We start from the raw sequence: 144,179 nt of genomic DNA on the forward strand, positions 1-144,179 counted from the left end.
GTTCGGAATATTCTCAGTGCTGTAGCAGGGCGGCAGAGAGAGAGAGACAGCAAGCCTATGAGTCTTCCAAAGGTAGAACACCTCTCATTGTCCCCATGACACGCAGTATTCAGAACCTTTTCAGCTGCTGTAAACAGAGGGTTCACAGTCCTATTTAGTTAAGATAGAATCGAGCTGAAGGGCTGGATGTGGCTGGAGTAAAGAGAAGCGTTACTGGCACTTTGTGTAAAATAAAGCAGACAATCCCCTCGGGTCTCCACTTACCTGACACTGCTGTCTTCACAGCAAGTCTCATACTATCCTCTCCTGATGTGCTGTCGCCACCTCCCTCAGACTCGTCACCAGTCCCTCATGCTTTGTTCTGAAACAACAGTGTCCAAATCTGTAGTTCTTAGTGTAATGACTGGTCTCAAATGTCCCGGGATGACTGACTCAAAAACTCCTGAGTCAATGTCGCCAGTTCGGTTGGAGTGGCTTCTAGCAAGGCCAGATTCAGTCTAATGCAGTTTCCAATCGCTTTCCTATATTACCAAATACGGCTTTCAAGATAGTGACATAAACTGGCCTATTACATGGTGCATGTTCCTTTCTGGTGGTGACAGGAACTATGAACTCTAACATAAGTCCGCAGGTCAAATTGTTAGGATTTGGTGATTCTCTTCTGCAGCCAAAGCTGTTTGTCGTTTTCAGAATTCATGCCCACTAATGGCACTAAGCACTTAGGGCCTCTCATCACACAAGGGCATCACGTATACAATTAGCTTTCCAGCGGCTAGATCAGCCCATGTCAATGTTACATTTACTATTGAAATACACTCTACTGTTACTTGTATCTGCTTACTCAGTGGCCATCTGCAGAACCAATATAAATACAAATGGAACTTGTGGAGCAAGAAAAATATATTGATAATCGTTGAATTGGACAGACCTAGTGGGAAGGGTGCGTCCATTCAAACACCTGTCTCCCACTCTCCCGCCATCTGCTCGATCACTTCACCCTTCAGCTGCACCTCTCGCCCCTACAATTAGCCTGTCAAGAGGAGGGGGATTGCAGCTCAGGTGGATTTAATGCGAGTTTAATACGGGCCATTGAGTTTAATGTTGATTTAAACTTTAATGTTTAAAGTAACTATTTCTGTTCTTGCTATAAATCTATGTGTCTGTGCTTAATTGGGAAAATGAGTCCATCTACGGCAAGAGCCAGGTTCTATGTTTTGTAAAGAGACTACATCAAATAAGCAGATGATAGGCTGTCCAAAGCTCTAAGTGAAAATAGCAGAACGATGCATAATTCATGGGTTGCAGTGAAGTTAAAAGAGAAGGTTAATATTTTAATGTGTTCTTAAGAATTCTTCCCCTCAACTTCTCAATATGAATATAATAATCATCTATATATAGCTTTAAAGGAAAGGGAAGGGGCTAACATGTAATCCAGACCTACTATACGCTGTTCAGTGTGCTGCTAGCGTTTACATTCACTTTCTCACCTAATAAAACAAGGGGAGTGTTCCACAAAAAGGGACCTGGGTTCAGAGAGTTTATGTATCTTGGGACACAAGCCTCGATGTATCTGTTTCGGTGTATGTGTTCTTTCCTCTAAGTGGTTTTATCATTTACCTGATAGTACATCAGTCTGGATGATTCGAACCTCCAAGGGTCTCACCTCACCGTGTGTGAGACATTATACTATATCCCCTGTAGAAGACAAAAAAATTGATTAGAAAACATGGAAATCGCAAGGGGTGTTCACCCAATTACCTAGATATGACAACATTAGCGCTCAAAGTAATTGGATAACCACAATTTCTCTGTCTCCATCCATTCATTCTTTCACCCAAAACATATTCTTTTCATTGCCCATTACGTGCTGGGCACTGGGATAGACATGTTGGATGGAATGACAAGCTAGACAGATATGTTCTCTGTCCAAATGGAGCACTCAGTGACAGGGAGGAAGGCAGAGGGGGTACCAAGACAGTGACCAGAGCCTGCATTTCCGGAGAGCTGCTCTGGAGGCCACTGGGCAAATGCCATACCTGAGTCCTGCCCCTCACACCGAAGGACACATCAGAGAGAGGCTGAGGGGGTGTGCCTCCATCGACTGGGCAGTGCCCTGAGAGGGGCAGCCTGCCAAGAGCCATCTCTCTGACTGCCACAGTCCCATGGGACCCAGACAGTCAAGGGGCTTCCCCTGGGTGGCAGCTGCAAAATCAGGGCACCAGATGTAAAAACCAGGGCACTGGCCAAGTGTAAATCCCCCTTTCAGGAGACACTAGAGCTCTGAAGTGTGGCAAAGGGAGAGTGTAAAGATAGTGCCCACCCTCCCAGGTCTCTGGAAAGAATTACAGTCAGCCCCTGGATGCCTGTTTAATTAGAAGCCTGCCCCTTGGGCCAAAGTCATAAAGATTGACTAACAGGCCCCTTACGTTAAACATCTAAACTTCTGGATCTGCTTACTCTTGCTGTGCCCTTGGGGTGGGAGCTGTTTAAGAACTCTTTCTCTGCTGCTTACAGTCCTGTGAGACCTACTAGGTCACCAAGCCAAGCAATGTAGCAGTATCCTCTGACAGCAGCTGCAAACACAGGGGTGTCAGACAGAGGTAGGAGCTCCTTTCTAGGTGACACCAATTACTAGAGTCCCATGAGACACAAGCTCCCCTGGACTCCAGAGCAGGCCGTCATAAGGCATCCCAGGGGTAAGTAGTTGCAAAGGTCAGGGGCACAAGAAAAAGCATGTGACAAAATTCAACATCCATTTTTGATAAAAACTCTCAACAAAGTGCATATAGAGGGAACATAAATTATCATAATAAAGGCCATATATGACAAGCCCACATACTCATTGGTGAAAAGCTGAAAGCTTTTCCTCTAAGATCAGGAGCAAGATTAAGATGCCCACTCTCACCACTTCCATGCAACACAGCATTAGAAATCCTAGCCTGAGCAATTAGGCAGGAAAAAGAACTAAAAGGCAGCCAAACTGGAGAGCAAAACTGTCACTATTTACAGAGAGCATGATATTATATATATATAAAGCCCCAAAGACTCCATCAAAGTGGAATTTTATTCAGCCATATAAAAAAATGAAATCTTGCCATTTGTGGCAAAATGGATGGGCTCTGAGGAATTTTGCTGAGGGACATAAGTCAGACAAAGACAAATACCTTATGATCTCTCTTTTACATGGAATAAAAAAGAAAAAAACAAAGAAACTCAGAGATACAGAGAGCAGATTGGTGGTTGCCAGAGGTAGAGGGTAGGGATGGGAGAAACGGGTGATGAGGGGCAGGAGGTAAAAAGAAAAAAGTGCCGTGGATGTAAAACAGACAAAAATATTTATTTTTTCAGATATACTTCAACCAGGATATTTCATAAATCTGAGATGAGTTGTCAAAGGAGAAGCTTGTGGTTGATTTTCTGAATTTGTCAACATATTTATACCCGTTCTCGGTATTTTATTTTTTGCAGGTATATTGAGGAAAGGCACAGTTCACCTCCAATTAAAATGCACAGCTCCTCAGCACTGACCCACGAAATTCCTATTTAAATTGTAAGATACTCAGAATCATTCAGCAGAATGCATAAGTCATAAGTCCTTCCCAATGGCAAATTTACCCCTTTCCTGGTCCTGAGCCAAGAGTAAAGGATGGCATTCACTCACTCCTTATCTGTAGACTCAGTAAAGTCAACCCCCCCAAATCATAAGAGATACATGAAGTGTGTCACGTCAATTTCTTTGCTGTTTAGATGAAATGAGATCTGTGCTGCTCTCAAATTAGTTGCTCATCATGCATAATTTGCCCTGTACATAGAACAGCTGCTGGCTTTTACAACACTTTCAATCCAGTGCTGAGTGTACCCATTGTTGGTGAGCATCACTCAATCAAATCTATGCCATAGGCATCATCGGATTTGATGGTAAACATAGAAAATAATTTCCTAGAGAAAAGCATGGCATGCTCCTCTTCAGCTAGAAAAGTTAACTCTGAAGCAATTCTGTTAAAAAGTTATTAGTCTATTATATTGGAAAATTATTTTAATTTTTTAAATATTAAAATTATTTAAATTTAACATTAAATATTATTTTGTGACTTTATGAAAAAGAGGAAACAGTACACTTGCCATCAGTATGTTCAAAGGACTGAAGATGCAGTTAAATCTCAGGATGGGTCTCATGGACAAACCAGGAGCCAGGAAACGTTTTCAAAAACGCACTTACACACATCTGCAAAATTGTAAAATAATTTTTACAGTTTTTTTCACAACAAGAATTGATGTGAAGCACTGTAAGGCAGAAATTGTTACCACAGGTACACAAAACGTAATTCTCAGAGTATCACGCTAAATTTGACCACCATAAAGATGTGCATTTGCCCCAGATCGGAAATCTTGTAGTTGCTTCTGTTACTGACGGTGTATGTATTTCAGAAGAGGAAAATCTAGTATAACCATTACAAGCAGTAGTCTGCCACCGTTTATTTTTTTTAAGTGTGTGGATTTCTCATCTCTTTTTGGAACCATCGTTTTACAAATAAGATAACTGAGAAGAGGGAAACCTACAAGGTCCTAGTGAGTTAGAGGAGGAGATGTTGCTACAGTTCCTCAATTCAGAGGTTTTACACCCAATCCTGCCCAGCTAAAAAGAGAAGTAGAAACGTAATATATCGTATTTTAGACGATAAAGGGCAATAAAGCTGTGTCTGAGCACGATCATCCCTTTTCAAATTATAGAGGTAAAATTTGACAGGGTATCTATTTAAATTTTGACTGCCAATGTGCAATATTTCTGTGAAATCAACTTTTGTGGACTATTCCAAGTGCCAGCAATGATATTGGGGCAATGTGTTTAGGTGTGATGTACTCTGAAGAACTAGTTTGGAAGTCAGCGGTTATCCACCTGTTCAAACGTACATATTTGTGTGTATGTGTGGGTGTATATACTCACACACAAGCACAGTAGCAGAGCTCATTAAACAGAGTTCAATAAATATTTTCTGTTGATACACATTATGCTTCCCTTAACATATGTACTTTGGAAGTTTGTGCATACAAGACTGATATTCAGTTGGTAATCAGCCAGGCTGGCTGAAGCAATTGTTCATGGCTGGCATTCCTTCTGCTTTGTCTATCAGGCATTCACTGTGATTGGTTAATGCTTGTATCATACCAGTTATTAAATATTTTTATTATTGCTCTGGGTGTATATGTCTTAATGTGTTCTACAGGATACTTTAAAAACCATTGACCAAAATTATTAACAATTAGGTAACAACAGCAAAAAAAATAAAGATACTATTTATTGACTGCTCATTGTTGAGAAAGTTGGTAAACAGGAGGAAATAACCAGATATTATGTTCAATCAACAAGACATGTAGCAAAGAAGATCGACACAGTTGCATCTGTATGATTATTACAACAGTCACGAAACACACACCGAACATCCCAGCCCTATAGCAAGAGAATTCTTGCTTTAAGAAATCCCCATATGATGGGAATATTTTTTAACATCTTTGAACTGAATAGATAAAATTTCTCTCCCTTGCTCTATCTTTGTTTCCCTTGTCCCCATCTTCTTTTATAAAGATAAAAAAGTGGCTTCTTAATGCAATTAATCAAACATACCCCAAAGCAACAGTATCCACAAATCCTTGAAAAATTTAATTTTTTAAAGGTGGGTATTTTAAATTTCCATCGTTCATAACTTGGGTGAACAAGTTTTTCTATATCACTTTTACATACATTCTCTTTCATTCTATTTCAGTGGTGTTTACATAAGTTGAGCTGGGAAATTAGGAGTAATTTGGCCACCATTTATTTTGGAAGAAAATAATTAGAAAATAATTCTTTTATGAATAGCTTTGATTGAATTTAAGTACTTGTTCTCAGCATAAGTATTTGACTTCATTCAACTCGTTTTTGCAACTGAATTTGGTTGAGTAGATTCACTTTATATTCAAGGTCTTTATTCATTCTATTTCATAAGACCAAAACCTATAAAATTAACTAAGAAAACAATGGTAAAGGATTTCCTATATCTGTTCGCAACATCTAGAAAAAACCATACCATTCATCATGAAAAAGAAAAAAAACTAAATCATTTTATAAAGGATGGTTAGCAAAAGTTATTCTACAACCACCAGATCTTAATCTTCTTATAAGCATTCAACTTTACTAGGTAACTCCCTGTGACTTATTCCATTTGTAAAAATGTAGGAATACAATGGCTAAAATATATAAAGAAAATTTCCCATCAGAACTACTTATTTCAATCTAAGTGACACAGGAAATTGTAGCTTACAAAGGTTCCCCAAATGCACTTTCACGACAGGGTGCAACACGGGAGACTGAAGTGCACTAGGTTCATAGCAGTGAGGACGTGAGACAGAGTTTATTCTTGAATCATTATTTAGTCATTATTATGTTATTTTCCATATGAACAACTGTAGACCCACTTTTGCCCCACCCTGTATAGGGACTTCAAAAAAACACTTCAAGTAAATCTTAAAAAAAAAAAAAAAAGTCATATTAACAAAATGTATTTAAAAGATCTCAAACATCAGTTTTTATACTTTAAATTACATATTAATACTCAAACAAAGGAAGGTAGGTGGGAAGAAGAGGAATGAGGGAGGGAAAAGAGAAAGAAAGAAATGATCTATGCTTCTACCATGAAAATAATAAAGTCACATTGTCTACTTACAGCGAAGGCAGATCCGGCCTGACACTTCACACCAACAAGATGGATGATACTGAATGTTTTTGTCATTCCTTAGAGCTATCTTGGCATTTAACATTGATATCTTTTGATGATTTTCTTAAATTGCAATTATCATAGGATAGGTGCCTAGCTTTTACTATTTAGGCCAATTTGTCTTTTTTTCTTTTAAACTAAAATCCATATGATCCTTTAGAAAATGTTTTTGTTCTCTAGTCTAAAAGGAAAAGTAACAGAAAGCGAGTGTTGACATGAGTAAATTGCAGTGTGCACAGACGGGGAAAATGCAGTATTTCTATGGTTTTATGCAAATAGCAACAACGTAGATGCTGCCACAGAGAAGTCTGTTAAAGAAAAAACCCAAGAGTTGGATGACTGGAAAAAAAAAAAAAAAAGGAAGCATCTACTCAGAGCGACTGAAGAGTTTGAAGAATTATTGAAGAGCTGCCATTGAAGATTTCAGGGAAAAGTAGGAAATCTGTCTGATACTATGTAAATGAAGCATATATAATGTCTCTACATGACAGCATGTTGTCACCTCTCTCTTCCATTTTGTTACGACATACTTCAAGGCTTTATCACAGAGGCCACGAAGAAAAAAACCACCTTATACAAACAAGTGCATATGTTTAGAGGGAAGGAATTCTCAGCAATTGCATTAATTAACTAGGCAAAGCTTCTATCAGTAAATTTATGGCTGGGCCAATCAGAAGGTATAACCACCAGTGAAACTTGAGAGTGGAAGCAGTTATCCTATAAAGGGTCATCTCCATGAGCTCTAATTAACAGTCACACGGAGAGTTATTTCTAAAAATCAGGAGAACTACTGTCTGATATTCAACTGAAAATTGGTTTATTTACTTATTCAAAAAGTGTTGTTGAACACCACCGTATGCCAGATACCACTGCAGATGCTAGGAGGGAAAACCCAGCAACTAACTCCGTTTTGTTTTCTCACATGGGTCTGTCTGATGAAGGCATAAAGGAGAGAACAGCAAGTGATGGCAAGAGATATGGGCCGAATGCTTGTGTCTTCCCCCAATTCGGGCTAAAGCCTTTGTTCTCAATATGGTAGCTGGAGGAGGGCCCTTGGGAGGGACTTGGGTTGAGATGAGGTCATGAGAGTGGAGCCCTCAGGATGGAACAAATGCCCTGGAAAGCAGAGATCGAGAACTCGCTGTCTGTCTGTCCGCCCCTGCAGGACATGGCCAGAAGGCAACCGGAGGAGGGTCCTCACTAAGAATCTGACCACGATGGCCCTCTGATCTTGAGGCTGCCAGCCTCCAGAACTGTGAGAAGGAAATGTCTATTGTTTGCGCTCCCCAGTCTACGGCAGACCAAGATAGCAAGAGACAGTAATTTCAGGAAAGAAAGGGAGGAGGGGGACTTCAACAGTAAGGTACGACACCTAGGAGGACCATCAAGGTCTTTATAGCGGAACAGTTTCTTTTTTCCTAGATGCAAACCAGGAATTGATTTATACCAAAGCAGATCAATAAGCAAGGCAGGTCTAAACCTCTATGGTTCATGTGCCTCTTAATAGTGAACGGTCTGGTGGCGAGAGTCAGGCCTGGGCTCAACTTCAGGCTTGACCACTGTGCAGTTTCATCATCAGCTTAAGTTTCCCAACCTTTCTGGGCCTTGGGAGCTCCCTGTGCACAAGAAGGGACGGAAACACTTCCAGAACAAAAGCCTCCGGAGTCTCTGAATCGTGGGCAGGAACCACAAATACATGCTAGTGTTCTTGGATGCAGGTATTTGACTCAGCCCTACAAATGGCTCACCAAAAATCTATTACCATTCCTAGAAAAAATAACTCACAACATGTCCTCCTGTGGGTGATTTAGTAGCATCATCACTAAACAGGAAACAGAAAACCTTAGTTTTCCCTCTTAATGTGAATCAAGGAGAAACAAAAACCAAATATTTGTTAGATGGTGCTTTACAATAACTGCTAAATTACTTGCTTTTTAAAATTATATAACTCAGCCCTAAACATGTGCAGCTGTATTGAAAAAGCAGTGTTCTGATATACATTTGTTTGTCTAAAGTGGATGTTGGATCTCAAACCCAAATTAAAAGAAAAAATTACTCCTTTACCCCAAGTTTAATATGGGGCAGATTTTCCATGATCCAAGTCTTTGAATAGTTGCTTTCTTAATTAACTTCTTTCCTGCCCATGAGATTGGTCTCATTCTGAGCCAAGCCAAGCTTTTTATTCTGTAACTTATCAAATGTTCTCTATGGGAGAACATTTTTAAGATTGTGGTACAGGGAGAATTTAATGACACTCTTAAGATAAAGAGCAAGTATAATATTTACCATAATAACACAAATATATGTGTATGATATAAATTTTGAGGTATGTGATTAGAGACACTGGAATCTGAGCAAGAAAGTTGAGATGCGTTTTTCCCTGAACGTAAGCATATTTATAAGCCCTTTCATTTTAGGAAATCCCCCAGGTTTACCCTTCTAAAGCTCTCACCTGTACCTGCTGCTTGTTTTCCTGAGGTTATCCCCCTGGAGTCTGCCATCAGTGCTCACGTCTGTAAGAGCCACATCAGGAAGGATTTAGATTGCAGTATCTCGGAGAGGAATAAATATAGAAGCAGAAGCAGCTGCCTGAAACTAAGGCTTTATCTGGATATAAACCACCTAATGTATGTTACCAGCACTTGGGTTTCAAAGCTTTTCTTCAAAGCAGAATGCTTTTTGAGGGCTTGCTTTCCACTTCCACCCTCACTGTGGTTGTAGCACTTTGCTAGGGCTTGGCCTGTTTCCTAAATATAATTGTTTGCATGGCCAGAAATAGATCATGAATCTTGTAAACACACAGAGAAATTTCAGGATCACTCAGTGAATGGAAGCCGAACTCTGCACCTTTGCAATTTTAGACTAAGGCTCGTTAGTGCTGAAACCTTGCGTAAGCCTTGGAACCTCCTCTCTTTACCTAGTGCACTAAACTGGGTTTTTAATAAGATCACTTTTTGTGTGTTTTCTCTCTCTTCTAGTAGTTTTAACATGTAGCTCTCTGCTACATACCCCTCCTTACCAATTCTGTCTTCTGCTACTCTTTCCCTTGATTCCCACTTTCCTTCTGTCCCTGCAGCCTTCACATCTCTTTCCAGGGCCATTCATTTCATTTCCAACCATCTTTTTGCTGGTCATTGGGTTCATTCGGTCCTACCCTGCACAGGCTTGTTTCCAACTAGCTCTTTCCCTCCCCTTTTCTTCTCCGTTCTACCAGGCTCTGTCTCCACCCCAGGCCACCCCCATTCTTCCCGCTGCTCCAGAAGAGACATCCTGCTCTCAACCACTAGCCTGGAACTTTTTAAGGAAGTTTTAAAAGATCCTGGGTGTCATCTCTCCCTCCCCTCTCTCTACTCCACGAGTGGTGGTCGGAACCAGTTCACATGTGTGTTGGGGTGGAGGTGGGTGGAAAAAGCCTTTGGTTTTGCCTGCTGAGAGATTACTCCTTCCTTGTGGTGGAGATCTTGTGTTCTTTGCGGGCTTACAGTGGGGCTGTCACTCTCCGCCAGGTTCAGAGCATTTTTTTTATTGTCCCTGTCAGTTAGCAGCCCAAGGTTACCACCAGCCCTCTGTCAGGGCTTTGATTTCTGTCAGCTCTGGCCAGGTCCTTTTAGTTATCTGCTATCTTTTCGGCTTTGTTCAGGCTGAGCTCTACTTGTCTACTAATTAGCTCTTTGGAGATTTCCCTTTTAAAACTCACTATCACAGAGGACAGGAACCGTTCAAAAGTTTTGTGCTTCACAGAAATTCCATATTCATCCATATCTTGTACAGCCGTTTCTTAAAAATTAAAAGTGGCAGGTCAGGCCAATTTAAGGTATAGAAGCAACGCCGCCTGCAAAGGGGGACCTTCGGGTTCTTGATCAGGTATGTAGATGAGTGACAGGCAAAGGAAAGGGTTTACATCAAAAAACACAGAAGGGTACAAATTAAAAAGAAACTATCGCTCTGTCTAACATATTCACATGTTCTTTATCTTCCGGTGTGCAAATATTGTGCTAGCTGAATATAAAAGCAGCACAACTTTAGGGTACCAAAAAAAAAAAAAAAACCCACACTGTGATAACATCAAGAGTGGTCTTACATCAAGGAGGGCCCTGAGGATGTCTTTGTTGTCAACTTCAGAAGGAAAGAGAGGAACAGAGGAGGAAACTGGCAGAAGGAATAGATGCCAAAGAGAACTCAAAGGATTAGGTCCGGGTGAGGTGATCGGTATTCGAAAACAGTCTGCCTTCTGGCTCTGATCTAAGGGAACAGGCTGGCAGCCAAGCCAGAGGGCATAGCAGCACAAACACACCTTCAGCGCACTGCTCGGGGGCTGCCTCAGTGCCTTAGAAATTGTGCTAGCAATTAGAAATAAAGCCAGAGCAATAGGCAAAAATACTCTTGTTTCTAGGTAAAACTGCTTTTTACATAATTCCCACCCTGACTGGCCCCTCCACACAAACACCCCTTTCTTTCTTTTTCTGCCAGCCCTCCGTCTTTTTCTGAGGCTCCTAAGTACATTTTTCTTCTGCTAACTTCGTGCTGTTGTACGTTGCGCTTACATCGCATTTACACACCGTTAATGCCTGCAAGATGAAAGTAGAAACCTTTGAATATATTAATGCTATAACACAGATGTCTTACTTTTTACTCTCCCTCTTTTTTTTTCCCCAGCAAGTTGATGTGGCTAATAATGATGCAGATTGTGCTGGATGGGTATGCAGATGAAACAGGGGAATACAGATTAAATAAAAATTTCTTCAAAGCCTACGTTTGCTTCATAATTTAACTTCTGGGCTTGTCTCAGTGGTAGTAGGTGCGACCAGGCTTCAGAACATTGTTCTGAAGCATCTTGTCATCACAAAGGAACAACCACCCAAACGGCATTGCTGTACTTCTTCGAGGCCAGAAAAAAATAATAATTGAAAAAAATAAGGCCTGCCGGTGGCTCCTCAGAGAGAAGCCTGACCCCACTGCTGGTAACGGGGGAGCTGTGAGGAGTGAGGGACAAAGTTTCAGTGCTTAACAAGTAGTCGGCTCGGATATGGCACTTTGCTTTCTGTGGCCACATTTGAGTCATCAGCAGCTTCGTCTTCCTGACAATGAATGTGGTGGGTGCAGAGGTGGCCACACACTCACTCTGGAGACCTCCAGGAAATGACTCGATCACTGAGCTCTTTTAAACAATAAATGACAAGAGGTACTGATGACATAACACCTTGGAGCGGGCACAGTTGATTTCTTTCTCATATCCAGTCATTCTGGAAGCATTTATATTAGCGTGCCACTCAGAGTGGCCAGAACCTAGCCTGTGTGTGCGGAGGTAGGGGAAGGTATGGGATGGAATGGCAGGTGATAAGATGAGGGACGTAGGTTTAAGCAGACTCTCCAAATCCTCATAAGCTAAGCAAAGGCATTTACCCTACAGACAGGAAGCCAACTGGAAGCTTCCAGCAAAGGGAAGAGGTAACATGGCCTGATGTACTTTCTGCGAGAACTCTCACAGCTGTGAGGAGAGCCACGGGCCCCACTGGAAGAGACTGGTGGGAGGGGACCGTCAGGAGAAGTGTAATTCTCGGACTGCAATGACTGTAGGCAGATGATGGAATGAGGCTGGATTCGGGAGACACTTTGAGGGACGTAGATTGAGCAGGATTGAGCTTCATATAAAAATTCCATCCAACGGCCCCAGCATGCCCTTCCTCTCTGGTATCTTAACTGATGTGTGAATCTCCAAGGCTTCTTGCTGGGCATCCCAAGCTTCTTTCTGGGTAAAAGGAACTCAGCCCATGGGATCTAGAAGGATACGTGAAGGCAGACCATGCTTCCCTTTTACCCAGCAAGCCTTGTGAAGGCAGACAGCACCCACGGCCTGTCCCACGGTGTCACCTCTCACCCCACCTGAACAGAGCACTGAAGATGACATGCACTTTGTACTGTTTTTCTGAATGAATCACTCGAAATGAATGGGAAAACGGGAGTCTAAAAAACCTCACAGATTGTTTAAAAATAAAAAGCATTGTATTTGTTTAAACTAGTTGCTAGATTGCAAAGATCACTTTTATTTTTTTGAGAGAGGGGAAGTGACCAGTTTCCAGCAAATAATTTTAAAAAGCTACCTTCTTGTGCTATTTGGAAATGAGTGCCCATCCCTCTGTAGAAACAAGACTAAGTGTCTGTTATTTAGGTGATGGCCTATGATGCTGCTATCTTGGCTTCCCAAGCAACACACCTGGCTTGTCTATGTGGTTACCTGGCAGATAGGCTTCAGGGAATGACTGTCCAGGCCTTGTGCTTAGTGGAGGTGGTGAGTTCCTGATGCTGCAGGAGAAGAGGTCTGCCAATGTCACTAAAGAAGCAATAGGTAGGTGTGGCTGATGGGACAGCTGAACAGGCTGTGCCCTGCACAAGAGTGCCCTGCTGAGGGACAAGTGGTGACTGAAATCTGGAAGCTCTGTTCAATTTGAGGGGGACTTTTTCTCAATCACACCAAGGTGCTGGCTCGGAGAAGAGGATCCTGGGTTAAGGTAAAGGAACCAGGTGGACGGAAATGGGTATTGCTGAGACCAGTTTCAAGGACAATGTCCCATACTTACCCCCACCCCAGTCTGCATCATGTCCTCTTAAAATATCTTCCCCTCATTTCCTCTAATTCTTGAGCTTCATATCAGTCATGCTGTTTGGACCCTCTCTCTAACACTCAACTTGGCCGGTACAGCTTTAAAGGGAACTAAAAGGAATCAGGCACACACAGTGTCTTTAAAGTCTATAGACACAGCCATCTGTCAGGCGCCAAGGGCATCTGGGAGAGACTGTTCTCCAAGCTCATCTGGCCAACTGGTCGACTGCCGCGGCCTAATAATCACATTACTGGAGCGGGAGCATTGTCCACTCAGTGAAACTTCAGACATCACTTATGGATGAAATGAGGCCAGAAGAGGTCAGACAAGACAGGAGATGCGCTGGCCATGCCAGCTGTCCAGGCTGCCCTGGAGATGCGACATCACAGCCGAGGACCCAGGCTGCTGCTGCTCGTGCAGAAGGGGTCTGTCCACCAGAATCACTGCCGCTGCCATGTTACGACCCCAAGGCAAGTCTCTGGGGCCCAGCAACCCTCCTGGAGGAGGGTGCAGGAAAAGCAAGGAACACTGATTGTGAAGCAATGAAAGCCTTTCCCTCCTGTCTCTGCTCTTCTTGGGAGCTCTGCTGCCAGGCTGGGAGGGGAGCTCCATGAGAGTAGCTATCAGCGTTGTGGTCAGTCTTTAAGCATCTCTCCGAATAGAGGCAGGCGTGCAGGCGTGGGTGAGCGGACGGCTGATGACCACAACATACACACAGCCTGGGGCAGGCAGAGCACTGGGGAGAGAGCTTTTTAAGAGCAGGTCTTATGAAAGAAAAAACACTTTAAGTATGTTTATCTGGTTGCATAGTGCAAAAATAAATAAATAAAACAGTCTGCTCCTGTGGGTGACAGTTCACCATTGTCTGCCTAATTTTCTCACGTGAGAATATGAAGCTAGAAGTTCACTTGGAGAAAACAGGATTTACTCTTTCCTAACAAATATAAAACCACAAGTAAAACCTTAAAACAAAATCATTTCAGCCTTTTCTAAATTGTCCCTCACCTAGGGCCAGACATGTTAAAAAGGGAATAGATTTAAATACCTAAATTTATTATTCATAAAATTTCTTTTTTTTGCACAAGAAAATAGCATATTGAATTGAGAATTGGTCACTTAATTAAGTGTTGCAAAGCAGCCTTTAATTTTACCTTGAATGATGTCCCAATTATAGCTACCACTTAAGATAAAAATGCAAATATAATAAAAAACACACATTCTTTGTGAAAAATAAAAATCTATACTAACCTCAAGGGGCTAAAGGTTAAAAAGAGCAGAGCCCCCATTTCCAAATATAATAAATCAGTTCAGCTTGGAGCCAAGGTTATAAAAACAGCTCTAGAGCTTTTTACTGTAAACACAAGGAGATTGAGGACTGTTCCTTCCGGAGAAGCAAAAATGCATTTCTAAACTGCAAGCACTTCTGGCATACTGCTCAACGCCAAACACAGCTTCCTTCTGTGGCACTTTATTTTAATGCTATGCTTTTCACAGAAGAAAGTTTTATTTTCTTTAAAAAAAAAAAGAGACAGAACTATGCAGGTAGTAGGGGAGTGATGGCTAGGAGGGATAGCAATAGTTCATGCAGCCTGGGAATTATTTTCTACGTCGTCACCTTCCCCTTTATGTGAGTATAGTAAAATAATTGGCCAACGTAAGTAAATACGAATCCACATAGCTTCAGACTCTGTGTGATCAGCCCTTTGATGGACTAAAAGGGGTGCTTCACCCAGCCCTGCATTCTGAAAGCAAAGTGGAAAAACCTAGACTCGCTTTGATTTGTGAAAAGATGCCTCTGCTGTAAATAAGAAGCACATACTTGACATTTCCGGAGGAAGACATCTGAAATCTTAGAACGCATTTATCACAAGTGTGGTGGGGACATTATAACACATTAGATTCCTTCAGTCCTGGTTTCACCCGCCAGGAAATCACACGCGCTTAAAAAGAAGACGTTTTCAGCTCATTTGGGAGTAGCAGTACCACAGAACTCAAACAAAACAAGCAAGCAAAAAACCATAATGCCATAGTGATCGGCTGCTGGAAAATGAATCACTGAGATTTACAGAAGACCTGTGGTGGGCAGAGCTCTTCTCCTGGTACTGCGGGAAGGCACACACAAAAAAGCAGATTTCCTTCCCTCAAAGAGCCAACAGACAAATGGAAGAAACATAAGCACATGTGTGTAAATGTATAAGCAGCATGTAAAGCTCAAAAACTCTGAGCATAAAATACCAATGCCAACTAAACCCACACAAGTGTGTGCAGAGACGCCTCACTGACAGGCTGATTTCAAGTGAGATGGCCTCCAACCTTGGACTGCCGGGCACGAAACTCCGCAGGATGACGCGCCGTCCACGATATTTACTTGTTCATTTTCTGACCACGCAGCCATTTATTGTGGGAAGCAGTTACATCGTTTCATCACATGGTAAATAAGGTTTAACAAGTTTAACCCAAGAATCGATTTCCTCACCCATCTGGTAATTGCTCCCAACAGACTATAAATTTGGTTTTGGCTAAAAAGAAATGGAGATAGTTTTAGTCTTTTCACTTGCAATATTTAAATAATGCACCTGGAAGATGACACTAGGCGAACTGGCAGGAAAGGGGACACAGGCTCACTCAGGGACTTTGGACCTAGAAGGCAAGGAGTGAGAAGGCCTTTGAACGGATTCCCCCTCATGTTAGGAATCACTGACAGAGACTATTGGCTTGCATCTGTTATCCTCTTAGTACTTAGTATTTTAGTATGAAGAGAAGAAACTGTCCGGTTATGAGAAATAACTTCCCATAGAAAATTCTAATGTTTACAACCAAATCTTCCGAACATCTGAGAGGCATAGGCAGACAGCCTGCCTGGGTGCAGACACGCTGCCTGCTGTTTTGGATGAAGATTTACCCCCTGAGACAGTGACGCGGCCGTCACAAACACAGCAGGTTACAGGCAGGGACGCGAGTACAACCAGACAGGTCTCATCACTACACCTGGCTCAAGAAATCAGGGAGGCAAGTTAATTTTTAAGGGGATTCACTTCATCCAAATGACTATACTTACAGCTGTACACATGAATGGTCAAACAAGTTAACCACAACTTTGATATCTATGAGTTACTGCTTATCTTGAGAAGCAGAGTAGTTTGATTTAAGTGATAAAACGATTATTTCAAATCCAGCTCTGCCATAAATAACCTGGCTCTTTAGAGTCTTCTTTAACATTTTATATGCAATGAACGGGCATATTTTAAAAAATAATATGCACCCAGAAGAGTAAAAACCACAAAGAATAAAAGGACCTATTGAGCCCAGGTAAAATTGTCATATGTAAACTATCTTTTTTTAAAATTAACCAGAAAATCTAATAAAGTGTTATATTTCTGAAATAGCTTAATAATAACAACAGCAACAGGTATTTAGAAGTATAAACCATAAAGCCCTAAAATATCTTCTGAATCATGACTTTTGGAGATAACCTACACAGATTTTATTTACATACATTAATTCCTATGGAACTCCTACGTTGAAAAAAGGGTTGGCAGTTTGAGATGGTATATCTTAAAACACACACACACACACACACAAATCTTCAAACTAAAGATAAGTCATTTGGTGCAGTAGTCATAATGATTTTTTTAAAAATCTTTTTTCGGAACCATGATAATTATAGAGAAACCTAGCAAATGCCATCAGAATGGGGTGGAGCAAAAAGATCCCTGGCCATGGAGTCAGAGACCCCAGTCCCAGGCTCAGGGATGGGGGTCTGTGTGCCTCAGTTTCCCTGTCTGTACAGGGTGGACGGTCTCTGTAACTCCCGATGCTGACCTGCCGGTGTTCTAATCACAAGGGTCAGAAAGAAATCTTTCTCTGGCCCATCCCACACATCCTGCTCTTAGGGCAAAGGCTGAAAATCATAAAACCAAGCTGAACATACATGACACATGCACAGGGCTCTGCTCAGTGAGGGATCCTAAATAAGCCTGAAAGAAGAAATTCTGAGGTTGAAGTGTTAAGAGACAATTCCCAAACTCATGTTACCATTATCATTTCATCTGCAAAAAAGCAACGTTCACTATAAAATAATGCATGAAAGTCATTTTGTTTTCATTAACTTTGAACACATTAATATACTAATATCTACAAGTCAAAATGTATTAGTACACACATTTACAAATTCTGCTACATGACACATTTTTGATGTTCAGCTAGGCACTTCTGCTATATAATTTATTTGAATAATAACTTTTTTGAGTTTTCAGAAACAAATCATCTTCCAGAGATGTCACAAGGTGATGGGGCCAGGGGAAGAAGGGAACCTTAGTTATTTTTATAAAACTGTTGGAACAGAGCCATTTGTAGGTTCCTTCCTGTTTGATGGGCATCTGTGTTCCACCCAATAAGTATGACCTCGCCCCAAGGAAAGATCAAGGAGCTGTGGTACAGAAGCTGGAGATGCTGGGGACAGTTGGGTTCCAGCTGAGAACAGTGCACATTTAATTTCTCATGGTTGACTAGGAATGGGGTGAAAACTATAATTAGAAATTGTACAGGATACAAAAAAAATACAACTTCTGTGTCATAAAAGCAACGTGAGTTCTACCTGGTCCCTTTTGGGCTAAATAAGCTGTTTGATCAGCTTCTCTCAGTCTCTGTGGATGTCCTTATACGTGTCTAATTGAAGGACTCCTGTTCTCTTTTTATTTTTACTCTATGAAAAATGTATCGGAGATGTCTTATAATGAACTTTGATATGGTGAAATGATAATAATGTCCTAATTATATATAAAAATGTAATTACACTTGCTTCTATTATAGAAAAACTCCCTTTATAATGAAGTGTTATGTTGGAAAAAGATTTTCATTATAGGCGGACTCCTTCACTTGTTAATTTGAGCTCTGATTCATCACTTTAATATTAAAAAAGTTCTTTGTAAGTTACTTTTGATGTGCCTCATTTATGCTTCATTTCATTTCCTGGGCACCACGAGGAGCCCAAACCCAAACTTCTCTGAAAGACACTTAAAAATACATCTTTCGCAAGGAAGTCTTCTTTCTACGTGGTGTGATAGCAATAGCCAAAAACTGTTATGGACCTTCTCATTCACGTGGACTCGGAAAACTTTGGTTTGGAAATCTGAAAACAAAAACATATATATGGCTTCTCGGATATTTAAATATCTGTCAGTGAATAAAGTGGTAATAGGTAGACTATTTAAAGTAGCTTTTAGCTAATAATCGATGAGATAAGTGACTTCCTGGCATTCAAACAACACGGCTTCTTTTCTACTCCTTTCGGGGTTTCTCACATCATCTTCTCACCAAAGCAAGTGCAAAGCTGAGCATTACACCAAATCCACCTTCTTTGCTTTTTGTAACAATTCTAGTCAAAGTCTTGGTAGGAAAGATAATTAGATGCTTAAAATTAGGTTTTGAGGTATTCAGTTATTCAGCTGAACTTGTCCACCATCATCACAAGGGATGAAAAGTTTAACTAAAATAAAGAAAATATTTTAAAATGTTATAAGAAAAATCCAAAAATTAATCTGTAACTACCACAGAGTGCTGTATTTGTTTTAGAGCATCCACTGTCAGATTTTAGGTAAGGTAATGAAGAGGAATTCATTTTTAGAGGGGTGGGTCCTTAGAAACAAGACTATGATTTAAATAGGTCTGACTTTTATATTATTAGAATCACTTCCTATGTGTTTTATTCTGTCATTTGTAAGTACAATAGAAATCTTGATCACTCTAGAGAATTCCAACTCCCTTCACAGCCTCTCCCTGAATTTGGTGCCTCTAGGAACTTCACTATGACTTCCGTTACAGGACTTCAAGAGAGTCATCCTCCCTCTGCACCGCCCCAACCCAACATCCAGGCTTAATTAAGCCTTTTGATCCTACCTCCTAAATATTTCCCAAATCCACTGCTCCCACCCCCACATCTCACTCAGATTCCTGCAATGGCCCATGGTCCTTTCGCTTCCTCTCTAATCTGTTCTCCCTAACTCAGTCAATGATCTTGTAAATACTAAAAAAAAAAAAAAAAAAAAACCAAAAAACCATTCCGCTTCCCTGCATAAATCTTTCCTGTGGCTTCCCATGCACTCAGAATAAAATCCAAGTTTCTTAAATGGCAAAGAGGGCTGGAGATGGTCTGATTCCTACATGCCCTCCGACTCTACCTCCAGCCTCTCCTCCTTCACATTCTCAACTCCCCTGAGACACACTTTCAGTCCCCAAACACACCATGCCCAGTTCCCTCTTCTGAATGCTCTTCCCCAAAGCTTATGTGGCCCAAAATGTCCCGCAGCCCACAGGAGCAGTGCCCGCTGCGGCTGTCTTCCCTCCCCGCACCTTGCTTCCCCTTTCATTCCACACTCCCCAAAGGTCACTCAGATGTTTGTGTGCATATGTCTGTATCTTCACCAGACCTGGCTCTGAAGAACAAGAGTGATGCTAAGCCCCACACAACATCCACTCCCTCATCTCCTGCCTCCAGGAATCTAAGCTTCTCTGTTCTACCCCCGGTTACGAGGTGTTTTGACCCCATCAGACTTCTGCCTGTGCTCTCCCCTCTGACCCGAATGACTTCCTCACCATCTGCAGTCTTTCAAAACCTTTCCTGTCTTTTAAGACCCTGCTCAAATGCCACCGCAACTCAGAAGCCTGCTTTGATTCCCATATTCAGAATTCATTTATCCTCAAGTTCTAGTTCACTTTCTTTAGTATTAATCCCATCTTGCTTTGCACCAAGGTTAGTTGTACACAGATCTGTCACCTTCACAATCATACTTCTGATTGTTTGGGGTATTTTTCTTAGTATGAGCTTCTTTCTATTTTTAAACAACATTTAATTGATGCCTTCCTGTCTCTTCCTTTTAGCAAAAAAATTGGGTAACTTTTAGACAAAGGATAGACAAAGGATATTTCCACTTATTAAACAAAATGAGTAAATAAGTGAATGGTTTCCTGTATCAGGATTTTCATAAAAATCTCTAAAATCATTGCTACTTATTAGACTTTAATAATAAGCAAGTTTTTAAATATATTTGAAAGTTGCTAAGAGAGTAAATGCTAAGTTTTCATTATACACGATATAATTGTAAATACGTAAGGTCATGGATGATAACTAGACTTATTATGGTGATCACTTCACAATATATAAATATTGAATCATTATGTTATATACCTGAAATTAATATAATGTTATATGTCAATTATACCTCAATTTAAAAAACAATAAGTGATTTCATTATAAAGCAATTCAGATGCCTACTTGGAAAATAATGACAACTTAAGGAGAAAAATTCTATTTCCTCCTTCACATTTTCACTTTTATCCAAGTGAAAATGCAGAAGCAGCATTTACCAACAAGCACCGCTAATGCAAATGACATAGGAATATGAACAGGAAGACTCTCAGATACGACAGCGTGGATTCAGGAGCCCCACAAGGGAGCATGGTGCCTAATGTGAACAGGAGGAAGACCCGTAGCCAAGAACACCCACTGATTTTCAAAAAAAAATTATAGAACTAATTTTATAATTATTTCGATAAAAGAAATATATGATTAGATGACCTACTTTTATTTCTGCTCAAAGGGATAGGTGTAACAACTAATGATACAAAAAATTCAAAAGAGAGGGAATTTAGAATTTAAAAAGTCCCTCTTGGCTTTTTGGACATTCTGAAGTTTTCATTTCTCTACTTGTAAGATATCTCGAGTTGTCTCATTTTAAATGTTAAAAAGCATGAAAGAATGTATATAGGAATCATCTCTAAAATTACTTTTCAAAGAACATTTTTAGTAGTAGAAAAATTCTCCTCAAAAATATCTCTATTTTTTAAATCTTAAAAATGTTTCTTTTCCTAGTAAACTATATCATATTTATTCTTTCAATAACTTATATTTGAATCCAAAGACTAAATCCAAAATAACAACAGATGTCTTGTTTCTGAAAGAATTATGTGCAGCTGAATATAACAGAAAAGCAAACTGAACTCGTTGGAATAGGATAGAAGTGTATTTTTCTCCCATATGTAAGAAGTTGGGGCACTCGTAGGTTACTATGGAGGCACCGAGCAGGGGCTCTGCTTTTTCTAGCATGTGCTCTACATTCTTAGTCACAGCTTTATTTCCAAGATGGACACATGGCTCAACACGGCTGCTAGAGCTCCAGCCCAACAACCACGCTCCAGGCAACAAAGAGGCGGAAGGTGAGGAAAAAATGTCACGTCTCCTAGCTGAGTCATTTCCCTTAGAGATTTCCCAGAAATCCTATCGAGTGTCTTAATGCCTTCTACTTTTATCTCCTTAACCACTCTTACCTGTGAAAGAAGCCAGGAAATACAGTCTTTTATCACAGCAGCTTACTGTTTGGAATACAATCGTGACTTTATTAGTAAGGAATAGGGAAGAATGGATATTGGGAAAGCCACAAGCTGTAATGACTCATGTACCTGAACATAAACACTTCCCACCAGACCGACACTCTCTCCTGCTCACTCCCATCGCAGAGTATCCTTCTTCATCTGTGGTTGGCTCCTGCTCACTTTTAAGGTCTCAGCTAAAATGCTACCTCCTCAGCAAGACCATCCTCACACCTCAAGTCTGCCGGAGACTCCTTCTAACTAACCCTGCCCGCCATTCTGGCCATGAAACCCTGTTGTATACAGGGTTTAGGTGTCGAAACCCTAAAGCACACAACACAACCTGTAATTGATGCCCTGATATGTTTGTTTACTAGTTTTTCATCTGCATATCCCCAAAGAGACTGGGAGTCCCGTGAGAGTAGGGCTCAGCCTTGATCGCTGCTGTATTCCCCAGAACCCAGTCTCGTGCCTGACACGTAGTGGGGGATTCAAGAAATCCTTGGTAAACAAAGAGGAAAAAACACCAAGAAAATTGTTATTCCACCAGTAAGTAAAAACATCACTTTGCCAACATTTTCATTTTGTGTGACCGATTAAACCTCAAGTCCCCTCTTGCAGTTATGATCTGCATGAGTCATGAGGAGCATAAGGCTTCCTAGGTGACAACCTAAGGGCAGGTCAGTGGCTGGAATTGTTCTACTGAACCTAGGAGCTTCTCTCCTTCTGCATAGCACAATGGGCGAGTTGGGCTCATCTGCAAGCTGGGGGATAGAAGTCCCCGGGGAAAAGCCCTACTGCGCACACAGTCTTGTTCCAATATTCCTCGTAGGAACCCACTCAGATCACTCATGTATTTTGTTTTGTGCTTTGGTATATCAGAAGCAACCTGTTGTTCTTATGATGTAAATGGAAGGATGGAAACGAAGGAAGAAGGGCAAAAAGAGGGGCAAGAGGAAGGGAAAAGCAGTAAAAAGAGCAAGGAAGACAGTTCAAACCAGAAAACGGACCCTTCAGTTGCCGAGAAGCACTCTTCATTGAGGCAGTTGGAGTCCTCGTCTTTGGAGGATTGGTGGGAGACACGTTAGCATCTCATTCTGCAAGTAGCTCATGAGGGTACAGAAAAGCCTGTGAATGAAGGGCAGGGCCACGTTTGAGGAGCCAGGGGTTCCTGTTGTTCTGGATTATTAAGGAGACAATATGCAGTGGGCCACCGCCTGCCCGTCTGTCTTCGGCAGGTGGTGCCCCTCTGCCTTTCTCTGGTGAGCAGCTGCTTCCTCCCAGCCTCCCCAGAGTCTGCCACAGCCATTTGTTTCGATTTAAGATAGACACTGTCATTATTTCGTGCAGAACTTCACAGAAATATTTCCTACTAAATGCTTGGACCATCTGAGTAGCACCAGGCAGGCTGCTGGCTTCATTAATAATGCATCCGTGCTTACCAACAGGTTTAGACAACTGGTATTTAGAAGGAGTGGGGTGGATCTCTTTTCACACCAGTTAGCTTTACTCTGTCAATTCCTGGATGTTGACATTACATCCAACTGTGTTCTGAAAACCAGAGGTGCTAAGACTGTGTCTGGGCTCCTCCCTCTCACTTTGGAGTGCTTCCTGCTGGAGCTAAGTCATGGTGCTTGGCCTTCCCCCTTCTCTGCCTTTCCTTTCAAGTGTACTCTAAGGAAAACATATTTACAATCACTTCACTTGAAACCTTTTCCACAGGGGGGCTCCTCACACTCACTTTGGGCTGGTCCTTGCCGGCCCCTTGCTCTGCTCTGTTTCCGTAGATCACAGCGGCACTGAACTCTGAGACATACATCTTGGGCAAGAAGAGTCACACAATTATTTTTGGATCACTCACACTCACAAAAGAAGCAATGTACCTTCTAGATCCTTGATTTGAATAAATATCCATTAGAGGAGCTAGTGCAAAATTCAGTCCTCTGATTTGTCTGCAACCTGCCTGTACCTTGCCAAAAAGGAAATGCCAAAAGCAATGAGGGCACCGGAAATCCTGGTGGGCATCAATGACACAAAGCAAAGCCACAGAAGTACAACCAAAATGTTATCTTTTTAACGCTGGAGTGTGGGATAGATCAATGTGGCAATTTCTTTTCCAAATGATGATTTCTCGAGATTTCATTTCTAAAGCTCATGTGTCATTGTTGCTTATCGAAATACATAGCTTTCCAAGTGGAACTGTCAGAGCTGGTCTCAGAGCCCCATTTACAGTGGAGAAATTGTACAGGAGGAAGTATAAGGATATGTTTTCTAGAGCCATACATATAAAGCACAATACATACATTTCTGCACATAGGTAATGTGAATACAGAATTCAGCTTGTGTGTATGAAGTCATTAAAAATTCCTATGTTGTATTTTCCCTTGTAAGAAATAAAAAATGTGGAAGGCAGAATAACATCCACCAAAGGTGCCCATGTCCTATCCCCAGAGCCTATGAATATATTATGTTATATGGAGAGGAGAAGTTAAGATGGCAGGTGGAACTGAGGTTATGAAGAAGCTGACCCTGCAATGGAGAGATTGTTCCACGTTACCCAGGGGGGCCAATGTAATCACAGGGGTCTGTAAGTGAGGCAGAGGGAGGCAGAAGCAACAGAACCAGAGAGGTGGTGCTATGAGAGAGACCTGATCAAGTGCCGCTGGCTTTGAAGATGCAAGGGGATGCTAGCTAGCCAAGGAAGTAGGCACCCTCTGGGAGCTGGAAGAGGAAGAAAAGTGATTCTCCCTTAGACCCTTGGCTGAGAACATGGTTGTAGCCCACTGAGACCCATTTCAGACTTCTGGCCTCAAGAACTATGAGATGATAAATTTGTGGGGGGTTTTTAAAGTCAATAAGTTCATGGTAATTTGTTATAGCAGCAACAGAATACTAGTATAAAGCAGGTTTTAGAAAAAGCATGAAAATTATATACTGAAATAAATAAGTTTCAAGGTAAATATTGACAATCAAAATAACCACCAAAGAAACAGTCATTCTCCCATACCACAGGCAGCATGGAGCTCTTGGAAGTAATTTAGCACTATTTATCAAAAACAATAAAACTGTTTCCATATTTCTTAATGTGAAGAAATTGTGCTTCTTGGAATTTTCTTTTTATTATAATTTTATATGCACACACAAGTATGTGCACTTTTTGAAGCATGATTTAAAATACTAAACAATTAGAAACAATAAAAATATGCAATAGTATGGGATTGATTAAAATAAATTATGATATTTGTGCATATTATGCAACCAATAAAAATAATACTCTAGGAGAATATGCAATGACATAGAGAGATCTCAAGATGAATTATACTATATAAATAAAGGTTTACAAAACACCATGATTCCATTTACACAGAATATACACATTTATACAGACTTACTAGAGGAAAATATTGGAAAATGTTAACAACGGTTACTTCTGGGTATAATGATTACTGTTTTCTTTTACATAATTTACTAAAATGAAAATGTATTATTTTTATATTCAGAAAATACCTACAACAAACTCTTTTAAAAATTACCTTGGAGAAATGCCTTTTCCTAGGTCAAGATAGGGGAGATTGAGACTATTTCCCTTCCTAGTCACTCCTGTCCTCTGCCTGAAAATAAATTGACTATTAAATTATCAAAAGCAGTAACAATTCTGAGCTGAAAGTATTATATATGTGCAGGGAAGTGCATTGAGATGGGTCACACTCCATCAACAACAGACTGAATTTAACCCCAAATAGGGAAGATGCCTGAGGGTTGTTTGTGCATGAGGACAAGCAGGGTGTTTGGAAGCGAATGAGTAGGTCAGAGAAGAATTTCTCTTTTGGCAAGGGGTGCTGTTCTCTCTCCAAGTTCTGCAGAGTATCAGTGGGAACCAGCCACACAAGACTCACCAGACAGAGCAAAGACTTCTCTGGCTGAACTGAATGCTTTCCCTCATTTTAGAAGCTTCTGATGCCTTTGTTACCTGAATCGTGACTTCACAGCAGCCAATACATCTCTGACTCACAGACAGGCAAAGAAATAAGGCTTTTATTTATTTTAACCATCCAATATATCGAATAACTGTGTTTTGTAAAGATTTTAAAATACAGACTCCATATATATACTCTATATATGCCCTAATATATATCCATTGAACCCTAATATATATGCATATATATATACCCCCTAAATAAATACACACACACACACATATAGTCTAAATATATATAGTTTTTCAAAAGTTTTGGTTGATTCCTAGAAAAATATTTGAAATTTAAACTTCCCAAGGCATTGAAATAAATTTACATATTATTGAGCACAACTCTTTAAAAAGTGGCATTCCAATGTTGCCATGGTGGAATTGACTAGTAAATTTGGTTTGCTTCTTACAGTTTTAGATAGGTTTAAAATTTTTTAACAATATATTACTCATTTTTTTCTATGGGAAACTGAATTTAAGAATTTAATACAATTTAAAAACTGACAACTTAATTCTGTCTATATAATTTTTCATAAGCTGGCACCAATTTATTCTGCCAATTTTACTTCCTGTTTCCTGACGAGAATACAAGTCCGCCCCTCGCAGAGGAATCTCCCTGAAACATTCTTTGTTTGCTGCATATGTGGCAGAATGAATGTGTATTATCAGATTAGCACAGGAGCTCCCCCTTTGTTTAGGACAATCCCATGAGGGCTGATGGCTTTGGGTGAAGAAGTTTGGTCGGAATTTAATCCAGGAAGATGGCCTGGAGGAGAGAGGAGGCAATCCATGAATGACTGTATTGTTCCACTGACAAAATTAATGGCCATGGGGGAGGGGGGGGAAATGGAGATGAAGGAAGAACAAAACCAAAAAAGCAGCACATTGGAAAGACTGACCTGACAGAGGGGTGACTGCAGAGACAGTGACAGGGGCTGGGCACTTGTAAAGCCCCCAGGAGCAGCACTGCCCGAGGACCCGCAGAAAGGAGTCGGCCTGCTTTACTGCGTGCCCTCTCTGCGACTCTAACTCATCAGTCAACGTCCGTTTTCTGCCAAGGCTGGCATCAGTATTTTGCTCAGTGAAAGAATCAGGGTGCTGCCCACCCTGGGACAGAAGGGCACAACTGGGATAATTATTAGGTGAGCCAGGGACTTGGGGCCAGAAGAGACCTGCAGAACCCTTACCTCCCTCGCCCACCCCAAAGCCATCCCACCAGGGCACTTAGAAGTTCTCAGGGAGGCCAAGTTCTCCACTGCACGTGGAATGGAGGCTTGAGCCAATTCTGCTTGAATCACAAAAGCCTGGGTGACCTGTGCTACCATGTGGCTTGCACGTGGTTCTATAGAGTCAAGGAGTTAGTTGTCTGATAATCTTTGTAACTCTTACATAGGTTTGGGGGTTTCTATTACATGCCTAAAATACCAGTTGTTTACTCACTGCGAAACTGCAACCGCACGGGAGGTGATATACCATGAATATGTGAAATTATAAGTGAACCACAACTCATTATGTGTGTTTAACTGTATACATCAGAAATTTTAAACTAATATACAGAGGTCAAAAATTGTGCCATGCAATTAAAATGGGCGAGTGAAGAAGTCGACCGTAGAAAGTGACTCCATCCCCGTTGTCACTGCTCATTATCTCTCATTAGACTAAGGTAAAAGCCTCTTGGCTCCCTGTCGTCAATGCTCTCATCACTAAAAGTTATTCTTTACTTCGCTACTAAATTAATCATAATGAGGTAGAGTCCTGTCTGGCACAATGCCTGGCACAGGCTAGAGTCCCAAGAAATACTTGTTAAATGAACAAATCAATCACTGATTCTTTTCCATCCTACACAGAAATTTCAGTGTCTCATTATTTCCTATTTATCTTTCTAACACTATATCTTATGATGTCTCATTATTGTTCAGCAGGCTTCTGTGTCCCAGCACTGCCCCCATTCCTGTCTCTAATTCTTTCTGAGCTCAGCGTGACCTTTTCCCCCATTTCAGAAGTTTGCTTTGTCTACCTTTCAAAGACTTCCCCAAGTATCAATAGCTCTTTCTGAACATCCAAGCAAGAAAGAATAACTCTTCCTCCCATCTTTCACACCAGTTTATCTTCACCTTTCTGTAGCAATAATTATTGTTAACTTGATATTAAAGGAAGTTGTGCCCCGGATAGCTGCCAACTGTGTAGTATAAAGGCCAGAGGACTCTGACGCACACAACACAATCCACTCCAGCTGGCTTACACAGAACGGGGTTATTACAAGTTATTACACAGCTTCGAGAAATACTGGGAGGATGTTTCACATCCAGAAGCAGTGCAGCCAAAGGAACAATACACCAGGGAAATTGTGGTGTACCCCAATTCTACTGCCTCCTCTCAGTTCACAGCACCTACAAGCCCCGACACAAAACACAGGGTGTAAAACTTCAGATGCCTTTGGGGAAACCGAATGCTCCCACCAAAACATTGGGTCTCTCCACACATGACCCTACGCTCATGTTGCTCACTTCCGTTTTCAAAGTCTTACGTGGATGCATCTGCTTGGTGAAACCAAGTGCCTGTGTGGAATTCTAGCTTCAAGGGAATCTGAGAAATCTTTTTTCCAGGTGTCCACCCTCTATAACACAGAGAGGCATGATAAAAGTGGGTCAGAGAGGGTTGGGCCAACCTGCAGTAGTGACCATTCCAAATTCACTTAGGACTACCTTATCAAGTACCAATTTAACTTCATTCACAGGTTAGGAACACAGGTTTTGATAACATTCTTAACAGGTTACCTTCCAGGAAAGTAAAATAAAGGGTGCTTTGTATGAATGAGCATTCAGACATAAAATATTGATCATTAAAAAGTAAATTAAAAATCAACAATGCTGAGTGTTTAGATAATTCATGTCACTGACAAAACCATGAAGGCCATCACCGACCACGGCGAAGCGACTCATGTATTTATAATATCGGCTATTGAATATGACCACCCCCGCCTCCATGGCTACCAACCAGCTCCAGTCTCTCTGCCTTCCCTAATGAGTTTGTGACAGACCCCCGCTCAACTGCCAGGATTATTAAGGGATTCAGAAGCAGTTTCTGGAGTCACACCTCATGGAAATGATGATGGATAAAAACACTTCCCAATTTAATGAACACAAATATTTCAAAAAACCATAAAAATATATGTTTGCTTAGTGAAACATTTCTTTGTTAGAGAAGGAAGAGGAAGGGTAGCTATTTTTCCAAGCTCTAGTAATTCACCGCAGTAAAAAAGGTCCTGGAAGGGAGGAAGCTAGCTTCAAAACTACTTGTACAACCACGTCATCACCCAAACATGCCACTTAAAACTCTGTAATATAGCATCTTCATCTTCATACCTTTTTAATTTTCCCACAGCTCTGACTGAACAGACTCTCAGTAGAAACCAAGGGAAGCCATAAGCTACAGCTGTGATTCTAATGCAGAGAGAGCAGTAATATAACATTCTGTAACTCACTTCATCTCAGGAGCCCTACGTCGTTTCAAACTAAGAATTTGCCCATTATGACGAACCAGCTTTCTCCTTACGTGCCACAGGTTTTTGTTTGATCAGTTTTTGTTGTTGTTTTGGTTTTGTGGAAAAGCTGGTGTTTGGGGATACTGTACACAGGCACGTACATGCTGTGAACACTTAAGATTATTTTTAAACGTCCATTTGGAGTTACGATATTGGACAACTATTGACTTCAGTTGACTGGCACAAGGTCAGAGTCAGTAGGGCAAGTCGCTTCAATCTCCGGGTGTGTATAGAAGAGCCCATGGGGGCTGCCTTGTGGAAGAAGGGACTCTAGGCAGAGACGGAGAGTTTTCCTGGAGTGGACCAAAGTGGAAAGTAATAAAATGCGGGAGCTCAGAGCTAATCTGCCTCCTTGGTGCCCAGCCGGGGAAAGATCTCCCTGCCACCCCTAAACTTCTCAATTAAATGCTCATCCTCCTGCAGAGCAGAATGTAATTCTCCCCTGAATGTAACACCCAGCGACTGCACACTTTCCTTCCGCGCGTCATTTCCAGTGGTGCCGTGTACAGTTCAGAAAGAGAATCCAATAACACGAAGCTATTTTAATAATTTTAAAGGAAGTTTAGATGATACACACTCAATCAGGGTCGAAGAAAATAGCTGTTGTGTCGAAGGGCAACAGGTTGCTAATAAATACAATAGTTTAGGAAAGTGCTGTTTCTGCCACGGAAAAACTATATTCTGGGAAAAATAATACTCCTGTAATTCATTTCTGAAAGCTACTGAGACTTCTTGGATGAAGAATGTAGTTATTAAAGGCAAAAGTACACAATATGTTGTAATGAAATGTTTGTGCTTCACACTTCATTAAATGTTTTGTTGGCCTCTGGGGAAATTCGATCCCTCACGCACAGAAATAATGTTTATACATGGCGGTGTCACTAGAGGGAGTGCACGGAGCCATGTTCAAAGGAAGAACTGGCTACGGCTTCAGGACGTTTGGTTTAAAACACCAAAACAAGACATGTGGGAAAAAATGTGTTTCATACTGACACAAGAGCACACACAGTTTGGCTGGTTCTTTGGTTACCCTTATAGTTCACTGAAATACCACTTTTTCTTAATTTTAAAATAGAAAACTTGTGGGTTTTGCTTGAAGTACAGGGTGATAGAGAAAAGCTGATGGTCTGAATTAGTGAGATTAACCAAAAAGGCATCAGATTATTCCAAATGCTGCAGCTAAATGTAGCCAATAACATATTTAGAACTCTGAGATTCAGAAGGTTGGCAATTTGGGGTCTGCTGACTAGGTTAAATTATGGTATTTTGAAGGCAAAAATTTTAAATAGTGGTGAAATTGCAAAGAGATTCACAAAAATAAAATAGGTGGGAAAGCTCATTCATAGGAAACATAAAAATTACAATGAGTAACTTTACAAAACTCATTAGCAAAAAGAAGTAAGAGCACATGAAGAAAACTATGGAAGTTCCTGCCTGTGAACACCTTGTTCTGCTCACTGGACGGGCTCTGCCCTCTCGGCAGGCTCCCTTAAGAGGGATGGATTTGTCTGATCTAAATGAGCACATGGGTGCAACCTTTCCGAAGAAAATAGAACAAGGAAGGTAAAAGAAGTTCACATTCAAAAACAAAATCAGGCCCTGGCTGGTATAGCTCAGTGGATTGAGCACAGGCTGCGAACCAAAGGACTGCCCGTTTGGTTCCCAGTTGGGGCACGTGCCTGGGTTGTGGACCAGGTCCCCAGTAGGGGACATGCAAGAGGCAACCACACACTGATCTTTCTCTCCCCTCTCTTTCTCCTTCCCTTCTCCTCTCTCCAAAAATAAATAAATAAACTCTTTTTAAAAATCAGGAGAGAAATAGTCATGACAATGAGCTTATTTTCTACAGACTACCAGGTAAAAAAGTACTAACACCAAGATTCTTTTAAAAATACCATGTGAGATTTTCAAGGAAACATGCCTTTGCCTTAAGAACATGCCCCACCCCTCATGACATGTGTTAGCCTTGACGTCACTCCCTCGAATTCCTATTGGCTGCTTTACTGCCAGGACCCCAGTCACATAAGCAAGCGGTGACCCTCCTAGATTCTCGTTCTAAGCCATATTCTTTGTGTGCACATCTAAGTTAATTTAAGTTGAAAAAAGTTTTAATTTCCAAGCTCCTGGATGATAGTAAGATGCTAGTTATAAAGAAAGTACAACTTGAACTTGGAAGAATACACACTTGGTTTTCCTTCTTGGTAATAAAAAATACCATGCTGTATAAATTGATTCGTATGTTGAACAATCACACATGTGGCTAAAAATGAAAGCTATACAACAGGGTGGAGAGAGGCTGATGCCAAACGGTGACAAAAGTCTCGGTCTCTATAGTCATTTTTATCTGCTATATTGAACAATTTAATGTGTTATACTATATTGAACATTATGATAATATAATAATTATATATGTTACACTACTTAGGTATTATGAAAGTAAGTATTGAAAAACCAGAAAGTACGAACTCTTTGAAGAGTTTATAGTCAGAGGATCACCCATTGTACAGTGTCAAATAGTGTGCTCCTGAAGTCCCCCATACAGTTGTCTACTACAGCAATCCTGCCAGGGGCCTTTTCGCCGTTCTCTTGAAACACATGTAAGCATCATCTCTGGGGATATTCAGACTAAAACACAAATGGCAGGTAGACATCTAAGTAAAACGTCAGCTATCTATAAAAGAGCTAAGCAAAGGATACGTTTAAACAGGGTCCGTGGTCTTGGCTGCAACTTATATTTCAGTTCTTTAGGTAATTTCACCATGTTTATGCTTATTTCAAAGATTTATAAGGTCTGATTTCAGATTACCTAGACTACCCAAATAAAGAGCAAAACTTATCTTAGGAGGACTGTTTTAAAAAATAATCCTTATCATAAGAAAAAAAATTGTAAATATGGAGATGGTTACTACACTAATTGTGATAATCATTCATAAGATGTACAAATATCAAATCATTATGTCATGTACCTAAAAAAGTGCAATGTTATGTCAGTTATAGCTCACTAAACCTGGAAATAAATAATTCTCTTATAAACATGTTCCCCAATTTATGAGCTGTTCATGAGTTGTCAGCCCTCTTTAGGACATTGCTCTTGGCATCCTGTGTCTTCCAAACAAATACTTTCACTTCATGGGTATATCGAGCCTAGAGAGGCCTTGTCGATGTGATGCCTTTGGCCTTTTGGATGCTGCGTCAAGCAGGGACAGCCAAGAAGGCAGAAATCACTCTAGGTATTTCCAGTGGAGAATTTAATCCAAGATATGGGTTAGGGGTGATGGAAAGGAGTCAGACAGGGCTGGTGAAGTGACTCAGAGATTAGCAGCAGGAGCAGCAAACTGTTAACCCCCTTGGGGATCACGGGACAAAGAGAGAGAAGACGTTGCTGCAAGAGCTGAGAAGCTGAGGCCACAGAGCAGAACAAGAATTTAGTGAGGCTGCCAACCAGAAGCTAGGTTACTAATGCAGGGAGCGGCTGTCTTGTTAGGAGGAAATACCCTGGAACTTCCCCTTTTCCAACTATTGTCTCTCATTGTCCTCTGCAACCTGCAGCCAGAAGGAAGCAAGGCAGTCTGAGAAACGTAACTCTCAGAGATGGGAGCGGAGAATGACAGGCAGGCAGGGAATGGGTGTGAGATGAGAGCCCAGATGGTGGGAATGCATCCGAGCCAGCCTGGGAGCCAACCTGCCCCCAGCGAGTTCCCTGGCTGCCCTCCTTGCTTTCTACCTGGCTTCTGTCAGAAACCCTATGGCATTCCCTTTGTCCTTAGTTTTGCTTCCTCTCAGTTCCTCCAGACTTAGGCCAGAAGGTTTTTTTTTCTTTTATAAAATGTATTTATTTTGTTTTTTAGGAGAAAAACCTGATATAGTGCTCTCTCTGGCTCTACTTTCTTCATGGTCAACGGACTAATATCTAAACTCTCTTGGGTAACATCCTTGGCCCTAATTACCTCTTCATCTTCAATAATGTACATTTATAACTAATAATACTGAATTACCAGTGGCTTCCAGAACCTTCCATACCCTCTCATGCCTCCCCATGTTTATCTCCTAGGGAACAACTATGTACCCCATGTGAGGTTGCAATTAAAAGTGCAGAGTCTGAAGCCAGATGGCCTTGAACCCAGGCCCCACGCTTATTGGCTGCATGGACTTAGTCAAGCTACTCACACTTTGTTATTTTGTTTCCTTGTCTGTAAATTCAGGATAACAACAGAATACAGCTCACAGGGTTGCCCCAAAGATTAAATGGGAGTTTATGTCTGTAAAGTACTTATAACAGTGGCTGGCACATAGTAAGTACCACATAAATATATGTTGTTATGATTATTATGGTTTTATTTTCTTTAAGACTCCATTATTCCCACTCCTGTAAATGCCTCTCTTAGAGAGAGCCAAGCACTCCCTTCCTTGTGCTCCCCTGAGTCTTCGATCGTGTTGTGGTTTGTACGTGTGTTGGCCTCCAACAGCGGCACCCGGGCTCACCCAGGGCCTGACCCAATAGGTATTCACGCAGTTGAGCATCTTTCACAGACAGAAATTTCTCAACAATACAATCAGAAAAGAACAGGTAAGGATAAACTTAAATTTAACAGAAATAGTGTCACGGGATCTTGAGATCATAGAAACACTGGAACCTTCGTCTTTATGAGCCTTCAAAAGAAATTAAATACTCCTTTAGGGCAGGCTTTTACTCCTGAAACCACTTCTGTGCCCAAATCTTCCATTTTCTCCTGTTCTTTCAAATTCCACCTTCTCTATGAAGCTGTCTCTGATACATGCAGCCAGAAGACGGTCATCCTGTCCCCTCCTGTCATCGTAGTAGCCCTTGGGCAGCCCCTCTTGTGACACCTCACTCTGCACAGCCAGCACTGAGCCACCTCCCCCACCATCGTAAACCTGTGGTGCTCACTCTGTGCACAGGCTCCGGGCCCCAGAGCCGTCAGTGCTGCCCTCTGCAACACTCGCACTACAGCGAAACCCCATCTGGGACCCCCTCCCTTCTCCCACCACTCTCTGTCCTCCGGGGGACCCTCACTGCAGAGGTCCAACATGGAGCTCAGAAAAAACTGCCACCTTCTCCTACCTTTCAACAGCTACCCTTGTAAGGGTCCCTGAAATGATGTACTGTGTAGTAAATAAATTGGAACTTTCTTATCCAACATTGTATGTACACTGAGCCTCATCTCAGAAGATGCTTTCATGTTCCTTTAAAACCCTGGTAGCTGAATGATGATCTGTCACTCGCTGTATGAAGGCAGATGGTGTTCAAGGAATGTGTCAACCCCTTTTGGGGGTATCTGGGGTGTACTGGGGATGGGAGTGTTCAAGGCGTGTAATGTGGAAGAGAGACCACTCTGCCCCTTCAGCAAGTACCTCCCTGCTCTCTTCACTGCAATGGCCCACATTCTGGCTTTCTTCCTCTGTTACCCCGTCCCTTCCCCATTCCACGGTAGCCATAATGAGATTTCCAGTGTGACCCAATTCTAACATCATTCTACTTCACTCAGAACTGGAGAAAAATCACAAACCACCTTAAGTGGAAATGACACCAAATTCTGGTTTCCAATCTTATTACAACTTGTAATATGACTTGTAAATTATTCACATGTCTTCCATTAAGCTCCCCCACTTCCCAAAGCAGCTATTTTAACTTCTACTCCACCCACGCACTGTCCACTGCACAAACTCGGTATTTGCTTGTTTAATACATTAATTCAGGGTAGTCAAGTCTAGCACCAATAGGAAACAAGTGGTTCCCAAGAGGCCTTGCAGCTTTCAAAACATCACTTCAGTCAAGCACTAAGGAATGCAGGTCCATGATGGAGAAAAGTTGGCAGCTGCTGAGCATGCGGAGTAGCCCTCGGTTGCTCTAGCATGATCAGGACCCAGTCTTCCTTTCTTTGAGAGCGGCCCACCACATTCTCCTAGGGTAGACCCCCACGGGTTTGCACGTCTCCTCCCATCTCACGTTCTGGGCATAGCAACTGGCCCACAAATGGACAGATGACTTTGTCTGCAATAGAGTGGTTATTCACATGGGAGAGATTTGACTAAAATGGTTGTGAAAAATTAGTATGTCTTTTTTTCCCTTGGGGCAGCTAAGTGTATAGAATATAAACCTGGAGCTTGGGGGTGGGCATTTCTTTCCTATTAAGGGAAAGTTAGCAGGAAAAAGCCTATATAGGTAAATAATATCAAGAGATATAAAAAAATTAGGTTTAATAACCGATGACATTGGTTGAGTACCTGCATCCAGTCATATCTGAACATTAGTCTTGGGTACCAATAAATTTCCATCTTCCATAAAACAATTAGGGTCAGATTTTGATTATTTATAACCAAAAGAATCCCAACTAAAAGAGCATCTTTCCCAGTTCAAGAAGGTAGAGAGGAGAAACAGTTGTCTGTGTCCAGGAAGGAGCAGTGGGAGAAACCAAGAGGGACACGTGATGGGAAATGGTTCAGAAACCTGAGCTGTTTCTTTCAGAGGTTTTTAACTTGTGTGTTTTTTTTTTACAAAACAGAATAATGTTAAGTTCTTGTTAGTCTATTTATCCAATCTCATGCCTCATTAGCTGAAATACCAATGGTCTCCAGCTTAGCATGGTTTGACTATAACAATTTTCAATTTTACAATAGCATGAAAGTCATAGGCATTGAACTAACCACAGTTCAGATCTTGAGTTTTGTTCTTTTCCTGAGCTAGTGATACTCAGTAGGATCCTCTCTCGTGATGCTGGGCAGCGGCAGCGAGCGCAGCAGCCAGTCAGCCACGCGATCCCAAGAGTAAACAACCGGTACTCTGTTGTGTATGGTGTTGCCAGCGCTTTTGGATACTGTGTGTTGTGTTTTGATACCATCATTTCTACAAAATGCCCCTCTGTGTTTCCTACCTCTGGTGAGAAGGCGGCGTGATTACTCCTGAGATGAAGCTTACATAATAGCCCACTGTAGGCTAATGGAAATGTTCTGAGCACACTTAAGGCAGGCTAAGCTATGCTGTTCGGTAGGTTAGGTTACTAAAAGCATTTCCCACTGACACTGGGTTTATCGAGACATTGCCCACCGTAAACTGAGGAGCACCTGTATGTGTAGGAGAATGATGCACCTTCTCCTACTGCCTGCAAAAATGCATTCCTCCCTGGACGTCTGCATCCAGCTGGACTTCCTCCCCTGCCAGTAGTTCATACTTTCAGTTAGTGTTGCTGGGATTCCTGTGTGTGCTTTCAGGCCTGTGTGTGTCCTGGTGAAGACTTCATTCTCTCCAGCTGTTTCCTTTTAAAGCTGTTTTCAGGTTCATTGCTTCTTGACCTATTCGGCCTTGCTGTTCCTGTAACCCAGTCTAATTCCCCAGTTGAGCCTTCAGGACTCTATTACTGCTGTTCTGTCAACAGCTTTTTTTTTCTTTCGTCAACTTTTTTACTGCTCCCTGATCACATTCAGGGTGCAAAAATGCTAGGAGTGAACAATCATCCAACCTGCAACCCCCACTGGCAGCACACATGACAAAACCTATTTGGAATCCTTTTCCATGATGTACTAGCTAATGTGGCTAAACTCGGTAGCATCAATTCCCCTTTTGGAAGAAATCTGAAAGCAACACAGGAAGAGGGTCAAGGATTAACTGATACTGATGGAAATGTTTGCAGTGGAGGTCCAGACAAAACAGAGCATCCTAGCCGATGAAGGTCTGCATGTGATTACAGGGAAGAGACATTTCCCCGGGAAGGAGAACCCCCTTTCATTTGTGCTGTAGCTTAATCGTCCGCATCTTGTCTGCTGGCTGTATTGACTGCGGGAAGCACTACGCACCACAGGCAGAGTTTATATGGCAGTTTGAACCGCAGAGATGACATTAGTTCTACATCTAAGCCAATACGCTCAGTGCAGTTTTTCACGGCCCTTCATCTTCTTCCGTACTACATCAGGCTGACTGCTTCGGCAGGAGTTCTAATGCACTGCAAACCTATGTGGGGCAAGCTTTAAAAGCGGTTAATAAAAGAAATGCGATGGAAGACATCATCAATGAGGAAGGCTTTCCCTAATGATTCCCTTAACCTGTTTATTATTATCTCTTGCTTCCTAGAGGAGGATGATGGTTTAGCAGGTTCTACAAATCAGCTGGGGAAAAAGAACAAAAACTGGAGGCTCTTTGGAGCCAAAGGTCCTTCATCCCTACAGGGTAATGCAGCCTGCTTGCCTTCTATAATGGGCAGGGTGTGGTTTCTTCTGCTTCCTCCAAGAGACCTTCCAGAAGGAATTTTATGGCCACGGGCTTTGAGTAAGCATTAAGCAATTTGTGGCCTGTGTGGGAAGAGAAAGCACTTGTCCCCAGAGCTACGAATTCAATTTTCCTTCCTGCGGGCTGCCCAGAATTTGGCAGCCTCCATTAGACCCAACGTCTCTTTGGAGAAAGCATTTTTAAGTTATCTCTAGACCGCACTCATTCATAGAACAGCCAACTCGAGCATTCTTGAGGGAAGGCCTGGACTTTCCTGTTCACTAAAGTGCTGGGGTGGAGAGATCTAACCTGAACGGGAGAGCTTGGCAAAGTACTTCCCACTCCCTGACTAGGGGCTGACCTTCCTCTGGGGCTCTCTGGGGAGCTGATGCTGACCACTACTACCTCCTTCTCACCAGCCCAGTCCTCCCCTCTGTAAATGCACAGTTCTATAGGCAGAGACATTGTGTTGACTTGTACCGGAAAGATCTACAAGCAAAGGTGAAGCAGAACAGTATGGAGCAAATGAAAATAGAACCCATGGGAGAGGCTGCCACTTTATAGAAGTAAATATGACAAACTTGGACCCATAGGAAACCGTTTCATAGCAAAGATGTTGTCCTTTCAAAGAAAGGACTTGGCATTTTATTTTTCAAAATGAAATCTTAGATTAGTGAAACTATTGCCAGTTGCCTGGTGGAAATGACTTTATCTACAGGGACTTCATGGTACTCTCTCATGAAAAGAAAAATTAACCTCCAATAAATAAAAAAACTTTAAATTCCATGTTGGTAAAATTATTCTTACATTGTAGTTCTCATCAAGGACTAATATATATATAACACTTGAAGTTTTTCCATTAAACAGTTTTTGAGTTATGGGTGACGAAAAAATAAGTTTGAACAAATTGAAGGAAACAAATGGAAAGACAGAGCTTTCACATCCCTTAGCTTGGAAGTATGTTATTTACATCTCTGCCAATTCTCCCCCGCTCTCCCCACCCCCATGTAGCCGTGGGCAATGCCATTATTTACAAGTGTTAGGTAGAAAACCTTTTTTACTGGAGCATTCTCTTTAATTCCACAAGTATGTGCACCTACTACGGGCAAAATTGTGTCCTAAGTGCTCAAAACATATTACTGTGAGACAGCATTTGGATTTCTTTTTTAAGATTTTATTTATTTATTTTTAGAGAGAGGGGAAGGGAAGGAGGGACAGAAACATCAATGTGTGATTGTCTCTCACATGCCCCCCACTGGGGACCTGGCCCACAACCCAGGCATGTGCCCTGACTGGGAATCCAACCCGTGACCCTTTGGTTCACAGGCCAGCACTCAGTCCACTGAGCTACACCAGCCAGGGCTGGAGTTTTCTTTTAAAAGAGCAAGCTTGATGTAATGAGGACTGGTGACCATTTGAATTCTGGAAATGTCAACTCTGAAATGTCTGCGAGACAAATGAATGGGGATGTGTATCGGGCATCTGGAAATTTGGTCACAGCCAGGTGAGACTGAACGCAGTGGAGTGGTGGTGTTTGTGTCATATGATGTCATACAAAATAGGTTTCTGATGAAACATGAAGTTAAATGACCACCGAGAAACTGTTCTTTTAATCTCTTATTTAAAATCTTTTCTAAAGTGGTCAGTATACTTTCACTTGAAGCATTTCACAGTGAATAAGGTCGGCCCTCCCCACTGCCGGCCAAGTATGTGGAGGCATCAGGAAACACTGACTCCCTGAGGCCATCCGAGACCCAGAGGGGCGACGCAGGGTCACAGGGCTGAGAACCCAGCAGAGCCTGGGAAAGACCAGCGGGGAGAGTGGGCGTCTGAGCTACAGAACTGGTGTGCAAGAATTTTCTAAAGAGTTGATAAGTATCAGAGATTTTTCATGTGGAGAGAAATAAACTTTTAAAAGTAGAAAGGCAGCAAAGTGGGAATTGGTGGTTAACCCATTTAAATTTATCATATTTTTAAATTTTTACCCTTAAAGATATTTTCCCTGTGAAACTGTCATAAGTCTTTTCTTAAAGTTGGGAATTATGCTGTGGACCAAATAATTTAAATAGGACTTTGCAACATTAATCGTAAGCCTATATCAAGTTTTGGTGTCTCAATCATTCATTCATCCACTTATTACTTATTTAGGTATTTCTTATGCACAATTACTGACATCACTTTTCCTAAGGCAGTGTCCCTATATAAAATGCCCATTGAACCATTAAGCATTTTTCTTAAGGAAAAAGACAGAAGCTCAATCAAGCAAATCCTCTAGTGACCTTTGAATGAATCTGGTTCCAGCAGGTGAAATGTTTGCATTTGCTTTAGATAATCCAATAGGCAGTGCATTGCTACAAGATGGGGTTCCTGATGACCTTAGATAGCACTGGATATCGAGTCCCCCGCAAATCACCTCATGTCAAGCCAGATGTTAGAAGAGGTAAGATGGGGGCATGTTGTTTCAATAAGGAATGATCAATCATACAGCATCTGGTAAAATGAATTTAACAATAAGAGGTTAGTCTGTATCACAGTAAATATCAACGTGACTGATAAAAGCATTTTTCACTTTTTATAACTTTGACATCCTCATATCTGATTTCCACATAGTGCTGCATTAAGACCAAGAGCTACAGAGTCGAACCAAACTGGGATTGAGTTGCGGTCCCACCATTAATAGCTACGTAACTTCGGGAGAGTTCACCTCTCAGCAGCAGCATCCGTAAAACAGAGATTCACCATTTCAAGAGCTGTGAGAAGGCATAACAAGCTTTGGCTGGAGTCCGAAGAATAATGAGTGTGTGTTATGTGCTCCTGAATCAGCTCTGACTCCTGGCGACTGTATGAATGAGGATGTGCACATGGTCCTGTCCTCAGCAGCCCGGCTCGGCTCCTGCAGGCCCAGGCCTGTGGCTTCTTGGGTGGAGTCATTCCATCTCATAGCTGGCCCTCCTCTCTTCCTGCTGCCTTCTGTTTTTTTCTTCCAGAATTATTGTCTTTTCCAAAGAGCCTTGCTTTCTCCTGATGTGCTTGAAGTAGGACATCTTTGGTTTTGTCATTTTTGCCTCCAGCGATGTTTCAGGCTTAACTTGTTGCAGGACCGAACCTCGTGTTCACCTTTCTGGCGGTTAAGGACATCCATAGAGCAATCCTCCAACACCATATCTCAAATGAGTTAATTTTTTCCTATTAATTTTTTCTTCACTGTCCAACTTTTGCATCTGTACATAGGAATCAAGAATATGAGGGTGTGAATGATCTTAGCCTTGGTCTCTAAGGACACATCTTTGTTCTTAATGGTCTTTCCTAGTTCTTCCACGGCTGCCCGACTGAGTCTCAGCTTTCTCTTGATTTCTTGGCTGCAGTATCCATTTGAATTGAAGACTCACCCAAGGCAAGCAAAATCTTTAACAATTCTGATGTATTCATTAGTCTGTAATAATCTGTAGTCATGATTTTTATGTTCTTGATGTTTAAACAGCATCCTACTTGGCACTTTCTTCTTTCACAACATACAGGGAGTGACAGAGATTCTCACATATGTCCATTCTTAGTATTAGTGGTCTGATTCTGATGTACAGATTTCATATAAGTTGAAAAAATTAAAGACAAAAATAATTGTGATGATTAGGATTACATTCTCCCTGAGTGTTTTGGAGGAAGGGAGCCCTCGCGTTTCCTCTCCACCACCTTTGTGTGGACAGGTTCCTTCATTCCCCTTTTATATTATGTCAAAGCACTAACCTGCTGAGGGTCCTTTCCCCTCCTCCGAGCATATACCACGCCAGGTCCTCAATGGCCTCTGGACCCTTACAGGGGTCACCTGGCCAAGTGAGGCAGCATAGACTAGACAGTTGCTATGTTCCTTAGGATATTTTGGTGACATGATATCTAGGCATCCCTTTTTTATTACATTTCTGGTGATGCGCTGACACAAGGGAGTTCTTTGTCGCCTGGAGTGACAACAGATTTAGTCAATTCTTGGGATGAAAATAGTTGCTTTGCAAGGCGCCTCTAACAGAAGACAAATAGCTCTGCCAGATTTCCGTCTGGATAGCAATGAATGTGGTCAACATGGTCCGCTAAGATTCCAGTTTACTGAGGACCAATGCCACATTCTTTCCTGGAACTTACGTTGAAATGGACGTTTGGTTTCGGTTGGAATCTATAATAGATAAAGACTGAGGTTCACACAAGTAAAGAAAAGGCAAGTAGTTTAGAGTGGGTCTGATTGTGGACTCTTAAATTTTTAAAGTAGTATTTGTGAAGTTATAGGATTTTCAGAAACAAAAATAGCATTGGAAGGTATAAAGATTTAACTTGAACTATTTTAAAATAACAAGCTGGCAGGCATATATACTAGTGCTCATTCATTTTTTAGTGAGAAAATGATTATTGTCTCTTGAATTTGCTCTCTGGTCTGGCCCTAAATAATGCAGCCTTGGAGAGAAAATCCAGGCTGTGAGACACAGCACAAACAGTAACAACCACCGCAGATATATTATTCTAGTCCTCACCAGAAGTTTTCATTACGGATATCGATATTAAAAGGTTCATCCTTTGTATAAGTACACGCTCTAATAGGATTCTTGACAGAACACAGAAATCAACTCATTTATGTGAGTGAAGAGATTTTTCTTTCAATTTTTCTAAAGACAAAAAAGAGCACATTTCTGAAAGCCTCTTTCTGGAGGCCCAAGACCCTTTCAGAATATTCCCTGATCTTTCAGGGTAAAGATTGAGGCAGGAGTCAAATCCCACCACTGTACAGAATCTGTGCCTGGTTTTTAATTCCACAAGCACTATGTAAATACATTACCACTGTATAAAATTCAAACAATACAGATTAGTTGCTAGCAGACCTTTTCATTGGGGCTCCAGCCAAAAAAAAAAAAAAAAAAATCTGATTTCTTGATTGAAAAATTCCTGGTTGCAGAGCATTCTGCATGGGTTTTAAGGGCAGATTGGACAATAAGTTGTTCTGTACACAGACTTTTGGTTAGCAACCTGTTGTCTGGCCCAAGCCTCTTTCTTGCCCTCGCTATAGCTGATATTGGAGGCCCTGAGCCTATCCAGGATTATTTAGAGTGGCGGCTCTCTAATGTGGTCCCAAGCCAGCAAATCAGCATCACCTGAGAACTTATCAGGACTGCAAACTCTCAGGAATGCAAATATATATATTTGCACTTAGCACCTATTTTCCTTTCCTGAAATTGAAATCACTAAAGGTTCATCCAACAGGGTGTGTATGTGTGTGTGTGTGTGTGCACATGCATGCTAAGAGAAGTCAGACAGACAGAGAAAGATAAATTCCATATGATCTCACTTATATGTGGAATCTAAAACAAGAAAGAAACAAAAACCAAGCTCATAGATACAGAGAACAGACTAGTGGTTGCCAGAGGCAGGAGGTAGGGTATGGGTAAAATGGGCTAAAAAGGTTAAAAGGTACAAACTGCGGGTTATAAAACAAATAAGTCAAGGCATATAATGTTCAGCATGGTCACTATAGTTAATAATACTGCATTGTATATTCAAAAATTACTAAGAAAACAGATCATAAAAGTTGTCACAGCAAAAATAATTTTTGTAACTACAGACAGTGACAGATGTTAACTAGGCTAACTGTGGCACTCACATCACAATGTATACAAACGCTGAATCATTATGCTGAATATCTGTAACTAATTAAAGTGGGAGGGGAGAGGTAGTGGGCCCTGGGGGATTTTTTGAAAAAATTTTGGAGACTGGTATTTGTTCAACTTTTTAAAAAAGATTTTATTTATTTATTTTTAGAGAGAGAGGAAAGGAGGGAGAAGGAGAGGGAGAGAAACATCAATGTGTAGTTGCCTCTCATGCATGTCCTACTGGGGACCTGGCCCACAACCCAGGCATGTTCCCTGACTGGGAATCGAATGGGCGACCCTCTGGTTCACAGGCCAGCACTCAATCCACTGAGCCACACCAGCCAGGGCTTGTTTAACTTTTATGACTCTTTTCTATGCATGTGAAAATATCATGTATTATACTCTGGAGTATAAAATTCTACATGTATCTATTGGGCCAAACTTAATTCATTGTGTTAATCAAACCCAATGTTAGCTTTAATATCTTAGGCCTATTTGTAGAATTCTGGGAGAGTTATATTAGTCTTCTCTTAAAATTATGGATTTGTTATATTTCCATAATTGCTTTCTATGTTGTAAACAATGTGGTTAAAAATAAATCTACAACCGCCTTACTGTCTTAGAGGGTTGTATATACTTCTATTATGAATTTATTGTTGTTTATTATCTATCTAAGTGCTTCTTTTTACCTTGATTCGACTTGCTTGATACCAACTACACTATATTTATTCCCATTTTATTACTATTTGTCTGGTATAACTTTCTAATTCTTTTATTCACCATCTCTGGTCATATCTCACACAGATAGCACATAGCTGGATATTCTTTTAACAAGTATTTTTTTAAAGATTTATTTACTTTTAGAGAGAAGGGAAGGGAGTAAGAAAGACAAGGAGAGAAACATGCAAGAGATACATCGGTCGGTTGCCTCTCACACACCCCCAACTTGGGACCTGGCTCACAACCCAGACATGTGCCCTGACAGGGAATCGAACCAGCAACTTTTCAATTCACAGGCTGGCGCTCAACCCACTGAGCCACACCAGCTACAGCTGGATATTTTTTTAAAGTACAGTCTGAGAGACTTTGGCTTTTCATGCAGTCATGATATTTACTGAATTACTAGTATCTTTGAACTTCCTCCTGTTTCTCATTTTATGTTTTCTATTTACTATCCTTGATTTTTATTTATTTTCACTTCTTGTATTTGATGATTGATAAGGAATTTTTAATGATGTTTTCTTCTCTTGGCTTGTAAGTTGTATGTTTTATTTAAAATTGTCTACTTGTTAGTTTGAAGTTTTTACACATTTAAAATATTTTTCTATAAACAGTTTGGCAAAATTAGAGTTCTTTCTGCCCAACCCAGGCTACCCACAGCAATACCCATATTGAGATTTTTCATTCTGTACTATTTTTACAACTAATCTTAGTCAACTACACATTTTGTTTATTTCGTTGTCTATCACTGTTTAATGTAACATATATACCATTCTTATTGATACATGTTGTTGAAATACATCTTTCTCTTCCAAGGAGCCCTTGCATATCTGCTAATAATAGTTTGGTCATGTTTAGGACTTGGAGTTCAAAGTAATTTTCTTTCTGAACTTGGATGTGCCTCGGTTGTGGAGCAGGGAGTTGCCAGCCATTTATGTATTTATTTATGATTAAAAGTTAGTTGATACTAATTGCAGAAAACTTGGAATATTCAATAAAGAATAAAGACAATGAGTTACTCTCTATCCATCATTCAGAAATAATGGCTTAGTTTTTCTAATTTAGTTGGTGGTTTTTTATTCATTTTGTTTGAATCTAAGTGGGACTGTCAGTATAAATATTCATACTTGAAGATTTATTAATATTTAGAATTATATTTTTATTTCCTATATCACTAATTACTTAACAGAATTTTTGTTTTGTAAATGCCTTCACTGAGACTATTATCTTGCTCTAATAAGGATAGTACTAACACTTACATAGTATCGTCCTGGTTGTCCTATTAGTTTGATTTCCTCAGCTGTAAATGTTTTTGTTTGCTTGTTGAAAGTGGCACCTTTTTAATGAAGGTCCTGTGCTGGCCTATCTAAGAATGCTCGTTCTGTTTAGAGAAACCTACTGCCGTCTTGTTTTGAATGGCAGGGAGGAAGAAGATGTTGTGTGACACCAGCTGATTTTCTGGGTGTGAGTTCACACTCCTCTCCTCCTGGATGCCAAAAGACGCCTGGGGCACTGCCTCCCTCCCAAGTTCATGCACCCACACTCTCTGCCCTGCCTGGAGGCAGAAGATTTCTGTCCACGTTATTGATCCTCTTTACCCCCCTCCCACTCTGAGACTGCCAAGGCACACTGCGCTCGCCTTAAAAATGGGGAACACTAGCCCTGGCTGGTGTGGCTCGGTGGATTGAAAAATGGGGAGCACTGAAGCACAATGGGGTAAAGTGATTTGCTCTACCACCATCAGTGACGGTGCCAAGCACAAAATTGACACCTCCAGACTCCTGGGTCTACAGCTGTGTTCTGGATCATGCCAAGCAGATCTCATACCTTGGTCCGATTTGATTAAATGCCATGCAACCACTGACCATTTAGGGAAATAGTTTTTAAAAAGTAAAAGCATATCATTGGCAGGGGAAGAAATAGACTATCCTTTCAGATGTTTTTTTCCTCTAAGAATTTAATGTCGAAGACTAATAGAGGAAAATAAAATGTATTTTTCCCCCTATAAAATGAGATTGAACCAAAAGACTCCTGGCAGAAGGCAACATTTTCCAGGGTGAATGCTAATGCCGGGGACGGTCAAGGTTAGTGAAGGTTTTCTTCACTGCTTCGGCCAGTGCAGCCACTGCAGCCACTGCCTGTGGCACCGCTTCCTCTGACTGGGCCTCTGATCTGACCACGGACATGGCTAAGCTGTGAAAATTTGACTGACTCCTCATGAAGCTGAAGCATGGTGTGGAAGGTGACCCAACACACGAAATTACTCCATAATGCCCCCCGTGTCTTAAAAGGGAATTCTGCATGCCTGCACATACATGCTACAGAGAGAACAGTGTTTGATCAGAAACTGCAAAAATAACATATCCGAATGGAATTTCAAGGTAAGTAATGGACTAATTCTAAAATGCTGAGCTGCTTTAGTGTGATTGGACTACGGGATGACTTTATTTTAAAGGTTATGATTTTTAAACATCATATAATGTTGTATCAGGTAGCTTTTGCTGCACAACAAGCTCTCCTAAAGGCATTGGTGCCTACAAAAACAAACTATTTCATTCACAGTCGGGCCATCTGCAGAACTGTGAATGAAATAGTTTGACCAATTTGACTTGACTTCCTCTCGGGTCCACAGGCAGAGGTCAGATCAGCAGCGGCAGGTGGACCTTGAAATGGGGCACCTGTGCAGGCCACCAGACTTTTGGTTCAAGAGCCTTGCACTGCTCCTTCCTCCTTGCACACTTTCTCTGATGGTAGCCCGGGGAACGGGAAGGAGGAGATCCACGTCCTGAGGTGCCCCTGCGTGGCAGATAGTCCTCTTTTGTTGGCCCAACTACTTTTCCTTCATACGAGCAATGATACTGCAGTAGTGCAAAACTTGCTATTGCTTTCGTGCGGTCAGCTCCACTAATCAAGCTGTGGTCTAAGAAGTAGAAGTGGGTAGTAAGAGGCCCCAAGAACCTGCTGGCATTGAACTCAACTCCAAGGTATTTCTCTCAGAAATCTGAACACATCTTCTAAAGCTGAGCTTCCGTATCTAGCCACCGTATCACATTCCAGTCTGCAGTAGTCCCCAGCAAGCTTGTGGCTGCCCCTCCCTGTGTCATTTCTTTTCTGCCTGCTTTCCCAGCCCATTCTTGGGAACCATGAAACTCTCAAGAGGGCTGGTTCATGCTTCCTCCATCCGGCTTTCTTATCCCACCATGCTTCCCCAGGGCTCCTGTCCCTGGACCCCCAGGGCAAATGTGCAAGCCCTATGACCTGGTCAGAAGACATCAGGTGTGGAAGAGTGATCACTTCTTACTGACACCCACTAACTTTATGAGGAGGTTCTTTTTCTCCCACTCCCTTTGGCTTCAGAGGAGAAACCAACATGTACCTGCTTCTCTTTCCTTTAAGGAAAATAAGAGGAGATCAGGTTAGAGCCTCTAAAAGTGACCTCCTGCCCCCTTTCCAGTCTTCCTTTTACAAGGAGTGAATGAGTGGATGGTGGGGTAAGGGGCTGGAGAAAGGTGCTTATCTCTTATTTTGCCCAAATAGCACCTTTCAGGAGTCCCTTTGGTAAGGTCACTGGCAACCAGCCTGAAGTTCTCTCTGACTTTAAAATGTGGAGAGTGTAGTGGCCTGTGTTCTCAGCTGTGAGGTCCAGGAGCCAATACTGGGAAGTTGCAAATAGACTGCACAGAGCATTTTATATTATCATGCTATACAGACAAGTCTTTCACATGGGCAGTATCAAAAGAGTCCCAGTTGTAACGTCGCTGTGATTGTGAACAGAAGTCTTTTACTTCAACTTCTGTGGCCCATTTTTCTTTATCCCTTTTGTAGATCACTCTCCTTCTTCTTCACCTCCTCCTCCTCCTCCTTCTTGCAAATTAAAACAATTTATTGTAAGAGTTTAAGAGTACCTTTATACGTATTGATTAGCTGAAATATCACAATTCATTCTCTTTCCTTCAGCACCAAGAAAATTGATGTGATGGCCAGCCTTATGTCGGCTTCCTCTATTGGTCTCTTATCTGACAAGACACCTTTGGCAAAGGAAGGACAAAGGCTCATCAATATGCTGCTTTTTATCTGCTTGACGCTGAAATCAATGGACTGCAGAAGAAGACCCTCTATCAGCTCTGTCAGAAAGGATCACTGCGCTGGGCGAGCAGGCGACCTGATTTCTCTGAGCTCTCATTCATTCCTGAGAGCTTTCTCGCAGCTGTTACAACAGTGGCACTGCCTTGAGGTCAGAGATAAAGATGCTGTACCATCAAAGGATGCTCAGTACGCCTGGAAAGGGGACTCCCTCAGAGTGTGAGATGATATAATGGTCTGCATATCCGGCCCTTGGGAGAAATCACATTCGCCATCTCTGGGACACGTGACCTGCAGGACCTGCATTTGGGTTTCTGGAAGTCCTAATTTGTCACAAGTGACAGCTGGGATTAGAGGGTTACTCAGCACCAAGGAAAAAACTCAAGCAAAAGTGGTTGGATTGGCATAACCTGTTACATGAGAAAAATTTAACATCTTCCTTAAAAATTTTTAAATGATAAGATGTAGGCATTTATAAATATTTTATATGATTAACCAATATAATAATAATTCAGTAGAAGAAAATAATTTGCCAAATACCTTTTAATACTGTGTATTTAGACACTCTCCATTCATCAGTGCTGACAAGAACAATCACACGGAATACTGAATTCCACTAGCAAACATAAACCTCATGGAATTCGGTTTCCCTGACTTGCAGCTGCTGAGCTCATGCTCACTGTAAAAGACAATGTCCCAGGAACCTACAGCCTCACTTGTGACTAACCCAGGGCAGAAGAAAAGTGAAGACCATTGATTACAGAGAGTGACATTCAATTATTCTGACGGGTGAATATCTAAATTATCAGGACAGTTCATCGTTCTCTGCCTGAACACACAAAACCAGCGCACTCTAAAAGGCAAGAGAGCCTTCCACTAAACCCCTAAATTTTGCCTAAAGTACACTTTCTTTTTTTCCTCATAGTGGCCAGTAGTTATATATTTTTTCCCCTGAAATACAACTGCTCATTCTAAAGTAGCAACATTGACTCTTGAGATTTTGTTCCCCTCCTCTCCTTGTCCTCATCGCTGGTGACATCCTGCAAGCAGTGACAATATAGTTAAAATCCTGGGAAGCTGTGGAGGTACCTTGGCGAGCAACACATTCAGTGACGACTGTCAAGAATTCCTCTGAGGAGGTGGCGGTGTGTACTTCAATGGTTTCTTACTAATGGGGTGGCCAAGAACAACCCAAAGCAACACTGACTGAAGGGAGGGTGTGTGTGTTGTAAGGCACAGCCTGCAGGAGCACTGATCACAATGTCAGGGGCCAGGGTACATCCTCACAGGTACACGTCCTGTAATGCCCCCAAAAAGCACAGTCAAATCACAACTAAAAATCCCGGAGGAAGGAAAGAGAAAGTGCAGCCATATCAGGTCTAAGGAGAGAAGCAAGAGCCCAGTGGTCAAGAGTGAAAGAGATCAGATTTAAGCCAGGACATGGAGTAGAAGATGAGTTCACTATTTATGAGATTATCAATGAAAGATTCACCTCAATAGAACAGGAAGACAAGAATAAAAACTATAAGGAATTACTTCCTATCAGTCAAATAGGCATTAATTTCTCCTGCTAGCTAGTGGGACATTAACCAAGAACTCAATGACCTGAAAACCCTGACATTGCCTCCAAGATTATATGAATTACTCCTAGAAAATAACTGATGGGAGGTGAAAACTTTCATTGGCACCCAAAGCCGCTTCTTTGCTAACAGCCAATGAATGCTTCATGGGCATTCTCACAGGGGCCCATGCCTAGCAGGACCCTGCCCTGGTTTCAGGCACTGTTGATTCATCTAAAAATTGTTCATAATTTTCAAACAAAGGGCCCCACATTTTTATTCCGCACTGAGCTCAGCAGATCCCCACACTTACTCTCCCTCCTCTAAGGGGCGGTGTCGTCCTGGAGAGTGGGGGCCCTCTGCAGCCCAGAGCCTGTGTTCAGCCATCTGGGCCACACACTGACTCTCATTCCACCTGCCAGGAAATGAGTTTAGATCTAGGTAGATCTAGGTGTCACGAACACAAGTGAGAACCAAGAAGTAGTAACTCGAGAAGGTTCTGGAAAACCTTTCCTCAAACTTAAAAAGAGACGCTGGAGGAATGTTCCTTGTGTTCCAGAGGGAGGCCATCAGAGAGATCCTGAATCTGACTGCTTCCTCCCTTTTCTTCTGTATCCAGTCACCTCTTACCAGGGCTGCTTCGGTCGCCTGGAAGCACACTCCATAGTTCCAACTCCCCCACAGTCCACTCTCTATGAAGGAGGTAGAAGACATCTCTGACAAATATAAATCATGTCACCTACCTGCTTAACACTCTCTCAAAATTCCCACCTTCTATAAAATTCAAGGTTGTGATCATGGCCGATAAGGCCTCTATGCTCTGCCACTTGCCTTCCTCGGTGATCTCATTTCCTGCAAACCCTGGCCTTCCTCAGCCCTTCCCAGTCACACTGGCCTCCTTCCTCAGACACGTTGGCCCTGCCCCTGCCCCTTGGGCTCCGAGCCTCCTTGCAAGCCTTTCCTCGGAGGTGCCCACGGCACACCCCCTTCCTCACTCAGGCCTTTCCTGGCAGCCAAAGAGGACTTCTCAGCAACCAGTTATAAGGGAGCAGCCCCTTCACCACCGTCAGCAAACCCAGCTTTCTTGTTCTTCACTTGTTCAACTACTTGAAATATTATATATTTATCTCCCCCCACCCCCAACCAATATTTCTTTTGGCTTCTGTTCCCATTACAATGGTAACTTGATAAAGACAGAGAATTTGTCTCATCGAATAATACAGCAGCAGTTCTCTTTGGAAACCTATGGTCAACTTATTCCATTGGGTTCATACAGCCCCATTGTATCACCAGTACCTACGACCATGGCACATAAAACTCATTAGATAAATAATTGAATAAATGAATGAGTATTACACCCAGAGTTGCTAAAGCCACCCTGTGACCCCCAAAGGACTTTCTGGACATGGGGTGGAAGGCAGAGCAGAAAGAACCCAGACCCACTGGGATGTCCCAAGCTGTGGAATTCATCAATCAAGCATAGCCCTGCCTCCTACCCATCACGTGCAACAATGAGTTATGTCACTTTAATAGGATTTGCTGCTTACTCACAGCAAAAAGTGTACTAACTGATGAATAATTCTAACCTTCTAGAAGAACTTGACATTATTTTGGAATATATCATCCAAGAACACTTTTTCCTTCCCTATTTCTCATTCATTTGGGGCCAGTTAATTTTTTTAAAGATGTTATTCATTTATTTTTAGACAGAGGGGATGGGAGGAAGAAAGAGAGAGAGAGAAACATGAATGTGTGGTTGCCTCTCACAAACCCCACACTGGGAACCTGGCATGCAACCCAGGCATGTGCCCTGACTGGGAATCGAACCAGTGACCCTTTGGTTCACAGGCAGGATCTCAATCCACTGAGCCACACCAGGGCTGGGGCCAATTAGTTTTTTGTTAGGGGTAGTTGTCCTACATACTGTAGGATGCTCAGTAGCATCCCTGGCCTCCGCCTACAACATTACATTTGAATAGCATCTCTTCAAGTTGTGACAACCAAAAACGTCTCCAGACATTGTCAGATGTCCCCAGGAGGACAAAATCAGTCACAGGTACAGTGTAAGCCTCTCCAAGATCACACCTTGCCTTTCCCTCCTTATTAAATTCAGAAACTAGCAGAGTATCTGGCCAACGTTCAGGGAATTGATGTAAACCACAGAATGTATGACGCTGCTCCAGCAAAACGCCAGTCCAGGCGGTGTCACTAGTATCCTTCCAGTTACTTCTAAATAAAGATATTTTTTAGTTACAAATGATGTTTCACTACTGAGAAGGACAAAGGAATTCTGGGTTTTCTATCTAAAAGCAAACAGCATATTTGAAAAATGCTTCTAAACACTGTGACCCAAGGCTGTTCTCGACTGAGGTAGTGCTGGCGGCCTTGCAGGCTCCCTCTCTGCCCGGCTGCGTCCTGCCCTGGTGAAGCCCTCACTGCCTGGCCCCACTTCCGAGCTCTTCACTCTGCAGGTCGCTTGCACACCCAGAATGAGGGCAGAACCCCTCCGTGCGTGCTCACAGCTGCTCAGAACCAAACCTTGAGCAGAGGTGCGGGATTCCAACAGCTGACCACCAAGTGCGTGGGCTGCTTCCTCTGCCAGAGCTTTTGGCTCCTGTTTACCGGGCTTTCATCTGCATTTATCTTTTCAACCAAGTGAATTTAAGTTGTGTCTTTATCTTTTACGACCAAGGCGGCTGACATCCCCTTTCTATCTTAATATGACTTCCTAGTGCAGCCCATGTTCTTCCTTAGGAGAAGCTTATAAATATTGTGAGATGGGAAACGGACCACTTCTAGGAAAGCCGAGGGAGCTGGGCCCGCTGCATGTGGGAAGGACTCTGACTTCCCAGCACCAGAGGGTAGGACTCAAAGAGGATATTTCATATTTAAAAAGGTAATTTATGGTTTTTCTCGCACCTGCCAAATGGCAGGCTTTGCATTCCTCTGTTTGCACAGTAAATTATGGAAAAGCTAAGAGACCCTGGAGAACTCAGCATGGTAAAGCCAAATGGAGATTCCACCCCACCCCCATTAAAACCACCACACAAATTAGAAGAGAAGAGAAATTATTTGCTTCTGCTGATGGACCATGTGGCAGAGCAGTGCTATTTTCACCCAGCTGCGTTGGCCTTTTGCTTTCTCTGCTTTGGGCTTTGTGAAAATATAAAGTTAATTTGGGGCTCTTAGGTCTAAAACTATTATGGCAGGCCCTGTAGGCTGGATATCCCAATTTCAATTCCCAGCTCCCTTCTCCCTTGTCCTGCCTCTAACTTAGGGGCTGGCAAAAAACAAAACCCAAACCGTGTGCTTCTCCAGCCTCCCTTGAAGCCTGCCTGGGCACGCCACCTGTTTGCACCCAGCAGGACGACACCTGAAGTGTTTTGGTGGGGGATTCTGGGAAAGTGTCTGCTCTCCTGATATAAAAGACGGCTGTTTGTTGTGCTGCTCCCTCTATCCCCTTCCTGTTTTTTATGTGACATGTCCCTGGCGTTGCAGCCACCATCCTGAGGCTGTGAAGCATCTCTTCCATCAGGGGGCAGCTCCACCATTCTGGTGGGTGAAAAAAATAAACCTGTTCAATCTAGCAGACACCTGTTTCGTTGTTTTCTGCACAAAGTATTTATAATGGAAACAGCTGTGCCTATGCTCTTGTCGAGTCGCCGGGAAAAGAAACGCATTTGTTATAACCATTCCCTCTCTCCTCTGTGCTCTCATTAGAAATCCATCAGTGTGGTTAGTCCAAAACCTACCTGGCATTAAGTATCAATCTAAGCCAACAAGGATGCTATACAGCTCCAGCTGGTTCCAGAAGACAGGTTGCAAATCTAGGTCATAGTCCTTGGATGCCTGACTTTCTTATGGCTAACATTTATTGAGTGCCTACTGTGTACTAAGCATTCTTTAAGTGCTGCTTTAAATGAATCAACTCACTTAATGTTCAAACGAACTCTGTGAGGTAGGAACCAAGATCATATTCATTTAAAGATGAAGCAATTAAGTTAGAGAATAACTACCTTGTCCAAGGTTACCTAGCTAATAAGTAGCAGATGACTTCAACTTCTTCATGATGTTTTATAACACATTAGTTATGATAAGTTATAAAATGTATATATAACATAACATGCTGTATACTTACTCTGTAAAAGTAGTTTCAAATTAGAACAAGTTACCTGAAGCTTCCTCGGAGCCAGCTCAGAGCTGCCTTCAACGTGCACATTTGTACGACAAATACCAGAATGACGTTATTCTAAGGCAACTCTAGAACAAGGTTCAGCATCATCAAGCGTACAGAAAATAGGCCAGAAGACACAACCCTAAGATTCGAATAAAATATTGGTCCCTCTGCAGAGGAAATAGAACATACGATTGTATTTTCTCTTGCTTTAGAATGAAATAAAATAAACCCAGAGAATTGTGTAGATCACGTGTAAAGTAAACACAAGCTCAGTTATTCCAATAACTCTCAATCCCTCACTAGAAGAGGAAGACTCCTTCAAGTCGAGGGAAGTGAGTTAAGGACAAATACAAGGAAACATTACTCAGAAAATAATAAACTTTTGGAGCCTATTACCACAAAAGAGGTACAGACAAGTAATATAACACATGGATTACACAGGTTTTGACCAAATTTATGAATGTCAGAGCCAGCAGTGGCTACTGAAAGCACACCTAAGCTTCACGGTTAACATCAGGGAGGAAAACACCGTCCTTCCCTGGCAAATCCCTCGAGGCCTCTGCTGTCAACACCACATTGGGTGGGATGGAACACCGGGCTTGCCGGGCAGTGCCGTTCCTAAATTCCTTCCAGCAATAGGTGTCCAGGCCCAATGAACATGCATCGCTTCAATAGAAGCACAATGGGAAGTGTTTCATTTTAAACAGGAAGCTTAATGAACTGCTGCTCTTGGACTTTATTATTTATGTAATCCGAGTTAAACAAGAGGAACGATGTCAAGTTTGGGGCATCAGAGGGAAGCCTAGGTTCAAATCCAGGCTGGACCACTGAACAGGCTGAGGAGCACATTACCTGCCTTTCCGTACTGTGCTTTCTCACATGTAGAATGGGGAGAATCATATGTGCGAGGCGGGCATTTTCCTGAGACTTCCATAAGAAAACACTATACACTGAAAACATATATATATTATTACTGGAGTGATTGCCAGTTATAAGCAAATCTCAATCATTTTGGGAGAGGGTTTATGGGATACATCAGGACAGGGTCATCCTGGCTTTATTTTCCTGGAGAAAACTGTTAAAAATATTCCAAAAGTACTCAAGACCCAAGTCAAATGCCTCCCCACGACAGCGTTTCTTTTTCCACTAAGTTTCCAGAAAACTCTAGACAGGCCTCAGTTAGAGCATTGATATTATTGTTTATCTGCACACTCCTGCCTCCACTTAACTGTGAGTTCTTCTAAGACGGTGGCCTTGTCTTATTTATCTCTGCACATTTATCACAGTTCCTGGTATACAGCTGGCAACTCATAGATGTTGACTAAGTTAATGGGTGACTGATTCTGGGTCTCCATTCCACAACAGTGGAAAAAAGAAATGACCCAATTATAAAATGCAATAAACCTACAGCAGTTAGGTACAAAACCAAGACCGATCCTTAGCTCTCCAATTTCTGCATTCCAGTCTCTGACTCCTTTAACTTGGAAATAATAGCGTGTTGGTTTTATTTGTATGAGAAATGAAAAGACATGATTTATAGGGTAGTCACACCTTTACTAAGTGCATATATTTGAAATCCTAAAATTGCATTCCTAAAAATACGGCATTTGCTCTTTAAAGTAAGATGAATATGATATGATTTTTGGCCAGAACATCAAATTTGAGGTAAACCTCTTCAAGCAATAAGAAAACCACCAACCTGATTTTAAAAAGCAGGCCAAAGATTTTAACAGACACATCACCAAAGAAGATGTGGAAAATCTTCTCAATGAAAAATAAGCACGTGAAAATATGCTCCATGTCACATGTCATTAGGGAAATGCAAATTAAAACAACAAGGCACTGTTGATGGGTGAACTGCACACCCGCTAGAATGGCCAAAATCCCGAACCTGACAGCACCAAATGCTGGTGCGGACGAGAAACAGCAGGAGCTCTCATTCCTGCTGGTGGCTACAGACATGTTTGAAGACAGTTTGGCCTTTTCTTACAAAACTAAGCATACCCATACTATACCATCCAGCAATTACATTCCTTAGTATCGAAAACTTATGCCACACAAAAACCTGTACTCAGATGTTTATAGCAGGTTTATTCATAACTGCCAAAACTGGAAAGCAACCAAGATGTCCTTCGGCAAATGAATGAATGAATAAATAAACTGTGGTGCATCCAGATAATGGAATATTTTGGAATCTTATCAGTGCTAAAAAGAAATTAGCTATGCAATTTTGGCTACTAGGCCATTAAAACCAGAATGTGTGTGTTTAAAAAAAGCAGAAATTAACTATCAAGCTGTAGAAAGACATGGAAGAGGCTTAAACGCACATTTCTATGTGAAAGAAACCAATCTGAAAAGGCTATGTACTCTAGGATCCCAACATTCTGGAACAGGCAAAACTACTGGAGAAAGTAAAAGGATCAGGGGGCAGGGTGGGGAGGGAGGAACAGGCAGAGCACGGAGGATTTTTAGGGCAGTGAAAACGCTCTGTATGATACTATCAATGAAATATTCTGTATGATACTATAATGATGCATACGTGTCATTATATATTTGCCCACACCTGTAGTATGTACACCACCAATACAATGCAAACTCTGGCCGCTGGGTGACTATGATGTGCCAGTGCAGGGTCATCAACTATAATGAACGTAACGCTCTGGTGGGGGGTGTTTACAACGGGGGAGACGACTCATGAGTAGGGGTAGAGGACAAAAGGGAAAACTGTACTTGCTTTTCAATTGTGCTGTGAATTAAAAGTGCACTGAAAAAGTAAAATCATAAACAAACATGTTTATAGGTGCATGTGGGGTTCATGTGTACGTGTTTGCGGTAGGTGTGGGGTGTGTGTCGCCCTTTTCTCACTTAACAGCGGGCGAAAGAGTGAGCGTGGAAGGGGTCAGTAGGCCACCGGATGCCAACGTTGTCCTCAGTGTCCGGGGTGCCAGCCCAGCTCCCCTGCTGCCTTTGGGTGGGATGCCAGGCCCGCTAGACTCAGCACATTCCATTGCCAGTCCCAGCTTCAGTGGCTGCGCTGACACTCCGCTTCTGTGAATTCTGAAATGCTGGCCACTAACGTAACAGTCTTCCTAGTCAAAAGGGCCTAGAGTCACTGCTTATTTAACATTTACCCTTCCTCATGTACCATGCTCATGGATTGGAAGAATTAACATCATCAAAATGGCCATACTACCCAAAGCAATTTATAGATTCAATGCAATCCCTATTAGAGTACCCATGACATATTTCACAGATATAGAACATTACAGAAATTCATATGGAACCATAAACGACCCCAAATAGCTGCAGCAATTTTGAGAAAGAAGAACAAAGCAGGAGGGATCACAATACCTGATATCAAACTGTATTACAAGGCCACGGTAATCAAAACAGCCTGGTACTGGCATAAAAACAGGCACATAGACCAATGGAACAGAACAGAGAGCCCAGAAATAAACTCAAGTCTATGCAGTCAATTAATATTTGACAAAGGAGAGAGAAGCATAAAATGGAGCAAAAATAGCCTCTTCAATAGATGGTGTTGGGAGATCTGGACAGCTACGTGCAAAAAAATGAAACTTGATCACCAACTTACGCCATACACGAAAATAAACTCAAGATGGATAAAAGACTTAAATATAAGTCGTAACACCATAAAAGTCCTTGAGGAAAACATTGGCAGGAAAATCTCAGACATTCCACGCAGCAACATCCTCACAGACACATCCCCTAAAGCAAGGGATATAAAGGAAAGAATAAACAAATGGGACCTCATCAAAATAAAAAGCTTCTGCATGGCTAAAGAAAACAGCACCAAATTACAAAGAGAACCAACAGTATGGGAAAACATATTTGCCAATGATACCTCAGACAAGGGCCTGATCTCCAAAATATATAAAGAACTCACACGACTCCACTCCAGGAAGACAAACAACCCAATTAAAAAATGGGCAAAGGACTTGAACAGACACTTCTCCAAGGAAGACATACAGAGGGCCCAGAGACATATGAAAAGATGCTCAGCATCACTAGCCATCAGAGAGATGCAAATTAAAACCACAATGAGGTATCATCTCATACCAGTCAGAGTGGCCAACATAAACAAATCCACAAACAAATGTTGGAAAGGATGCGGAGAAAAGGGAACCCTAGTGCACTATTGGTGGGAATGCAGACTGGTGAGGCCACTGTGGAAAACAATATGGAATTTCCTCAGAAAACTAAAAATGGAACTGCCCTTTGAACCAGCAATTCCGCTGCTGGGATTATACCCTAAGAACCCTGAAACACCAATCCAAAAGAACCTGTGCACCCCAATGTTCATAGCAGCACAATTTACAATAGCCAAGTACTGGAAGCAACCTAAGTGCCCATCAGCAAAGGAGTGGATCCAAAAACCATGGTATATTTACACAATGGAATTCTACGCAGCAGAGAGAAAGAAGGAGCTTATACCCTTTGCAACAGCATGGATGAAACTGGAGAGCATTATGCTAAGTGAAATAAGCCAGGCGGTGAGAGACAAATACCATATGATCTCACCTTTAACTGGAACATAATCAATAGAAGAAAAAAGCAAACAAAATATAACCAGAGTCATTGAAGTTAAGAACAATCTAACAATAGCCAGGGCGGGGACAGTGGGAAGAGGGGATTACAGGAACTACTATAAAGGACACATGGACAAAACCAAGGGGGAGGGTGGAGGTGGGGGAGGGAGGTGGGTTCAGCTGGGGTGGGGTGGAGGGATGGGGAGAAAAGGTATACAACTGTAATTGAATAACAATAAAAATTAAAAAAAAAAAAACAAACCATTTACCCTTCCTTAGCTTCTAATGTAGCCAGGCTGACTACGCTGCGCTCGGATTTCAGCCTTGGCCTTCCCCAAGCCCCAAATAACATTGGTAGTTAATAATACTCGTGGCTCATTCTGACCAAGTCCGCATACATATTTCTTTCACCTCTCTGCATCATAAATGCATCCTACGCTAACCTTATTGTCATTATTTCCTGCTGTCAATCTCATATCGGAATAGGCGACGCTGCTCTACTTTGTCATGGTGAAAAGTTTACCCTGCAAATTTTCAGCTCCTTAGGTCTTCCATGAATGGCGGGGCTTATCTCCTGTGTGCTTCTAGGCATCTCCAGGGCTCTGCATTTAACTTCGTACTTCTGAAAGCATCTGTACAGAGATAATACTAATGTTATTGCAACAGACAGGCAGGGCCTCATTTCTTTCTGCTTTGACTGAAAATGCCTGTTCGTAGTGAAAATGTGCAGACATTGGCGTTTTTTGTGTGAGGCCTGGATGGGTGTGGGTCCAGCCATTGGCAGCAGGAAGAAATAACATACAACTGCCAGGTGGTTTCATTTTTTTAAAAAAATACCAGTCAAAACTGACTGGTGAACCACAACCTTTAAAATTATTTTCCCAAAGGACCCTCTACTCTGAAGCTGGGAAAAACTCCTGAATCCACTCCCAGTTCTGAGACAGCGTTGCTTGGAAGAGTGGGTGATTTACATCACTTTTCTCCCAAAATAGCTACTTACCCAGACACGGTGAGGGTTTTAAATTCTGGGTACAACTGCTTATCATACTAAAATTCTTGGAGACCTCATTTAGAATTCATAGTATGAAGGTAGAAAGTTGTAGACACGTGATGGGATTTAGAGTTAGGTTCCAGTCTTTACTGTTAATTGTTTATTTGTAATGCACCCCTAAGCCTCAGTTGACGCCTCTGGGTAATGGGGAGAATAAACCTGCTCTGACTAGGTTGTAGACACAGGGCTGTCTAATGAGCTCGAGATAAATATGCATGCGAGTGAACTCTATAAACGATCCAGTGCTTTGGAATTTAAGTTATTGTTCTAATACTAAAACAGAAGTTCCTGAAAAAATAACCACTTAAAGGGAACCTATTAATGGTCCTGGTGACATTTGCAGCCTGGGCTTTCTTAGGTCATCCAAGTTGAAAGGTTTATTTTGTTGGTTTGTTTGTTGGCTTAATTCTCCTTATGGTTTCTCACTTTTATCCCCAAACAACTGAACTCTGAGCAGAGTTGTCTCACGATGACAAGCAATAAGGATTAGGGAAAAAATGGTGTGAGACAATAGTAAGTATTGTAACTTTTAACCACACACACTGGCAACAAGAATTTCAGTAGAAAATGATGAGCCGTCGCCATCCCATTAGCTTGAGTAACAGCCCTGGCTCTGCTGAGACAATGCTGACTCCTTACTTGACGTTTCCACCCAGGGTTTCCGAGAGGCTCTAAGTGATCCTGGGTCTGCCTAATGACCATGCCACCGTCCCATAGCCTCCTACTTACTGTTGGAGCTGTGGACTCTCAGCTCTTTGAGATCAGTGACGTCTTCTCTCCAGGGGACTCTGCGGGCCAGTGACCAGCTCAGTTTCCCAAGCAGGGAGGGTGGAAGCAGCTGAGAGAGCGAGGCTGGCCCACCTCGTCTCTGAAAGGCCCGTGCAGTAAGCCACTGCTGGCGGAGGCACAGAGGGAGTCCAACCCCACATCTGACACTGACGGGCCTCAGCCTGCCCAAATCCCTGTGTACGGCTTTTTCCTAAGACACGACCAAAGAACAGATGGAATGTCACCTGCCTGAACAATGCTGTTCTCAAGGTGAGGTTTCCCTAATAGCCTCTACATCGCAGACTATGGAACGGCTGCTTTCAGAAACGTTGTAAAAGCGGAGAGGGAGCAAGCACCCCGCAGAGGTCTAAGGATCAATATATAGAGCGCTAAAACACTGTTGAAGCTTTGTTTCAAGGCCGTTATTCCATCTCAGACAGATGAAGTTCACATTTTAACCGAAGGTTGTTATAACCACTAAGTGAAACTACAAATCTATAATCTTTAACTACTTTCATTATTAGGTAATAATGACTATGGACATATAAATATTGATTACGACTTTTAAAATAACCATGATATTGAGTAGCCATCAACACGAAACAATGAGGTTATCACACAAAAGAAACTGGGCTCTGAGCATACATGAGAATTCAGGTACAAACACATAGTAAGAAATGCTGTTCCAGAACAGTATCTCTTCAACTGCTCCCTCCCCATTCATATCATGCAGCCTACGTACGGGCTACGAAACCTAGAAGTAACTTAAGGAAAATGTGTAGCATGCAAATCATAAGAATCAAAGTCAAAATATATAGGTTCCATTCCAACTTTCACAATTTGTCCGGCACATATGACACAGGATAAGTCACACGCACTCTCTTAGAAGCAGCCTCCTGGTCTACACCTTGACCCTTCTCGGTTGTTGTGGGTTGAAGACTGCTGAGTGACAGAGGGTGTAAATTTTTTAAACTCTCGAGTTCCCATTCTGTTTGTAAAACATCCCTTGTGGGAATGGATTACATCAGGAAATTGGTGTGTTATTTTGGTTAGTTTATTCTTTCTGAAGGCCGTACTCTTCATCAGTACTTTTATTTTGATGATTATTATTGAAGCATACATCATTGTGATAAAATTCCTCACTGCCATGGTTTGGGCATTCTTTTCAGGTATACGTTATCACCAAACTTTCCTGCACACCTTATGAGAGTAACTTCAGGCATGCTTTCATTTGGACGACAGGCTGTGGCACTAGCAATAAAAAAGCAGAGTCTTGAAACACTGGCACGCAGCGCTGGGCTGCCTCCCTGCGCACACAATCAGGTGTTGGGAGCCCAGGGAACTTGGGCCGGGGTGAGCAGCTTCCACGGCAACTCGCTAAGCCCTGCGAGGAGTCTGGAGCAACCAGCAATCTCATGTGAAATTCTTTTCATCTTCCCTCCACGCTCCTGTGAAAACCAGGAGCATTTCTGAGAGGCACGGAGATTCTCAGCTGTTGCAACAAGGCAGTTCTCTTGTATTCGAGCTCATGAAAGGAAGGTCGTGTTCATGGAATCACACACACAAGGGCACAGGGAGGCGGCGAGCTGACAGCCCGAAATACACATGCACCCCCTCCCTTGGAAGCTGGCTTTTCACTATCTTGCACAAAGTTAATGGAAACCAAGGAACTACCATTCCAGATTCGTCACTCCCTTTAATCCTTAATAAACCAATAAAAATGGGCAGCCTGTATTGGGAGCAATTCTAGCAAGCAGGGCTCCAGGAAACAAGGCTCCCTGCAGACTCTCCCTTGATCTTAAAGCTGAACTTGAAACATTTATATGCACGGAGCACCTGGCCAGGAGATGTGAGAAGGCCTTTTTTTTCCCCCCCCACCTTGGCTCTATTTCTTTCTTTAATAATAAATTCTCAGTTTTCTTTTTTCCCTTCCTGGAAACTGATTCCATTCTAAGTAATGTTTTTGTTCTTTCTTAATAGTTTAAGAAAAGCAAGACAAACTTGAAGACCCCCCACTAACACCCATCAGGTTTCCCACCAGCAGACCCGTATCATCTTTCCTTTAGGAAAGATGAGGCAGAAGTCAGGGCAGGCTCATTCCAATCAGGTGGAGGACTTCTTTTGTTTCGATTCACAGGTTAACCTGTCTTGGAATTTGGTGGCTGCACAACTCTCCCTCTCTCGCACACCTTGCTGGGTGAAGAAGTGAGGCGCTGGGTAAGCCATTCTGACTACTGCAGCTTAAAGACGCAGGTGTCCGAATTAGGGCCGGAGGTTTCAAAAAGGAAGGAAAGCTGCAGGCTGTCCTAAAATGGGAAGGCCGTCTGCGCCACACCCTCGCCAGGACACGATGCGGCTGGTGGTGGGAGCACGCACGCAGCCTGCCACACAGCCTTCCTCCTAAATCAGGGCGAACCCAGGGCACAGACCTGGCAGCCTCGTATTTTGAACTACAGGTATTTCGAGAAAGAAATGAGAGTTTGAAAGAATCCTCTCCCCTCTGTTTCTTTCCGTTCTTCCTTTCCTACTTCATCTACCAAACAGATTTGAGGAGACTTCCTGAAAGACACACAATGCAAAAGGATACAATAAATAGTTGAAATTGGAGAAAGGGGAAAATAGGTGGAATAACAAATGCCGAAGAAAATGCTCCCAAATGTAGAAATACCAATGGCTGCTGGAAGGTGACACTTTGGCTCTATGGGTGCTGTGACCCTGGCCAGTGCCCGTCACTGCCACCCCATTCAGCCCATGCCCCAGCCTCGCCCTCCTCTGGGTGCATCCTCCATGCCTGAGTGACTCCTCTGAAGAGTAACTCAGATCGGGTCTCATTCCTGCTCCCAGCACCCAGCACGTCAATCGCTACCTGCTACATCTGGACCAAAGTCAGAATTCTTCCTCGTAGCATGGAGGGCCTTCATGACCTGTCCCCTCACTGCTCTCTGGCCACCCCACTGCCACCCCAGCACTCCTCCCCCTACCCTCTGGCCACACCAAGCCTCAGCCCACAATTTGGATATGCCCTTCCCTGCACGGCCTTGGGAGAGAGGCTCTTCTGCTTCTCCATGATGAACTTAAACTCCCTCCAGTTCGGATTCATGGGCAGTTCAGATGCTCCCAAACCACGCTCGCCCCCCCCTCCTCATGGTGTCTGTCACACCTTCTGTTTACTGAACAGCTTGCTCGCGCTGCCTGGTAACTCTCTCTGAGAGTAGCAACTGGGTCTAGCTCTCTCTGTATTTTATTCCCTGCATCTAGCAGAGTGCCTGACATGTTATTGCTTAACCATATGTTATTGTCTGTTGCATGAATAAACAGCAACAATAACAGCTGACATCTGCTAAACATGTACCGTGGGCCACAAAAGAGGCCCGGTATTTTACCTTCATTATCTCTGTGGGAGACAATCTATTTCTCACACTAAAGCCATGAGGTAAGTCATTATCATCTTCATTTTACAGACGAGGAAACGGAGGCTTTCAGTGACTGAGTGTGAGCGCTCAGCTACTAACCCAGGCCTCACCGATTCTCAAGTTTGAGCTCTAACCACTACCCTACGCTGCCTTTCTAATGACAAATAATGCTTCCTAACAGTCTGAACAAAAAAAAGTGGACAATATTCAGTGACCAGATTCATAGCAACTGGAGGAAAAAAATGCATTGACTATTGGGGAGAAGCATGGCTTTTCCTGAATTCTGAACTTTAAAAAGTTCTTCCTCTACGTCAAAGCATTCCCCAGCGCCCTGCTTGCAAGCAGCAGTCTGGGAACCAATCCCTGCCGTGAGCAAACAGCAGATTTCACAGAGCTTCTCCCGGGAAGGTCCCTAGTACAAGCCAGTGGCCCCACACAGAAACATAATTCACCAAAGTCCGTTCTCCACCAGGGAAAACACAGTTCTTGAACCACAGGGTTATTTAATTTGCCAAAATCAAAGCCAGCAAATGTTTCTGTTGTCATTCAAAGTCACTTTCCCCTTGAGAAGAGCGAGGAGGAGGAAAGTTGGTGGGCACGAAAGGCAAGGACCTAGAAAGGTGACGGCAGGTGCACAAGGACCTGCCTTTGCCAGCATGCTCTCGCCAAGGGAGCTCTCAGAGGGCACCGTGATCTGGGCCCAATTCGTCCTCCATAACCCAGAGATGCCGAGTCCCAGGGTCCCATCTGCTCCAGCATCCCCTAGGCTGTCAGTTGTCGCTTGTCTCCTTGCGGGCGGAGGGGGGGGGGGGGTGCCACTTTCTGTGGTTTTGTTTAGGAGTTAAAACCTGGCTACTCCCTCCTTACTGTCTCTGCCACAGAGGCTAAAGGCCCTTGACCACAGAAAATCACACACACACACACAGGCGCACACACGCAGGCATACGCCTTTAGTGTTGGGTGCAGTGTTTAGCTTGGGGCCCAGTGCCGTCTGCACATCTGCTTTCTGAGTCCCCCTGAAGACTTCTCTCTGAAACAGCTACGCCTTTGCCAATTGTCGCTGGTATCAGCCAGTGCTTCCGGCCTTAGAGACATTTCCCCTCAGAACTCGATAGGGTTCATTTTCTCCACCTCGTTTCCAGCACTGTGAACAGGAATCTTAGCCCTTGTGAATGCAGAACTTTGTCTAAAGAAGAGCAAATTTGTCTTTAACTACAATGCTGTACCATCTCAACAAAAAACCAGCTATAAATGTTAGTCTTTTTCGTGTAAAGCCATGGGCCTCAGCATCTGTTTCTGAAAACACACACTTCTCGTCTTGCAGATGTTTGCAGTTCTCCCCCCACCTACCCTGCTCACACAAAATGACTTCCAGTGAGGTAAACCATACAAAGTCTTTGAACAGGACAGACTCCCTTTCCCCTCGAAGACATGAAGAAAAAATTTACATGCAAAAAAATCTGGAAATTCTAGGATAAAAGAAGAGAGGCTGGAATCTTTAGACTATTCACAACCCGCTGGTGTGCTTTAAAGGGACTTTGTAAGTAAATGAGTCTGACTCTGTCGCCTGGGAGAGAGCAGAGCTGCTTACTGACAGAACATACATTGTATTCTTTCCACTAGTGAGCTACGAAATTTAGAATTTGACAAGAGTTGGTGTGAACTACATGTCTATGTTATGCTTTTCAGTGTCTCATCCTGCACGGTATTCAGTGTCTTTTAAGGCAACAGTTACTAGTTATTTAATACCATCTTATTTTCAGTTAATTGTTCCATCAATAAAGGAAATGGTGAAAAGTTCAAAATGATTCAGAAGAGAAACTTGAACTGGTTGAGAAATAAGTCCAAATTTCAGAAGCAAGACGACAGACATAAAACAAAAGGAATGTGGTGTATTTATCTTGCCAAAGAAAAGGGACGTTCTATTATTTTTCTAGTCAGGAAGAAAAGCAACCACCTTAAATCTATGAAGGGAAATGCAGGTGAGACTTCTATAGAAAACGACTGTGTATTTTGTGAGAGGGCAGAATATGCCCAGTCTGAGGAGGAGTGGAAGACGGGAGCAGCTCACCCTCAGCGAGGTGGAAGGGGGCAGGCACTGAAATGAAGGCGCACCTCAAAGAAGTATGGAATGGCCACTGATTCCTGGGGATCGCTTCCTTCCAGCCCCGGGATCAGCACCTCGCCTACCACTTACTCAACAGCCCTTGTGTAGCGGAGGGCGGCCTAGCACTCAAAAAGAGCAAGCATCTCTCTCCTGATTCCTGCTCATCTGCGTATAGAGACCCGGAGGAACCTCTGGTGCAATATTAATGCCAAGTGCTCTCGCTTAAGTGGCACAGCCTATGTTCCATTACAGGCAGGTAAGGAGAAGCAACCAGGTTAAAAAAAAAAAATTGCCTATGCACATCCCAAACTTTTCGATAGCCTGTCAAAATAAGGGACAGTGGAAGCACACAACATAACAAAATGCAAACACCAAACATAGTCCTTTTGAGAAAACTTCTCGGCGTTCCCTGCGTGGCTCAATCACGCTGCTCATTAAACAAGTCATTTTAATACTCACTGTCAGGCCATTCCTCTAGGTGCCAGGATTCCCTTTTGAAGCCTGAAGGTAGTCTGCGGGACGGGCTCGCAGAAGGGTAAACATGTGGAGACCAGGACAGGTCTTCTGGTGTTTAAGACCTGCCATCTTCTAAATTTAGAGCCCCCCACCCTCTTTTTTTTTTTTTAATTTGGTTTAAAATATTTCAAAATTTTTATTTTAATTTTTTAGTTTGCACAGGCACAGGGTGCTGTGAAACCCACCTCAAGTGTCTTTTAAAAATTAAAACAGGGTTGATTTGTAGTGTCAGTGGTTCCTGCTGATCAAAATCACTGACAATTCTTCAGGAGGGAAGAGGTGCAGTTTGCCTCTCTCACTAGAGAGCGCCGCTTCATTTTTCTGTTTTGATCTAAATCTGAATGTTTCCTGCAGATGATTTTTGTGCATTTTTAAAGGAGAGAAACATGGAATGAAATGCTCAGAAAATAAATGTTTATTTGGACACACAGATTCCCAAGCCCGGGCCAGACAAACCACCGGCGCACCAGGTCCCTCTGCTGGCCCAGCTCAGCCGCAGCTCCTCCCACAACCACAGCTCAGAGACTGCAGCCTCGGAATTGAACCTTCCAAAACAGAACGTTCTGTTGGCTCCATTCCTACCGCTGAGGCTCATCACTGGAATGCAGGGAGTGGTGAGTGTGGACACCAGTTAGAGTGAGAAAAACAAGCAGCCGCCCCAAACGAGGACTGCTCTCCATTGTGCTTCTGACTCTCAAGCAAATGCATATTTCAATTCATGTTCCATTTTTCTGTAACTGTCTTAAAAAAATTAGAAGTGGCTTTTATGAACTATAAACACTATAGTAGTCTTCTTGTCTTTAAGTTCAAGCATTTCTTAAAGAACCAGAGAAACAAATGAAGACAGGAATTTAACAAAGCAGTAAGTTTCCCAGAATCTTGCCTTCTAGCAACAAACAGTCACAGAAGTGTAGCTTTCGGAGCAGCTGATTTGATTCTTTTAAACTGGAGAAGAGTGTGATGACATTCTAGGGCTTTTTTCCCCTATGAAAACCAAATGGTTCCACAATGTTTAAAAAGTAGCCGTAGCTTACTTTTAAACACATTCAGGAAAGCACCCTTCTCTTTCTGTTGTCACTGTGAGAGCCTTTATGGAAGCCCATGGACTGACGCCAGAAAAGGATGGTGGTATTTTCTAATGCTGATTGCCATGATATTTTTAACTACAAAAAAGAGGAGACAATATTAGATAGAGAAAAAACTCATAGGGTCAGTTGACTTAAATGCATCAAGGCAAATTATATTTGAACAGTGATTAGCTGGTCTAAGTCAAAAAGTAAATAAGGATCCTGAGTAAATAATGACAGAAATAGAGACAGAGACACGGAGATAATAGAGGAGAGGGGAAGAGAAGGGAGGAGAGGGGAAGAGAAATGACTTTGAAAACTAATTTTTCATATAGCTGATGGGACCCTCAAATTTTTCAAAAGTGATAATTAATGACTTTTAAAGATATATGTCCTAATATTTAATAGAATAAACAGAGAAACATCATTCTGGAATATCTGAAATCATTTCTGTAGAAATCGCCCACTCCCCAGTTGGAGAATCTCCCATTATAAGAAATGTACAGAATGGGGACATTGTTAGCTTTCTAATCATGTCAATGTCACCCTGCCTCCAGCTCTGATAACCTTTGTTCTAGACACATAGGGTGAATAAACATTTCAATTATTAAAACTATGATTTTTACAGTGATTTCAAATTCAATGTAATTGAGATGCTTAAGTACTTTCACTTAAGCCTTTTTCTCTAAAAAGAAGTGCATGTGGCAATTTTATATTAAATTGAGCTAAAATTCCTTTTGCTTTGGGGATTCTGTTGCTGGAGAAATTAAGTCCACTAGGTCTGCTTCCAAACATCACTGACCATCAGAAGCATGTGGAGGTGATTTTAAAAATCCAGACAACCCATACTCCACTTCACATGTACTGAATCTGAATCCCTCAGGAAAAGTCCCTGGAATCTTTCATATATTTGTTTATTGTTACGCTACCATGTTTGGAAGCCACTGCTCCAGGATGTTGCAAAGTCAAGAGAGATGTGAGTGATCGGAATAAAAGACCACCAGCGTCCAGGCGGCTCCCTGCAGCTACAAAGACCAGAGGAACTGAGGCTGCACTATGGCCTATCAGCATCTGCACAAATGCCTGTTCTCTAAAGATGCATAGGGCAACGCTGTTTAGTGTGCTCTCTGCGTAAGTAAATTGCAAACTAATGACTTAATGTGCTTCCACCTTATTCCTGTTATACAGAGTGGTACATTTAAATTACTAGTCTTTGCTTTTTTATTTTTGATTTGGTTGTTGGACAAATAAATCCATCCTGTTTATTGTAGTCAAAGCTGTAACATGAAAGAACAATGTTGCCATCTAGTGGTGAATGGGAGACATTTAAGAATCAGGCTGTCAAGTGAAATGCCATATTGGAGAAAATGAACCCTAAAGAAAGAGGGTAAACTAATTTCAATAAAAAGACATATTATTGAAAGAATTTCTCTCAACTATGGATTACTATGAACAGACCCTCTGAACCCAACCAAGTGCCGGCTTCTAGTCCTGGAATCACAAGTAGTGATTGGCTGAGAGCAGAGACGTGTTTCACTTGGCTTTTTAAAAAATAACATTGTAAATTCACTGTTTTGTATTTGTGTAGGCTCGCAAGTAAATTTTACTACCGGAGTCTCTTCAGTCATCAGTGACACCATCCTACACGACCAGGATAGGCCCACTGGGTTCCTCCTACTCATTGCTCAGGCTGCCTGAACCCAAAAGCCCTTTAAGAGGAAGATTCTACAGCTCTTCGGCATCTCTGACTTCTTTGGAGAGAAGGGACATCACGCGGCTTCTGGAGGTACTTCCTCTAGAAGCCATCTCAGACTGAGCCCTTCTGAGCTCGAAGCCTTGAGTTGTGTGAAGAAGCTGGCCTCCCAGAATATTTGGATAAGGGAGACTTTCACGTGTGAACACTGACATGTGTGAACACTTATCCACAGAAGTTAGCTCACATATAATCAGAAAGGAAGGAAAAGGCATCAAGCAAAGAAAAGGCATATTATTAGGCAATTTCAGTTGTTCTAATTTTAAACATTTGGTTTGGTCTAAGTGATCTCAATTAGGTCATGGCATTTCTTATGTTTAATGCTGCTGTAACTTAATTTTATTTCTGAGTTTACAAGACCAGCTTTGGGGGCAGCCAGATATGAGAGTATGTGTTTAAAAGGTGGAGGGCGTAACACTGTCTCTCCAAGAGCTGGGAGACCCTCTGTCTCATTCCCATGGCCCAGGGAAGGGCAGAGGGGCCGGTGGGGTGGAGCTCAGTGAGGAGTGTCTTAGAGGGGTATCTGGGCACACTGAGGGTCACCTGTTCTTTTCATCTCACGGGACACACTTCCATCTTTACCGGAACAAAAGGCACTCTTACTCAAGACCTTCTTCTTTTTGATTGGTATAGGCATCTGGATTTGTTACCCAGCCCCTTGAAAATGAAAAGGTGCCTGACCCCCAGGGGTCAGGTAAGGGCCCACACAGAGGGCCTGCCCCAGGGGAACACAGGCGGAGAGCCCAGAGCAAAGTGGTCGAGAACACCAGGTTCATGGCCGCCTCTGGGTGGCATTGAAGACTCTTGCTGCTGGGGCCTTACCTACTGGGTTTATTAATTACATGTAAAAATATTAAGAGAGACTTACCGTCTGTCAGAAATCAGTCTTTGCCTTTTAGATAAATGAACTCATTTAAATCTCAAAACACCTAGGAGGTAGGGTCTCTTATTATCCCCACTTTACAGATGAGGAAGTTAAGGCACAGCAGGCTTACATGGCTTGCCCAAGGCTGCAGGGCTAACAATCGTAGGCATGTAACTTGGTTTCTGGCAGTGTCTCCAGAATCCACGCTTCTAACTATTGTTCAAAACTGCCTTATTGTGTGGAACTCCAGCCCCATCCACAGAAGTAGAATTCAATAAAAACACAAGTAAAATTCCAGGGAACACAATAAGTTTCCCTGCATTAATTTAAAAGCTTTGGGGACCTGGAGTCTCTCAGAATGCTAGTCCTCATCACACAGAACTGCAGAGGTAGATGGCACAAGACACTGGACCACCTCCACACCAGGAGTCACAGCCAGAAAATGATGTACAGGGTCTGGCAGAAGTAAGGCCTGTGTGAGTGTGATTGGGAAGGTAGTAATATGGGTGTAATAATTTATACTCATAATTTGAGCATTTCCCCTAAAATCGTATATGATGTGCTTGAGTATGATATTGTTATTGTTATGTTACAGAATTACATGCTTATGATTTTGTAATAAAAGAGTTTGTAATAAAAAAGGGGGCGCTATTTGTGCCCAACCCTGTGGATGATCAAAAACCATTCTATTCCAAATATCAGAAACTATATTTTAAAATGTCTTTCTTCTATCCATTCATTGTACTTTTTTTTTTTTTTGTCACTCTTGAAATCATGACATTGAAGCAGAAGGAAAAACAAGCTTCTTTGGGCTTTTGGTAGTTTAGCCATTAAATATATAGATACATATAAGTTTGTTCTAGAAATGCTTATTGAGCACCTACTGCGTGCAAGGCGTTTGCTTGATGCTGCTGCGAACGGAAAGCTAAATGACAAGTCACTGCAATCAACTCACAGCCAGCAGGGGAGATATTTAAAAAGGTGTAAAATGACCGTGATCGTACAATGACAGAAGAGACTCTTCCTAAATGAGAGGCACGGAGCCAGGAGGCCCGTGAAACCTATAATTCTCTGCAGCCCAGCACGAGCCCCCCCCCCCCCCCCCCCCCCCCCCCCCCCCCCCGCTTGACCACTCGGATGAACAGCACCGTCGGAACACATCGTTCAGACCCTCAAGCACACTAGATCTTCGTCTGAAATTCACTACGCAACCGCAGAATGGGAGAGAGGTCGAAAGGAAGCAGCCAGAGGATGGAGCTGTGTGCAGAAGCCGAGGCCAAGATGAAGCACCCAAGAAGAGCAGCTACAATGGGCCTGTTAGCTCTCCCTTCCAGCCACGGCTCTGACAGCACTCCGGTGAGGGCTTCACGGCGTCTTCAGGAGGTTTGCCGATACTCCTCCTAACTTCATTCTCATCAACAGTGTCTTATAAAAATTGGCTAGTGTCCCTTCGTTCTTCACCCACTCATGAAGACATGACTGCACGCTTCTCCTCTCTGGAGCTGCCAGTCACGACTGTTAGTTACCCAGCCCGCCTCCATCCTAACTGTGCCTCCATCTGGCCCCTGTCCCAGGCATTTTCCCAGCACTAAGGGTCTCTGTCACTTTGTCACTGCTCTTTGCTTCTATGCCAGCAAGAGTCCCATACAGATTACTCGGGTTGAGTTAGGTTAAAGGACTCTGGCGACTTCACAGAACACACTCTCCTAACGCTAGAAATAAAGGCAGAATCTGTGGTGCCCCAAGGAAAACGGTGCGCGCCAGCACAGGGAGTCTGAGAGACTTCCAGGCAAAAGGCTGCAGAGTCCTTCTGATCTGCAAAAAGTGTTGCTTGGTCTCCAGATTAAACCACTAAGATTTGTGCTTTGAATCTTGATTTCCCACAACCTCCAAGCAGGAGTTCCTGGTAGAGACTTCAATGCCCCTGGCCCATGAACCAGGCCAGGCTGACTGGTTACATCTGGTAAAAGCTGTCAACAAACACTGTCGCCCCGAGTTTCTCCAGGGGAGTTTCAGACTGTAAATGTGCGTTCATAAATCATTAGTTTGTTGGTTAGTTAGCCTGGTGACCTGAACTGGCCAAGACTCAAAGCCCGACACCCAGCCCTCTGTGGAAATAAGCAGAGAGCTGCTCAGTTCAGCTGTAAAATAATCCTGCAATGCAGGAGCTCAAACAAAAGAACCTGACTGTGGTTACCTTAGGCACAGGGGAATTGCCTGGGAGGGCTCGCCCAAGGACAGTGAGGGAGTTGCCCCTGGAGAACAGGCATTTAACACGACAGCTGTGGACAAGGAAACAGGCAGCCGACAGAGGTCCAACCGAGTTTCCAGGCCCTTTGCTCCTCTATTCCAAATTCAGATGGATGGGGAAGGGGCCAAGCTTGACTTGGGTGCTCGCCCCTGTGTAGGAAAGTGTGAGACCCTGACAACCGCTGCACTAGACTGAGTAAGAGGTAATTTCTGAAAAGAAAATTGACTTATCAGATCAGCAAAATGCATTCTGCCGCTCATTACAGCTCATAACCCATCTTTGTACACGAGAGGCGGGAAGCAATTCCAGAAAAATACTGTATGTCTAAGACAAGGGCATAAACTCAGTCCTTCTGCATTTTGTCCTCCTGGGCTCCCCTCCCTCCGGCACTCCGTCCATCGGCCGGCAGCACCGCACAGCTATTGCCATTTGGAAAATGTTATCTACTAGCTGACGTAAAAAAGGGAACAAAATAGCTGGTGGCTTTTATAGTAGGTTTTTCTTACTATAAAACTTAAATGTATGTTCATTATAAAAAATTTTGAAAATGAAGAAAATTATAATGAGAACAGTTAAAATCACTCGTAATCTCACCACAGAGAGGTAGATTCCTATCAACGTTTTGTTATATTTACTTCCAGGTTTTAAGTTGTTAGTTTTGTCTATGCATTTGTAGAGTAAGAGAAACATTAATCTATACCTGTATTATTACATCATTTGGACCATGTAGTCTATTCAGTGTTCAGGGGGACTTTGGCCTTTTTTAAGAAACTTTGTTTTGTCTAGTCATTATATTTTACTCAAATTTATAGTTTTTTCCCATATATATTTTAAGAAATCTGTATTTTAATGGCTTTTAAAGAACCATGTAGAGTAACTGTTACATAGTTTAAAAAATACAGGGAGAAGTCAACTCCATGAGCTCACGCAGCCTGGAAGAGGGTGCCCGGGAGGGGAGTGACTGGAAATCAGCCCTGGAGCTTGCTTGCTGGGCAGAGGCAAAGAGGGCATGAGCCAGCAGAAGTCAAATGATTTAGCAACAGGCAGAAACAACCCCCCCCAGAGTCCAAGAACTGCCCAGCCAGTCCCTTCTGAGAAAGAAAACACTGTTAATAACGGAACTCGAGGTTCTGGCATCAATTTAACTCGTATCTTAGTCCTCTCCCACCTCTGGCCTCAGTCTTCCCCCCCGCGCCTCCCCCGAGAAGTGCTATATTTTCCGGTGTCTCAAACCCTTCCCAGACCCATTAAGAACTTATTTATAACTGTGGGAGCTCAGCTGGGGCCACTGTGACGGGCAGACGGACTGTTGAGGTGTCTCCTGAGGGGGAACTGGTGCGGGAGCTTCGAGCTCTGACCATGTCATGAGAAGCAGTGATTCATCCAGAAATGGAGAACAGCGTGAAAACTGCGGAACACAGACAGGCATTTGGGGGGGGGGTTGTTTTGTTTTGTTTTGTTTTGTTTTGTTCTGGCTACAGTGAAATAATAATGGGAATATTTTTTACTTTCTGTAATTTTCTACCCGCCTTAGTTTGCTCTGCAGTCTGATTCCTGACCCATTGATGTTAGAGGTAGATAAGTGACCAGATGTCTTCTTATAAAGCTTAATGAGATGAAATTATGAAGTTGGCTTGGGAGTGACTTTTTTAAATTGTCACTTATAAATAATAGTGAATAAACAAGTATTATCTGATCATATAAAAAGGGGGGAAGTTTTCAAAATATTCAAACTTGACTTGCCTAAAAGTTTTATTTAAGAATTGATATTAGGTTTTCCTACAAAAATTTCACGGTCTCTTAATTTTCCACAGGAAATCACCGAGCTCTTTTTGGTTGTTAACAAGGTGGATGCCGAGCCCCCAAATCAATTAGACTTGATATTGTAAACCCAGCAACTGTGACATGAGGCAACTCTGACTCCCCCCAAAGCAGCACTATAAATGTAAAACGTGTAGATTCTGGGGGTGAACTCCTGGTAGGTAACAGCATAGACGGGTCACTAATCTATTCACACTGTAATCACATTCATGGGTGGAGAAAATACAGATTTCCGCTTCCCCTGTAATTGAGTTTATACTTCTCATACACACCCACCTTCTAGATAATGAAAGAAAGGTACCTTAAGCAACTTAGCTGGCACGATATTCTAAAACATCCCTTCAGCAAATGCTACATCTCTTTAGGCCAAGTTCAGTCTCTCCTATGTCACCCTGGTTGGATCATCTCTGGTTTTATCAGCAGGGAGTGCAGTTTCCATGACCCTGTGGTGGCAGAGGAAATAGGTGGTCCACAGAACCAGCTGGCGTCCTCTGGCCCCCACCTACTCCTTAGGCACAGCGACTTGTTCCATGTGGATTTAAACATTGGGCTGTAACCAGGGCATCTCTGAGCTTCCCGTGGCATCTGCTATTGAAAGGCTGCAGTTTTTCCAGGCTTCGTGGTCGGGATTCTGTGGAGCTCCCTCACTCCTGATCTGGGCTTCAGTGTGCCCACCAGTGCTGCGGGCCCACTGGAGTCTGCCTCATCTTCCCTCTGCCTGTGGCCGGGCTGTCCCCTCTGCTGTGGGTCACATCCACCTCCCCTGTGTCCCACTGTGGTGCCCTGGCCTAGTCACTGGCTCCCCTTGGAGGCCTGTGGGGCTGAGTGCCTTCCATACCACAGAAGAGCTAAAGGGACTGCTAAATTGAATGTATGCTCCAACTTCCACTTCTTGAAATCCTAACTCCCAAGGTGATGGTGTTAGGGCGCAGGGCCTTTGGGAGATCATTAGGTCATGAGGGTGGAGCCCTCGTGAGTGGGTTAGTGCCCTTATGCTTTACAGGGGCCCCCGCCTGACTGTTGGGCCACCAGTGGGTACAGAAGTGGGTTCTCACCCACCACAGAACCTGCCAGGGCCAGTATCTTTGACTTCCCAGCCTCCAGAACAGGCAGAAACAAATATAAGTCATTTTTAAGCCACTCAGTTCACAGCATTTTTGTTATAGCAACCTGGACAGGCTAAGGCAGGGACCTGGCAAAGATAAGCTGGCCCTCCTGCTCCACCTGCTGTCCCCTTGGATGCTCACTGCAGCGCTCCCAGGCTGGCAAAGGATCCCTGGGCTTGAACGGGATCCTCTCCCCTCAGCATCTAGTCTCTAAGAGGAAACGCGGAAACATACAGCCTCTCCCATTTCCCCTCCTTCTTACAATCTCCCGATGGGGAGGGTTGGGCCAGGATTCCCATTTGAAAACTGCACAAACAGACCAGCCAACCCCACTTCTAGAAGCTTAAAGAAGCTTGGTTATTAAAAATTTCTCAGGCTTGCTTCCCATAGCTTGGCTTGCCAAAGAAATTAAGAAAATCAGCTTTAAGATTCAAGCCTCTCTAGGCAAATGGTTCTTCATGAAGGTAGCACTGCCCGTCAGAGGGCATTTTGGAAAGTTGTGGGGTTCTTTTTGGTTGTTATAAAAACTGGAGAGCTGGAGGCTATTGGCATTCAGTAGCTGGGGCCAAGGATGATGGATGTCCTGTAATGAAGGAGGCAGTCCCAAATGAAGAATCATTCCACCCAAAGTTTATGTCGGTGAAAAAGTTGTTTACAATTTTCTGAGCTTAAAGTCCTAACTCTAGCAAAGCATTTGGGTGGCTTAAATATAAAGCATATATTTAGTTTATTTAAACCAATATAAAATTTTCAGTAATGCAACTACCATACAAGTGAGGGAATATCACTCTTTGCCCTGTTTGAAATGCTAAGAGTTTTTCACCATCTCAAAAAGTCACCGAGAGCAGAGATACTTTTTGCACCGGCATCACCTGGCTGAGTGGGCTGCTCAGGGCAAGGATGGAGGCCCACGCCTCCTTGGATAGGTGTTCCCAAGCATTAGGTTGAAATGCATATTATTTCACCCTAAGTCAATGTCCTCTACTTCCCCTTTATATTTCAATTACAGCACTACTGCACATTGCTAATTAAAGGATGCAGTAAGTAGCTTATATTAGCTCTAATATTTCATTTTAAAACAGTAGAGAGGGAATAAAAAGATTTGTTATATACACAGGGTTGGGGTCAGATTAGTTTAAGAGCTGCTGCTCTGGGCAGCCCCCATTTCTTCCTTTCCATCCTTAGCTCATAGGATGTGCCAGGAGTGAAATGTTCCCCAGCCTTGCTCCCCTTTATTCTCCTCAACCAGTCTGAGAGGGGGGCATTCTCACCCCTCTTCTATAGAGCAGGGGTGTCAAACTCATTTTCACCGGGGGCCTCATCAGCCTCGAGGTTGCCTTCAAAGGGCCGAATGTAATTTTAGGACTGTACAAATGCAACTACTCCTCAACAGTGAAGCGAGAGCTCAGTGCTGCTGCTGGGTAGAAACAAGGTGCCGGGCAGATAAAACAAGGTGGAGGGCTGGATTCTCAGCAACCCAGTAAGTGGGAAAGCCCATATTCAAATTCAAGTCCACTGGCTGCAAGGCCTGCCATCTTGGTCATTCTGCATATTAAACTGATATAAAAATATAATGAGAAAAGGTCCACTTGTGTACATTTTGCTTACCACCATATTTCTATTTACATGTATAACCCATTCATTGAAAATACTTACTGGCAATTAAAAGGACCTGCAACCAAGAACTAGTCTTCTGTTTCAATGAGCCCTCAGTGGACTCCTTTAGGAACTGTGCCACCTAATTGCCCTACTTAGCACATCTCTGCTGCAATAACTCCCTCAATGTTTTACGTGGAAAAAAACACTAATTCTTACAATGTAAGTTAGTAGCTAACAATTTTATAATGTAATGTTTCTCTAGAGTCATCCAAGAAACCCAAAATACTTTAGCCACATTAGTCCTATAAGAAAACTAGTCCTACCCCCTAATTATTACAAAGCACAGTGAGTACATTTCCATCCACGCTGTCACCTGAGATGGGAGGACATTGTAGAACACCTGAGAAGCACTCACGCAGCTCCCGGCAAGGGTTTTTCTCAGAAGTCATCTTGCACCCAGCTCAACAGAGAACCTCGGCGGATAGAAACAAGGACAAGAGCGACGGCCATGTACAGAGTGCCTAGGACAGGCTGTGCACCATCACTTTAGGTACATTATTCCATTAAAACTCAGGACGACCTGTGAGCTAGGTGTCATTACCCTCACTGTGCAGACGAAATGGTACATGCGCCCAGGGGCTACAGTGGCCAGGGGCACCCAGCAACCAGGGGCACAAACTGCGTTGGGAAAGTGGGAGTTTTGAGCTCAGCCACGTTCTATCACCCTGGCTTCCACGCACCTTCACACACGTGTGGGTCGGAGGCCCTGCAGGAGCTCACAGACCTTTCACCCCATCATTATTATTATTATGTCATAAAGGATCTTTTGGGGGGGGGGTTGGATTAAACTTCTAGTTAAGTTTGGCTTAATCTGGGAAGTTTAATTCCTAGGGAGCGTTCCCAGCTCTCTAACAGATTAGAGTGCCGCTGCAGTGATGGGAATGTTTCTTGGGAAATCCAGCAGTGACAGGAAAGCCTGTGGACACGCTATAATTAAATGCAAAATGACATGGCGGGAAATCCCCGGCACTGTTTCCCCCGCCTTCCAGCATCCTCTCTATTTCTGGTGTTGCTGTTAGGTTGGTCCCTCATCCTAGGAAAGTTGTACAACTGCAGAGAAACTTACTTCAAAAACATCCATGACTCCATGTTCTCATCACCTTCGTAATTCGTTCCAGAACAGAACCTCCTGAAATTAAACTGAAGATTAAAAAAAAGTAAATGGAAAAGCAGCAGCCACTGGGTGTCACTGATTTACCACTTGAACATCCCTCTTCCCGCATTTCCACAGCAGGAGAAACCCTGCTTTTTAGTGGGATGTTTTGAAACCCCTCTTAAGTGCTAAAGGTCAATACAGGAGAGTTTAAAATGTGACTCTTGTGACCTCAAGAAGAGCAATAACAATTATTCTTCTGTGCTCTGTTAAGAATTACTCATAACTCTAATATTCCCATTTTAGAGATGGACATGCTGAAGTAGAGCAAGCTGACATCAAGGATGGCAAACAAGTATTGCTAAACTTTATTTTTTTTAATCAGGACTTGAATGTTTTGTTTTACTTTAAGATAGTTCTCTAAAGCCAGGGGATGCAGTACCCATTCCCTTTTCCTTGTCCCCACCTCCTAATTCTATCTACGGGGAGCGGGGGAGTCATTTCAGAACATTTGAGAATTTCAGGGTTTGGATGATGTCCCAAACCCTAAAACACGATGTTAGGGGCTAACACTTATCATATGTCTATTATGAGTCCAGGACATTCACAGCGGTATCCTAATCTCACCACAAAATAGTGTGTAGGGTATCGTTATCCCCAGATGAGACGTGCTGGGGATCGGGGAAGGTACGGAAGGAACTTGTGGGGGATCCCAAAGGAAATAAGATGAAGACGTAAATTTAAGCCCACATTTCTGGCTCCCCAAGCTATGCCCATTCTGTTACACCAGGCTATGTCTCTAAAGAAATGCTTTCTTTATTTGGGATGCATCCCTCTCAAAACAATTTAATGTTGGGTGAAACTTTTGGTTAACTAAGTGACAAACATATTAAATCCAAGACAATAGTGTCTTCAGTGTTATAGAATCATTTCCTGGGTAATTGCATTGGCCAAGGGAATTAATTACAGTCTCGCCCCACAAAGATTAGGAAATGCTCCCCCAAAGTCTTTTGGGGGGCCTTCTGGCCTGGGATTTAGTTTCTCCAGATCTTCTGCTGCCTAAGCAGACGGACTCTAATCTCTTTCCACAGTGGATGCGTTCCTGCTCTCCATCCATCTGGACAAATGCAATCCTTATTTAGACTGAAAAGTGGTGGAGAGCTTTGGGGTTATTTATTTATCTTCAAATAGGTGCGGCAACCACCCAGCAAAGCTGTAAATTGTAAATCTCCTGGTTCTTTCTTGCCAGCATGATGAAGCTCAGAGCCAGAGGCTTTCTCCGGGGAGATAAGATAGTGTGTCTACGTTAGCTCCTGCCAAGCTGCTGCTCTGCAAAGAAGGCAGCTTTCGAGCTGGGGCCTTCTGACTCTTGCCTCCCCGAATCACACCTTGACTGTGGATTTTTCAGTCCTGTGATCCAGAGTCAAACACCACGATTTCTTTGCTTTCTATGTTCTCACTCCCAATTCTTTGGATTCCTCTCAGATCTGGTTGTGGTAATTTTTCAACTGACCCCACATAGTCTGACAAATAATGCCATTATTTTATATTTTAAAACAGAACTAGGTTCTAAAGTACAATTCTTGTTTCCTTTTCCATTCTTCATTTTAAAGACAAGGTAAGACTTTTCTTATCATGCTCAACAAATCTATATATCTGGGGGAGGGAGGGAGTCTCTTGTTTCTTCTTCTCCCTCTAGTTATAGCTTCTTCCCCTGCCCCTTTCAACATAATTTGCTGGATAATAACATCAAAGTACACTTGGAAAACTCAAAGAAAACTCAAGCTTCTCCCTTGATGACCATTTCCAAAACAGAGATGAAATAAATGTAAAATAGATGCAATAGTTGAAAGTTGATCCTCTTTTCTTTATTGAAAATGATATTCCAAATTTTATCTTAAAAACTAGATTATTTATAATAAAAATCCCACAAATAATATGTATCTTTAAGTATGGTCTTCTCTGCTGCCCACACAAACCCTATTGTTGGGTGGCATCCAGGTGTGGGTGATTAGGAAGTGTGGGAAAGGATTTCTACGTACTTGTGACATTGTGCACTACCGCATTGTATAAATGCAGAGAAGCATTCAGCCTCTTTTTGCCCAAAATTTTTCATAGGAGCATCTCTCATCTCGTTCTGCTTTCAGGTCATTGGCCTTGCCTAAGCACCCACCAGCCCCACCATCAACATCACCTAGTCCCTGCTCAGTTAACCTTTTCGGAGCCATGTCCCGACTCCAGGCTTAGGTGCTCTCTGCCATTGGCCACTTCATTCACCCAGCACACGTGTACTGAACAGCCGCTCTATCGCAGGCGCTGATCTCACATTTTTACGTCTGTGTAACACCTCCATCACTGCTTCGCACAGCACAACCACTTCAGGAACTGGTCCAAAGTCCCATAACCAAAAACAGGCAGAGAGGGGATTCAGAGCAAAACGGAAGCTTTGAACCAACCCGAGACACCAGCTCTGAGGTTCGCATTTATGATAGGAAGGTTTTTCCTCCCTCTCCCACCATCTTTCATCTCTGCATCTAATAAGTGTCCCAAAATACAAGTAAATAAAAAAATAGGATAAATTATCTTAAGCTAAGGGATATTCTAAAAGAGAAGTCATTAATGCAGGTGAAATGCTTAAAAAATCTGACATGTAGTCATCTTTGTATTTAAATCGACATGATTTTTTTTTTCCTTTGCCAATGTATTTTAGCCATTGGTCATTGCAAACACCAGAAAATTATCTTACCCAGGAAAACCCATTTTAGAAAAAGGTGTTCATTTGGAGAACACACCTCCCGAAAGCAGGCAACAGGCCTCTCCCCGACCCTTCCCTCGCTGCACTCTCCACCCCTCACACCCCACCCCCCTCGCCTCCAGGATCAGGTGAGGATTAGGACCATAGGGGAAATAACTGAATACTCATTCTGGCGAGGGCTGCCATCGAAATTCACTTTCACAGTCCACATTAACAGTTTAAAAGGTGAAAGTTTTCCAAAGCTGCAGACACAATAAGGCATTGTCTGCAGGGGAAGGATTCTGAACTCTGCCTATAAGACGGGAATTAATGAAAATCAGAGTACGTACTTTAAAGAACACAGAAAAGCTTGGCAGAGGTGAGAAGTCTTCTCTGTCCCCCGTTAAATGTTACTGCCACCATCTCACTTCTGATCATTTGTAGGGAAACATCTCCTGCTCACAAGCACCCTCTGCTCTCAGAGTGGGACAGGTGTCCTCACAGTACTGTAACTGTGATGGTGAAATGAAGACATTCAGCGCACGGGGGTTTCCTATCAGAACATAACCCTGCTCAGCTTCGCCAGCACAGATGCCTCACTGTCTCACCCAGGTGTCAAGCATGAGGCCAGAGCAAGTCAGACAGATGAAGACTGCCACCAGGAGGTCCCTCCACCCAGGTCCCCTCTCCTGGCATCCTTACCACTGCTCAAGAGTTTAACCAGCTCAGCTCATCCACGCCCATCCCACCAGACCTCCCCCACAGCACTGCTTCTGCTCGGGGAGCAGAGAAAGCACAGAGGTTGTTGATCTTCACTGAGGGCTGTAGATCCTTAAAATATCATAACCTAGCAAGACCAAGGCCACATATGGTGTCTCCAACTAGCTTGCCTCCATTCTTCCTGACTCAAACTTGCCCAGCTAGCCAGAAGGGCCTCGACCCCTGTTGACAGAACGAGGTCATTTCCTCTCCATAAAGCAAGAAGCTTCAAGAAATTGGAGGGATGGGGAGAAAATGCAGACAATTGTAACTGAATAAAAATAAAAATTAAAATTAAAAAAAAGAAATTGATTCTGACTTCACTAACTAGGAGAATAGTATAGAGGTGTTTTCAACTAATAAATCTTATAAACATAATGAATGGTAAGAGGAATGTTATACTGCTAGTTCAATTGGCTGCTAAAATATGCTTGGGTAACTGTGCCCAGAACACCAAAGAAATGTGTAAAATAGGTGATTTTATTAAAACGGTCCTCAAACAAACAAGAAAATCTCCTTTGTGAAATGCCTTCAAATATCTGATTGTCTGTTTAAGCACACTATTCAAAACCTCATGACACAGGAGAGAGGCAGGGCACAGGGGCTGAGACCCGCCCCTGGAGGAACTCACTTGAAGGAGTGGGAGCTTGCAGGCAGCCTGTTGTCTAAGGGACAGTGTCTCCCTATTTTGCTTTAAGCTTTTTTCTCCCCTTCTCTAGGACCCTAGTGTAGGTACTTTTGTTTCTGACCTGAATTAGAACAACAAAACACACACACACACACACACACACACACAAATAAAAGGTAAAAAGAAGGTGGAGGGAGAAAGGTACAACCTTCTTCCCTGGGGCAGCTTTGTCTTTATTCTAGTTGGGAGAACAATCTGGGAAGGGGCGCTGTGGTAGAGAAATTGCTAACTGAGCAGTGTGAGTCATCAGAGACCCCTCCCTCTGTGACCATGACCCCAGGGCTAGGAGAGCCGGCAAGGATGCCGGATGACAGATGGACCTGAAGCAAGGGAAGGACGGGCGGAAAGACATCTGGCCACCCCTCAAAATTCAGGAACCCTCTTATCAAGTTCTAGGAATAAAGCCAAGCTTAATTAAACTTGACTCAAGATGAGAAATTATTCCTTAGACCTGATTTGCTTTTTTTAGAACACGCTGCAGAATTCATCTTTAAAGGCAGATGAGCTTTATGATATTAATATTATTCAGGTTCAACAAAACTCTACCAAAATACAGACCTAACATAGAATCTGTTTGCGTGTGAATGGCACAAACAGATTCTTTTTTTTATATTCCAGATCTTATTTACAAATTCACACATTTTAGGAATCAAAACTTTTACAGGTTAAATCCATAATCATAAACATTTAAAATGATGTTAAATTTCAAATCTAGTCACCTCCTACTTGAATTCATTATTCCGACTGCTTTACTTTGATAGTGAGACCTACTAGGTGTTCCATTTTTATTTCCCTCATGAAAAAATAATGAGGTTCTGATGCAAAACAATAAAATATTTTGTGTACAAATAACACTGTGTTTCTTTTTAGGGAAAATAAATAATCTTCCATTAATAAAACCTTTCATTTTGAAATATTCATAGATTCCCAGCAAATTGCAAAGATAGGCCATCTTAATGTTAACTCTAATGCAGTATCAAAACCAGGAGGATGGCGGGCAGAGTGAGTGTGCATCATGCTGTGCCCTATCACGAGTGTACATTTGTGTAAACACTGCAAGTGAGACACACAGCTATCTCACTAACACAGAGATCTTCCCGGTTTCACATCCTTCCTCCCCACTTCACCATCCCTAATCCCTGAAAATCACTCATCTGTTCCCCATCTCGATAATTTTGCCATTTCTACAATGTTATACAGTTGGAATCATATAGCAAATGACCTTTTGAGATTGGTTTTCTCTCTTAAAAAATGTTACCCAGAGGTAGAGTTACTCCCAGATGTATGTAACAGAACTCATCCTGGCTGGTGTGGCTTTAGTGGATTGAGTGCTGGCCTGTGAACCAAAGGGTCACTGGTTCAATTCCCAGTCAGGGCACAGGCCTGGGTTGTGGGCCAGGTCCCCAGTGGGGGGGTGCATGAGAGGCAAACACACATTGATGTTTCTCTCCCTCTCTTTCTCCCTCCCTTCCCCTCTCTCTATAAATAAATAAAATCTTTTAAAAAAAGAACTCAATATTTGTGTTTTAGACATTATGAATTCATAAAGAGGGTGACTGAGCCACTAGTGAGACTGATTTTTAAGGGCTAGCTAAACTCCTGTTATCCAGATGTATTTTTGTCTCCCTCTATCTCTATTGTGAATTGTTTAAAACAGCATACTCCAATTTGAATATGGCCCATATTTTCAATAAAGTTTACTAAAAATAACATGCTCCATGTACCAAATTCCTTTTAGTAGAAATATTTCCATAAAGTTATAGTATCACTGAAGTATGAAGCTAAGCACAGGAATACTTCTTAAAAGTTATTTTATCCCAGGAGACATTAATCTTGGCACAAATATATCATGCAAATATTTATTTGAAAAAAATTCTAAGCATGTCCCTAGAAAACCACATTTATAAACAAACTGGTTGGGCGGCTTAAAAAGCCTCTCCCCTGAACCGGCGGTTCTTTCATGTTGGTTTGATTACTTTCACAGAGATGTATTGTGTATGAAGTCTACATGATTTTTCACTGGGTAAGGAAATTTCATTTTTAGAAAATAAAGATGTGTTACAGTATTACTACAATTTACTGAGACCAGTTCTTCTAAGAGCTAAGCTACCTCCTACAGGGATGGATTTTCTAGAAAAATGAATGGAGCAAATAGGGAAAGAAGGAAGTTTGGATCATAGGGTCTGAGAGCCAGAGCTTCACCTCTGCCCTCTCTCAATGACTGGGGACATTTTCAGGTCTTTGATTCCATAAGAGTGGCTTCTCAGCCTCCCAGTCTTCTCCAAGGCAATTCCAAGTAAAATTCAGAAGCATGCCCTGAGTGTTGGAGACTGCCCATGTCACTTTGCTTGGCTCCACCCTCATCTCCACTTGTTCAACGACCTTGTGAAAATTGTAACAGCTACCCTTCCAACCAACATACCCGCCCAACCCAACCCATTTACATATGGACTGGCTAAAAAGCTCCTTTGGTTTTTTCCGTATGGTGGCTCTGGTAGCGCTTAGTTATCTTTAACTTCATTTGAAGCAATTTTGTTAGATTGTATTGTGACAGCTGTCTATCAGCGTGCATTTAAAAAAACATCGAAATTGGTGAATTCTTGTGTAGACATTTTAATGCTGAAGATGGAAGAAAATAAGCAACATCTTTGGCATATTATGCTTTATTATTTCAAGAAAGGTAAAAATGCAACTGAAACGCAAAAAAAAAAAAAAGATACATGCAGTGTATGGAGAAGGTGCTGTGACTGACTGAATGAGTCTAAAGTGCTTTGCGAAATTTTGTGCCAGAGATTTCTCACCGGACAATGCACCACGGTCAGATAGACCAGTTGAAGCTGATTGAGATCAAATTGAGACATTGATTGAGAACAATCAACATTATACCATGCAGGAGATAGCCAACATACTCAAAATATCCAAATCAATAATGTTATTGATGAAAATTGAAATTGTGTCTTTTATTTAATGGGAAAAAAAACCCATACAGACTTTTTGGCCAACCCAATACAAAGACGAATTTGTACGTTTGTTCATGTTAAGCTGCTATATTTTAACAGAGTTGTTTTCAAAGTCATGCAGATTGATGTCTCCAATAAATAAATACTTCTGTGATAATCACCTGGGGAAGAGGAAAATTTTTTACCGAAGACTGGACCTTGGGAAACAAATCCTTAGTTAATTCATTCTTTCACTCAATGACTATGTATTGGGTGCTTACTACACACCCGGCAGTGTTCTCTGGCCTGAACCGCACTGCCCAAGTGAGAGATGTTAAGGGAGGCAAACGTTTTCCTTTACCCTCGCAGGGGTGTTCTGGCTGGGCCGGAGAAGTAAATTGACTTAAGACAGATGAACAGGAGAAGAGCATACAATATTATTTAACACAACTTTTATGGGACACCGGAGCCTTTATAAGGAATGAAGGACCAAAGAAATGGCAAAACCTATTTGCTTTTTTATATTAGGTTGAACAAAGAGAGGCAATTGTGGAAAAGTGACTAAACTATGTGGGGGGACTAAAGAAAGATAAGAATTATTTTAACAAGGTTGTTTTATAGAATTCTGTCAAGTCTCAACTTCTCATCCATGATGATAAGAATGTTATTTTCCTTCTAGTATAGGGAAGACATCTTTCATATAGGAATTTCTTGTCCTACTTTGAAGAAAAAAAAAGGAAAGTCAGGGTCGTGTGTGTGTGTGTGTGTGTGTGTGTATTTGCTGTGTTGCAAGTGTCTTTAATGCAAAGTGGTCAGTACACCAGAGAGGAACATTTTGGACTGGCCTGTTCTGAACTACTCCAAAGTCATACATCCAACATCCGCTCAGTGTTTCCATTTACGTATCTTAAAGGCGCCCCCAGTTCAATGTGCTCACAGCTAAAAGCCTCACCTTCTGATGCCCTAACATGCTCCACTCCCGGCTCCCCCATGTCAGCTGATGGCAACTCTGTTTCCATGTGCTCAAACCAGCAGACCTGATTCATTCCTTTTTTCTCACACTCCATATTCAATCATCAGGAAATGCTGTGGGCTCTACCTTTAGAATGTATCTGGAGTCTGGCCCCTCCCCACCACCCCCACCACCAATCACCCTGGTAGAATCCACAATTGTCACAACTTCAGTATTGCAATGCCCTCCACACCAGTTCCACAGATGTCATCTCGCTCCCCTATAATCTGTTCTCAGCACAAGAACCCAAATGGTTCTGATAAAATTTCAGTTCAAATCATGCCACACCTCTGCTCAAAACCCCAGTGACTCTGCATTTTACTCAGGAAAAGACAAAGTTCTTAACTGTGACCTCTAAAGTTCCCATTTCCACTTGCTCCCGTTACCTGTCGGGCATCGTCCCACGTCCTCCCCCACAGCCGCCCTGGCCTCTGCATACTTCCTCCAATAGCTGGGCATGCTTCCAACTTAACTCGAAGTGCCGGTTCTTCCCTCTGCCTGAAAGACTCCTCCCCCTCCCCCAAATATTCACATGGCTAATTTTTATAACTTTTTCAAATCTTGTCTCAGATTTCACCTGCAAGCACAGCCCAACCCACACACACAAATTCCCAAACTCCCGGCTGGGACTTCCAATTTCTCTTAACCTGTTCTTTTTCCCATGGCATTTATTCCAATCTAACCAAATTTATTTTATCTTGTTAGTGTCTTTGTTGCTCGATGACAGTGTTTTGTTTTGTTTTTGTCTCTTTCCTGATGTGTCCCAAGCATCCGGCATAGGGTGGGACGCATGATGGATTATTCAATGAAGGAATGCGAGCAAAGCAGATGTGAGCCCTGCTGACAAGGTTATAGTCAACAGGAGTGGCAACTGATCTTTCCAGGCTTCCTTTTGCGGTCAGGACCTCGATGAGTCCGGGTGGGTCTGAGGATGCCATAAATATTTCACGTCCTGATTTTGAATTTTATGGAAGGGTAGCTAATCTGTAGGTATTTGCGCACACTATGATATAGAGTTAATTCAACACATATTTATTAAGTATCTACTCTGCATAAACTATCACTGATCTGTAAAGTTTGTCTCATTGCCCTGGGAACCCTGGAAATTCCCCAAATTTCAAATGTTAAAATTATGTTGATTTCACCCCAACTTATGAAATTATATGTTAAAATTAGGTGTTCCACCCAAAGTAAGCTTCTGACACCTTCCAGCTCTAATTTTATTCAAATGCAAAAATTTCAGGCAATAAAGAGGAACTGTTTTCAATTGGCTTTCAATATGGTGCAATGCTACTTTCAAAGCTCAATCACCAAAATCTCACCCTTAGGAAATTGTAAAAGGTATGAGAAAATGTCAGCCCCAAGGCAAAATCATTCATTAATTTAAAAGCAAAAGAAATTTGCTGGGAAACATCATCTTTTACGTTCAGGTCTTGTTTTCCTTCTAAAGAGAAGAGTACATACAGTTAATTTTTCTGAAAGGCCATTTCCATTTTGTTTTACAGAACAAAAGATAAAAGATGGGCTAATTGAGCCTGGAAGTCAAAAATTTTACCAAAATGGATAAGATGAGGCCAATCCCAATTAGCAATTTATTTGGTTGATATCACAGCATAAAAATGTGGGAAGCAGAATATCCCCAAGTGAATGCATACCTTCCAAGACCACTTCATAGTGTCATTGAGCACAGAGATAAAGCTGAACAGCCCCATCCCTTCCCCCCCACCCCCAAATATGTGCATTAACAAGAGGGACCTTTACAGAGTAAAGATGAGTCACTTCTAATTAAACCAAAGCCAGATTCTCGGTTTCTGGAAAAAGAATTGAACCAAACAGCTTTTTGTTGGCTGGAATTACAGTACTTTAAATTATTTTAGAAAACGTCAAAAAAATAAATAAATACATTTCCCTTCTTGCATGTATTTTTCCAGTTCCCTTCAAAAACAAAATGTTCATTTGAGGCCATGACAGCTAAAATAGAAATGTCTTTGGCGTAAACTCAGCTTTGTAGCCTGCAGGCAAAATATAAAATTGTTGAATTGGCGTGGACCAGAACATGGATGATAAAACTTGTCCATGAGACTTCTACTAATAACAAACACTTGTCACATGACACGTACTGTAAGTAATAACACATGACGGGCCAGATGTGTTACTGTCCTGAACGGCAGGTTTTGGTGCCTGTAAAGCAGTAGGCCAAGTTCACCCAGCCCTTCGGTCGGGCCCCCATGAAACTGGTAAGGGTGAAAATGCCCTTCTTACATGAAGGAATAGTTGGGAAGACAGTTAGTTCTCTGGTGTTTCGGTCTCAGGGAGTCTTCCGTTAAGTTTCAGGCGGTTGTGTTATTTAACACAACCAAACACAAATTTCAGCTATTTTCTGCTTTGGCAGCATTATTTCTTAAGAATTATGCCATTTACCTATTTTGCCTCCATTTCTCTTTCACTCAATAGTCAGAAAGACAGAAAGGCAATTTTGAAATGGGCAAGACAGCTGGCAGCTGAAGGAAGCTTGTCCATGGCTAGCTTAGGTACTAAGTCCTTCCTTTATTCTGGCTTTGTTTTACCATATTCTATCGAATCTGAGACACCACGGATGGCGAGATTCTCCATTTCATGCACCAATAGGAAAAAGAACACATGCTTCCAACTGGTCTATGATCCAACACCTTCACGGCGGTCCTGCTGGAAGTCTGGGTGGGCTACACAGCCTTCATTGCCTGAAAATGCCTTTTATCTACTCCAAATTATTTGGCATTTTCTCTTGTCTTCTGTTGCAGTGCTTTGCCTATAATAGGAATTCTTTTGCCTTTATCTCAGTAACAAACTGTAACAAAGCCTCATGGACCGTAGGATTTCCACTGCTTAGGGAGAACATTTTCCCTGGACGGAAGAACATTTGCTTCACTAGTTATCACATTCATGGCCAGCTGCTGTCTTTCTGCACAGAGAGCAGCTCTTCATGTCAAGGTGCTTGTGGGCTCCTTGTCAGAGACTTCTGAAATAGGGGCTACACTCAACATTCACCTTTCCAACACAGCACACAAACTCAGTCAACGCAACCACAACATGGAGGCAGTGACCGCTCCTCCACGACTCGTGCAGATGCGCCCGGCTGACAGCACGTCCACGGTGTTTCTCAGTTTCCCACAGGCTGGGCTACGAGGGGGAAACGCGCATCTTGGGATTAGCAGAATGCACTTTCTCTGATCACAGACTGTTCGGGCGGGGGTCGGTGGCGAACTCAAATGTCCACAGGGCCTATTAAATCACATACGTTAAGTCCAGCTCTAGCCATATAAGAAATATGTGCCCTCTATATCAAATATTTCCTCTCACTTTTAATAGAGACGTGGATACAAATAAATATTGGACGCCATGAGGAAAGCAGCAGGCTACACCACCAGGAATGGCGGCAAACTAAGAACACGTATCCTATCCAAAGGGGACAGATGTTACCATGTCAGAAAGCCTTAAGACTTTGGTCACAGCCCTGGTTGGTATGGGTCAGTGGATTGTGTGCCAGCCTGCGAACCAAAGGGTTGCTGGTTCGATTCCCAGTCAGGGCACATGCCTGGGTCACAGGCCAGGTCCCCAGTAGCAGGAGTGTGAGAGGCACCCAATTGATGTATCTCTCTCCCTCCCTCCCTTCCTCTCTCTCTAAAAAGAAATAAATAAGGCCTATTAAAAAATTTCTACTTAAAAAAAAAGATTTTGGACATAGTTGTATTGCCCAATCTTCTGATTTTTAAAGAGAAGCTGGGAGTCCCGATTTTTTTATGTGAAATCTCTTCATTTTGAAGTTTTGGCAACTCATTCAAAAATTTCAAAATACCTTACATGCCACACAGAGCAAACCTGTGTACTACATTTGGTTCGTACCTAGCTCACCAGTTTGTGGTGTATGCAAAATACACCTAACACAGGTATAAACATGGCTGTTTCTTTGTGAGTAGATTTCATAAAAAGCAAAAACAACATGAGTGGAAAGGGAACCCTATCATGGTAATATTTTTGCCCATAAAGCAACAGGACACATGAGAATCCTGTAGAAAACTGAACGAGAAAGCCTTCCGGTCAGTTCATTTTGAATATTTGTTAACAGTTACTACGTGTAATTGTAAGAAAGATTTCAAGCCTTGAAGCTGGGAACAGGCAGTTTTTCACAAAGTGAAAATGACTGGCTTTTTGAGCCCGGGTATTTCTTTAGAAACGAGAAATCACTGCGCTGGTTCCTGGACTCGCTCAGGGCTCCTGTTTCTCGAACCACAGGGCAGCCTTACTGAACCGCAAGTGCTGTTCCAAGTCTCCCAGCTCCGCTGTATTTTATTATTCTTATTTTTTTTGTCTCAGAGAAAGGAGATGGGAGACTAAAGAGTGGAGATTTTAATTATGACTCAGCTCAATACATTCATCTCTGTCTGTTTTAAAGGCCTGAAGCCAGCCAAGACGCTGAATCCTAAATGTACCTGCTCTCATAATGGAATTCGAGGCCACGGGTACTTCATTTTCTGGGACTCAATTTTCTCATTTGTCAAATGAGCAGGCAGCTTAAACAAGTATTTTTCCATCTGTGTTCTGAGCAACTTTAGGGACCCAGATACTGTGCTTAAGGAGGGGGGTCTGGCTTTATACAATTAACCTGTAGTCTTAAAGGTAAGGCTTCCACTTAACAGGAAACTATAACAGCCAAAAAACATGCAGTGTTGGGAAAACACAGGCTTGGTGATATAAGTGATCTGCAATGAGATCTTTCCAGCTCGAACAATCAGACTGTAAAACTTCCCCAACTCACATGCACATTTCAGTATTGTTCTTACAAAGTAAAATACAAAGACATTTTCAGATTCAAGAATAACTCCAGCTTTTACGCAACATGAATCAATAAAAAAATTCTGCTAAGGTTGAGTGTGCAAAGATACAACTGGCTTTGATTTTTCTCTTTGAAATGAAGCTTTCTTTTTTTCAGATTTTGCAAAAGATACAAGAGAAGAGCATGAGTCTGGAAAAAGCAGCTCACACTAGGAAAAAGTAGACCTTGCATCTGCTCACTGTTAAACATGGGCTCCCTGATCAGGTCTTACACACAGGAGCCCACCTTTTGCGTGAGGGGTATGTCCTGAGACCCCCAGTGGGTGTCTGAAACCTCAGAGAGTACCGAACCATATAGATCCTATGATTTTTCCTGCACATACATACCCATGATAGAGTTTAATTTATTAATTTAACATAGTAAGAGGTAAACGGGAATAGCTAACACTAGCCCTGGCCAGTGTGGCTCAGTGGATTGAGTGCCAGCCTGTGAACCAAAGGGACACTGGTTCGATTCCCAGTCACAGCACATGCCTGGGATGCAGGCCAGGTCCCCACTAGGGGGCATGTAAGAAGAAACCACACATTGATATTTCTCTCCCTCTCTTTCTCCCTCCTTCCACTCTCTCTAAAAAATAAGTATTTTTAAAAAGAATAACAATTTTATTATAGAACAATAGAACAATTTTTACAAAATACTATAATAAAAGTTATGTAAATATGGTCTGTCTTAAAATATCTTACCGCACTGCATTCACCTTTTCACTTGAAGGAAGCTCTTTGTGTCTTCTCCAGCATCTGGATGCCCAGCCTCATCGCTCTCACCCTTTGGGGCCATTAGCAAGTAAAACTAGGGTCGCATGAACACAAGCACCACCCTGCAGCACCAGTCGGTCTAATAACCCACATGGCTCCTGAGTGACTAATTAATTGTCAGGGAGCCTCCACAGCCTGGAGTTGCAGGACAAAGCAGCGAGTCCCCGGAGTAGGAAGGAGCAGATGTCGCGGGATCTTATCACATGACTTAGAACTGGACGCGATTTCAAATGCAGGAACTGTTTATTTCCAGAATTTTCCACTTACTATTTTCAAACCATGGTTGACTGCAGTAACTGACACCCGGGTACTGGGTGGGGGACTGCTGTACAAGTGATGAGGAGCCTGGGGACGTTTTCCGCGCATAAACTGTAAAGGCTCCAGACCGCTCTCCTTGGGAAATGCGGGGCACTGAGGTTAGAGCAAACTCCACTGCGCAGACCAGGCAGAAAACGCTCTGTGCCTCCCACCCGCTTCTGCCTGCGCCCGCCCGGGATGACCCTTCAGCCCGTCGGTCTGCATCTCCCTAAATCCACATCCCACCGTGCTGAACGGGGATTCCGTTTCCAGTCTCTGTGTTCTCCCAACTCATCTCTCCTTTGTGTCCCACAGTTTCTCCCACACGCACGCCAGCAGGTAGTGAGGACATCAATGGAACCATTACATATATTAACCTAACAACTTTTGTATCTGTGGGCAAGAACACTACTCCTATATGAGGAATGTAATATGAGTTCAGAAGCACTTTGAGAAAAAAATGAAAATGGCCTGATTATAGGAGACCAGACTGCATTGAGAAAACAATACCTACATTGCATTAGTGAGTGAAGAAATGATATGTTGTATAATGCTACAAGTTCAGTGATATTTCTAAAGAAAAAAATACAAAAAGAGAAAGATTTCATAATAACATTTAGGAGTATTGAATTCAGAATAGTAGTATTTTCTACTTTTCAAAATGTTGATAATGAGGCTTATATTACTTTTATAATGAAAAAAAATAATGAGAACCATACTTTGAGTTTCTATGCTCAAAGGAATGAGGAATACCAGTGGGATTTTGTTAGAACATGAATCTGAGGTTCACATAATTGCCATTTTTTGGAGGAACCCACTTTATAGCAAATGCTCGGTTTTGGACTAAAAGTTAGTAGCCTTTTCTGTGGGCTTCATCATGGGCCTTTTAATAAATTCCATTCCAGGGAGAACAGTGTGGTAGCGACAGGCCTGTGTCTTGCTACCAAAGAAAATTTCATAAGCAAACTGAGTGAATTTGTTTCCTATTATATATTTATCTCAATTAAGAGCCCAGAAAGTGGGGGGAAAAACATGGTAATTATCTTAGTGGTCTCTAAAAACCTTCATGTTTTAAGCCATGGACCAGTTTAGGTCCTGAAAGATCCAATCTAGTCAAAGCCACAAAGTCTACTGATCAGCTGAGGAAAACCCAATGGTTCGTCCTCTGGCAAGTGAGTGACCTAGATTTGGACGACAAGGCACTAGCGAGGGTTTCCAGGGATGGGGATGCGGGGCATCCACTCCCAACCCAGCTTTAAAGCTGTGTGTGTGCTAAGGGAGTACACTGTTTCCAAGATAGCAAGAGAGGGTGGGATTCTTTATCTTTCTTTTTTTCCCCGAAGGGCCTGGCTACTTCAAAAGACCTGCCTAAAGAAATGTGCCTAAAATAACACATTCCACCTCCGTACATCTACAGTTTAAAATACTCACAAATCATTCCAAACTCCTTTTGCCCCCAGTTCTTTTACTGCCTAAATCACCAAAAAAATACCCAATTGGTCAATTATAAAATTACAATTGAATGTCTTCCACAGCTCTTTGCTGTGTGACATAGGCCCACACAATTAGACGTATTCACAACTGTGCGGTGGTGTTCCTGCAAACGACTTTATCTCTTGCTGAAAACAACAGCCTTTTCCAAACCCTCTCCTTTGTCCTGTGTTTTCCTGCCTAAGATGCAGATGTGAGGGTCAGGATCACAGCAGCCATATTGCAAGTAGGAGGGCACAGCCAAGAGAAAAATGCACAAACCTTGGAACTAACACTGTTAAGGTGCTGAAATAAAACTGGAGACCGCCCACCTTCAGACTGACTTTATTTATGTCAATGTGGTTGGATTTTCCTGAAAATACAATAATGGCAGTTTTATCTAGTAGAGCCCAGGTATAGCTGACTGCAGCATGGCTGATTCCTTCTTTTTTTCTTTGTTCTACTCTCTCAAAAGAGGATGAGGGCAAAGGATAGAGAGATTTTATGATCAAATATGTTTGGAAAACATTGAATACTCTGTTCCCCTTCTCGGGTGTCACAATACACATAAAACTATTGCAGACTTTGAAAAGAAGAACAAATGTAATAGAAAAACTGAAATAACATTCAGATGCTTCCCAATCTTATTCACCACTGAACTGATTTTTCAAGCAATCCCTTTATTTACTGTACTCCCCTGAGAATTAGGGTTCTGAGGGCCATATGTGGAAAGTACTAAACTACATTTACCCATAACTATTTTCATAATTATTGTTTTATATTTTTGTATTTGCAAATGACCCATATGTTCTGGAAAATGTTAGAGAAATTCCAGAGAAATCAAATCAACACATTCTGACAGATACTAAGGGCAGGCAGGCAGGCAGGCAGGCAACCCGGGGTTACCCTGGCTGGCTACAAATTCCCCACTTCCTTTGACTGGAAGATGCAGCCCCGGATCCTGGCAGCTATGGTAACCTGCACGTGCCTTTCTGGATGGAGACGTTGCCTGAGTCAGTGCCTGACTCAATGCCTGAGACCTGACACCTTGATGTATTTGTCTCTGCTACTGCTGTCTGTAGAGACAATCGTCATGAGTCCACGGAACAAGCAATCCCTGCTACTCTGTGATACATGTGGATTGTCGTGTGTTCTTAACATCCTTTTTTACCTTTAACGCCGACCTCGCTTTCCCTCTGGGGCTGGTCTGTTCTCTCAGCACAGGCGTTTGATGTGCCGCCACCGCACCGCTGGCTGCACTCACCACCCCCGGGGTCCTTTTCCAAATCACTTCCTCTGGGCCAGGAACCCAACTGTAGCCATCAGGGCGTGCACATTTTCCCCTTTTCTCTCTTCACATTGTCCCAAATTTTGAGCCAGAATAACTTAAGCACTCGGGTCTTGTTGGGATTTGCAACCCCAAGCAGACTTACAGAGTCTAGGCATTTTGCCAGAAATCTAAACTCTGCTGAACTATGTTAAAAGGTTAAGCATTTCACAGAGTTTGGGCTCCCCTGCCCCCACTGCACTCCCAGATGCTGCCTGGTTCTTAAATGTCGGCTTTATCAAGAAATGGAATAACTAATAATGTGCTGGATGGAGCATTTCCAACCATCACCCTGTCACCATAGTAGAGCAAGAAAACCCCAAACAAGTGTTCGTCACACTGCTCTCTCCTTCACCAGAAGAGCTGAGGCCAGACAGTCAATTTAGACTGTTTTGAGATAAAATGCTTAAAAATTTCCATAAAATAAAATGTTTAAAATAAAGCTCTTGCTCACAGCTCATAATAATTTCTATTTTAACAGAAACGCTCTCCTAAAATGAACATCAGTGAATCAAAAATAAACCATAGCCTCCCCAGTCTGGAGGGAAATAAGAAATACTGGCTTCTAGGCCCTTCGTTGTGAAAGCCTCCTCATGGCTATCTCCTGGAAACCAGAGCACCTGTTTCTTCGTGGCCACAATGCTGCTGAGGTTCTCAAGCCCGTAGTCAACAGGGATAGCGAAGGGAAAGGAAGTGAAAAATCTTGAATTCACCCTTCATCCACCCAGTTCCCCATCTGAGGGTAAGTGCTGTTGGCATATCTGCAAAAGTGTTTCCCCAGTTTGCTACTCTCTCTTATCCCCACTACCACCCCAGTCCCAGTGACCATTCTGTCACCTGGACCCCTATGGTGGCCCTCTAATGGCCTCCCTTCTTCCTCTCCACCTCCATTGTCCCCAGGCTGCAGCCTGGCCACTGGGTCTGCAGAGCCTCCGAATAAAAACACAAGCTTCTTATCCTGCTTTATAAGGCCCTGCTTAAGCCTCTCCTCACCTTGATCCACCTCCTCCTTTACCACCAGATTCCTGCCACTTGGGACCTTCCTCCTTTCCTGCAAACACACCGGGTTTATAACCTGGGCCTGTGGAGGCACGCTCCCCCACCTCGTTCTTTGTATGGCTGGCTCCTCCCTGTCATCAATTTTCAGCTTAAGTGTTACCTGGGTAGGACAGCCTTCTGCAGCCACAGCCTAAAAGCCCTGCTCCCCAAACCCTCAGTTTTCCTCTCACAGAATAACTACACCACATGGCACTTTCCCCATCTGATATTTTCTCTGTTCTGTCTTCGGATTTCCTCTAGTGGTCAAGAGCAGGGATTTACTCCTCCACTGCTGAGTTTCCAGCACCCACAACAGTGCTTGAAATACAGGAAGATCAAACTCAGTCCATCCTGAACGGATACACGAGCAGGACAAGAACTGAGAGTGGGTGCTTCCCTCAGCTCCTGTGGCCCAGCCGTGGGGAGATGGAACACCACCAGGCAGCGGGCACTTTTGGGTAGGAGCGTGTCAGGGGCTGGGCGTCCTGTCCAATGTCTTGGGGTGTGCCCTGAGCCTTTGAGAACTAACCCACAGAAAATACAGATACTGACATAAAGAAAGAGAGCTGTTTGTCTTCACTTGTGGGGACATGAACTTCTCCAGGTGGCTGTTTGTGACTTTAACATGTTCAATATAGTTTAAGCTGCTACTTGTCAAGGAAATCTCCTGATAAGAAATTTCCCTAAGTAGAGAATAATTTTTTTTTACTTGATGTATTAAGGTAAATCGCTGAAGGTTTCCTGGTAGACAGTCACAACTTTCTTTCTAAGGAGTTTACAGATACAGTTAAGCAACAGTACTCTTCCTTGCTGCTCAGCAAACGGCCAGCTCAGATGACTCACATCCATAGGTTGAGAGTTGTACCTGTGATCAAGGATCAGAGCTGAAGATGGTCACTGGAAAAGCGCTTCACAAATCTTTGGCTTCAAAGCTGGGTTTCATGTGGAGCCAGAATTAACAAGGGGAAGCATGACCAGATTGGAATGCGAGGGTTGAGCACTGTGGAGATGTCCCTGGGGCTGTGACCTGCTTCGGGTCAGCAGCCTGGGAGCTGGGCTGGTTTCAGCGTAGGCAGCTTTGCTCTCGTGGCCAGTCAATGCGACAGGAAGGAAACAGGAGAGGGGCCTGGGTGAAGAAGCTCACTGGCATATGCTGGGAGGATAAGAGGAAAGGTAAAGATCACAGTAAGATCATATCTGGGAGAATGCAGATAATGGCAAATTTATTGATAAGGACAAAAGCAAGGAAGTCGACTGGCCCCAACTTCATGAATGCCAATTCTGGGCCTATACCCAAAGGAAATGGAAACAGGATATCAAAGAGCTATCTGCACAGCTGTGTTCTCTGCAGCACTATTCTTAATAGCCAAGATACAGAAATAACCTAAGTGGCCACCAAGGGATGAATGGGCAAAGAAGATGTGGCACCTACATACACAGTGGAATATTATGCAGCCGTGAGAAAGAAGGAAATCCTGACATTTGTGACAACATGGATGGACCTTGAAGGCATTATGCTAAGTGAGATGACGTAGACACAAAAAGACAAATACTGTATGATGTCATGGATATGTGGAATGTAAAGAAGCAGAATTCATAAAAGGAAGGAGTAGAAAGGAGGTTACTAGGAGCTGGGGATTGGGCAGATCAGAGAGATGCTGTTTAAGGACACAGACCCATCAACATAGGCAACAATGTTGTATTATAATCATCGAAGTTCCTAAGAGACTAGGTCTTAATTATTCCCGCCACCGAAAAGGAAATGATAACTATGTGGCATGATAGAGGTGCCATCACCACAATGGCAGTAGTATTACAATACATAAATGTATCAGATCACCATGCTGTACACCTTAAACTTATGCAATGTTACATGTCAGATATATTTCAATAAAAATAAATTGAGTTCACAGGAGGCAGGTAGGCAAACCAAGTAGAAGCCGAATCTGATAATATTAGTACCTAGCAGAAATCTTCTCATAAAAATGTTGCATTATGATTGACCACACAATAGAAAACAAGGTGATGATGATGAGAAGCAAGTAGGTATTCCCAAAAATCTCACAAGAAAAAGTATGTGGTAAGGAAAAGGATTGCAATTTCTTTTAAAGAACAACATAAAAGGAAACATTATTGACCTGGGTCAAAGAGCCTTTACTCTCTTTGGTTTGTTTAAGCACCTATTGGGCTATAATTTGTGCCAGGTACTGCATCCGGCGCTGAGGACGGAAAGAGAAGTTACGCATCTTGAAAACAGATCTTAGGGAAGTATGGGGAGTAGTGGCCCACGTGCAAGCGGACAGTGGTCCGAGCAGTGGCATCGGGCCAAGGCCAGGGCTGTTGGGTAAGGCAGGAGAAACATGAGCGTGGCAGGGCTCCAGGTCCTTTCTGAAAAGATTGATACAATACTTCTTTTTCTTTCTGGATACCAGTCCATCAGTGTTCAGCGAATGCTGCTAAAGTAGAACTTATTGTATCCCTTTTCTGAACAGGTATTTTAACCCCTAAAGACAGGGAAAGAGACTTCTAGATCAGACTTTAAAATAGTATATAAGCAATGTCTTCTCCCAGTTTTCCATCCTCATTGTCTCTGTACCATCCCCCTCGACATGAGATGTTTTCCTCTCATTACCATTTCTGCTATGCTAAACAGGAAGCTCCCGCTCCCCAACTTTGATCCATTTTAGCTGCTTTTGAAATCATTCAGTTTCCTGAACATGTGCTAAACTTTTGTAACTTCAGAATTTCTTTGTTAGCATTATATAGTCTTTTTTTTGGGGGGGGGTAGGGATTCATTCATTCATTCAGTCAACACAGTGCATCCACTTTGTGTGAGCTACTGAACTAGGCACTAGGAAGAGAAAGACAAGCTAGTCACAGTGACCCTGCCCCGAGGAGCCTCCCTCCTGGCGAGCACAAGTAAACAGAGAATCCCACGGGCATGCTAAGGGCTATGACAGAAGACACGTACTAGGAACTGTGAGGACTCATTATCGGACAAAGTCTTGGACTGTCAGGAAAATTGTTTAAGGAAAACAACATCAAAACTGAAACATAAAGGATGATAAGAATTTCTCCAAGTAAAGAATGGAGGGAAGAATGTTGTCATCAGACATAGTTTCAAAATCCGCTAAACGAGAGGTACATTCCAGGAAATACAACTATGGGACTATTGTCATTGGGGGTGGAGGAGTATGGAGGAGAGAGGGAATGCAGGGAGAGGCAGGGTTAGGAGATGTGCACAGTGACCTGGTTTCCAAGGAGGGAAGCAGGAGAGAAGTTGGAAAGGATCTCATAAACATATTCAATGCTTTCAATTTGATGCAGAGGGCATGGGAGCCTTTAGAAGATTTTAAGCAGGGGAGCTGTAGAAACTAGATTTATGTTTTAGAACAGTAACACTGACCACAGACTAAAAGAACAGATTTCAGGGAACATGGATCATAGTAGCCCACATGTAATTTAAGGTGGTCAGAGAGGTGGTGTCATTAGCCAAGGGAGGGAATGTTTGGTAGAAGAGGAGGAAATTGAGCATGTTAAATACTGATGTTAACAAATCTATATAGAAAAGTAAATATATGGAAGAGAGGGGACCTTCAGGGAAGTAGTCCTTGAGGGGATGTGATCCAGAGTTCAGGCTGAGAAGCAAACTTGGGGAAGAGACTCATCTTCCCCTGGAATGAAAGGAGAGAGAAAATGGTGGATGTGGATGAAGGCCAAGTTTTAAATTTGGTGGCAGGGATTGAGGAAATTCTCTACTTGCTTCTGTTTTCTCAAAGATCTACTGGCAAGATCTGTTGCTCAGATTGACTAGGGAGGAGGAAGGGTAAGGAGTTCGGACAGAGTGGAGAACCTGAAATAATCACCGTGGCCGTGGGTCATGTTGAGTGTGTGGCTGACATCAAGGGCATGCACTTCCAGTGGCATGAATCCGGCAGTTGTGTGGGTGCTTCAGCAGAGCGCAGCATCCCAACAGTAGGTGTCTAATGAGCAGACATTTGGAATGACTAAGCTTTAAGGTTTTGCCAGGCAAGTACGGAGGAAGAACAAAAGACAAGAACGTCTGAAGATTCTCCAGGGTATATTTCCTACATACAAGAACATTCTCCTAGAGAACCACAATACATCCATCAAATCTAGGAGTTAACAGTGGTACTAGACGGTGTGCTACCACCTAATTCTTAGACCCCGTTTAGGTTTTGCATGGTGTCCCAGCAGTATCCTTTATGACAAAAGGTTCGGTCCAGAATCACACGCTGGGTGGTCACGTCCCTTCGTCTCCTTCGGTCTGGACCAGCTTCTCAGTCTCCTGACTGTCCTGACACTGGAAAATGACCAACCGGGTCCTTCCTTCATTTGGTTTCCTCTGATTTTTCTCTTAATTAGATTCAGAATATGCACTTCTGGCGAGAATATTTCAGAAGTGACAACATGTTCTTCTCAGTGAATTCTGTTGGATGGCAAGTGAGATCCATTTGCCCCATTTCTGGTGCTGGTTACTTTGAGCTCCTCAGTGAAGCGGTGTGACTTCACCACAGGAACTTTCCTCCTTTCGCCTTAGAAATGAATGATTACTTTGTAGGGAGATACTTTGAAATTCTGTAACTATCCTGACCTTCTTCAAATTTTCAACTTATTCATGAACGTACTCCTATCAAGGTAGAGTTCCCATTTTATTCAATGGGGTTTAACCCCCTATATCATAATTTGTATGCTGCAATTGTCCCGAATTGGGCAGAAGGAGCCAATTTGCTTCTCAATTCAAGCAATTCAAGCTTTGCAATTCAGGCTTGCTTCTGTTTCCTCTCGACATGTCCCCAACATCTTTCTAGCACTTCCTTGTTTTCCTTGCCCTACCCTGGGAATTTGCTACTTCCTCAAGGAGCATGGTGCCTTTGCATGGAAGACAGCATTTAAAAGCCAGCATCTGAGTGCCAGATGGTGTTGGGGTCACTGTTCCAAGCACCTCTGCGTGCAAAGAGCTAGGAAATGTGTGTGTGTATTAGATAAATGTCCCAATCACTCCCATATCCATACACTTACACCTTTAATTACTGCCCTGTCCATCTATCCATCTGTCTACCTACTTACCTACCTGTCATCTCTGCCAGCCCATGAGTTCACACAGGGAATTACAAGTGCAATCCAACACAAAGTAGAACAAACACAGGATTCATTCCAGTTTGTTCCGTTTCATTTGTAACTCCCTTCTCCAAAACTGAGAAAAAAACATCTCCGGCATGCTTACTAAATTAAGCCATCCCTCTGGGTGTAGCCTGCCACCGGTCTTCCTCTATGTGGCTGCCTCCACATGGAACCCTTCACCAAGACCCTCTTCTCCACCTGCACCTGCAACACCCACACCAGGCCACCCCCAGCCAGAGCTCTGCCACCCTTTCCCCTCCCGGGCAAGCCCTCCTTGGAGAAGGTCTTCACATCCCCATCTGGCCCCAACTCCCCATTGGCTCCTCCTTGTGGGCTCACCCCGTTCCCTGCCGAGTTCTGACACTCTGTGCGCGATGCCCATTCCCTCTCCTTACTCTGTCCGAGCTCTGACTTCCAAGCCACCCCTTCCCTCTGCAGGGATGCCCTCCTCACCCAGTTAGGGCGCTGACACCGGATCTCACAGTGCGAACTGAACCATCTTCACCTACTTGGGCTCTGGGCCCCGGCCACTCTCCCCGACACACGTAGTATCTAGGACGCCTGCTTTGCTCCGCCCACGTAATGGGTTTAGGACAGAATTTTTCAGGGAAGGAAATTGCGGGCTCTGAAATGCTTTTTTTAACATAGACAATAAAGATCTTCAAGATGTCTAGAGACTGGTGATTAATCATTTTTTCATCTTAATGTTTATAACTACCTAGTTTTTATTACAATTAGGAGTGACTAATTTGTCTAAGATGAATAAAATTTAGTGAGTTCATTGGTATCTCATAAAATATAAAACTAGCCTTTTCAATTTCAAAAATTTCAAAAATAGCCTTGCTATTAATTATGCTTTTTAAATTAATTATGCCATTTTAATGCCTTTTTTCCAATTTTCTAAATTTTTCATGTACATTGTTGGGTGTTGATTTGACTAAAAGTATAGGCATTTTTATCATTTTTAGTGAAATCAGAAAATTGATTTATGAGTGTTAACTTTAACTATTTTCGTTGTGCTCACTGTCGGGTTTTGTTTACAAGTCTGATGTGTGGGCAAATTATTGCTTTACAGTCAAGTTTTCTCTACACAGTTTCACCTCAGCAAGTTTTATATCAAACCCTGTATTAATGTTTCACATTTAGAAAGGCATTTATTCTTGTCATCTAAAATATTGACCGTTGAGAAACAGATGCACTACCAAGTTCTATATTTTACCTTTTGTTCATTAAACCATGAGCATGTTTAAAATAATAATCAGTTAACAAGTAAAGTGGTTGATTTGATGATTTATTTTTATGTAGCGCAACCAAGAATGAGTCAGGCATTACTGAATTTAACTTTTTCTACTGAAGGCCTTTTTTTTGGTAAAAAATACATGGTAGTCATTTCTTAAAACTAGCACACTCTAGCCCTATTTCTGTGTGAAGTTTGATTTTAAATATACTACTCTGAAAATCAACAGTGGCCAAACTAGAATGCCATTTTCCTTCTGCAATAAGTACAAGGTAATTTCCTTTCCCAAATGTGAATGGAAAAAATTCTTTATTTTTTTCTTATATAAACCTATGTAAATTTTATAGGCTTTTCCTTTGTCTAAGAATGCTGAAACTGCAGTGATTTTGGCAGCGTGTTTTACTTGGATTTATTTTTCATAAGTCCATTATTTTAAAAAATGCATGACAATACGCCACACTGAAGTTTTTGCATTGTATGTACAATACAGTTTTCGACAAAGGCTGTAATACTGTAGGTGTTATATAATTTACTAGTGTCCCTAATGAGTTCACCTTTAAACAATGTAGCTGATTGTGTGAAAGAGTGTGTCGATCAATTTCCAATCTTGTTAGAAATTCTTCTCATCCTTTTCCCTGTTACCTTTCTTTTCTTCTTATCTCCAAACAATACAAGTTTTTATTAATAGGTATGTGGGAACCTGGAGTAATTTTTCCTTTTCTGCTTGTGTTACAAAATCAAAATGAATGTGTGCTCCTCCCTCATTGCAATTTGTGATTTAATAATGCGACAGTTCCTGGTCGTGTCAGTGTTCTTGAGGCCCCCAATCTCAGGCCCCCCCTGTTGTGCGGGCGCCAGGAAGAAACAATCTGCCTTTAAGTACCACATCAGGTGCAAAGAGAAATGCACAGTTTTGGCCATGTTGTTTTTCATTCCACTAAAGCTTTTCCTTTGGCTAACTTAAATTTATATTTTCACTCGGAATGTTTTAACACTTTCACCAATCTATTCAGTGAATCTCTATTTGTTTTTAATGAATTGCCTAGAAATTCTACCTTTCATTTGCAATGCAAAATGTCTAAACATTTTCACATCCCAGAATAGAATATAATTAAATTATGCATATAGTTTTTTGCAATAAAAGCCTATGTAGCCTGTGACAGTATATGAAAAGGAATAATTTAAAACAAATGTTACCCTATTTTTAAGTCTAGAAAATGTTTTGTAATATTTGGTATAAAGCAGATGAAATATAGTATTGTTTAAAATAATATCTCATATATCCTCCTACTTCTTCTGAAGCTTTATTCCCTAAACTTAAATGACTACATTTCCCATGGGGAAAATGTCTCCAAGATACAATCAAATTGTTGATTGATCAACACTAGGAGTTTCTTGTGATAGATTAAACATTTCCCCCCAATGTTACTGTAAGTTGCTTAAGGTTTTCAGAAGATGTGTGCTCTCCAGGAGCCAGAACTAATTTTTTAAATTCACATACCACACGTGCCCAGTCAGTGCAAGTGCTGACTTAGCTCCATCTTTAAAGAGAGCGCAAGGGTCTGCTCCTGTGCAGAAAGGCCAGGTTATGCTAATGAGAACCATCTAGTCAGCTGCTGACACATACTGGCCGTGATGATCAAACTGCGTGGGGGCAGGAAACGCCACTGATGGCGTGGCTTTTAAATCCATAAAGTATGCAGGAAATTTTCTCAGAGGACTGTGTGCAGCCCAGAGGTGGGTGAAACTAAGGTGTGTGATGGAGGCTGGGAGGACCGAGGGATAGGGGCCGCTGTGCCTCTCAGCAGGAACCCCACTTAGGGGACAAAGAAATGGTGGGTGGGAGAGAGCAGACCACCTACCGAGAGCTGGTCACAGGGTGGAGATGGAAGGAAGAAACAGGGGAGAGAAAAGGAGTTGCACAAGGGCAGGAAGGGATTACATTTCAACAATGAACATAGATAAAACATCAGAGGAGATAAAGGTATTTGCCAGGCGTCAAAAAGCTACGTACACACAGACGGATAAAGAGGTGGTGGGTGGGAAAGGGGGTCAGGGAAGATCTTTTTACTCACACTAAGAACAGTCCAGTAAGCACCATTAAATGGTGCACCATAGAAAATGGACTTCATTGGCTTTTGACATTACTTTATAGACTACATTACACCTGAAAAACAACAAATAAGTAAACGAATAGCTCTGGCCAAACTTCTATAATTAATTTCATAATCTCCAGGAGTCCTAGAGTCATGGGCCCACAGCTAGAGGACCCCAAAACTCGCAGCCTTATTGGCTGTTCTCAGGGCCCCTCATGATGCATGCCTATTTAGAATTAATGAACCTCCTGAGGCCCAGCTTGGGAGACGTTAAGAATATCTCTTAGGCAATTACATTCCAGTGCTATTCACACATTTTACAGTAGTTAATAATAAAAATCATAAGATCTAGTTAATAAATGCTGCCAGACAGTCTCTCCCAGTGTGACCAATTGGTACTGCAAAGGGGAAGTTGGGTATTCTGATAACAGCAGAATTTCTATTCTGAATAGAGATATAGAGAAGGTTGTCGTTTTAAACCAAGAGAAACACATTTAGAGGTTAGCAGGGACCACCCAGCAAGGAGAGCCCTATAAATGTTAAAAGTAATAACTATAGTTTTTCACCATTAAGTAAAACGTTGGTAACTGATTTGATGTGGGAACTAAATATCCCTCATTAAAGAATTATTCTTAAAGTCCTAGAAAAAAGATAGTTTGATACTGAAACTGCCAATGGGCTTTCAAAATCTTTCTCAATAATTATATGGTTTATCACTATTAGCCTTTTGAAATAATTATGTTAATAGATAGTCTAATAAATAAATTACCCTTGCATTCCTGCTTAAGACTGGTTAATTAGGTTGGAGTGTTCTTAAATATGCCAAAGATTATAATTTATTATTAGTTAAGATTTTTTTCATATGCATTTCTAAAAACAATTGTTCTTAAGTTCCCTTCAGCTAGAGAGAGGGTGAGTGCAGGGAGGTCTCTTCCTGGTGTTAGTAGCAAGGAGATTGTCCATCATGTTACACTTCCTAATGGTTTATTGTTTTAATGTATAATATTAGAAATATGAGCTCCTTAAAACTCCTTCAAATGAACCACAAAAACATGTAACCTAGGAAACTATCAAATTTTTTCATAAGTTAATTTTATTCCACAATTATTGATCTGTTAAGTCTTCTTTTAAAAATTTATGTTTAAAATTTCTTTATGTGGGTCAATTTTGGTAAAAATTTAGCTCCCTGTTGAAACAAATTTGTCTCTTTCTTGCACTTGTTCAAAAAGAAGAATGCAAAGAAGGTATTACTGAAAAGGAAGAGCGGGAATCCATAAATTCGGGAAGCAGTGGACTGGAAAAAGTAGTGTGGGGTTGCTTAGCCAGAATTTCTCAGAACTCTCTTTCTAGGGCGTCCTTGGAGTCTCTTGGGGAGGGAGGCCCTCGGGAAGCAGGCAGGGATGGCCAGGCTTACTTGCCAGGGACCCACTTTGCCCTGAGCGTCGTGCAGGCCGGGCTCACTGAGATGTCCACGTACATCGTAGGCATCATGGAGAAGCTAATGCAGGTAGGCAGACAGGTAGGTAGGTAGGTAGATAGGTAAAGGCAGACAGACCATTATAGTGGAATTTTTGAAATTTACCTTTGAGTTTTAGCAATATTTTTAAATTAATCATAGTTTTTCTGGATTGAAACTTCTCTTAACAGTTTACGAAAACATTGCGCTTTCCTGACGAATTTCCGTGTTCTCCATGTTGTGAGTTACCTAATCGGCGCCGCTGGGCAGATCTTGAGAGTTCAACACCAACAGAGTTATTTCCCCTCTGCCATGTACCCTAGGCAATATTTTCCCTCAGGCATTACTTGGATATTTTCTTTCAAGAAAGGGTTAGAAGTGCTGTTGACTGCCATTCAGGAAAGACATTCTGAGTGCAGACTAGCTGAAATAACCAAGACAGGTCAGAGCTGAGGTTTCTCAAAGACACGACCTAAGTTCGGCAAACCGTTGACACGTTTCCTATACAAACGACCCTGCCCACGACCTCACGAGCATTCTGAGCTAAGGACTTTAACACGCGTGACCCATGATGCACTGAGGGTGGAGGCTGAATTGTCATCACTTCTGGGAGATGGGGGCTGCACCCACGAGCAGACACACAAACACACACACATGGAGATACACACCCCCCTTCACTTTACCTGGGCAAAGCAAGTGAAAGATACAAGAAAGGGGAAAAGAAAAACTCTACCTTTGTCCTGATTTTGCCCAGACACAGCCTATAGAAATTCGACTTTTAAAAATATCCCACTTCCCTACCCCTGACGCTTTAGTAAGCTCCACCTTCGGGCTGGAAGGTGAGTGAAGCTTATTCAGTCTGCTCACGTGCCACAGCGTGTCACCTGCGAGGAAAGGTCATTTGCTCAACATGTGTGGCTGGCTCTCCAGCAGCTCTGGCTCTTTAGACCTCATGAGGCCTCATCAGCTGGGTCACGCAGGGCCCAGTTGAGAAGCCGCCTGTTATTATTCATAGGAGAGAATAACAACCAAAGCTTAAGCAGCCTCACAGAGTTTTGTTACTCGTCAAGAAAAATGGGCCTGAATTTTGTATCATCATTACTGTGCTCACAGAGCCAACATGTCTGAAATCACAATTCAGATTAAAGCGCTAAAATCAAAACGGTCAAGAAGCTCAGTAGCCTGAAGGGTTTCCTGTGATCTATTCATTCAAAGCAGGAACTGCTTTGGGCTTCTGATAAAAGCCCCATCCACACCCCAGGCCCAGGTCTTGGGCATGATCTTGGTGGCCCTAGATTCTTCAGCCATTCTAGATCTTGGCCACTGGGGCAGGAAGAACAGAGACGGCAGGCGCACAGCGGAGGCCGGGAGGGGAAAGCCCCAGCGCTGCCAGGAGCTCTGTGCACCTGCTCCAGCACAGGCAGCCCTCATTCTCCCCAGCACCACTTTCAAGCTACCAGAGACAGCCTCTTGGTCTGCTCACATTTTCCTTGTTATAAGTAAAACAAAACAACAACAACAAAAACCATCCGTAATTCTCATATTCGTGGTTTGAGCCAACGCGGGTTCCTTAGACTTCTCCGCACCACGGGATACAATCAATTGTCTAAGTGACTGTAACTCGCACAACTGTGCTGGCAGAAGCAGCAACTCCAGTCTACCCAAAAGGTCTCCCTTGAAAGAGCAAGTACAGGAGGCCGTCCCCTCATGTTACAGAAGAGCCAATAGCTGTGGGCGCCTATTGGATGCAGGGGTTTACCTTCAAAACTGGCTCTGCTTCAGAAACACCTGAAGTGGGATGCCTTTTAAAGAACATAGTGGTCTCTGTTATGATGGGCAAAAGGCAGAGCGAAGCAGGTTGGGTGGAAATCAGAGCTGCCCGGCCCAAATCGTTCACAGTCCTCTGCCAACAGATTCTGGGATCCTGTTCTGCCCCCTTGCTGGGACGGAACACAGCGCAGCCACGTGACTACTGTAAAGAAGCCCTTCCTCACCCAGCAGTGTCTCCCGCCGCTTTCTGCAACTGCTGTACTCACCTCTCTTCACCCCAACTCTCTCCTTTCCGGGCCTTCTCAATACCTTTCCCTTCGCACTGCCTCAGAGCCTCTCCAGCTTTACAGGGCCACCCACCAGCAACCAGAGCCTCCGTGGAGCTCTGAAGTCAGGACCAAGCAGCCGAAGGAAAGGGGAGGCTAACCTGAAACACCTGAGTGAGGAGGAGCCAGCGGGAGGTTAAAGGAGCAGCTCTCAGGGGGGTTGACAATTTCAGCACTGCCGAAAACCTGGGAACCATGAGGTGACAGAATTCTCCAGGCTTATCACTTGACCTTGGGTCAGTACCCCCTTATCCTTTGTGACTCCTCGCTGTTCTGGCACTTTGCACCCTCTGATTTAGTCCAATGAGCATGACCTACACACCTATTGTATGAGCCAGGCCTCAGGCTAATTGTGTGTGGAAGAGAGGGGACTAGTTGAAAAGACCTAGTTCTGTGAACTGGCAGCTCTAGGAGAGCTTTCTCTCCCTGGCATCTAGAAGAGCACCTGGACACCATACCCCCCCAGCACCCGGAACAGTGTATGGCACAGAGCAAGCATCAAGTATCTGCTGAGTCGTGAAATGCTCATAGTTACTGCCTCACCTAGCACTCACGTGGAGCGGCTTTATGCCATGCTTGGGACTAGGAGCGGCAAGTTTTAGTCAGCAAGCAGAACAGGGCTCTGCTTTGCTCTGTTGACCTCAGAGGGGAGACCTGTGTCATCAAAGAGGAGAAGCTGCATTACTAGCATTATATTTGCCTCATCCTCCACTGCGAAACTCTACAAACTGCACCCCACAAACCATGTCCTCTCTCTTATCTTCCCTGTGTCCCTTTCCTTCTCAGGGGCTCTGGAGCTACAGTCCTTGGACCCCAGAGCGCTCTGCCCAGTGACCGGCTGGCTGTCTTTCCCTGCAGCAGGGTCAGCAGGGAGTAGGGGCTCCCCGGGCCTGTCACTCAAGAAGAGTGATGGGACTTAGTGACAGCCTCTTGACCCTAGGGGATAAGCGTGTGGTGTCACTGATGTACACACACCAAATCAGAGGGAGCACACCACGCCTCCCCTCCCACCTCCAACCCTCCCCTTTGCTGCCTGCCCAGCATGCCTGCTGTGGCTATTGTTTCCTCTTGCTTTCTCATAGGGGGCTGGTTGGATGGGGATGGGAGTTGGAGTGTGGATTGAACTAGGAACAAGGCAAGCAGGAAGTAAAGGACAATGAAACACTTTCCAGAAGTGAAATTAATTTCTAGCAAAAAAAATTATTGATGCTGATTTTTTAATGCTCAGTGAACTAAAAAGATTAGAACTAGAATAAGTTTAAATGAACAAGAACTTCTTTCTCTAAATCAATTCCTGTTTGCTCAAAATACCTAGGATAGATTACAGTATGAAAGAAATGATGTCGACTATATGGTGTCAAAATGTGTTTTAAATAAATGGTATGATAGTAAAACTCATTAAAAGTATACAGTATCTTCCAATTATCTCAGCTGAATTAAACTAAGCCGTTGCGCACATCTGGGCGGGGAGCGTTTTAAGGCATGGCCCACAGGGAGGTTACTCGTCCACATGCAGATCTTATAACTTTAAATTAGTATTGTGTGTAAGGAGCAGGCTTCGCAGTCAGGAAGCCTGGATGCAGTCTCACTCAGCCACTTACCCGTGTCACCTGCGGCAACCTTCCCCTAGTGTTTTCATCTGTAAAGCTGAGGGTAACAACAGCACCTGCCTCATGGGATGTTGTGAGCATCGCGTGCAAAGACTGAAAACGGTGCCTGGCACAGAGTCACATGCAGCAAATATCAGCTATTTAATTTCGCTAATGAATTCTGCTCAAATGGTAAAAAGAAAAAAAACAAGGACCATTTCCAATCAACTGGAATGTCAAAATACCTTTACAATGGGGTAGTATGGTCCTTCTTATGTATTTTGGTATTTTCTCAACTTTTTTTTACAATGAGCATACAAGTATAAAAATGATTTATAACTCTAAATTATAATTAGAATAAATGCATTCAAATAACAGAAATGATTGAGAAGCTTTTAACAATAAATTAAGCTTTAAAAACTTGGTATTGAAAAGACTGAGGCACACTCAGATCTGGAGCCTATTTTAGCAGGAAGGCGTTCATCCTGTTTGTGAGAAGTCAAGGTCAATGGTACAGATGCTGGGAAGGGTTGATAAACCAATCTGCTAAAAGCATGTACTTAGGAAGAGTCCCTTTCCTCACTGCAGACAGTAACAGAGACACCAGCACCTACTTAAAGTTGGGATCAAAGGAGAATGGGTCTAGAAATTACAGAAATACCTATCATTTTCAATGCCAACTGCCTCAAATTTTATATTTAAGTAAATCCTTCATTTTTAAAAATGCTTCTGTGCTCAAATACATATAAACACACAATGCCAAATTATTAACTACAAGTTGTGCCCTGTTCAATCACCTTAAAAGCTGAGATTTTTGTAAAAACAAAATAATTGAAATATAACCTAAACATTTATTCTCAAGCATAAACAAAAGGGCACCATTCTGATATTGTTTTAAACAATTAAAAACATAAACAGATCCCAAGTGTATTCTGATAAATTCTTTGTGACTTCTTAGATCTAATTTTATTTTCCTTATCCACATTATTCTCTTTTAATTACATGATCAATAAATAGTAATATCTGAAAATCTTTTTTTGAGACTTTTATTTTACTTTGAAAAAAACTGAGTTCTGAAAGGTAAAAAGTTTAAAAATATTTGATTGGGAAATAAGATGTACCTCCATTTAAAAATGTTCTCAAGACAAAAGAAAAAAGAAGTTTATTCCCTCTGATGCTCCCTTTTGCTAACATTTAGCAATTCATTCAACCTCCACCCCACCCCCTGGAAATTTCTACATATATATCATCAGGTGGTGATAGTGGTGATGATGTTGGTGGCTTATAAAAATATTTTTGTAGACTTCAGTCCTGGGAACACAGGAAGTGCTATATTCCAAGGCATTGAGCTGTAAACTATTCCTCTGTGAGGAGACAGCAAGGTGTCTTAACTGACATCAGAACAGCCTTCACCATGAACACAAAGGAGGCAACCAGCCAGCCCAGCACCAGCTTAGATCCCGTTTCGGACCTGGTGCATCTGACCTACAGGTGCCACTCACAGCCACCAGAGGGCAGACTTTCACACCTGTCCCTAACAGATGCTACTCTGGAGTCTCCAAACGGGTGTCTCTTTTTCAGCACCCCATTTCCTTCTTCAATTTCACCTCATCACAGTCAAATATAAGAAGATTGTGTATAAATATAAGAACCACATATTTTACTTTCCCAGGTGAAAACAGCTTCCTGAGAAAAAGAGAAGGAAAAAGGTGGAAAATAGGAAGACAGTTCTTTTAAGGAGAGAACTCTGGTACTGAGTAGGAAGGGCCAAGACCACACAGCCTACAAATCACTTTGAAAAGACAGGGAGAAAGCAAAAACTCCATATGAGCAATCTGAGGTTCAAGACTTTATTAAGCTGTCTGGTCTCATTCTGGAAAATAAAGCCCAATTTCACCAAAATTAACAGCAGCAGTAGCGGTGAGGATAGTGGTGGTAACAATGGAGGAGGAGGAGGAGGAAGAGGCAGCGGCAGGAGCCAGCGTGCACGGAACGCACTGTTCTAAACGCCATACTCTTCATCACAGCCTCATTTGAGGTGTGAGGACACCCGCCACCCAGGACTTGCTAATAATCGTCAGGAGCCGAAGAAATGTTTCTATGGTGTCGACTGCGCGCTGCCATTTGAAAGTTTGCTCAAAGAATTCAAATAGGGGGAAAGTCAGGCAGCGGCTTCCCACTCCTGGCGTGAAGATACCCTGTTAATTCCGGGTTATTTATCACAGCAGAATTTGGAAACAACCTATGTGTCTAATAATAGGAGGATAGTAAAATAGCAAATATTATGTAGTCAATACGATTACAATGATGAAGATTAGAAGCCATGAAAAAACCGAAGAATAGAAAAAAGAACTTAAGGGAACTGGGTGTGCTGTGGATAAAGCTATGTAAAATATGTGCGTGCATAGAAAAGGCTAAAGAAATCCGATAGAAAAACAATGTCGCTGATAAAGCATGGTTTTATAGGCATTATATACGCATTTTAAAAGTAAAAATCCTGGAAGACATTTTTAAAACACTGCCAAAAAATACCATGTGGAACTCTTTCCTCGTGGGACTTCAGAGCATACGCAAACTCAACTTTTTCCACTAGCTGGTGTTCCCCCACGGTTCCTCCAAGGGCCGGGCCCTTCCACTTCCCAGGTCCAGGATGGTTGACCACGTTTCTCAAAGCACCCATGGGATTCAGCAATAGCAGCTACTGCTTTTGCTAGCAATAACAATAATACACCAAATGTGTACAGAATTTTACAGTTTTAAACAATGTTTTTGCCTCGCTTATTTCAAGTCCAATTCTGGTCAGCGAACGTTGCCAATGATGAGAATCCCATGGTGCTCGCAGCAGAATGGCGTCCCGTCAGAGAGCAGTGAAGTTCGCACGGGTCAGGCCGCACTTTGGGCAACAGAGAAGCAACTTGTACAATGAGCAGGGCGCAGCCTCACCCAGCTTTCCGACAAACCTCATTGCACCCCTGCGTCACAAAGACACAACGCAGCAGACAGAAGCCACGTCCTAGGTGCGTTCTTACAGAAGACCGCAGGCTTCACAGGTGAAATGGATAACCTGTCCCCTCTCCCTAACAATTCTTCATGGTTTCTAAACCTCTCTATCATCCATCACAAGCACCCAGGACAACTGAGTAAGGGCAGAGTCTGAAAAAAACATATTATCTAAAAGGCTGCCTAGCTTTTAAAAGTCAACGCAATATACTTTTTAGGGAGCAAAGCCAAAGGGTAGAAAACTGTACCCAGCCTTTAAAGTTGTACCCTTTAGCCCATATCTAAATAAGTCCTTCTGAGACAAGAGCATTCTTTTTAAGGAATCTCCTACCATTTAGGAAACCAGCCTACTTAATCCACAGAACCTCCAGCAGTGGATCAAACCCACTGCTGCTCTTCATATCTCCCCACACACTGTCCACATTTCACACGTCCAAGTTAAAGAGAGTCTAAAATGCCTCTTTCTTTACAACGTTGTGGCAGAGAGTAATAAATCCAGAAATGCAGCCACAACACTACAGTCAGAGACGGCGGAAAACACAGCCATAGACATTCCATGTGGTCACTAAGGCAGGCAGCTGGTTTTGTTCAGAGCAGATTTGCGGGCACAGATAACTCTAGCAGATCAATGACAAAGCCTCTGAGCTCAGAAAGAAGTGCAAGCTGAAGTGCCCGATGATTATAGGTGCAAAAGTCTCAACAGCACACTAGCAAACTGAATTCAACAGCACATTCAAAGGATCATACAGCATGATCAAGAGAGACTTACGTGTAGGATGCTGGGTGGTTCAACACGTGTAAATCAATCCATGTGAGACACCACACTGATAAAATGAAAACAAAAATCATATGATCATCTCAACAGATACAGAAAAAGCATTTGACAAAATTCAGCATCTTTTTATGATAGAAACTCTCAACAAAGTGGGTATAGAAGAAACATACCTCAACATAACAAAGGCCATATATGACACACCCTTAGCTCATATCAAACTCAGTGGTGAAAAGCTGAAAGCTTCTCCTTTGCATCAGCAACAAAACAAGGTGCCCACTTTTGCCACTTTTACTCCACACAGTACTGAAAGTCCTAGCCAGAGTAATTTAGGCAAGAAAAATAAATAAAAGGTATTCAAGCCAGGAAGAAGTAAAATAGTCCCTGTTCGCAGGTCATGTGATCTTGGATACAGAAAACCTGAGAGGTTGTTAGAACTGATAAACTCAGTGAAGTTGTAGGATACAAAATCATTATACAAAACTCAAGTGTGGTGAGCCATTTAATACATTAAATACAATGTATTACAATACAATTAATGTATTACTGTAATAGACTTACAGTAATAAAGATTACTAGATTTAGATTGGGTCCTCTAAATCTGGGTCCCTCCTAGATTGAGTTGGGTCCTCTGAAAAATGTGGCTTGTTTACAACCTATAGAAAAATCACTGATTATTTGGTGAGAACAGATACCTTCTTGTGCACTGCAAATTTAACTCTCCAAAAAAGTTGTTGAGGCTTCGTAAAATATCTGCCTTACATTTTATAAATGCTGGAATCTCTCGAATTCTAATAAAACACAAATATTTCAGCAGCAGAAAATGCAATAAGGATCTTCCTGTGGTCACAAGGAAACTTCAGGCGACTCAGGAGGCTGAGGACAGATGTGACCAATTAGTTTCACTGTCACGGATACAGGTCTTGACCGGCTTTCCAGACCTCCAAGTGACTCTTACATTTTACTGTATTTAAAGCATTCAGGCAGAGCCTTTAATGTAACCACAGCCATACTTCCTTTATTTTGCCCTCATCCAAGCTCATGAAGGGAAGAATCCCTTGGAGAAAATTAAGAGCTATTAGTATTTCAGTTATGAATAAGGAAAAGTGGCCCTAAAACCAGAAGGCCAAGTGAAGGTGTCCCCCAAGTTGTCAACCTGTCCTTTATGTACCCTCAGAGCTGTGACGTCACCCTCACAGAGTGTCCAAGAGGCCGTGTTAGCTGACACCCAGAACAGCCCCAGTGGGCACTGACAGTTGATGGGTGTTACGTCCATTTCGCCGATGGGGAACACAAAATAGACAATATCCTATTATACTGTCTCTTCCTCTGGCCAGTGCATGGTGATAACAGAATGCACACTTTCTGCTTCTCCATCAGGGGCCATTTTTTCAGCCACCAGATTCCATTCAACTCTACTCTAAAGGTACTCAATACTCACAACTTGATGACTGATTTAACCCCAACCCCAAAGGAATCACACACAGTAATAACATGTGAGTATAAAACCACACCTCCAGAGCAAAGCATGTTGCAAAAACTAATCATAATCTTGTAGAGTAGCAAGCCCTTAAAAATAATTCTCAAACATCATTATATATGTTACAATTAAGTTTGGATTTGCCTTACCGGGTTTAATTGGGAGGGTCCCATGCCTCTATCACCTCTATGAATCCATGTCAGTGCTTGTCTTGCTTTGGAAGCTACCAAAAAAAAAAAAAAAATAGATAGCTTGCAAAATCAGATAAACAAGGAGCTAATCTGACCAGAAAGGTGAGAATGGCTCCAAGGCACCCTAGCTTCTCCCTCGCCCTACCTTCCATTATCATTGCCAGGTTCTATAACTCCCCTGAGTCTGCCACTCCACAAGCACTAATTTTAGACCAAACCTTTGAGTGTATGCATGAAAAACTGAGGCCCACAAAGTAAGCCACACACTCAAGTAAACGTACAAAGCAGAGCGAGAATACAATCTTATTCCTAACCCAAAATTGAATGTCACTGCCCGCATTTTGCCATTATTCTCCCCAGCTTCTCCTATCCCCTTCTTCTGTATCATAAAACAGAACAAAACAAACACACACAAAAGAATAAGAGCAGAATTTCAACAAGCTTGCTCCTGAATTTCTGCATGTCCTAGAGACAACACTACAAGCTTTTATTGTCGCTTTCACAGAGCCCAGAATGACTTCATGTGCGTACAGCTCAAAATCCCAGGCTGGTGAGTTCAGCTCTCCATCCGCCTGTTGCTCTCAGTCAAAGGGCCCATGAACAAGCTCAGTCACTGACACGTGTGGTGCCACAGTGTGAATTGACTGAAACCAGACATTATTCATCAAAAAAAATACCCACTGAGTACTTGAAAGGTGATATGCACGTGAAATAACCAAATTTCCATAACCACTTATTCCAAATAAAATTTAACCGTGATTCCCAACCTCTCTAGAAGTATAGCTCAAATTTGACTCCTTATGCAAATAAAAACTGGATATTCTACATCACCATGGTACTAGCTTAACTTTTTTATTTCCCCAGTAGAAAAAATATTGATAAAACTTTAAACTTTATTGTATAGTTTCACATACTAAAAATTATTATGTTACAATATTTTCAGTGTTTACAATAACGTGGCCCTTTGAGATGATAAAATGAGAATTAAATTCTACTAAAAATATATTCAATCAACATTTTACCTGTTCAATACAGTCCAAGTCTCAGGATTAAATATTCTCTATATAATCCTAAATCTTATTCAATAGAACTTAGAAGTGGTAGATTCAGATCTGAAATATTTGCTTCCATCATTTTTTTCTTTGTTAAAAACAATAGTTTCCCTATTATAATAAGAGTATGTGGTTTTAGAATGTTCGGGAAATAGAAGAAAGCATAAATCAGGAATATTTTTAATTTACTATAATAGTAACTTCTAGAGGTAAATACTGAAAGCATTTTTGGCACTACATTTTAAGCTTTTTTGTAACTTGCCTCCCCTCCTTTGGTATTAGTGAATATTTTACTATGTTGTTAGATATTCTCAGAAAATGTGATGATCAATGGCTGCCTCATAACCTTTGTAATTATAAACCACTTTATGTCATCAGTTCCTAATGTTGGATGTTTCAGGAACCTTCTTTGTCACAGAATCGTAACAGCCACTAGTACGAATAAGGCCACTCCCACATAACACCACCAACAAACCTGTGCTAATCGGGGACAGAGTCCCCGCCCCAGCATCCTCCCTCATCCCTAGCAGGTTTAGGTACACCGGGAGGTCTCATCACCCCAAGCCAAATGTTGATGGAGGCCAACCCTCTAGTCTAGTGGTCTGATATTCTATAGAGAAGGCCATAGTTTACATGGGGTTTTTTTTTGTTTGTTTTGGGGTCTTTTTTTTTCTTTTGGCATATTACAGCAGGTACTTGCAGAGCCTGCTTTCAAATTCTTTACTGTTGGACTACATGTGGTTCCTTGGAAACCCCAAACCTAAGGGTTTACGAAGGCCTTACCCATGTGTAACCATCTTGGTCACTATTGATTATTAACGTCTCCTGAGCAATATCTTCATGAAAGCCTTGAGCACATGAGCAACCCAACAGCACTAGATTCAATGACTGCCCTACTCTGGCCCAGCAGGCCCCTTTTCCTTTGTTCCCAAGACCATGCACACACTGATTAAAAGCAGGAATGCCTGCTCAGGTCCTGGGAAGGGAGGTGATGAATGGAATGTCTGAACAGCTTGGTCCCTGGCTCGGTGTCACTGAAATGCCACACTCCTCACTGAAGTCCGTTGATAAGCCAGACAGTGCTGAGCAACTTTTATCAGCAGACTTTGTACTGAGGGGCCCGAGTGGAAAGTTAGCACATAGGTTGTTCTGTCAGCACAGAGGCTTATGCAATTAGCAGATCTAAACAGACTTCAGATTGTAGAACCGAACAAAAATCTCGGTCATTAAGTACATAAAAGAAAAAGTTACAAGGACTCCAATAGAAATAAAATGATGTTTCAAGGGAACCAAAGAAATTAATCTTGCAGTCCATTGGCAATAAAGAAAATAGTGACTCGTCTATTGTTTTACATACTACATTAATTCGTGCCATTTGCGACGACTTACGCTCCAGGCCATTTGAACTAAAGAATACTGGGAGAGATCTGGAGAATCACCATGAGCCAAATAGGATTTTTTTTTTTTTTAAACATAAAAACAAAACAAAGCAAAGCAAAAAACCCTCTGGGATCTCTCTGGAGAGCTCACCCCTGGAGAACACCTAAGCAGTGCAGTGCCATATAAGCATGAAAATGCAATGCCCATAAGAATCCTCATTCATGAGATAAAGTTCAACGTTGTCCATAGAAATTTAAACCCTTGACATTTATCAAACACAATGTAAAGTAGAATAAAACATCATTTTCACACAATAAAATGGGTGCAAAATGAACTAGAGAAAATGGAATAGTTTGCTTTATGGATCATCAAAAGCCATAGTGTCTTCCAAATATTCACCAGAGTTCTAGGCTAATGGAAAACATGTGTGAAAAGTATGTGACAAATGGAGTTTGGTGCTCAGTAAAAGAGAAATGTAACAAATTTGCTTTGAGTCATTTGATTATGAGAAGAGAAGCTTTGGACTTATTCCCCAGGCCACTTTTTTTTTTTTTTTTAATATGAGAATCAAAGCTGACTAAATGTCATTCGTTTACTTATTCTTGTTCATCATGTGCTGGAAATGCCAATTATGGAAGGGAGTTCCTAGAAAATGAAACTCTAGGAGAAGTTCCTGAGAGAGCAGGAGAAAACCACAAAACCGTGCAAATGAAGACAATATCGCTTGAAAAACTACAAATGTAATCGCCAATATGTAAATGTAATCGTGGGGACCTCTAAAAAGTTACATTAGAATTACTTTCTGCACTCGCAGGAAAAATGGTGACTTGAATACATGTAGGTGCCTCTCCCACTGAACATAAAATAGAGAGAAAAGTGGCATCAGTGATAGAAAGTAGAGAAGCATATCGAGACAATGCCAGAAATATTAAGGAAGTATCTTACCAGATGTCAGGTAAACAGAACACAATTGAAGAAGACATGGAGGCTGTGGGAGGAAGAGTAATGGTCCCCCCAACGATGTCCATGTCCTACTCCCCGGAACCTGTGAATATGTTACACTGCGTGGACAAGGGGCATTGAATTTTCAGGTGGAATTAAGGTAGTAATCAGCTGATCTTTAATTAGTGAGATTATCCAGGGTCCATCCAAGTGGCAGAGGGAGGCAGAAGGGGAGGTGAGAGTAGTGAAGGATGAGAAGGCCTTGAAGGTGAAGGAAGGGGCCCACGAGCCAAGGAACTCAGGAGGCTGGTACAGCTGGAAAAGGCTAGGGAACCAGCGCTGCCCAGAGCCCACAGGAAGGAATGCAGTCCTGCTAATGCCCGATTTTAGCCCCGTGAGATGCATGTCAGACTTCCTGCCCAGGGGAACTGTAAGATAACACGTCTGTGTTGTTTCATCCACCAAGTTTGTGGTCATTTGTTTGGGGCAGCAACAGAAAACTAATACAGAGGCCCTTTAAGAAAGTTGTATAGAAATGGATGGAGGAGAGCCTGAAAACAGGAGAAGAGATCCTTCCAAAAGCCCCTAATTTGGAGAACAAAGGTATGATAATCAGAAGGATCTTGGGAAAGGGGAACCACTAGGAAAGTCCCTCTGCCTCTGGAATCAGCAGCACGCAAAGCAAGTTGACAAAAGGCCCAAGGGCTTATAAAATGAATACATCAAAGGAAGTCAAGAGTGCCGTACAGTCTCCAAGATGTGGGGGTGGGCATTTGTACTGAATACGGATGGTCCCATCATAAACAGGGAGACTAGGAGCAACACACCACACAGCTGGCGTGCAATGACCCCACAGAAAGACAGGAAACTGCTCTTCCAAAACAGAAGAATAAGTTCCCCTACTGGGACTGCCCAAGAGCTGCAGCTCACTGCCTAAACCCCTTCTTGGGCAGCCAACTACTGAACAAGTGATGTAAATATATACCCACCAGACACTGGACATATGGAAGGAGATAAGAAGAGAGTGCAAGGCAGAGCTCCCATGCTGTTTATGGGCGTGGCTAGCCCGTTCTTTATTCAGGGATAGAGAGAAAGGGATTCCCCTACATAAAAGGGGAAGATGCAGAGAATGAGAAAAATATGGATAAAGGCATTCCAGAAAAAGGGAAATATTGGTCAGAAAGATATCCTCTGTTTTCAAAATGCAGAATGTGAAATAAAATATGAGAAGAAGAAACAACAGAGTAAAATGGGAAATAAACTGTTAAATGCCAGTAGACAAAATATTCCTCCAAGGCAACAAAATCTGTTGGAGACATTAATATGTTCCTTAGAAGACAATAAATAAAACAAAAAGACCAAATGAATGATACCAAGGACGGAATATGGAGATCCAACATAAGAATGACCATCATTTTTCAAAGAAGAGTCTAACACAGGCAGAGGAGAAGTAATTAAGATGTAATCATGAGACAAATCCCTGAACTGCAAAAGGTGTCACTGTGCAAAAAAACTGATTCGCCATAGAAGAGGTAATGCCACTGAAGAAAGATGAACTTTTATGTACTCCAGAGGAAAAAAAAATTAAATTCCAAGGACAAAAAGAGGACACAACCAGAATCCAGGGAGTTAATCTCAGACTCCTTTTAGTCAGCCTTCAGAACCAAATGACAACAGAGCACCGTCTGCTCCATAGGGATTTTTAGGACGAAATTTGGGTCTCAGGATTTTATAATCAGCCAGTTTGTATGATTCGCATACAAAGGCATGGAAAGTTACATACAACGAGAAAAGTCTTATTCACAGAAGTTCTCTGACCTCATGCATTCCTCCTCTAGCCTGTTCCAGTCATATTGGCTTCCCTGATGTTCTTAGAAATAGCAATCTCTATCCCCCCGCTTATGGAACACGTACCGTTTCAGCTGGTGCGAGGGAATGCTGATAACATGCTGGCAGGCTTCGGGCCCTCGGAATTGTGCGGAAACAAATGTCTGCTGTTGAGGCCACCCAGTCTGTGTTGTTATTACACTTTCACTTTATTTGTCTAATATATACTTTATTATGCAGGCCTAGCAACTTAATACAAAAGGCAACCTGTGGGAGTACCACCGAGCCCCAGGGCACAGCTGGTGAGGGCAGAAACTGATCCCCTGTTGCACAGAGCCAAAGCGCCCTGCGCTGTAGCGTTCTCCCAGAAATGCCCCTGCGGACATCTATCCTAAGAGAAGCCCAGGGATATACGGAAAACGTATGCACAAGGGAGTCCGCAGTAGCACGAAATGCACACTTTCTACAGCAAACGAGTACAACACTTTTTATACATACTACAGGACATGACCCTTGAATAACACAGGTTTGAACTGCGTGGTCCACCGAGACACAATTATTTTCCAATAAATACTGTAAAAGTATTTTCTCTTCCTATGGTCTCTTAACATTTTCTTTTTTCTAGCTTACTTTACTGTAAGAATACTGGATATTATACATATAACATTAAACATGTGCTAATCAACTGTTACTGTTATTGTAAGGCTTCTGGTCAACAGCAGGTTATTAGTAGTTAAGAGTGTGGAGAGTCAGAAGTTTTACCTGGGTTTCTGACGGTGCGTGCACCTAAGGCCCGTGCTGTTCAAGGCTCAACAGTGCATACGTGTATAACTGATACGTGTAATGTACATCTATTACACATATTTATATAAATGTTGAACTGCCATGTTGCATCCCTGAAACTAACATAATGTCCTATGTCAACCATACTTTCACACACACAAAAGAAAACGTTTGAAGGAACAAGATGAAGCTGTCGTAAGCCAATCATAAAATACGAGCTGATTACAGTAGTCTTCTGTCTGGTGGATTTAATGGGGAATACACACCTCACGTACACTCCTCTAATGAAGATAATTAAGGACAATAGTGTGTGCATCTCACGGCAAACTTGAAACAATCTGTATAATACATGAAACGAGACCTGGCACGCCCTGTTCCAAGGGGCCATCAAGGTACAGAACGTTTTTTGTTTCCCTGGTGACATGGTAAGTAGTTTGAGGTCAGAGACTTTTTACACTTCGGTTCTTCCACATCCTCCTTGGTGCCTTACACTATAGACCAGCGGTCCCCAACCTTTTGTGCACCAGGGATCAGTTTCATGGAGGACAATTTTTCCACAGATGGGCAAGGGGGCCAAGGCAAGAGTTGGAGAGCTCAGAAGAGCTTCCTTTGAGCTTCACTGGCTCTCTCACCTCCTGCTGGGGATGGGGAGGGGCGGAGACAGGAGGCGGAGCTCAGGCTGGTGCCCCAGTTCCTAACAGACTACCACTACAGGCCTGAAGCCTGCAGGTGGTGGGGGGGGGCCCATGCTGTAGATGACATAGGTGAAGAATCCCATTCCTCTAAATGTACCCCAGACCCCAGATTATATCACCTTTCTCCCATTTAAAGCTATTACTCCAGCAATTCCCCTTCTCTCCAAAATCCTCAACCCTTTGCTCTCTCTCTCCAAATTGTTCCCATCAGCATACTATCATGAACATTATATCTTGAAACTTTAAGATATCTTGGCACACAACCCAACTTTCTCTTGCCCCTTTTTTTTCACTTTTCACTAGTAACTACCTTATGTTGTTGCTTTAAAACTCCTTAAAAATCATCTCCACTGCCTCTCCACTGCATTTGCAGTTCCTCTCCTTACAATCTCCTCCAAGAGCCATCTAGCAGGTGCTATCTCCTACCACCCCGCCAAAAGGCCTTCCCTGGAACACCTGTGAACTACAGAGTTCCAAGTCCAGCAGTGAATTCCCAGTCCCGATCTCACTGAGTGATTGGCCAGCAGCGTGTGACAAAGCTCTCCTCCTTTTTCCTTGGCTCCAGAACAACACACTCTCTGACTTTTCCTTCGGCCTCACTGCATCTCCTTGCTCAGTCTCCCTTCTGGTTCCTTCTCCTTTCATTGATGTCTTAATAGTGCATTGATCCACGACACAATATCTGTTCTTTATTTACACTTACTCTGGTGATTTAATACAATCTCATGGTTTTAAACACATGGTGGAAGCCCTAAACCTAGTATCTCCAGCAAGGATCTCTCTTTTCAACTCCAGACTCATACACAAAACTGCCTACTTCATATCTTCACTTGGATCTTGAACAGACATATCAAAGTCACCGTGAACTCAACCCCTGACCTTTCCCCTCAAACACACTCCCTCCGTAGCTTTCTTCATCTATGCTGAGGGCAATCCCATCTTTACAGTTATTCAATCCAAAACACTTGGCACCAAGAAAGAAATTTCCATTTTAATGTGAAGCCAAATTGTAAAATCTCACATTTACTTAAAGATTCTTAATAGCTTCAAGCTCCTGTCCATAGATTGTGAAGTCTCTGAATGAGACTTTGACTACAGTTAAGACTTTGACAGTCTCCTCCTGAGATGATGACTACAAAACTCTCCTGCTTCATCTCCTGTGACTTCTGTCCTTACTCTACATGCCCAGACTTAACAAAGTGGGGCACTTCCCTACCCTTCTACTCTGAGGTCTCCTGTTTCCATCCTTAGAGTCACGTAGCTGCTTTGAGTGCCTTTCTCTCCCCCGAGCCCCTCATCTGACAGCTGAACTATTTTTCCATCAAGATGCATACACATCACTGTCTCTGTGCAGAGATCTCCCTTTGGGCCCCCAAAGCACTGGTACAGAGACAGCCAGCGGCCATCAAAGATGCTCCACTTCCTTGGGGTGACTACACTGATTTTCTTAGAAGTAGCTGGCAATTTTCCAGCCACCTTGCTCAAGGTGGAGCCATGTAACTGATTCTAGCCAATGGAATGTAGACTTAAGTGACATGCATCATTTCCAGGAAAAAATCTGAGTATCAGGGGTGGTATCCTTCATGAATTCTTCCCTTCACCCTACCGGCTGGTGACCTCAGGATGACCTTAAAAGTATGAAGTGGCAGAGGCAGCCCCCATTTGAGTCATTGCTTAGAGGAAATACAGCCGGGAGAGCTGTCCATTTAGGGCCATCCACATTGGCTTTTACACAAGCAAGAAATATTTTTTTTTGTATTAAGCCACTGAAATACGGAGTTATTTTTGACAGTAGTTACCCAATCCTAAAACATGAATTCTGTCCTATACTCCACTTGATACCTTTATATTTTTTTTAATGATGTTTATTTCTATACATGTTTGCCTCCTTATTTGTGGGTTATTCGTATCCTGAGTCCCAAGTCCAGCATAGAGTAGGCACTTAATTAGAGTTGTTGAATTTAATTCAACAAAAATTACGAAAGGGTGCTGGTAGAGCCAGAGCTGGCACGCAACTCCGCAGGGCTGGTTCTTCCCTCCCTGGGTCTGTGGTGCCCAACAGCTGCCTTCCTTTCATTGATACAACTGTCCTAACCGCACTCTCAGGACCCCTGGCCTGCAACCCTCTCCCCCACAGCAAAATAACCACGTGGGTTGTTTCCCGCCTCTACCCTGAGTGTGACACTGGAGTAATCTACATTTGTCTGGACACCATGTTTTACCTGCTATGTCAGCAAGCCCAACTAGGAAAGTTTTACTCATTCTGTGGTGAATTCCCAGCAAAATGAGTCCCTAGTACTCCTGCATGCAGAATTTTATTAATGCCACAAGTAGAGAACTTACCTATAGCTCCTCATGTGTCCATTTCCCCTGGCAGAGTCTGTGCCTATTACAGGAAGAGCCTCTGGTACCTTTGCATCCTTAGCAGCTGCTCTATGCTTTGCTCAGGACAGGTTCCATGAACATGTTTTTTAGTTGAACAGCATGGAGCAAGTTAAGGAGTAGAATTTAAATACATGATTTTTTTATTGCACTTTCATAAAGAGGCCTTTCTATAGCAAATACCCATAACCCCTTTTAATCAGCTTGAATAGCCAATTAAAGTATAATTTATTATTTATTCATATACATAATTGTATTCTCCCAGAAAAGAGCTAGAGATCATTCTTGATCAGTAAGGGACCCTTTGGTTTCCTAGAATAGTAAGTGTTTGTACGTGTGTGTGTGTGTGTGTGTCTGTCAGTATTATTGAAGAGATGGTGCTGTTTGTAGCTTTATCACTAAAGGGAGCAGAGCTACAGACTGAGTTTTTCCCAAGGCTTTAGTTTCAATTGACTTAGCAGCCTCTTTCAAAAGCAGTGATTATCCTCTTTGAAAATTACCTACTGAATTAAAAAGAGAATAACAGAAAAGTAGAAAAAGTATCTTCGGTGCAGTAATGGTTTAATACACTTTATTCCCATTGTGTGCTTGGCAAATCTGTAGACATAGGTTTTGGAAGTTATTAATAATAGAATTGCTTCTCTTATTTTCAACCTCTGTGGAAACTACATGATAATCTTTGAATCAATAGGTGTTTTCAAAGCCGCCCATCTTGAACGGTATTTACTCACTGGAAATACTTACTTAGCTTAGGAATCTTTACTGTATTGCTCCAAAATTCTTTGCGTTCTAGAAAGGCTGAGAGGTCTCAGGAACTGTTCCCATCACAAGATACAAGCTAATTGCTCACCTAAGGTAACCATGTTGCCTTTTTATTATTAAAAATTACATTATCAAAGAAGTGAATCTGGCATCTTCCTCAGTACCTCTCCCTTCCACCATGCTTTCAAAGCTCCTAGTTGCTGTGCATTTGTATGGCCAAATTAAGAACGTGTCTGACTTAGCTATCAGAAACGGGAACTGCCTTTAACTTTAGTCTGCATAACACCCTGGTTTCTTAATGCCATTCCTTAAAACAGTGCTGCCTTCTTTCTTTATTCCTGGATCTCCATGTTTGAAATGGAGCGCCTGTGCACTCAGAGTCCACGTTTAGGATTGCGAAAAGAAAAAAAAGCACTGCATGTGTTTGCCAAGTTGTCCTCACGTGGTTCCATTGGACCTCCATCTGCGAACCAGACTCATGAGGAGTCCAGCCCATACTCCCAGGGGCGACCTGGCTTGACTTCAGGCTGTCAGAATGATTGGGAGATTGCCAGCTGGTTATAAATAAAAATTTGTTGAAAAATAATGTTCGTTGAATTTATGGTGTCCCGAGGTCAGAGTTATGAGAAAGCTTTCTGTTTAGGAACAGAATGAAATCCCAAGATTCATAGAGACAAAGTGCCCCCACAAAGAGACGTATTGCCTTTGCGGACATTTAAGACAACACATAAGAAACAAGAGATATTGTGTAAGTGTGGCATGGAATTCCACACACAGTCAAAAGGCAGCTGAGTCAAAAGCAGGGGACAGACACCTTGGTCCTGGCTCCGGGCCTCAGGTTCTGATGGACAAGTGTGAGGAGCAGCCAGGCCCTGCCTCAGTTGCTGCCTCTGCATTTGACACTCCTGGATCCTTGTAGGGGTGTCCAGCCTTTTGGCATCTCTGCACCTCACTGGAAGAAGAAGAGTGGTCTTGGGCCACATGTTAAACACGTGTGACATGTAATCACACAAAAAAATCTCATAATGTTTTAAGTAAATTTATGATTTTGTGTTCACGGGCCGCAGGTTGGACACCCCTGCTTGGTGCACTGACCCTCAAATGCACAACCTATTTCATTGGCTGGGGCCATGTAAACAATGCATATTCCTGGGGCCAACCATAAGTCTAGTGGATCAGAATCTTTGGAAATGGAGCCTCAGAATCTTCATTTTTATAAATGCTCCAGGTGATTCCTACTCACCACAAAGACTGAGAACTACCCCTTTGGCACCAATACTAATGTTAGGCAGGAATTAAGATTTAGGGGACAAAGCCTAAAATTCTTTGGGCTCAGCACCGTCACCCTTATAGATATTCTCACCCTGACTTAGTGCCCCAAGGCCGATGAGTAGCTGTTGCCTTTTCATTGAGATACAATCTCCATCTTGTGTCCTAGCTGGGATTATAATTGGGATTTTGTCATATTCCTTCAGATTCTTTACACGGGTCCCCTTCAGAAGGTCAGTTCTGTGGCTCCCTGGCTGAAAGTCTGTTCCTGAACGTCCTGTGGCTGGTAATGACTGGCCCACCTGTCCTGCCTGAAAGTGAGAATCCCTTCCCTGCATTTTCTGTTTGGATCTGCCACTCACCTTTTGGAATCATCGGTGCCTGGTGTCTCTGCCACTCCCCCATCAAGACTTCTGCCTAATGCCTATCACGGAGGATTCAGAAACCACACATCTTTTCACCTGGCTTTGAGCCCCCAGGAACTCCATACCTCTAGCGCATGGCTGAGTTTTTTCTCTCTCCTCATCCAAATGCAATTACCTGTACCATGTCCAGCCATGTCTCAAAATGCAGTAAGACGCTTTCTAGGGGAAATTTCAGGTACAAAGTTCTATGATGCTCTGGCTCAAGGACCTCAAAAATACTAGGGGATATGGAGCAGGGAAGAGATGTACGAATGAATGAGTTTTCCAGGTTTTCTCACATTCCTCCAGGATGGGAGAGACAAGGCTGCTGGAAGTGGAAAGGTCAGCAAGGACACAGACGAGCCACACAAGCTGGGACTTCTGGAAGTCAGGCTAGAAAGTTAATAGTGGGTGACCCACTGTCCCAGGGTTCCCAGAACTGAGGGGTTCCTGGGTCATGAGACCTTCAGAGAGCAAACTGGAAAAGTCCCTGAAAATCCGGGATGAGGTGGTCACCCCAGAACTCAAAATCATTTGGATTTTTGCTAAATCTAAGATTTGGGATATAAAGGAATTATATTAAAAAGGAAAGGACATTAGATTTTATTTAAAGTATTTTGCGAAAATACGTAAATATTAGAATGCCTTTGAATTTCTCTGGTCTGTTGGACCATACGTTTTGAATGTAATTTTGTTCAGAGACTAGGCCCCAGCTTTTGTTCTAGTTACCTACTGATGAAAGAAAACACATGAGTATTATTAATACCGCTGCCAGACATTTTTAGAAGACTTAATATGCCAGTGACAAATGGAAGTGCTTTACACAGATTATCACAAACTACTGTAACAATGACCCTCCTCGGTGACCACTATTCTTAGCCGAATTTTACCAATAAGGAAACAAAGGCACATGTTTTAGGCAACTTTTCTGAGAAGAAACCCTGACCCTGAGTTCCATATGGCAGACAATGAAAGGGGCCTCCACTCTGTGCCAGCAGCGTACAACTCGTTAGGGTATAGGCTAGCTGATCTTACAGTCCCAGTGAAATACTCACACATACGTCCACGCCCCTGGGTGCGCATAAAGAGGGAAGGGTTCCCTTGTCAGGTCGGGGACTCCGCTGTCCAGCTGACCTCCCCTTTGCGCAGTTAGCACTTATGGAGCGCTTCCTCTGTGTCGGCCACGGTTCGCTTGTGATCTCTTGCGGTGCTCACAGCTATCTTCTGAAGCAATTGTTGCAGGCTGTGTTCTGCAGAGGAGGAAGCAGGAGCACAAAGAGATGAAGTAACTAGGCAAGATCACAAGACTAGAGAGTTGTGAAGCCAAGATAGAAACCCAGGCAAGTTGGCTTTATGCATTTAATTACCTCAGTTCTTCACTGTAATGCATATGGCCTGCAAGAATGTTAAACTATGCTGACTAGTTAGTTAGCCTAATCTCCTCATTTTATTAATAGTAAACCAAAGACCCAGAGATTATGAGATGGGAAAACAGTAATATATATAGTTGGGAAATATGTATTATAATATACATATATAAATTATATATATTATATGTTATAAATATTATATTATATTATAAATATAAATATTATAAATAATATCATATATATGTAGAGAAAACAGTATATATATGTTTTATACTGTTTGTCTCTCTAGAAAAGAGACAAACAACTGGATTTAACCCCTATCTGCCATCTATTAACTATGTAATTTGTATAGATTATTAAATCTCTCTAAAGCTCGATTCCCTCATCCATAAAATGAGGATAATACTTACTTATTGGGGAGATTTCAGGATTAAATAAGACAATGAATATAAAGTATTTAGTAGATTTCCTTGCTTGTAGTAATGGATCTATAGAATTTCTACTAGATTATTATTGTTATAATTATTACCATAACTACCTACTAGTTATTACTATCACCTGCTCTTACTACTGCCGTGACTGTAAGCCTACCTCTACTGCATCATCATCATCACGCCAGACCATACAGCAGTCAATTGCAGGAGAAGCAGGCTTAAAATCGGGCTAACTTGCCATGATGACCTATTTTCTTCCTTATCATAGAAACAACATTAAAACCCCACCAGAGAAAGCATTTAATAAAGACCTTTGGAATCCAATAGGTTATCTAATGTGGCCACAAAGTTGCAGATAAGAATGTACAAAAATTTAAATGGGATGGAGCACAAAGAAGCAAACCCAATGCCATGGAATCTTGGGCACTAGTGATGTTTCTTTAGCATAACTTCCAAGTTAAATATAAATCCAGTATTCATATTGGGTTGGGTTTCTTTTTGTATTTCTTCTGGCTTCTGTATGTGCACTGTGAACACAGGGGATCTGAGATTCGAGAGTGAAAACAGAGGGTCCACAGCCACCCCCTGACAGGGAGCCAATTTTGTGGAGCTATGTTTCCGTAAGAGTTGACAAAATAACAGACGAAGTGCAATTTCAGCTTTGTGATCGCTAACATGGCGTTGCAGAAGCCCCCTTGCCTCCTCCTCCTTTTCACATGATGAAATGTTATTAACATATGTTCATATGAATAAACATTTCTCAATAGGGGCACATGGAAGAACAGGTTACAACACTCACAAAGCATTTCACAAAGAAATTTTGATTACACTATTTTAAGTTGAAATTAAAAAAATAAAATTATTCATAATCCTACAATGTGAGATAACTATTGTTAATACTTTGTTATTTGTATTTTCTGATTTTTTCTAAGCAAATAAAAATTCATACCTAGGTAAAAATAAGCAAACTTTTTTAAAAAATATATTAAACTAAACCTTTTCCACACAGCAAAATATAATTACTACTTTCCCATATATACAAAGTCTGTCCAGAAAGTATCCAGCCATTTACTATGAAGAATAGAGACATTTATTGAAGAAGATACAAGATACAAGAAACATTGTACATAGGACAATGATGCCTCAGTATTCTTCAAGGTGGGCACCTTGGGACCTCACACAGTTTTCCCAACTGCCATCAGCTGCCCCACCACATTTTCCTGAATCTCATTGACGGTCTGAAATCTTTTCCCTTTCAAAGGTAATTTTAGTTTTGGGAAAAGCCAGAAGTTGCAAGATGCCAAATCTGGGCTAGAGAGGGGCCAAGTCACCTGGGTCATTTCATGTTTTGCCAAAAAACTGCACAAGACATGATGCATGAGTGGGCATGTTGTTGTGATGAAGCTGCCCATCACCAGTTGCCCATAGCTACAGCCTTCTGAATCATCCGCATAGTTTCCGCAGAGGAATGTTCAAGCATGACACAAAATTTCATGCAAATTCATTGCTCTGCTCACTCAGTCATTTCAAATGCAATGGCCACACAGTACACATGCTCACTCGATGGTCTACCACCCCCACTGCCTAAAACAGTGAAGTCGTCCTTGCTCACACATGCACATTCTGGTCCACTCTCCTTGGCTGCCAGGTTACATCAATGTCGCACAAATGGTTCTCATTATATGAACAATGGCTGGACCTTTTCCAGACAGACCTCTGTATGTTACATAAATTAATCATATTCCACATCACTGTGTTAAGTAGTTGCCTGACATCCCGGTATGTCAACGCACCATACGTTGCCAGTCAATCGCTGTTCATGGATTCTTGGGTTGTTTACAATTTCTTGCTGTTATGAACAATTTGTTTTTATAAACATCCTTGTTTGTACACCTTGGCACACTTGTCAAAGTATTTCCTTAGATATAAAAAATTTCTAGAAGTGGAATTTCCTAATCAAAGACTGAATATTTGAAGGCTTCTTAATATATAGTTTGCAGTAAGTACTATGCATGTATTTATTTATAATATGTACGTACAGAGTACAGAGCCAGCGCGCTTATCTGCACTCCCGGCAGTGGATATAACTGAGCCTGCCCCACTGCCTTTTCCAGCTGATCCAGCCTGCGGCTTGCCTGGGTGGCCATGGTGTCCAACAGAGAGTCCAGGAAGACCCTCTCATGGGTGCTGCCTTTGTGACACAGGGGAGGACGAGAAACAATACCCAGCTGCTGGGAGGACTTCCTGCCCCAGCAGCTGGCTAACAGCTGCTGGCAACCCCAGTGTACTGCGATGTCATACACTATCAAAGGAAAACACCATTGAAAAACAACAAGACCATCGAGCACTGCTAGACACCAGCACTGAGAAAAGTTTTGATTTTTAAGTGCTATCAGTTTTGCCTTAACAAGTTAAACAGAAAAAAGGACTGGTCACATTCACCAAGTAAGAATACTTTTCCTCCGGAAAAAAAAAAACTAGGAGAAACAAAAGAGGAAAGAGCATCATTTACAGATTTGTAAAATCTGCTACACATTTCCTGGCCAGATAGGGTAGAATATTAGAATGCCCCAGGCTGGGGGAGGTGGGAGGCAGGGGAGTGGTAGAAGAAACCTTTCTCTTGTGCCTGGGTAATATTTTCAATCATTTCCTACTGGAAGATTTAAAAACTAAAACCTAAATGTCTCAGTGGATTATAAGCAAGAGCAAAGATCAAAACGAGATAGAACAGCTCTTCCTCGTGAGGCTAGCTTTGCACCGAAGGGAGCTACTTCCTGCAGAAAGGGAAGTACCGGGACAAGTGGGAGACACTGGACATGTGTGTGCCATGGGCAAGCATGCCAGTTAGGAGGGGGCAATGAAATGCAATTCACACTTGAACAAACTAATAAATAAAGTACTTTCTTCTACCTCATAGGGCATGAGAGAACTATTTTACAAATAGTTGCCAGGTGCTTACAACTGACTTTCTCAATAGCCACTCAGCTCATCCTATGACCAATTACCCCATTTCCAATGGGGAAACTGAGACATGCAGAGATTTTTTTTTAAAAAATATTTGCCCAAGATAATACAACTACTAAGTGGAAGAGCTAAGATTCAGACCTAGGGAGCTTGGCTCTAAAAATCTACGCTCTTGGCCACATTGGTATGCCAGCTCTTGGGGCACAGTTACAGAGACGGGGTAGCACTGAAGCCCCACAGTTAGTTACCTCCTAGTAGCAGATCTAAGAGACCAAATGGCGCTTACTTTCTGTAAGCCTCAGGGTCCTCAAATAGGTGAATCTGGTTCTTGGCTCTCTCCTCATCCTTCCCCTCCAGCCTGCCTCCCGCACCCACCCGAATGCAGAGCTCAGCCTACCTGGAGTTCCCCATCCCTGCCCCTCCCCACTTCCACTGAGTTTCAACCTGAATTTTTACTCACTACCCACGCAATTTTAATTGTCACTAAAATGTGATCATCATGCCCCTAGAATCCTTTGCTATAAAGACAATGAAACACTAAATCTCATTTTTCTGAACATTTTGTAGGGGAAACAAAAGAGGGAGGGGAAAAACATTGCATCCACAAAGAAAAGTACTTTCAAACTCCCTGTAAGTATCCCCATTGGTCCCTCGTCTCCAGGCTGCCAAGTGGGGAAAGGCTCTTTCAGTCCCTTCTCCTCCTTTCAGTTCCCAGAATTCTCCAGTTCAGAAGAATTGTCATCTCTTCTGAATTTCCACCTGGGGATTTCTAAAATAAGATCTTTAAGATCTCACCTCTTTCTTTTAAGTTGTAAATGACTTATTTATTTATAAATAAATAACCGTAATGCTCCAATGAGGTGGCGGGTGTGAAACTCCCTTATAAAAATGGAGTGACACATTAACAAGAGGTTTCGTTAATACTGCCCCTGGAAAGATGGTACAAGGTGAGTAACTGAAAAAATGAACTTATCTGAACTTGTGACAGCAGGTGTGCAATGAGGAATCCGAGGGAGCATTTCTACACATTGCTGATTGACGTCAGCCGCAAACCACGCGTTGGCAGTTGGTTACATCAGAGACTATGCAGAGCTTATGAGACAGTTTACAGATCTGACCTGAAGCAACTCTCTTAAAAGTGCAAACAGACCCCGCCCTCCCAGTTTGTCATTCAGCTCTACTTTACAAAAGTCTCAAATGTATATTCTATTCCCGCTATCTCCATCTTTATCTCCACACCCAGTTGCTCCTCCTCACCTTGGAATCTGGATTCTCTCTCTCTCCCTGATGCTACCATGGAATGGTTCACAGAGACCTCCTGTTGGGAAATGCAATGGACATGTCACCTCTCATCCTCCTGGCCTACCCGACTGCGTTTAACACGTTTAAGGTAACTAGGGAAGAGTTTCAAGCAAGAAGATTCTTACTCAAAAGCAGACAATATGAATTAATCTGTCCAATGGTCTGTCTTTCTAAGTTATATAAGAAATATATTTTAACTACCTGCTTCACTGACTCAGGCAGCACCATAACATGAAAGTACAGCTAGTGTTTGAAAAATTCTACCGAGTCATGCAGCTCATGTATGAAAGAAAATTGATAGAGGTCTCCTGAAATTTGACAGTAATCCTAAAAACTTTCATGACATTGCCAGGGGCAAGTTATAAAGCAAAAACAAATTTTTCTACATTATTAATAACAAAAAATAAATTTCAATCCACTAGTCAGAGAAAAGACTGAATTACCTTTGCATTCTCTCCATGAAAAATAGTATAAAATTACTGTCTTAGGCAGAGTTGATGAGAAAGTATGTAGCCAAAAAATGTAAGAGAAAACAGTAATATGAAAATGTGCAGGGCAGTATATTAATTAAAAAATTACACTATTTTTCTGGATTTATATGTGTGGTATTTCTCAGATTTTATTAACTTATACTTTCTTATGATTTACTATTTATAATAAATATTGACTTTTTAATGGAATGCATTTGCAATTTTGTATTCTTTTTTAAGGAGGGTGTCCCATAATTGTATAAGTTCCAGGTCCACCCAAACCTGCATCCCATTAGTTACACACTAGCTCTTCTATCATAGGAATGCAAACTATTAACTCAAGCACTTTTTTGGGTAACGAAAATGAGGTATCATTATTGATATCTCATTGAATGACAGTAGTTCCTCTCATTTTTCCCATCTTCCTAAGCCCCCTCCCATTTCTCTGGCTCTGAGTACACTCACAACTGTACTACATGGTGATAATGTAGGATAAATAGATAATATCTCTGCCTTAAGTGGATTCAGACCTAATGAGGGGAACAAGACATGAACACTAATAACTAGGTAGTAACTTTTCACTGCTCTAAAGAGTTAAGAGCACAGGATGGGGAGAGACTGGTTCCACCCTGGGAATTCAAGTAAAGTGTCACAAGAAAGGTAACAGCTGACCTGGGCATGAAAGGATGGGGAAGGAAGCCTGCTGGAGAAGGGAGACGGTGCCCCACAGGGAAATATGCAGGTTAACTTATGTGAGCAGAGCATCAAAGCATTCTAAAGAACACAGTGAGATGTGCCGTGCTGGATACAAGGCTCAGAGAAACAAACACAAACAAGCCACTACCAAAAAGACAAGCATCACTAGCTTTCCAGAAGAATTCATAAGTGATAAGCATATACATGGCATCCTCTTATATGCCAAACGTTTATAAACCTTGGAAATTCGTAGTTTCAAGCTCTGGGATCGGGGAGGCCCGGGCACTGAGTTCTCCAACACTTACGAGCATTGTCACTTGGGACATCTGTGCACTTTTTCAAAGCCTGTTTTCTCATTGGTGAAGTGATCATATTAGTGCTCCCACCAAAAATTTGTCATGAGCATTAGGCCAATTACGTGTGGCATAAATCATCTGTTATCATTAGGTGACACTCACCTACCCAGATGGCTCTAGCTGTAAAGATAAATGCGCACTGCACATCTCTGTGTTACACTAAGGATTAACTTGGGCAAAGGCAGCACCTGCACCTGTTGCCAAAACAATCAAGCCGGAAGCAGGGAAGTCGCCCATCGCCACAGCATTCCTCGGAATTCCAGAAATGCTCTCACATCCTCTCTCACATTCCTTTAAGCACAGACCAGTTTTAAACAAACAGCCGAAGCACACCAGGTCAGAAATGTACATACAGGGGACAAAGGCCAAAAATCAAATCCCAGTGAAAAATAACCCTCTTGGGAAGAAATAGGCCACGTATTCTGTGGAAGATGTGATTCAGAATATACTCCTGAAAAGTCAAGGTGTCCAAACTTTTAGCCTTGGGAGGAATATCTGCAGGCTGAGCCACTTCTCATGCCTTGGAGAGAGATGTTAAAAAACTGTTGATTTTTTACTGTATTTTTCCACTACTATGTATCCCCCATAGCCTCTTCCACACCTGAAGGAATAATGGCTTGATCCTTTCCAGCGTTAATAAAATCGACTGCTTCTTTAATAGTAAAATGTGTGCATTTTTAAGGAGGGACATCAACCTCTTGGATTTAGTCAAAGACAAGTATAGAGCAGTGAGCTGTGTTACAGTTCAGCCCGGTAGGCCGTTAAATCTGTCCCTGTAGAATTAGAAGGTAAAATGCAGTTCTAAAGACACTAGAGACGGGCAGCTGATGGCACATCTGTTCCCACAGCAGACTAGTCTCCTGATTTTTGTGGCTAAGGATTCTGAAACTGTCCATATTTGCAAATTGGCTCTGATAGTGATTTGTGCATACAGGTTGGTTTTGTTTAGGCTTTTTAGGGGGGGTTGTGGTAGTACTATGGTACTACAATAGGTTCATAACCTGGACCCTGAGGTACACGCCAATGTCTTAGGCATGCAACAATTTCCCCTGAGCAAAGAAATACAAGAATGGGTGCTGTCAATCAGACCGACTCCCTGCTGGGTGTCACACGAGACTGTGTCAATGTGGGGCACCTTGGAACGTCATCATCCCCTGACTTTTTTGTAACTACTGTGTGTCGTGTCAGAAGACTGGAACAATGCTGACCATTCCTTTCTTACAAGACAAATGATGGGTCATGGAAAGAGAGGACCAAATCACTTCTTGAGGGAGGATTTTCACAAAAGGAGGGTTGTATCATTTCACTGGAATGAGGCACCTTTTGGGACCTGCTTATGTGACACTGAACAATAAGCAGCAGTCACGAGATGACCACACAGGGCATTGGGCAGCCCTGCAGCTGTGCTTACATACATAGTCACAACTTCCTAAGACAACATGTGCTGATGGACTTATGGCTTGTTATTACCAACTGAATGATTTAACCCGGCTGTCTGAGAGCAAGTGCTCACAGAACATCTTCAGAGGAAGTATTACAAAAAGGACCATTTTTGTGGCCCATCCAAGGATCATTATATGGTGACATTAGGCTAAAACTTAACTTAAGGCAGCAATAGTTTGAGGTGAAAAAAATTATGTTAAAAACTTTTCCTTTGTGAGGGGATTCATAGGAAATGTTGCTGATAACAGTTGTCACGGGGTTCCAGCCAGCCACACATCTTCAGTCTTATGTTTTCTCCCGATTGCAGTTCTCAGGAAGAAGTCCCAAATAGATGTTTTATTGAGGGAACTGTGAAGGCTTCCTATTATTCCCACATCTGCCTTGCTCATGGCTACACTTCCCCTGTCATGTTTGAATGAGGAGCGGGGACTTGCCTTAATTTGCTGGTAGTGGTGACACCTGGCAACCTGCCTTTGTCCTATCAGTCTGTCTCAGTGTCTCCGTCAGATCCAGGTGTACCAACTGTCTGTTGGATGCTGTCTTTATCTTAGGAGAGAAACTTAGGTCTGATGGTATTAACACTTACAGTAGTGTTCCCTAACTCTCCCAAGTCATGGCACTAGAGGAAATGAGTGTGTTTACACAGTACTGCAGGAAACAAATAAGGCAGTGTGGTCCAGAAGGAACCGGCTGGGGGAGCAGAGAAAAGTGGGGAGCAGTCCCGGCACCTGCGGTCATGTCCCTCCAGACAGTATCTACAAACCCAAGAGCCCAGCCCTGCACCTGCCAGGGAGAGGTCACCTTCGGCAGTATAGGTGTTTCAACAGCTCCTTCGGGAATATAAGATCCTGAAGTCTTCATGGTAGGGGACTAGGAGTCAGTATGATTTACTAAAAGGTAATAATATTCTTCTATTGCTAATTATATTTTACCCATTATTTAAATAGTTTTGGCTACTATGAAAACATCTTAATAACAAACCATTTACTTATAGCCTTCTTTTCATTTCCCAATTCTCTAAAGTCTTGGCATGAATGGAGTGGAATGTACATGGGTTTTAAAGTAAAACAGACCTCCTAGGAGTCCTGGTATGCACCCATAGGGCCTTAGACAGAGGTCACTCTGTCTGAGCCTCAGCTCTCCTGCATAAACAGGAAAATAATATCTACTTCAAAAGAGAGTTATGATTTTTAAAAAGTTTGAAAAGCTGGTGGCACAGAGAAATAGGTGCTTATTAAATATTAGTTCACTTCCTCACCATGGGAGAGAATTATTATCAGAAGTTAACCCCCCACCTGTCATCTTAGTTTCTTCCTTTGTCCTCTACCATCTCCCCTCTGTCACTAGCCTCTCCTCCTTGCCTTGTTTCCTATTTCTATAGTGCCTGCTGTATCCTTTCTTCTGTTCTTACTTTCTTCTCTCTTAATACTGGGGCAATGAGGGAGAAAAGAGAGTTTGGGTAGGAATCAACAAGTAATACGGTCATTAATTCAATTCAACTCCCAGGTTTTGTAAGGTACTGCCCTAATCATTTCCAGCAATGATAAAAAAGGAAAAGAAGTCATTTCTATCAGGCAATTACTGAGCTCCAGGCCTGTGCTGCCTCATCTCTCGGCCTCCATCGGTAGCTACACTTTGGATCAGTGGCTCTCAGCCCTCACACCGCTTTGCCGTACCAGGAAATGCCAGCACAGACCCATCAGTAGGAACAGCCTGTGGAAGTAGTGAGTCTTGGTGAGAGAAAGAAGACCAGATGGTGGGTGTTCAAGTTATATTTTCATATAATACAAGTACCTGAGAAAACAAAATTCAGCTATGGTATGAATTCACAAATCAGATACAAACCTATTGTTCCAGATCTTAAAAAAAAAAAAAAAGTCAAGGCAAACCTAAAATAAACTTAAAAGAAAGATACTAGATATTTACATCTCCTTTCTCGTATATTTGTTTCATTTTCCTTCATTATTATCTGTGATACAGGGAAAACACAGAAGGTATTTAAAGTGTGCAGATGTTCTCTGAGTCCTTCTAGCCTAATTACCCAAAAAAGCAAAGAGAAAAAGCTGACTAGGACAGCGTGGTGGAGACAGCAAGAATCGTCATACCAACAACATTTCCAAGATCGGGTGATTTCTACAAAGAATCTGCAGTCTGGACCCCATCTTCTACCACTTTTCGAAATGCTTCCTCTATTAGTTCAGATACCATGACCTTCGCTGAAAACAGCAGGCAGCGTACCATCTTAGCAAGCTCGTAAACAAAAATGTCAAATGCATTGGAAAGGCAATGACACTAACCATCTGACACTGCCACTGATATTAAGCCAGCGTAGAAGTTGGAAGCCAGATGAGTCATTTTCGTAGTCATCTCAGTAACAGCTTTGTCCAAAGGCACTACTGTAGTCTTAAAATAATAATTACTGTTGTTATTTTCCATGATGCCATCACTGGTGAGCCATGTGAGCAAAAGCATTTCTGAAGAGGTTGGGGGGTTCCCAACCATATTGATGAAATTTCAGTAAATTTGCCTATGAGATATGAGTCATTCTGTAAAGATACAGCAGTAATAAGACCCACAGTCAAGAAGCATAATACTGTCAAAAACTCCAATTTTATTTATTCTTGCTAAAAAAAAATAGGATCTGACAGATCTATTGTCATTTCATAAATAAAAAGTAACATGTGTGCACTTCATAAAATTATATTAATTTCTATATTACTATCTTTCCAATGGACCTATATTGGAAATTTCTGGCTCATTTATAGTTTTATGGTAATAAGCTTAAATATGATTCTGCAGAGTATTGTTTTAACAAGAATTGGTTTGGGTGGAGGCAGAAGAGCTGGCCTAGTTGCACGATGATGAGGAATACCATTTACATAAAAGTCCACATGAAAACTGATCCCTGGAGTAGGGCAGCAAGGTGGCCCTGGATGAAAAGAGGCAGAAAGAAGAGAGGAGAAAAAAAGAAGATAGTGTGAATTATTAAAGAATTACTCTTCTAGGTAAATTTTAACCTATAAAATGTTTGATCATGAGGGGTTTAGAAAACAAATACCTTTACAATGAAAGTTATTGATCCATCAATTTAAAAAGCAGGAGAGAGAAAGAAAGAGAGAGAATGGGAACTAGAAGTAATAAACAGATGTTAAATCTGCCTAGTTACACTCTAGGTTCCTCTATCAATTAGAATAATAAAAGCTTCTGTTCTCCCTAATACTGTAGAAATTCTAGAAATTCAGGGTGTCCAAACTTTTGGTGTCTCTGGGCCACACTGGAAGAAGAACTGTCTTGGGCCATTGTGATTTTTTGATTACATGATATTGCAATGTGTACTCATAAAAAAAAAATCTCATAACGTTTTAAGTACATTTACAATTTCGTGTTGGGCTGCATTCACAGCCATCCTGGGCCACATGCAGCCCATAGGCTGGACATCACTGGTAGATCAAACATACTCAACAGGAGACAAAGCCCTAACTAAATAACACTCACCAAAGTTATCAGCAAAATGGGCAGAAACTAAAGGAAGAGGAAATACTAGAGAAATGTTGGTTAGAGAAGGAAGAAGGGATTGGGACAAAAATATATTGAGTTTGATGTTGTAAAAAGCAGAAACAGTAAAGGATTCAGAAGAAGGATGAGGGAAAACATAAGGAGACAAGTTTTCTGAGGGAAGCAGAGTTAAGGAGTCCACTCTACACACAGCACATCCTCATGCCTCCGAAGCAAAGAAAAGCGTTTGCTCGGCTGCCTCAACAGCAGCAGCGGGATACTTCCCATACTTACTCCATGTGCTGCAGTAGTAAACACCACTCCTAGATGACTTTACATCGTCCTTCCAGCGCCCTTGTGAACAACCTCCTATATTATGCTCATTTTTACAGATGAAAAAGATCAAGTCTCAGAAAGTTGGAGTAACATTTACAACTTTTCATTCAGCATTTAAATTCTGCACCCACCCACACACTCAAACTCTGAAACATTAAAATCAACCTCCATCTTGCCTGATTCAGGCTGATGGAATGCGGGCTCCCACCTGCAGAGCAGCATTAGCAGACCAGCTTTTACGGGATGATGCACTTTCCTATCTGTTTCATTGACAATCATTTTGCAGTTTTATATTGCAAAACCTCCCCATGTCAGTGACCCAGACCATTAACAGATCAATGTTAAATGTTTCTCTTTAATGAAACATAATGAATAACAATAAAACTTCTCCATGAGTAACAGGACACTATTTCAGCTGACTTCAGTAGGCCATCATTTGAATAGATCCCTTTAATGTGGTAGCCGAGTTATTTACTCATGAGTGACTCAAAGAAATTCTTCATTTTTGTATAGAAATGTACAGAAAAATATAACTGGATGAGATAGAGAAAGTTTATGACTTATTAGTAATCGCATTGATAGACACATTCACACACATTAATTCTTTGTTTCTGGAATAAACACTTGGATTTCAAACAACTTCTTAAAATATTTTTGTCATTCTGTTTTGATGATGCCTAGCCCAAATGCTGATGTTTGAGACTCTGATTCCTCTGAACACAATTAGATTTCTTGGGTGATCTAAACTAATTGATCAAATCATAGTTTTGAATTATGGAGCTTCAAAGTCTGTGTCAGAAAGTAGAGGTACTTGTTCAAAAAAACCGAAAGCGCTAGTCACAGTTCAAAGTGATAGTATATTCAGATTCATATTTTGGCAAGACTACGTACATATTCACCAATTCCATTTTATTTTTCTCAGAAAAGAAGAATACAGCTCAGTGTTTCTTATAGCTGGGTTAGGTACAGGTGACCAGGTTTCAGCCACTGACATGTAGAGGGAGCAATCTGTCCCTTTCATGCCTGTTTTATAAAAATCCAATGCATGACCATCCATGACGGCAACCATGGAGACCATGTGTTGAAGATGGCAGCAGAACAAGATGAACAGCAACGTCAACTGCCACGGACAGTGATGTGAGAAGCAAACCTTTATTATCTAAGCCACTGAGATCCCAGAGCTCGTTTATGACGCTCCATAACTCAGCCCAACCTGACCAAACAGGAAAGTGGGCCCGGCAATGGGGACTAGTAGTATAAAACTTTTAAGATACGGCAGTGCATCAGACAGCAAAGAAGCTGGTATCACCGGCTGGAAATATGGTGGTCTAAGTTGTGCGGTGGAAAAACATTTTGTGAAATTGTTATCAAAGATAACTCGATAGGCAGACTATAGCCTATTACATCAGAAACGCTAGAGGAAGGGGGAGGAAAGGATCACACCGTTAGTGTACACAGAGCTGGCTCATTTGGCCAGGCATTCCAAGAAAGATAAGCTCAGGGAAGAGCTGGCTGGTTTGCAACACTCTGCAATACTATTTATCTCAGGGGTCACACTTCACTGAAATAACAATACTTCCAAATTTCCACAGGGCTATTACGTATTTGACATTAAGGACTATCACTGTCTACCTTAAACCCAATAGCCAAACGTCATCCGCTGCTCTATTTTTAAGCCAGGCCTGTTCAGATTGGGTGGTGGAAGGGCAAAGGCAGGGAGTGGGTGGAGAGAAAGGAATTAATATAACCATTACTCCAGGCCTTCAGAAAATCCTGAGTGAGTAGGTTACAGACTGTTTATGCTCTAGTTAAGAATGCAGTCTCTTTTTTAATAGCATTTTTGGCCTCTCCTAAATTTCAAAGAAATGCTTTTGAAAGGTTAGTGAATTTTCACATCTAGAAAGAAAATAAAAAAGGCCATTCTCTTACCACTTTCTTCAGAAGGCAGAAAGAATACCAATTCAAACGCTGTATTCAAATTCCCTTGAAAGACTATAATCTGGGGCGGGGGCAGTGGGAGAGAATGGTCTGGTATTCATTTTAGCCAAACTTAATGTTCTACTTCGGGAGGCCACGCGTGATAGTCATTGTTTAGCATCATTCCACTTAGGCCTCAAAAATGTCCATAAAAGAAACCTGATGGGGAATTTATGTGCCTCACATTATGCCAAAGCTCTGAAAAGAGTCAGCTCGGATTTGGTGACCAGTAAGGTTTCCTTCTTGTCCAAGGAGGAATAGCTGCGGCCACCATCTGGACCACATGGGGAGCAATGAGAACCTAGTCAGGGGCAGAGCCAGACAAACCATGCAGGTGTCACCCGGCAAGGCTAGAAGCCAGAAGGGTGTGAAATGGCCATGGGCCAGTCCTCAGCAGCCTTCCAACCCAGAGGAAAACTTAATGAGTTAACGGGGTGGGACACCCACCAAAATAAGAATCAGGAGATTGTGGCTCGAAAGTGAATTCTTCCACTGACCAGGTATGGGACTTTGAGACAAGTCATGCCTCCACTTTGGACTAGTCTCCTCTTCTATGAGATGAAGACTTTGGGCTTAATTACGGATTGTCAATTCAAAGCGCCGACAGGGGTCCAGCAGTGGTGGAATGGGAGATCCCCACGGACTGCGGAGCTGGCTGGGTGGAGAGCATGCGCCTGCCAGCGGGATGGCTGCCACTCAACTCCAGCTGACGACGACGTCCAGGAACACAGGCGCAGTGTTGCCAAACTTCCAATTGTTTCAAGAGAAGCTAAAATCCAGGGATTTGTATGGAAACTCCTTCAATTTATAAATGTTCACACTTAATTCTATTTTTTAAAGCACACTATTGCCCACACAAAAACTATCTGCTGGCCTGGTGCAGCCTGGGGACCACATTTGTCATAACTGTCTCTGAACTAAAAACCTTCTAAGTCCGCTTTCGTATGTGAAGATAAATGTAAACTAACTGCCTGATAAATGACATTGTATCTGTTCTATCTTGTGATGTCTTTCTTCTCTCATTTTTTAAAATGCTTTGGAATAAACTCCCACACAACGTGCTTGGGCCCTGGAGTTTTGGCTTCCTCCCCGCTCTGCTGACACTCAGTATTGTCCACGACTTCCTGGCCACAGATTCCAATGGGAATTGCCTTGCCTTCATTCTTCGCCAATTTGCATTAAGGCAGACTGTTAACTCCTCTTCTTAAAAGCCAGCCTCTTCTGGTTTTTCACATGCTTCTAATAACCGTGTCCCAGATCCTTCTGTTGTCTCCTCTTTTCCTTACACTTCCCAAATGTGCTGTTCCCAGAGACTCGGTCCCCAGCCCTCTATTGCTCTCTTTCAGTTCTTACCCCGAGAGCTCAGCTGTAACTTCAGCTTCAGCATCACGAGATTCGTTCACGTGTGCAAACCTCCCCTCGACTGAGGAGCTCCAACTCTCCATTTCCAATGGACATTTGAACATTTCTACTTGAGCTGTGCAGCCCATTCCTCTCATTTAACATGTTCCAAATTTATTATTTTCTCCAAAACGTCTACCTGTGTTCCTCTTGCTACTAATTTCTCCCTCCAGTTACTCTGAGCTGAAATCTTCATTATCTTTGACTCGCCTCAGTCACCTCCACATTCAGTCACCTATTCACAGTATGGAGAACACTCATCTCTCCCTGGCTGAGGAAGGCCCCGCGCTTCCCATTCATGGCTGCATGTACCACGTCCATCCTTCCTGCTCCAATCACGGTGGTTCTGCCACCAAGTCATCCCCTGCATCATGTGATATCCTCATCTCCACTGCCTCACAGGAACACCAGCTTACTGCATCTGGAGTTCGAAGTCCACTGTTTGGTATTTAGCCCTCTTCCCAGCCTCTGCACACAGAACACCTTCTGTTCCAGCCAAACTGACCTCATCATTGTTCCCCAAAGACTACATTTTGTTCATGTTTGGCTTGACCTCACCTGTAATGTCTACTTACTGATTCTTTAAGGTTCAGATCAACTTGCATCTTCAAAAAACTTTCTGAATTACCGAAGTCAAAGTGACCTCTTACTTAAGAGTGCCTGGCCTATTCTAGGCCCTTCAATATAAATTTCACATAGATTTGAGTGCCAGCTTTTCAAGCACCCATCCCAAGCACCCACCAAAGCCAAACCACTCGGTTGGGATTTGTATTGCTATTTCTTTACATTTTAGATCACTCTTCAGTATTTTTTCCTTTTTCTTTTTTACTTTCTTTCTTTTTTTTTTTTTAATCTGACTAGGCTTTATACTGCATGCCACAGGTTTAATTTGCTTTTTTTTTTTTTTTCTGGTTTCCAAAGATGAAAATTTTGAATGCCAATGCTAAACTTCTTGTTTTCAATGTAAGAATTTAATGCTATAAACTTCCTTTTATGTATTTCCTTTTATCATTTTATGCACTTACATGCATCCCCAATTTTTAGTGTGACATTTTCCTATTCATTCTATTCAAGAGATTTACTAATTTCCTTTGTGACTATCTCTTTGACTCAAGAGCTACTTAGAAGTACAGGCACACCTCATTTTATTGGGCTTCCTTTTATTGTACTTCAACAGACACTGCGTTTCTTTTGCAAAATGAAGGTGGCAACTCTATCAATATCACTTGTCCAACAGCATTTGCTCACTTGACGACTTTGGGTCACATTTTGGTAATTTTCACAATATTTCAAAGTTTTTCATTATTATCATAATTGTTATGATGATCTGAGATCAGTGACCTTTGATGTTACTATTGTAAGTGTTGTCTTATTTCAAGAAATTGCCACAGCTACCCCATCTTTCAGCAACCGGCAGCCACCCTGATCTGTCAGCAGCCCTCACATCATGGGAAGATCCCCACCAGCGAAAAGACTACAGCTCCCCAGAGGCTTCACGGTGATATTCGCTGTATTGTCGTGGTCTGGAGCCAAGCCCCCCACATCGTCAAGACATGTCTGTGTGTTGTTTAATCACACGTTTTGTAATTTCCCAGATTTCTTTCTGTTATTGATTTCTACTTTAATTCTTGGGTGGCCATAGAATGTACTCTCTGTCGGATTTCAATTCTTTAGGACTTCTTGAGATTTGTTTTATGGCCCAGAATATGGTCTACTTTGATGACTGTTACATGTCAATTAGGACATGTTGGTTAACAGTGTTGCTTACTTCTTCATTCCCAGTTATTTTCTCTCTACTTGTATATGTTGACATCTCCAACTATAATAGTGGATTTTTCTACTTCCT

The 144,179-nt window shown here is 42.3% G+C and overlaps 2 long non-coding RNA genes across 4 annotated transcripts in view; both read right to left on the bottom strand.

The window, feature by feature from the left end:
* Window positions 1-265: 265 nt before the first annotated feature.
* Window positions 266-77,719, bottom strand: LOC139441133 (uncharacterized). 2 transcript variants are annotated; one of them, XR_011651552.1, is made up of 4 exons: window positions 77,613-77,719; window positions 4,123-4,225; window positions 1,618-1,695; window positions 266-361 (listed from the first exon to the last, which is right to left on the bottom strand). It is a non-coding gene; the product is annotated as an uncharacterized lncRNA (long non-coding RNA). The 2 variants fall into 2 exon arrangements; XR_011651553.1 differs by lacking the exon at window positions 77,613-77,719 and adding an exon at window positions 6,300-6,422.
* Window positions 77,720-114,550: 36,831 nt separating this feature from the next.
* Window positions 114,551-144,179, bottom strand: part of LOC112312674 (uncharacterized) — a 251,719-nt gene continuing 222,090 nt past the window's right edge. For both annotated transcript variants that reach the window (XR_006656660.2, XR_008425222.1), the window contains 2 exons: window positions 127,145-127,339; window positions 114,551-114,625 (listed from right to left, as the gene is read on the bottom strand). This is a non-coding gene — a long non-coding RNA (uncharacterized lncRNA). The remainder of the gene's footprint in view (window positions 114,626-127,144; window positions 127,340-144,179) is intronic.

This window comes from Desmodus rotundus, chromosome 9, assembly GCF_022682495.2.
Source record: "Desmodus rotundus isolate HL8 chromosome 9, HLdesRot8A.1, whole genome shotgun sequence".
Taxonomy (NCBI): domain Eukaryota; kingdom Metazoa; phylum Chordata; class Mammalia; order Chiroptera; family Phyllostomidae; genus Desmodus; species Desmodus rotundus.